Raw genomic sequence first — 144,179 nt, forward strand, 5'->3', positions numbered from 1 at the left:
GCAACTATGCCATGTCCCATCTGCTACCTGATTTATTCGGGGCGCAACTATGCCATGTCCCATCTGCTACCTGATTTATTCGGGGCGCAACTATGCCATGTCCCATCTGCTACCTGATTTCTTCGGGACGCAACTATGCCATGTCCCATCTGCTACCTGATTTCTTCGGGGCGCAACTATGCCATGTCCCATCTGCTACCTGATTTCTTCGGGGCGCAACTATGCCATGTCCCATCTGCTACCTGATTTCTTCGGGGCGCAACTATGCCATGTCCCATCTGCTACCTGATTTCTTCGGGGCGCAACTATGTCATGTCCCATCTGCTACCTGATTTCTTCGGGGCGCAACTATGCCATGTCCCATCTGCTACCTGATTTCTTCGGGGCGCAACTATGCTATGTCCCATCTGCTACCTGATTTCTTCGGGGCGCAATTATGCCATGCCTAGGCCTCCCAATTGACCGCGGGGCGCAACTGTGTCATACCGCCTCAATGAAGTCTTTTGCCCAATTATTGGAAAAATTATTCTTGTCAGTCGAGAGGATAATAAATGTCGGAAAATGTGAAATAGGAGGAAACAGACACTAAAGATGGCGTAAGACTTTCTTTTAGTAGGTTGTTTTACGATGCTTTATCAAGAGCTTAGGTTACTTAGCGTCTGAATGAGATGAATGTGATGATGCCAGTGAAATAAGTCCAGGGTCCAGTACCGATAGTTACCCAGCATTTGCTCTTATTGGGTTGAGACGCCATGACCGCACTGGTAGAAAAGGCGGGGGGGGGGGGTAAGAAGGGGTAGTGAGGCAGTCGCTCTGAGGAGCTACAGTTCTGCAGATCTGGGTTAAAATAAAAATCGTGCTCTCTGCTGTCGAAAATCGCTGTGTTATCCTTTCGGCTGAAATAGATCTCTTCCCAGTAATAACAACGGCAAAATCATTTAAAAGCTCTCCCAAATGTGGGTGTTACGAAGTTCGATTCTGTTTCGCTTCAAGGAAACAAAGGATAGCTAATACGTTGAAATAAGTTTGGTATTTAAAAAGCCCACGTTCACTTCCGAAGCAACAGCTGATGTGGTCAGTGGGGTTACATAGCATTCACAAGAATATCCGTGACAAATACAAGATTACAGAATACGATGGAAATGATAAAATTACACAGAAATACCACATGGATGGGATAGCAGTAGGCCTCACGAGGTCCTGATGTAACAACATGCGACGGAGTGTGAGGTCATCGCTAAGCAACAGTTTCATTTTATTACGAAATGGAACATGTACCAAGACTATATATGATCCTGCGCAAAAAGGATGTTACGTTTACAGTTCTCCGAAGACATGATTCAAATACAAAGCATTAATTTAAAATTCCACGTTGGGTAGGCCTACGCAGTAGTGAAATAATACAGTACAAAAGACCACCAACACACAAATCTGCTGTAAGAATTTCCGCTACACTAAATTATATGCCATCGATATGCGTCATTACACTCTGTAATTGATGAACTCACACGCGAGTATGAACCTATTAAACAATTTTACTTACTTACTTACTGGCTTTTGAGGAACCCGGAGGTTCATTGCCGCCCTCACATAAGCCCGCAATCGGTCCCTATCCTGAGCAAGATTAATCCAGTCCCTATCATCATATCCCACCTCCCTCAAATCAATTTTAATATTATCTTCCCATCTACGTCTCGGCCTCCCTAAAGGCCTTTTTCCCTCCGGCCTCCCAACTAACACTCTATATGAATTTCTGGATTCGCCCATACGTGCTGCATGCCCAGCCCATCTCAAATGTCTGGATTTAATGTTCCTAATTATGTCAGGTGAAGAATACAATGCGTGCAGTTCTGTGTTGTGTCTCCATTCTCCTGTAACTTCATCCCTCTTAGCCCCAAATATTTTCCTAAGCACCTTATTCTCAAACACCCTTAACCTATGTTTCTCTCTCAGAGTGAGAGTCCAAGTTTCACAACCATAAAGAACAACCGGTAATATAACTGTTTTATAAATTCTAACTTTCAGATTTTTTGACAGCAGACTGGATGATAGAAGCTTCTCAGCCGAATAATAACAGGCATTTCCCATATTTATTCTGTGTTTAATTTTCTCCCGAGTATAATTTATATTTGTTACTGTTGCTCCAAGATATTTGAACTTCTCCACCTCTTCAAAAGATAATGTCCAATTTTTATATTTCCATTTCGTACAATATTCTGGTCACGAGACATAATCATATACTTAGTCTTTTCGGGATTTACTTCCAAATCTATCTCTTTACTTCTTTCCAGTAAAATTCTCGTGTTTTCCCTAATCATTTGTGGATTTTCTCCTAACATATTCACGTCATCCGTATAGAGTAGCAGCTGATGTAACCCGTTCAATTCCAAACCCTATTCTGTTATCTTGGACTTTCCTAATGGCATACTCTAGAGCGAAGTTAAAAAGTAAAGGTGATAGTGCATCTCCTTGCTTTAGCCCGCAGTGAATTGGTAAAGCATCAGATAGAAACTGACCTATACGGACTCTACTGTATGTTTCACTGAGACGCATTTTAATTAATCGAACTAGTTTCTTGGGAATACCAAATTCAATAAGAATATCATATAAAACTTCTCTCTTAACCGAGTCATATGCCTTTTTGAAATCTATGAATAACTGATGCACTGTACCCTTATAGTCCCATTTTTTCTCCATTATCTGTCGAATACAAAATATCTCGTCAATAGTTGATCTATTACGCCTAAAATCACACTGATGATCCCCAATAATTTCATCTACATATGGAGTTAGTCTTCTCAAAAGAATATTGGACAAAATTTTGTACGACGTCAACAAAAGTGATATTCCTCGAAAGTTACTACAGTTAGTCTTGTCACCCTTCTTAAAGATAGGTACGATTATGGACTCCTTCCATTGTTCTGGTACAATTCCCTTTTCCCAAATATCAAGTACAAGTTTATAAACGTCGTTAGATAATGTGCTTCACAAAAACAAATCTTGTGAGATATCAGGCTTTCAAGGCAATTGTGTTCATAAAATGTTTTCAACACCGTGTAGGGATTTCATAATTCTAACTGGGTATTGGGCGCTCAGGGGCGAGGAAGGCTGAATTTGAATTTTTTTTTTCCTTATTGAGGCACAATTTTCATTTTTTTATGTAGAATTATCATTGCTGTAACAATTTAAATGCGAGATTAATCTTCGAAAAAAATATTTTGGGCCCCAAATTTTGGGGAAAAAAAATTACAAGGATATAGTAATTTACTAAAATGGATGTATCTCAGCCAATACAGAGTGTATACAAATGATTCATCAGGTTTTGACATCGTATAGCTTAAAATTTATAATGTCCACTCACTTGTTTCTTTTTAGTTGGTTATTTAACGACGCTGTATCAACTACGAGGTTATTTAGCGTCGATGAGGCTGGTGATAGCGAGATGGTATTTGGCGAGATGAGGCCGAGGATTCGCCATAGATTACCTGGCATTCACCTTACGGTTGGGGAAAACCTCGGAAAAAACCCAACCAGGTAATCAGCCCAAGCGGAGATCGAACCCGCGCCCGAGCGCAACTTCAGATCGGCAGGCAAGCGCCTTAACCTACTGAGCCACGCCGGTGGCCCTATCCATTTGTACTCACAGCCAATAAAAAGAGCATATTCTTACATTTGATATCTCACATTTCAGATTTCATTCTGACTCTTCAGTGACTCACCAGTGGCGGTTGGTAAAATGGTGAATGATCAACAGAAAGCATTTTGTGTTTTGGGATATCAGAGTACTCAATCCATCATCACTGTGCAGCGTGCGTTCAGGAGACAGTACAGAGGAGATCCACCAACCCACCAAAGCATTCTGCGGTGGTATCGACAGTTTAAAGACAAAGGGTGCTTGTGTAAAGGAAAAAGCTCAGGACGACAAGTGTTTCACCTGAAAAGGTGAAGAGAATCCGAGAGGTATTCGCTCGTAGCCCACAAAAATCAACACGTCGAGCAAGTCGCGAACTGAATGAGGAAATTCCAAACCGGTGGATTGGGCGATGTGCTCAGGATGATTTGGCACTCAGGTGGCCTCCACGGTCTCCTGACCTGACAGTTTGTGATTTTTTTCTTTGGGGGAACGTGAAGGAGAATGTTTACATGCCACCTATCCCGACAACATTGGCTGAACTCCGGGATCGCATCACTGCTGCGCTGAGGAACATCGACAATGACATGGTCCAACGTGTATGCGTCGAACTGGACTACCGCATAGATGTGTGTCGGGTAACACGAAGAGGGCATATAGAACATTTGTAATGATGTGTACAGAACTTGAAAATGTGCTCTTTCGATTGGCTATTAGTAAAAATGGATGGTCATTATTAGACTTCGTTGAATTGCCACACGCAGCATGCTATCAGGTTGCCGATGTACGGTAGTATAGAGGAGGTGAGCGACCGCCCGGTCTCGTAGTATAAGCAGTTCATGTTAAGAGTTGTGATCGGTCCAAGTAGATAGAGCAGCTACAGCTAATGCATACCTATGTAAACACTTGTTTTTGCATTACTGTGGTTGGAATAGTCAAAGCTTAACATTTGTTCAGTGCAGACAAGAATTATGCAGAACATTACAGTAAAATAATGGAGATAATTGATGCATTGGATAGCACAGACAGTTCCGCTGTTGCACCTGTAAAATCATTGCCTTCTGAATATTGGAAGATATTATGTTCACTGACTCTAATTTTAAAATCGTGTGCAAAAGCATCACCCTGTTAGAATCGTCTAAACTACAACTCTCAGAAGCCCTTAATATAGTGCATAAAGTATCACAAACCGTTATCCAAAATAACAATTCACTAATTTCAGAATAAGTGAAATGTAAGTTGAGAAACATTATTGCTAAAAATTCTGCCTATTCACAACTTCGTGTAATAAATGATGTGGTATCAGGTCACGACAAGACGTCTGAAGTTGGTGTACTAAAAAGTAGTGACTTTCTGGTCTTCAAATATGCACGTATTACATCGTGTGATGTTGAACGTACATTTTCCAATATAAAAACTGTTTAAGTGACCATCGGAGGAGATTACTTTGCAGTCGCTCAAAATGTACGTAACTCTTCACTACAATGCACATATTCAAGAATGATGTGAGTATCTTACATTAAATTTTAAAAGTTAATATATCTCACTACAAAATAATTGTGTATTTGCAGTTTAGACATTTCCTACTTCAATGATCATTCATTATATTTCTTGAATGCAGGATACAGGTTTTATTGTAACCGCAGTATACTGCTCAGTGTTTACATCATACGCATATTCCATCCTTTGCACGCCCCTTTCTCATACAGTCTATACCGCGTGCGCAGTAAACCTTGCGATTCTCGTGGCAATTCCACGAAGTCTAGTCATTATACATTTGAAGATATACTATGTCAAAACCCGCTGAATCATTTGTATACACTATGTATTTAAACATAAATTTAAAAATTCTATAAAATTTTTACCCTTTAAAGTACGTTCTTTACAATGTCTATGACACAATATTGATATTGTTTTTCGAAACTCTAAGATAGAGAATTACATTTTAAGCACGGATTCTCGAGGTACTTCTATAGAAATATGGATGCAAATTATTTAAAGGCAAAATAATGTAAGACTTCTACTAAGAGAAAAGTTTCCTAGATTGTGTGTAGGAAATATCATGCGTGAAGCACCAACAGTTACGAAGATACAGGGACATCATTTTATTTTTACTAACATTTTTAATATTAACCTGGCTTTACTTTTGGATTAATGATTGAGATCCGGAAACACCGTTTGCTACCTCCTTCCACGACTGGAGTTCGATGATACTGGCGCAAAATACAAACAACTCACTTTACTAGGTACAGGAGGGAAGAAAAGTAGTTCATCCATTTACGTAAAGTAGGAAATATCGCGATTTTGAGTGTGATAATTTTCATTAGGTTTTGTTTAATCAAAATATAGTACAGTATTAACAATACGTGTTTCTACTCACGAACTGAGTTATCCATGCGAACGTATTAATTATGCAGTGTATATTATACTGTCTACAGCACATTAGCGTACGATATAGAGAAAGAAGTTAAAATGAAAAATAATCATAATATGGATATTTAAACACACTTTTGAAAATGGTGGCCGTTCATTTTGATACAGGCTTCAGTTCTTTTGTGCCTATTATCGCACTGTAGACTATTGTATCTAATTCCAATTACCAGTTTCGTCCTTCATACTTAGTAACTCATGTTGAAATAATTCTGTACCTACTCTATAAAAGAGTAGGGGAGAGTCGGGTAGTATCGGACATCGGGTAATGTTGGACAGTAAGTTTCTTTCATCTACCACACAATGATAGTACCTGATTGACATGGTTACGTTTCTGTGATGTCGCATAGAGAAACGTAACCATGTCATTCAGGTACTACCATATAGTGGTAGATGAAAGAAACGCACTGTCCGATATTACCCGATGTCCGATACTACCCGACTCTCCCCTACTTTACGTACTGTAAATTCAATCTTCACTTCTTCCCAATCCGAAAAGATAAAATTACTGAGAAATGCTATCTACTGTCCGTCCAAGTGGTTTTGTCGCTGGGTCGTAGAAAAGGGGGGAAATCACGTGACAGTTAATTACTTAACACTGTATTTAAGTTATTTTAAACAGTTGCATAATATTACGTAGACGTCCAATTAATTCCTAACAGAAATTAATGTTTTCAGAAAAGAGCTAAGAAAGCCCAGCCACTAGTCTTTACAGTGGAGCGAGCAGAAGCAGGTGGGGAAACCGGGATGCGACGTAGGCAAACGGACGACAGTACCTGTGCGAAAATATGATTCAATATTGGTAGTTTTCGTCACTGGAGAACGCGAACATATTTCTGAAACGCACTATAATCACTAACTCAGTACTGCCGCCTTGGTTCTGCGTGGAGAAGGGGTGGGAGTAGAAGAGTTGGGAGTGAAGTAAATTCAAAAACTCAAGTACAATAAAAGTTGAAGTAAAAATAAAATGATGTCCCTGTATAAAGCCTTCTATATAATACAGAATAAAGCAAAATATTAAAATTACGGAAAATTACAACCAAATTTTAATATCATTTAAAATCTATGTACACAAGAAATTTAAAATGGCTTCGCAGCAACTGACCGGCCAAAAATGCGCCTTTAATTTGATGTAATATATTTTTAAAATATCAAAGATTATTTTAATGGATATTTTTTATAATAATTAGAGTTACGGGAAATTACAATCAAAGATTAGTTCAGTTTAAAAGCCTTTGCTAAAGAGCTTCAAAATGACGACACCGCAGCTGACAGAGCCATAAATGCGAGTTAAATTTCAGGTAACGTATTTTTCACATATCAAAGATTATACATCTTCATTACAAAACTTTTAACACTATATCACTTAGGAATTATATATATATGACTTTCACGTGTACTATAAGTAGTAACATGAAATGCTGCCAGGAAGTCAAAAGGAGAATGGCAATGGCAAATGAAACTCTTAATATAAAAATGAGACTAGTGAAGTGTTTTGTGTGGAGTGTAGCATTGTATGGGGGCAAAAACATGGACATTACGACGAAGTGAAGAATAGCGAATAGAAGCATTTGAAATGTGGATATGGAGAAGGACGCAGCGTGTAAAATGGACAGACAGAATAAGAAATGAAGCTGTGTTGGAAAGAGTGGGTGAAGAAAGAATGATGCTGAAGCTGATCAGAAAGAGGAAAAGGAATTGGTTGGATCACTGGTTGAGAAGAAACTGCCCATTAAAGGATGTAATGGAAGGGATGGTGAAAGGGAGAAAAGTTCGGCTAAGAAGAAGATATCAGATGGTAGACGACATTAAGATGTATGGATCATATGAGGAGACAAAAAGGAGGGCAGGAAATAGGAAAGACTGGGGAATGCTGGGTTTGCAGTGAAAGATCTGCCATTAGGGAGAACACTACTTATATACTCTATACTTAACCATCTTCTCTCCTTAATAAAAGTAATGCGATTGTAATGTGTACAGACTGAATATATTGTGTAGGGAAGAGGGAGAACAGACTTAAGTACGAAAGGTAATTACTGCTAGTCGGAATATATCACTATTTAATTCATCTTGAGGAATCATATATGAATCAAATTCTACTTTTGCGAAGTCGAGAAAATTTACGAGTATGAATAATATAGTAATTAATATTTTTAGTCAGTTATTCAAGGTCGCTGTATCAACTACTAGGTTATTTGGCAAGAAAGGAATTGATGATTGCGAGATGGTAGGCCTATTAAACGAGACGAGGTCGAGGTTTGCCATAGGGTTATCCGACATTCACCTTACAATTGGTGAAATGCTCGCAAGAAAACCAACTAATCACCCCAACCGGGAATCTAACTAATGTCAGAGCACAGTTCCGGATCAGCAAGCAAGTACGCCTACCGCCTGAGTTACACCATTGGCGTATTTATCAAATCTTAATACCTATTATTTTGATTATCAATCAAATATTTACCATACTGTGGCTTTGAAACATTGCTGTAATTTCTTACTCAGAAACTGTTAAATCTAAATACGTTGTGTGTTTAGATTAAATGCTCCCAAAACATTTAAAATCACTAATTTTCTCGACAATTTTATCATCTATGACTACTTTTGCCCTTTTAGTTTTCCTTCCATTGCCAAGACTGATTTCAGTTGAAGAAATACTTGTATCATAATTCTGCAATACTCTATTTACTTTCATTATATTTATTTTATTTTTAATATATATTAATGACTTATTAAAAATTGACTTACAACAATACAATGGTGTTCATTATTCTTATGCAGATGACACAGTTTTACTTTTTGGTGGAAAATTCAAATAATGGACTTAGATTAATAAAAAAATAGTTTTACATCAATTATCTTTCTATCAACGAAAATAAAACCATAATTGTTCCATTCTCATTATTTGAAAAATGTAACAAACCTCCTACATCTATATTAAGTATTAAATTACATAATTCTGATTGTTGTCTTATACAGTATAAATGTCCGATTATTAAAGAGTCCTCTGAAGTTAAATATTTAGGCATAATTTTCGATAATCATTTAAAAGGGAACCAACATATTAATTACCTTTGTAATAAATTACGTAAAATATATTTTGTTTTATTGAGGAATTACTTGTCAATAAGTTTATTACGCACAATATAGGCTACTTAACTTTATTTCAATCGGTAATTATGTATAGAATTAAAGGATAGGGTAGCTTATTTAAATCCAATTTTAATCCACTTTATTTATTATAGAAGAAAATAATTAAAATATGTCTTCATAAACTTAATGATTTTCCACCTCAAAAATTGTTTTTAGACTTTAATGTTCTTAACGTAAGACAGATTTATTATATTGTATTAATAAAATTCATACATAAAAATCGAAATAATTTTGAATTGTATTCTCATAGTCATGAAACAAAAGGTATGAATTCTTTAAGATTGTTTGAACCAAAATACAACACTGCTACAGAATTTAATCATAGTAGTAATTTAGGTCCAAGAATTTATAACAAACTTATATTTAAATATCCTAATCTTGTCAATTCTATAGTTCTAGTATTAAATTTAAAAAGTTATATATAAATTTTATAAAAATTGTAAATTTAAATTTATATATTCTTATTGCATAGCAGACATAAGAAATTGTATTATATACTTCTTAATTTCAATTCAGGAATCCGCCCCTGAGCACGAGTTCTACTCTTTCAGGGCCGAGCTAAAGTTTTTCTGTGTATATTATATTTTATGTTACAATTATTAGCAAAATAAATAAATAAAAAAAATAAAATAAAATTTCCAAATCATACTTTGAATATGTCAATAATAACTTAGTATCTGCAAAGAAAACATTACTGATACAGCAATTGTTTTATAAAACACAGTATATTCCTTGTGTGTAAGGCTTTCCATTCTTCAAATAGCCTATATCATTCATAAAGAGATCAAGTAATAACAAACAGAGATCACATCCCCGCCGGAGTCATCTATTAATCCAGATATGTGGATCTTTTTCATAGTTTTTCTTCTTCATTTGTACGTATATTTGTTTAACTACTGGAGGTATTTAACAACGTTCGCTGTTTGAGGGGAGATTTCGACACGACATCATTGTCATTCCCCTTGTTAGTGTGATATTTCTCACTCTTTCAGAAAAAGCAACCTTAATAAATTCAGATATTAAGTTTGCTGCAATTGTCTTTTTTTGCTTTACACAGAATGTATGGCAATTACGGTAGCGAAATGAATGTAAAGTAACCAAACAAAACGGTAAGAATTAAAAACAAATAAAAAGCTGAGGAAAGTAGAAAAATGGTATTTAAGGATATATTTAAATGCCAGTGATTACTGTGTGCGTGATAGCTTAGATCTCGTTGCGTTACTTGGAAAAACAGAACAAGGAGGACATCGTACCTACACTTCCAAGAAAATATGTACATGTCCGCTCGTCTCTCTCACTGTTTACTACCAGCTTCGGTTCACGATATCGGTGCTCGAAAATTAGCCGAGACAGGGGAGATGGACGGAAGTTGCCTTGTATTCTATGTTGTCTGACGTGCACTATCTCGCTTTGACCAGTAACATATAATTCAACATGGCGAGAAGAAAATTTTTGCTGTCTAGATTTATCATTAAAGTCGAGAAACATGCACGTTACGATCGTCAGTGTCAGACTGGCTGCCTATAGGAGGCCCCGTTGTAGGGAAGTAGGATCTTGCATGTTTCTTCCATTTATTTACTGGGATATTTAACAGCGTTTGCAACGGAGAGACATTGCAGATTATGGTTCATTTACTGTCATTTAATTACTTGATTTGTTACTCATTTGAAGGCGATTTTTCAATTATAAGCTAATTACAATTACTATAACCTTCTATAATATCTACTCTACACCTCCTCTTAGAGGAGGTAAGATGAGCTATTTCTAATTAGCGATTACTCTACATCCGAAAAGGAGGTTCTGGGAATTTAATTTAATTGAAAGTTATATAAAATATTTTTGTAGAAAAAAGTAGTCCTACTGATTTTCAATTTTTTACACAAATATTTTTAAAAAAGAAATGGCAAAGTAATCACTGTCAATTGAGAAGGATTATTTCAGATAATATGCATAAAAATCCATTACATAAATCAGAGGATTCTTAACATTAATATTCAGATCAGAGATCAAGAACTGGAAATCGCTGATGCATTGCATATGCTCCAACAAATGATCTAATTACAGGATTCATTCATTCATTCATTGTTCTGCCCAAGGCCAGATCTTTCACTGCAAACCCAGCTTTCTTCAGTTTTTTCCTATTTTCTGCCTTCCTCTTTGTTTCCTCATATGATCCATATATCTTAATGTCTTCTATCATCTGATATTTTCTTCTACCCCAAACTCTTCTCCCGTTCACCATTCCTTCCGGTGCATCCTTCAGTAACATTTCTTCTTCTGCTAACTAAGCCATATCAGCAAATCTTACGCACTTTATTCTTATTCCTTCCACTATCATTCCTCCCATGTTCTGAAAACAGTTCTTTACTAAATCCTCCAAGTATATGTTGAACAGGATAAGTGATAAAGGACATCCTTGACATACTCATCTCCCAATTTCATTTCTTCTCCTAGCCTGACTTTCACTCGTGTTTCACATGAAGATACTGAATAGTCTTCTCTCTTTCCAATCCACGCCAATTTTCTTTAGGATCCCCATCAGTTTATTCCAATCCGCTCTGTCAAAAGCCTTTTATAGGTCCACATATGTTACATACACTTCTTTATTCATTAAGGATAAATTTGATGAAGCATTAAATACTGTGGTAGAAAGATGTAATTAGAGGCACCAAATTATAATAGTGGGGGATTTGAATGGAAGAGTAGGCTCAAGGGAAAATGACGAGTTAGTTGGAAATTATGACTGGAAGAGAAGTTGCAGAGGAATGGGTATACTTATTGGTAATTATTATTTATTCACTCTGAATTTTGCAGATGACTAGTGATTTTCGCCCAGAGTATGATCTAGAATTTATGCTTACGAAACTGTACAAACAATATCAAGAATATGGAATGGAAATTAATATTATAAAAACAGAATATTTGGTCGCTAATTCGGATAGTAAATGCTAACGGAGAACAAATTAAGCAGGTTGTTAAATTTAAATATTTATGCACTACAGTTCAAAATGAGGAATTGGGTCTGCAGATATTAAAATTAGAATTGAACAGGTAAGGAAAATTTTGGGAGCCTTGAATTCAGTATGGTGGGACAAAAACATAGCTAGGAAAACTAAGATTCATATAGGAAAAGATTGGTTGAGACAGTCTTTTAAGGCTTATGAACGTGTAAACTGAGAACTATAATGGCAGATTTTAATAGAGTAAAACTTAATAAAGTTATTACCGCAAGCGACAGAGATCATGAACGAAATCTAAATTGTAAACGTACGAAATACTTAAGCATTTATAATATAGGAGCACTCCTCACCAATAAAGGAGTTGAGAAGTTCAGTTTGGAACGTCATTAAATCATAAATATGATATTAGAACAGTCTTACATGCTGACGATCAAATTACAGTAAAGCCTCCGTTAACAGAAGTTCTGTCAATCGAAAACCGGTTTAAACATGTAAACCTAAGTCGTACAATTGAATTTTTTTAAAGAAATTTGTTATACTATGTACAGTAGGTAGGTATGAAATATTAAATTCACATACGTTGTACAACTTCAACACTATATGAATAAGATGTAGGGGCAAAGTAGAAGCAGTACTGAACACAATTAATTATCACAAAGAGGGTCAGAGGAATGTGAGCGAGGGTAACAACACGTCCTATTGTTTACGCGAGCCGGCTAAACCCACCTCTATAACTAAGTAGATGTGACATTGCTGTCAGAAAAAGATGCAAACAAAAAACCCAATTTTGAACTTTTTCTTAAAGAAATACCTAGTGAATAATCAATATTTAGATTTGGTAATACTGTGCCTACTCTTTGCAATGTATCAAGCTTTTACTTTTCAAATACACGTGATGCTTTCATACACAGCAAGGGACGTAATAGAGCGGGCGAAAATGTTTTAAGATCTGTAACGCGGTTCATAAGAGGCTATAGTTTTAATTCCCTCTCACAAGTAAACATTCTGATGGCGACAGATAAAAAGTTAACTTTTTTCTTCCACCATATTAATAGTGTCAAAAGAAGTGCTTACACAAATTTTGGCCACTTGACCGGAATTACGAGGCCGTTCAGAAAGTGATTTTCCTTGGGGTCGTTTACAGAAAAAAAGCACAATTACATGGAAAGATTTATTGAAGCAGATACAGCAATTGTTGCGCTATTTGTCAACATATCCCCTACTTGAATTGAGACATTTATCATACCTTGGGATCAATTTTTATATCCTTGTGTTGTAGAAGTCAGACGCCTGGGATCAGAACCAGCGTTTGACAGCCCTGTCGATCCCATAATATGGTAAATGTCTCAGTTCCGGTGGGGAATATGTCGAAAAATAGCTCAACAATGCTGTGTCTGTCCCAATTAATTTTTCCAATGAATTTGTGTTTTCTTTCGGTTAATGGCCCCTGGAGAAATTTTTACGGCCCTCGTAATTGCGGTGGAGTGGCCAAAATTTGTATAAGCACTTATTTTGACATTATTAACATGGCGAAAGAAAAAAATTTAACTTTTTTATCTACCCCCTCAGAATGTTTGCTTGTCAGATATGTAATATTTAAACAGAAAAGCGAAGCGATCATAACATATGACAGAAAACTTTCGGCTCTGAGCATATGCGGGTGTGGCATTCTTTGACTTACAAATTCGAATTCCTATTGTACATAACTTATGTGTCAGTTTCTAATCTCTTAACTTAAAAAAAGGGTAGGTATATATTTATTTATCCGAAATTGCACATTTTCGAAATGGTATCTGCCCTCTACTGCATCAATTCGAATAACCATGAATAGTAGTCAATCAAGGACATGAATCCATTTGTGAAGAAAATACGTGTTTTAGCTTAAAAAAACATAATCAATAGGAATGCGAAGCAGAAATTAAGAGTGGAAAGTTCCAGTTAATATAGGAATAATAGAACAAGTATTTAACTTTACATACATTATATAGATTAAAGAAAAGACGCTGGTATTAACAAACAAAGCAATTAAGAAATAATTATTTCAAAGTGTACGTTTAGCAATATGATTTTGGAAGAGATCTTTTGTATGCGGTGAAGTCTCGGTTATGAACAGAGGAGATACCAGATATTAGACGGAACACCAAAGAATTTTTAGAGACCTTCACTAGGTTTCGCCAGATTTAGGCCTAATCATGTAAAGAACATAGGAACTCCAGTAAAGTTTAAAGTGAACAACGTAGTAGAGGATGTGAAATTATACAAGACGAGCAAAAAATGGACAAAACATGTTACGAATGATTAAGCACCGCCCCTCTCAGTTGGCGTTTTCATAACAGCCTCAGGGCAACAGAGATTTGGGACGGACAGAAAAAAAATTAAGACTAAACATTTTCAGCTAAATCGAAGAGAAGGTGGTAGCTTACGTTGGAATTACATACTTTCAGTTCAAATTAAGAAGCATATTCGATAAACAGTATTAGTAGTAGCCTCTATAATCGCAGTCCTAGTGACATTAGCAGTCTCAGTACGAACATTAGTAATCGCAGTCCCAGTGGTATTAGCAATTGCAGTCCTAGTGACGTTAGCAGTCTCAGTACGAACAACATTAGTAATCGCAGTCCTTGTAGTATTAGCAATTGCAGTTCTAGTGACAGCAGTCTCAGTATGAACAACATTAGTAATCGTAGTCCTTTTAGTATTAGCAATTGCAGTTCTAGTGACATTAGCAGTCTCAGTATGAACATTAGTAATCGCAGTCCTTGTGGTATTAGCAATTGCAGTCCTAGTGGCATTAGCAATCTCTGTACGAACAACATTAGTAATCGCAGTCCTTGTGGTATTAGCAATTGCAGTCCTAGTGGCATTAGCAATCTCTGCACGAACAACATTAGTAATCGCAGTCCTTGTGGTATTAGCAATTGCAGTCCTAGTGGCATTAGCAATCTCTGTACGAACAACATTAGTAATCGCAGTCCTTGTGGTATTAGCAATTGCAGTCCTAGTGCCATTAGCAATCTCTGCACGAACAACATTAGTAATCGCAGTCCTTGTGGTATTAGCAATTGCAGGCCTAGTGACATTAGCAATCTCTGTACGAACAACATTAGTAATCGCAGTCCTTGTAGTATTAGCAATTGCAGTCCTAGTGACATTAGCAATCTCAGTACGAACAACATTAGTAATCGCAGTCCTTGTGGTATTAGCAATTGCAGTCCTAGTGACATTAGCAATCTCTGTACGAACAACATTAGTAATCGCAGTCCTTGTAGTATTAGCAATTGCAGTCCTAGTGACATTAGCAACCTCTGTACGAACAACATTAGTAATCGCAGTCCTTGTAGTATTAGCAATTGCAGTCGTAGTGACATTAGCAATCTCTGTACGAACAACATTAGTAATCGCAGTTCTTGTAGTATTAGCAATTGCAGTCCTAGTGACATTAGCAACCTCTGTACGAACAACATTAGTAATCGCAGTCCTTGTGGTATTAGCAATTGCAGTCCTAGTGACATTAGCAACCTCTGTATGAACAACATTAGTAATCGCAGTCCTTGTGGTATTAGCAATTGCAGTCCTAGTGAAATTAGCAATCTCTGTACGAACAACATTAGTAATCGCAGTCCTTGTGGTATTAGCAATTGCAGTCCTAGTGACATTAGCAACCTCTGTACGAACAACATTAGTAATCGTAGTCCTTGTGGTATTAGCAATTGCAGTCCTAGTGGCATTAGCAATCTCTGTACGAACAACATTAGTAATCGCAGTCCTTGTGGTATTAGCAATTGCAGTCCTAGTGGCATTAGCAATCTCTGCACGAACAACATTAGTAATCGCAGTCCTTGTGGTATTAGCAATTGCAGTCCTAGTGGCATTAGCAATCTCTGTACGAACAACATTAGTAATCGCAGTCTTGTGGTATTAGCAATTGCAGTCCTAGTGGCATTAGCAATCTCTGCACGAACAACATTAGTAATCGCAGTCCTTGTGGTATTAGCAATTGCAGTCCTAGTGACATTAGCAATCTCTGTACGAACAACATTAGTAATCGCAGTCCTTGTGGTATTAGCAATTGCAGTCCTAGTGACATTAGCAATCTCAGTACGGACAACATTAGTAATCGCAGTCCTTGTGGTATTAGCAATTGCAGTCCTAATGACATTAGCAATCTCTGTACGGACAACATTAGTAATCGCAGTCCTTTTAGTATTAGCAATTGCAGTCCTAGTGACATTAGCAACCTCTGTACGAACAACATTAGTAATCGCAGTCCTTGTAGTATTAGCAATTGCAGTCGTAGTGACATTAGCAATCTCTGTACGAACAACATTAGTAATCGCAGTTCTTGTGGTATTAGCAATTGCAGTCCTAGTGACATTAGCAACCTCTGTACGAACAACATTAGTAATCGCAGTCCTTGTGGTATTAGCAATTGCAGTCCTAGTGACATTAGCAATCTCTGTACGAACAACATTAGTAATCGCAGTCCTTGTGGTATTAGCAATTGCAGTCCTAGTGACATTAGCAACCTCTGTACGAACAACATTAGTAATCGTAGTCCTTGTGGTATTAGCAATTGCAGTCCTAGTGACATTAGCGATCTCTGTACGAACAACATTAGTAATCGCAGTCCTTGTGGTATTAGCAATTGTAGTCCTAGTGACATTAGCGATCTCAGTACGAACAACATTAGTAATCGCAGTCCTTGTGGTATTAGCAATTGCAGTCCTAGTGACATTAGCAATCTCTGTACGAACAACATTAGTAATCGCAGTCCTTGTAGTATTAGCAATTGCAGTCGTAGTGACATTAGCAATCTCTGTACGAACAACATTAGTAATCGCAGTACTTGTAGTATGAGCAATTGCAGTCCTAGTGACATTAGCAATCTCTGTACGAACAACATTAGTAATCGCAGTTCTTGTAGTATTAGCAATTGCAGTCCTAGTGACATTAGCAACCTCTGTACGAACAACATTAGTAATCGCAGTCCTTGTGGTATTAGCAATTGCAGTCCTAGTGACATTAGCAATCTCTGTACGAACAACATTAGTAATCGCAGTCCTTGTAGTATTAGCAATTGCAGTCCTAGTGACATTAGCAACCTCTGTACGAACAACATTAGTAATCGCAGTCCTTGTAGTATTAGCAATTGCAGTCGTAGTGACATTAGCAATCTCTGTACGAACAACATTAGTAATCGCAGTTCTTGTAGTATTAGCAATTGCAGTCCTAGTGACATTAGCAACCTCTGTACGAACAACATTAGTAATCGCAGTCCTTGTGGTATTAGCAATTGCAGTCCTAGTGACATTAGCAATCTCTGTACGAACAACATTAGTAATCGCAGTCCTTGTAGTATTAGCAATTGCAGTCCTAGTGGCATTAGCAACCTCTGTACGAACAACATTAGTAATCGCAGTCCTTGTAGTATTAGCAATTGCAGTCCTAGTGGCATTAGCAATCTCTGTACGAACAACATTAGTAATCGCAGTTCTTGTGGTATTAGCAATTGCAGTCCTAGTGACATTAGCAACCTCTGTACGAACAACATTAGTAATCGCAGTCCTTGTGGTATTAGCAATTGCAGTCCTAGTGACATTAGCAATCTCTGTACGAACAACATTAGTAATCGCAGTCCTTGTAGTATTAGCAATTGCAGTCGTAGTGACATTAGCAATCTCTGTACGAACATTAGTAATCGCAGTTCTTGTAGTATTAGCAATTGCAGTCCTAGTGACATTAGCAACCTCTGTACGAACAACATTAGTAATCGCAGTCCTTGTGGTATTAGCAATTGCAAGTCCTAGTGACATTAGCAATCTCAGTACGAAAAACATTAGTAATCGCAGTCCTAGTGGTATTAGCAATTGCAGTCCTAGTGACATTAGCAATCTCTGTACGAACAACATTAGTAATCGCAGTCCTTGTGGTATTAGCAATTGCAGTCCTAGTGACATTAGCAATCTCAGTACGAACAATATTAGTAATCGCAGTCCTTGTAGTATTAGCAATTGCAGTCCTAGTGACATTAGCAACCTCTGTACGAACAACATTAGTAATCGCAGTCCTTGTAGTATTAGCAATTGCAGTCGTAGTGACATTAGCAATCTCTGTACGAACAACATTAGTAATCGCAGTTCTTGTAGTATTAGCAATTGCAGTCCTAGTGACATTAGCAACCTCTGTACGAACAACATTAGTAATCGCAGTGCTTGTGGTATTAGCAATTGCAGTCCTAGTGACATTAGCAATCTCAGTACGAAAAACATTAGTAATCGCAGTCCTAGTGGTATTAGCAATTGCAGTCCTAATGATATTAGCAGTCTCAGTACGAACAACATTAGTAATCACAGTCCTAGTGACATTAGCAATCTCAGTACGAACAACATTAGCAATCGTAGTCTAGTGGTATTAGCAATCGCAGTTCTAGTGGCACTAGCAGTCGAAAGTCCTAGTGACATTAGTAATCGCAGTCCTTGTGACATTAGTAATCACAGTCCTAATGGCATTTATAATCGCAGTTCTTGTGGCATTAGCAATCGCAATTCTAGTGACTTTAGCAATCGAAATTCTAGTGACATTAATAATCACAATCATTGTGGCATTAGCAATCGCAGTCCTTGTGTCATTTGTAATCACAGTTCTTGTGACATTAGGAATAACAGTCCTAGAGACATTAGTAATCGCAGTCCTAGTGACATTAATAATCGCATTTCCTGTGGCATTAGCAATCGCAATCCTGGTGGCATTAGCAATCGCAGCCCTTGTGTCATTAGCAAACACAGTCCTTGTGGCATTAGCAATCGCAATTCTAGTGGCATTAGCAATCGAAGTCCTTGTGACATTTTAGTAGTCGCAGTCCTAGTGACACTAGTAATCGCAATTCTAGTGACATTTGCAATAATTGCAGTCCTAGTGACATCAGTAATCACAGTCCTTGTAGCATTAGCAATCGCAATCTAGTGGCAGTAGAAATCTCCAGTCCTAGTGACATTAGTAATCGCAGTCCTTGTGATATTAGAAATCACAGTCCTTGTGGCATTAGTAATCGCAGTCCTTGTGATATTAGAAATCACAGTCCTTGTGGCATTAGTAATCGCAGTCCTAGTGACATTAACAATGGCAGTCCTTGTGGCATTAGCAATCGTAATCCTAGTGGAATTAGCAATCACAGTCCTTATGACATTAGTAACCATAGTCGGAATGATATTAGTAATCCCAGTCGTACTGATAATCATAATCGTGGTAGTTTTAGTAATCATAGTCGCATTAATATTTAGTAATCATAATTTTCACTAAACGCTGACCCACAGATATATGTGTGAGTAAAGCAGTGACATTTGTGAAACGGAGAAGCGGCTGAAAAGTAAGTTTTTAGTCTAATCCTCTCAATCAGGGTCTTTTTTTTGTACGGTACTATAAATCTGAAACACAGGTTAGTTTACTTTTAAAAGAAAGCATTGTGATAGTGTTTAATTCCGCTTAAAAAAACATCACTTTCGGTCATGTGTAAACTCGTGAACTTTCATCAAACAGCATGTACGACGACTAGGGCTAATTTACAGGTAATTTATATAAAACTATAATTGACTAGATGCTAATAATGTTTTCTTTGAAGGAGTTCATTTATAATAAACGTAGTTATGACTTCATAGGTGTAAGATTTGGATCTTGAACGGTGTGAACCTTTTGGTAAGGAAGTATCTAAAGTAATTAGTTCCAAACATCTGATTTTTTTATCTTTCACTATTCGACGCAATTATAAGAGTTTCCCACCTTAGATATATGCGGATGTTAAAAAAAAGTCGATATGCTTACAGGTATTCCGTTAAGAAAATCCAATATACTATGAAGCTATAAAAGTTATAAATAATTGAGAAGTTAAGGCTACAAAATGCGAGTTTAAATACTGCCAATTACTTAATAATGCTACCACAGTTTCATTACATACAATTAATTACATAAAAACACGAAAAATTATCGAAAAATTAAAGGCTATAGATAAATTTAATAGCTAGTTTACTTGCGGGGAAGGGGGAAAAGTAATTTTATTTTATGACTAGAGGCTGTTTACACGTAACTTTCTTCATAAAGATATTGTGCTACAGTTTGCTACCCACTGCAAGAAACTAACACCTGTTTGATCGGCTGACCTTCGGAACTTGCAGAAAAACCCATTCCCATCATCATGCAGATAATTTCTTTTGCTCATGTCCGTTTACGTTGTTATTAGTTTTGTGTAACTTTAATGTGTTTTATCCAAAGCGGGAAAATTCTTCAGTAATTGGTACAGGAAATTCCAGAATAATTTTACAAGTACATTTCATATAACCAAAAATTCTCAACTGAGACCCATAAAAGCTTTGTATGTATACTTTTTCTCGACTGTGACGAAATTGCAATTTTAGAGTCAACTTTTTCTAACAAAGTAGAAAATTCGCAGAGTTCATGATATGCCGTTATTCTTAAATCCTCAAGGAGTGTTTACAGCAGTCATATTTCCTAGATCTAGAAACTGGTCTTATAACTTTTTTTTCTGATTTCAAACACTCAACCTGTGGAATATGCCTCCACAGGCGTACCTCATACAAATTTAAATGGCCATGAAAGAAAGTAATATATACGGTTCTTTAAATATTAACAGAAACACAAGATTTCAATTTCCATCTTACAAACATGGTTTCCGATCGTTTTGACTACATGTTTCCAATGTTTACCTTGCAAGAGAGGTGATAATTCAAATAGAAACCAAGTAATTTAACAGAAGAATCCTCCACTCTTTTATTTGTATTTTTATATATTTTCCGGGTTTCATCTTCATTAAGAGTGAGTACGTTACCAGTAAGCTATATAATTTACCATTTAAAGCAGCCTGCGTTAAAAATTTAAAGTTATCAATATGTCTATGGATAGCTATGATGATAATATCATCAGCATACAATATAACCTGAGCATTAACATTAAGAGGTGTCATTAATTAACACAATAAAAAAGACCCTACAGAGACCCGTGGGGAACAGCTATATCTGAAGCTGCTATTTTCACTATACGATATATAGGCCTATACACAAATAAGGAAGGGGTATAGATTACATCCTTGTCTTAAAACAATATGTATTATTGCTGTTTAGTTAGCTGTCCGAAGACGGGTTTGAAGCTCATAAGTGACAACAACAAGGAATCAATCATGAGGCAACTAAGCCAAAAGATAATGGGGTAGGGTGTCCAGTTCCTTTCCCCCTCCATTGCGTACATGCTGACTAGCTACATATTACATTACATATTACTTACCCTAGTACAAACCCTAGTAATGCCGCACTTCGATTACTGTGACGTTTTGTTAAGTGACCTAAGTTCTGAACTGTCAGTCAAGTTACAGCGAGTTCAGAATATGTGCGTCAGATACGTGTACTACATCCGACGATATGATCACATATCACCGTCCTTTGCAAGTCTTTCGTGGCTCTGACTTAAAGAACGCAGAACTTTACACTCTTTGTCTTTACTCTTTCGAATTCTGCACACCTCAACACCAAATTACCTTTCGTCTCGTTTCTCTTATCTATACTCTAACCACGATGTAAATACCAGATCACTTATCTGTGGCACGCTAAGTATACCTCTTCATAGAACATTTTGTTATTCATCATCTTTTACAGTATCCACCTCGCGTCAATGTAATTCCTTGTCACAAAGTATTAGGGGCTGCAAGACAATAAACACCTTTAAAAACAGCTTAAAAGATAACCTTATTAGCATTTCACTCCAATCATACTGATTTAAACTATCACTGAGACATTGTTACATCTTTCTTTGGACATCATCCTGATAGTGCTCTATTTTCAAAATTGTGTCATAATAATCTCTTTCTATTATCTAATATTATTTGAAATATATCAACATTCTAAGTATTTCAGCTTAATTCTGCTACACAGTTTATTTCAGTGTTTAATTAATAGGTCACAGTATTTTGTTGTTTAATTCGTAAATAACTCTTGTATACATGTAACTCTCATCTAAATCAAATTGTTGAATTCTTTGCAAGTTCATGCATATGTATATATACTTTTTGCTGGTTGAGGGGAAGAGAATGCCTTACGGCCTTAACTCTGCCAGCTAAAATAAATTATTATTATTATTATTATTATTATTATTATTATTATTATTATTACATTAATCAGACTTCAGATGCATACAAATAACTGTTCTTCCTCTGACACGTATCGTCAAGTGAGATGTGCTGCCTGATAATAGATGTACATATCAGTCAGAACCTCAATCAGAGGTAATTATGATATACATATACATATTATATATCCTTGTATAATGGTTTTATTGCGTTGATTAATACTTTATCAACTTGTCTGGTTTCTAAAATTTAAATTAATTTTTTCCTCTTCATTCTATCGTAAGCTTATTTATAGTAAATAAACAGAATATATGTAGTTAAATTAAATTCAATAGCAGCGACAGTAGATTTACCATTTCCAAAACAAAATGTATATGTAGTCAATATACCATTTCTTTCAAAGTACTTACATAGCTGGTTTTATAACAGTTCCCATTATTATGAATATTATAGGAGCAAGAGAAGTAGGTACATAATTTTAAGGGGAATTAACATTGCCCTTTTTTAAAACAGCAATTTTCAAAGATGATCACTGTGATCATGATAAAGATTGTGAACATTACTATTTCCTCAAAGTAGTAAATATTTCCCTTACCGTACAGTTTCTTAAATTAGCAAGATCACAGCTACAGATTACACAGTTCGAAAATAGGGATTTAATTAGGTAAGCGTGTTATCATAAAGACGTTAACCCCAGTCAATTAACATAATTTAACGACATTCTACCAGAACATTTTCATTCCTTTTTTTCTTAACTGAACTGTCAGTTTACGTATGAAATACTCTGTAACGTGGACATAATTAGGGTTAAAAAAATCCGGAGAGTTTGTGTGCACGCCAAGCACCTTACCTCACGCGAAATTGGAGGTTTGTCTCAGAAACGCACTAACACCACAATAACGAACAGAAATTAGCCTAGCCGTTGCTTACGAACGTGTGATATCTCGTCGGAGCAGGAAATTACAGGAGCTGTTTCTCAAGAACTTCGCTCTTCGATCCAGACATGTATCCATGTTACGGTTCCAATCAAAAGTGACAATCTTTCTTAATTTAGTGAGATAAATGTAGAGAAAAATTCTAATTACATTTGGAGTTATACAGTGCTTTAATAATAATAATAATAATAATAATAATAATAATAATAATAATAATAACAATAAAATATTATTAAACTGCCCCTCCATTGAGGGTAGCCCTTGCGGACTCAGTATATCCTCAAAAAAATTATTATACGGTACATAATATGTAAACATATATATTAAATTTTAAAGAAGGGAATTGAATTTGGTATTGCCAAGAAACTAGTTCGATTAATTAAAATGTGTCTCAGTGAAACTTACAGCAGAGTCCGTATAGGCCAGTTTCTATCTGATGCTTTTCCAATTCACTGCGGGCTAAAGCAGGGAGATGCACTATCACCTTTACTTTTTTTACTTCGCTCTAGAATATGCCATTAGGAAAGTTCAGGATAACAGAGAGGGTTTGGAATTGAACGGGTTACATCAGCTTCTTGTCTATGCGGATGACGTGAATATGTTAGGAGAAAATCCACAAACGATTAGGGAAAACGCGGAAATTCTACTTGAAGCAAGTAAAGAGATAAGGTTGGAAGTAAATCCCGAAAAGACTAAGTATGTGATTATGTCTCGTGATCAGAATATTGTACGAAATGGAACTATAAAAGTTGGAGATTTATCCTTCGAAGAGGTGGAAAAATTCAAATATCTTGGACCAACAGTAACAAATGTAAATGATACTAGGGAGGAAATTAAACGCAGAATAAACATGGGAAATGCTTGTTATTATTCGGTTGAGAAGCTTTTGTCATCTAGTCTGCTGTCAAAAAATCTGCAAGTTAGAATTTATAAAATAGTTATATTACCGGTTGTTCTGTATGGCTGTGAAACTTGGACTCTCACTTTGAGAGAGGAACAGAGATTGAGGGTTTTTGAGAATAAGGTTCTTAGGAAAATATTTGGAGCTAAAAGGGATGAAGTTACAGGAGAATGGAGAAAGTTACACAACGCAGAGCTGCACGCTTTGTATCCTTCACCTGACATAATTAGGAACATTAAATCCAGACGTTTGAGATGGGCAGGGCATGTAGCACGTATGGGCGAAACCAGAAATGCATATAGAGTGTTAGTTGGGAGGCCAGAGGGGAAAAGACCTTTGGGGAGGCCGAGACGTAGGTGGGAAGATAATATTAAAATAGATTTGAGGGAGGTGGGATATGATGGTAGGGACTGGATTAATCTTGCTCAGGATATGGACCAATGGCCGGCTTATGTGAGGGCGGCAATGAACCTCCGGGTTCCTTAAAAGCCAGTAAGTAAGTAAGTAAAGAAGGGAAACAAAGAAAAGAGCGTGAAAAATTACAATTGCTATTAATGTGGCACCATGTGATTAATTAGGATTTGGCAGGATTTTTTTAACACAATTATCAAAATGTCATCCCTCAGAGATGTTGGCAGAGCAAACTGTCGTCGAAATTCTTCGAAAAAAGATGGTATAGTCCCTCGAGCACCTATGAGCAAGCCGAATACCTCAACGTGAATTAAGGCATATTTCAGCTTGAAATAGTTGACTGTAGGCTCATAGATCGACTTCTTCTCAAGGTGGACCTCGGCTGACTGATGACAATCTACTTCAAAACGTATCGTGGGGTCTACAATGATGCCCTGTTTAGTGTCAGCATTGTACGCTAAAATATCTACTCGTCTCGTTGACCCATTTTCAGCTAGACAGGAGATTTCTTCTTCTACTATCCAGCCCTTATTTCTTAATGCGGCAGCAATTTTGGATCTTACAAGATCAGTTATTCATAGATTTAAAAAAGAGACATATGACTCGGTTAAGAGAGAAGTTTCATACAATATTCTTATTGAATTTGATATTCCCAAGAAACTAGTTCTATTAATTAAAATGTGTCTCAGTGAAACGTACACGGCAGAGTCTGTATAGACCAGTTTCTGTCGGATGCTTTTCCAATTCACTGCAGGCTAAAGCAAGGAGATGCACTATTACCTTTACTTTTTAACTTCGCTCTAGAATATGTCATTAGGAAAGTCAGGATGACAGATAGGCTTATTGAACGGGTTACATCAGTTGCTTTTTCATGCGGATGACGTGAATATGTTAGGAGAAAATACATAAACTATTAGGGAAACACGGGAATTTTACTTGAAGCAAGTAAAGTGATAGGTTTGGAAGTAAATCCCGAAAATATAAAGCATATCATTATGTTTCGTGACCAGAACATTTTAAAAAATTAATTCAATTCATGTGTTGTATTATTAAGGATTATTTTTCCTTAATGTCTTTATTAAATATAGGTCTATACTATATAACTGTACAAGTAGCCTATTTGCAATGGAATTACTGTGTTTCATCTGAAATGGTTTTTAGAGATCATTAGTATGGTATGTTACAAAAATAAGAAATAAAGCCTAATTCAGGTAGGAAAGTAAGCCTATACTTCTAAAAAAAAATACCATAACAATGTAACAGCCTAATCAGTTGCTAAACAACTGACATCAGAATACTGTGACGTAATTCATTGCCGTTGCTAAGCAAGCGACGTCAAATGTTGCAAATTCCTTAATATTATTCATTTGACCGTCCAGCAGAAACGTTTCTCGTAAAACTAAGGTTACACTTTAAAATATTAAAAATCAGAAATGAAAACAGGAAAATAATTAAATATTTACTGAATTAGCGATAAAATGCAAAATAACAATGACAAATGGATTTATTAATCTCTAAATAATTGTGAAACAAACCTTGAAATACAAACCAAGTGGAAAACGACTTATGGGACGTCCTAATGACAATGGCTCAAATCAAAATGGAACAGAATGCGAACCTATACCATGAAGATAGGAAGAAAAAGAAGAAAACTATAATATACTTAACTGAAAATATAAAAATATAGATGTTCGCTAACACACATACAGTACACCAGATCATTTTATGCATTGACAGAAGAAATTAATAGTTATTTATAACCCAACTGTAAAAAATTACATATTTTGTTAGTAAGCCGAGTGAAGCAACCCTACGAATAAATTAAAAACACTTTAACATGTGTGCCGCGCTTAATTTTTTATACAGAGGTTCGTCCCTGCTGGTACATAATTTCTCCGATATCTCCAATGTTGTATTCCCGGTCATTGTAATAGTGAAACTTTATCATACAAAAGCAAGTGATGGTATAGCTCAGTCGTAAGGTATTCGACTATAGATTGAGAGGTATCTAGTTCAAACTCGGTTACCTCTATTTTTTATAATTACTGTACATTTATTTCTTAATTGTTTCATAGACTGTAGTTATCAATAAAATAGTTGTTACAGCAACAGTCACTTTTAAAATTAGGACTGCTCTTGTTTGTATCGCTGTATTGATTGGTTGTGATTGCTGTCCTGCGACGGAAAACAATTTTATTGGCGATCGGCACAAATAGTTGAAAGTCAGTGTTAAAAATAGCCTAATCTTAGCACGAGTGTTAATAATATACACGACACAAAGTCGGGAAGTGCTTTTTCCAAAATTGCAGGAAAGTTTGAAAAAACGAGCAGAGCTTTTTTTTTTTTTTTTTTTTTTTTTTCAATTTCCGAAATTTTGTAATGCACTTCGCAAACGTGTATTGTACAACATTTTTCGCACGATCGCATTTTTAAAATTGCAAATACAATATGTTTGCATTGAAAATTTAGAGCAATATTATTACAAAACCTTCGCAAAACTACTGTAATGGTAACTAAGTAACATTAAGTGCACTGTAATGAGTCTATTTCAGTATAGTGTTGTGTTATGAAGAATGGTTGTCTGGCAACAAGTTTCTATGTGGGAATTCTAACTTTAAAACCTAACAACAATAGCTGTAAATACAACAAAAAAAAAAAACGATCGTACAAAATAATACTTTTCGTATATTACTTTAAAATAATTCATTTTTAACACGTTTCCCTAGCGTTGAAAGATCTATTTTTAGGAATTACTTACTTACTTTTGAGGGCCTCTCCACTTTTCAGTGGTTACCCTTTATTCCCATTTTCCATCTGCGTCTGTCATTCCAATCCTGCTCATTTAGTCCCTTATCATTCATCATCCTCAATATTCCAGCCCTCCATGAATTTCTAGGCCTTCCTCGTTTCTTTCTACCAGCTGGAGACCACTGAAGTAGCACGTTTGGCCACCTCCCCTCATCCATCCTCCTTACATGACTATACCACTGAAGTTGTCTATTCTCAATTCTTGCAATCACCGATTCTTCCATGTTCATTATCCTTCTAACATCCTCGTTTCTTCTCTTTTCCAGCCTGGATATTCTAGCACCTCTCCTTATGCCGTCCATTTCAACTGCCTGTATCTTACTTTTTTGGCCTTCCGATAGACTCCAGCCTTCAGCCCCATATGTCAATATACTTTCCACTATAGCCTCGCTACGTTTCCCATGAAATATTTTTAGGAATTGCTGTCTGAAAATATAGACCTATTTTTCATACGACCTACTATGAAACGTATGAGTACTATATAATTATAGTGGCTCAATATCTTCTTAGAGGAAGGAAAGGAAAAAAATAAGTCTAAAATAATAATTAATCAATAATTTTCCATTAACGAATTATGTATTTTTCGAGAAACTTGATAAAAATTGAGAGTATGTTGCGGGCAATTGTGTTGTAACCTTATATTCATAAAGTATTGCTAATCTTGCGGGGATTAGAATTAACCTCCCTGTAATTGTGTTCTCCGAAACGAGTCAGAGCTTACGCTTGATTAACTTACATGCAATTATATGTGGTTGCGGTAAGTTGCGAAATGGGAGATAGGGTTACATGAGAGTAGATTAGAGTCTCTAAAATGGAATTACGAAATTCAGAATCGCGAGGTTCATGATAATTAAAAGGAAGCACATATCAAAATACATAATTCAAATTGCAAGAAAACCACGTCATAAATTCTGCATGCAATTCTCTAATTTTGTAACGAACACACTCCATCATCGATGAGTGTACTAATTTTATCGTTATTTTGAGAGAATTTGCTCGGGCGACGTTACTTCTAGTGAGATATTACTAGAATATATAGAGTTTTTCCTATTTTATTTTACAGTCGTTCTACTAGAAATCTCTAGTCTTTCCCATGATTCATTGTTTCTTTAAGACTCCTTTCCTCCATACGTCTGAGCTACCTCTTTTTATATCAGGTGTCCATCGGTTAGGTTGACCGAAAATATCCGAAAATGGTCAAACTGTGTTCCCGGCGTAGTCAAGGTCAACCGCCGCGAAACATTCTAGCGGATACCCGATGCATTACACGAAGTATCCGACGACAGAATTAGTAAGGATTTTTTACTTTAAAGATCCCCAGATATAAATCTCTGACTTTTATATTTTGTAGACTACATCCAAATTAAAATATTACAGGAGATTCACAGAATTCCTAAAATTGTGTGAAACGTTTATGCCGTTTGTGATCGTTATGGTGACCATGGAATTGTAAGGATATTTGGGATTTCAAATAACATTTTTTTATCATCACTCAATGATATTATTAAAAGATCTCTGACTTCTTGTGGCATCCCGTCTCTTTTGGAACCACCAGGCGCGGATGGTAAACGACCCAATGGTCTCGCCTTAATTCCATGGTCTAGAGGAAAATCTTTAATTTGGGACTCCATTTGTGTTGACACTCTAGCTCCATCTCAATTGCCGAATACCTCCAGACGCGTAGTATCTGCTGCTGAATTAGCCGTGAAAAATAAAGTCAATAAATATGCTCATCTTTTAGACAATTATATCTTTGTCCCCTTTGCTGTAGAGACCTTCGGTCCTTGGGAGTCATGACGCTAAAGTTCTGGTATCTCAAATCGGCCAAATTTTGATCTCCATTACTGGTGATCATCGTTGCATTACTTATTTGCGTCAACGCTTAAGTATTGCAATTCAACGCGGAAATGCAATGAGCGTTTTGGGTACTCTTCCCGAGTCCAGCCCTTTGGACGACCTCTTTCTCCTGTAAAATTTATTGAGTATTCCGTATGTAAATATTTGTTTTTAGTTTTATATACCGTATTGTTCAAATTGTTTAAAATTTTCAGGAAATCTGTAGCCATTGAAACTATAGAGAATGAACTACTTTAATGGAGATATAAGCATAATTTCATAATTTTTAAGTAAATAATGTTTGAAATATATATATATATATATATATATATATATATATATATATATATATATATAGTATAGGCTATATTATACTCATTCACAAATCAGAATGTTTTTAAACCTCTCAAATTTTGTTATTGGTGATGTTTAATATATATAGCCTACTATTAAATTCATAATTAAATTACAATAATAACAAAATTTCAACATTTTTGTCTTTATACTAACGGCATTTAAATTTAACAAGGCACAGTCTTCACGTTAATTATTTCATAGTTCCTTCCTCAAACCATGAGACAACAATGCAACGGATAGTGGAAACGATTCACACAACAATATGACGCCAATCAGATGTTTGAAATCACTGTATTGAATAATTTGTGTTACAGAGAATTCGTTTCAGTTGGAAATTAATACCACAGTTAATTACCTTAGAATTAGACAATTTAAAATTAAATATTTATGTCTTTATACACTCCACATTTATTAATAACCCCTATTTGTGTAAGAATAATTATTTTTTAATTAAAATTAAGTTGAATATTTTGTCAGACTTCTATATTTACTGTATATATACTAAACTAAAAGGCGTAATAGTAGATATAACAGATATTTATTTATTTTCAGTAACGTGCGATGAAACATTTTAGATGAGATTTTGAGATCCTGTTTTTAATTTTTACAGCCTATTTCATAGTTTTATTGAGCCTATCTGGACACCTAAAATCTAATTTCTAGAGCATAAAATTCCGAAGTCTAGTCGTGATACAACTTCATGCACCACATCCGAAATTGCGAAGTGGAAGGATGATACGATTCAACTTTGTGACCCTCTATTGGGGCCATTCCTGCCTCCAATTTTCTTTTTTACCATTGTCATTAACCATAGCATATTTACACAATAAAATATAGATTTAAATCACAAATTTTAGCAATAATATAACTTTCAGTTAATACAAATAAGTCTTTGAAATTAGCATGACAGTACTCACCTTCTGCGGTGACGCAATTTGTGCCTTCGAGGGAGAAACATTTAAGCTGAATTGATGACCGGTGTCACGTTACCCTTGGAGCCTGAAACACACAAGAAACAAATCATCTCTAGGTTTTCTTTATTAGGCAAAGAATTCGGACACATTCCAAGTCTAGATATACAGTCACATAATCAGTTTCTTCACCTTTCACAAAACAATTTCAACGTCCACATAGGGGATCTCTAATTGACGCTAGAACAATCAACACGAAACAGATTTCGAACTCTTTAAAAACGTCAAACCACTTTTCTGGCTATAATCATACAACTGAAAACCATTATTTTCTTTTTTCTCAAACATCCATTGTCTTCTTTTAACGTTGTCGTATTCTTTGTTAAAATACAGAGAGAGAAAAAAAAGAATCTAACTACTGGAAGGTTCACTATTTAGCGATAAAATAGTCCTAAAGGTCTTTAACTTCCAACTCATATAATTTGTTTGTTTTACGTGATGTGCACCCCTCCCACCCCGTGTTCTTCTCATTCCCATACTAACTTCAACTGTGTTCTCTTTTTTTCTTCGTCTCCCTTTTACTTTGTTTTCTCACTGATTGTCTTATTTCTTCTTTTTCCCTTTCATTTGGACAGCTAATTGCTCCGTATGGGAGTTCCAGAGAAGTGTGCAGCGCATGTGAAGCGAGGTCGGAGGAGCTATGTGTCAAAGCTGTCACCGCCCAGCTCTGCACAGAATTTCGTACACGCGTCGACATTTCTAGACCTACAACAGAACTAAAATATGGTCCTGTGCAAAAAATAATAAAAGTTCTTTCGTATACCACAAAAAAGGCTATCCTAAATAATAGCAAAAAATTTTTTACTTACAATTTATTTACTTTCGTTGAAAATCTCAAAACAATATAACAACGATAATAATAACGATAATAATAATAATAATAATAATAATAATAATAATAATAATAATAATAATAATAATATGACGATAATAATAATAGTAGTAATAATAATAATACTAATAATAATCATCGTCATCATTATCATCATCATCATAATCATCATCAACCTTGCAGGGATTAGGCATCTTGCCTGTTCCGTCTTCACAGTGTTAGAACCATCTTTTCCTCGGGCGCCCTATACTTTATCTCGTCTTCCTTCAGGCTGGTAATTATTTACAAGGACTGGCATTCTTTCATTATTCATACGACACAAATGGTCTCTCCAATTATCCTTATACTCTTCTATTTTTTCATTTATACTGTATATATGTAATTCTTCTCGTATAACTTCATTTTGTATCCGTTTGAATAGTGAAAACGTACTATACAGCATACAGATATAAATTATGTAAAATATCAAGATAATAAAATGAATTGTAATGTAAAGCAAATTATTTAGAAACTTTCGCAAAAGTCTATTTCTACTCAATAAAAATATTTCGATACATCCATATACTCGATGTGTTATCAAACTCTGCCTTAGACCTCGTTTGACAAATTCCCCATCCTTTACTGTAATATGATAGGAGACTTTTTTTTTACTATTTGTTATTTGAAGTGTTGTGCTTATATTTTTGGATATTTTAAGAAAGTTTGTGTTATTTGTGGCTAAAGAAAATGGAGTGCCAAGTTGAAAAAAAAAACATTTCCAACATATTTTTGTTTGAGTGTAATAGAGGAATAAAGGGAGCTCGATATATTTATGCCGTATACGGGAAGAATTCCATCCGGGAAAGCACTGAAAGAATATGGTTCTGTCTTTTCAACACACAACACCCCGTACTAAAGTCAATGCCCATCCACAGAAAATGATATGCGTCTGGTGGGAAAAAGAAGGCGTCGTGTACTACGAATTGCTTCCCAGGCATGCAATCATAACTCCTGATATTTATTGTCAGCAACTCAGACGCCTTGTGGCCGCAATTGAAGAAAAACGACCGGAAAGACTGCATCAAGTGTGTGATCCCCCCTCCCCGCAATAATCTCCCTATCTTGCGGCCTCAGATTTCCACCTTTTCCGTTCTCTATCTAACAATGTTCGAAGCAACTCCTTTCACAAAGAAGATGCATAAAAAATAGTAATTTCTTCAGACGCGTAATGGAAAAACTATCCCAGTGTTCGCAGAGTAGTAGATAATGTAGGAGAATACATTACTTATTAATTTCTGTCTTCTATTCATCTCTAATGAAAGCTTTTGTAACAGGGAAAAACACTACGAAAATTTAAGGAGAACCATACCGCCAAATAGTGCTGTAATCTTTCCCCAAATCAATGAAAAGTTCCAAATGATACTACATCTTGAAGAAAACATCTCTATTATGTACCAAAGTACATATTATATGATATTTCAGTGCAGAATTTCTGCGTCATCATTATGATGATGGAAGAGTGGAACAGAGAAAAATTCTCTCCGACATCGGGATTTGAACCCGGGTTTTCAGCTCTACGTGCTGACGCTCTATCCACTAAGCCACACCGGATTCCCATCTCGATTTCGGATCGAATCCTCTCAGTTTAAGTTCCAACTCTTGGCTTTTGTATCAAGCTAATATATTTTGTGCGAGACCGTGCGTATTTGCTTGGTTTCCGCACAAAACCAATCCGCGAAAGTCTAAAATTCCAGATTCAGTATTCCCAACCTAACACACATAATAATTTCCCTCTTCTTACCCCTTGAGTGACATATTGATTTTACTGCTTTAGGCTTTTAACATATTATTTTTAGAGACGTTCAATATAGTAATAATTATAAATTGGAAACTTACCACTGCAATTTCACCTAAATTGCACTGTTAATTATTGTTTTTATATATTTGCAAAAATTAAGTAAACTCTACAACTCCACTAAAGTTACTGTATTCGTGATGCAAGTAACATTAAGGAAGCCGTGAAAAAATCAACAAGAAAAAAGACAGACGTATATCACGGCCTGCTGGAGTATAGTAAACACAGAAAACATTTTAAAGCAACAATGTTGAAGATAGATATTTTTGTTTTGCAAATTTGCCGTCATTGAATAGAAACCAAGATGGAGATTTCATTGCAACTAATTAGAAATTCCTCTTTCAGGTATGTAATAAACGATCTTCGCACAAAATAATGTACGATACACGAGCGGTATGTTTTCTTTCAATTCTCGGAAATTAAAAAAGCTCAACTACGTTTCGCTTTTTCAAACTTTTCCTCGAACATGAAAACTTCAACATACCGCTCTTGTAACGCATATTACTATTATTTTGCCCAAGACTTGGAAGGATTGGCTACGACGTTGAACCCGATACGTTCCTGACGACAGAATTTTCAATTGGTTTCAAAACGTCGGTCAGGGAAATCACATCTAAATAGCTTACACATTTCCGAAACCCAAGATCTTCTTCTCCTTGTGTATACTCTATATTAAAATAAATTAGGACAGCATTCTTACATTTTAATGCTGTATGACAATGTCTGTTGAACGTCGTCGTAGGCGTGCATGCTTGAGACATTTTACATTTCCGCACAGCAGTTACACAATCGCATTGCTCAACACTGGAAAGGAGTCACTTTGTAGGAATCTGTGCAGCGTAGTCATCGGTTAAATGTGGCTTAAGGCTCTCTCCAACCTCCGGAAAATATTAGATGCCTTATTATCGCCATTATGGTCGTGTAAAAGCAGCGATTTTAAGTCGGAATTCCCTGACGAAATTGAGCTGTAATACCATAAAACATTTCCGTCACTGGTATTAACATGCAAAATCTGTTCAAGTTAAATAACACTGCAATAAGTCGCACCTAGTTTTTCTTAAGTAAAGGATCTATATTTACATCGTAAAATTTATTTTATTTTTATTTTTAAATCCACCATCAACAGAAACAAGCTTCCTTTACGTGGCTTACAGTGTTACATATACAAAATACATAATAAGAAAAAACAAAACAAACAACACAAACGGAAGAAAGATATATAATAGGTGCTAGAATATAATTTGCAGTTAATATAGTGTCAAATGTCAATATAATAATACCACATTATTTCAAAACTAGTATAATAGTACATTATGCAACGAGCTTATAATGGTAGTAATTAAGACGCAAATATGATTGTTTATGAAACGAGCGCAAGCGAGTTTCATAATTTTCATACGAGCGTCTCAGTTACCATTATAGGCAAGTTTCATACGACTTTTTATGCTCGACATATTTCTAACTTGAAAGTATTGAAAATTAGGTCTTTTTATGGTTATGTGCGAACTGACCTGAATTGTGAGATGTGCGCAGACGCGAAAGTATTGATTTTTTCCGAGGCCGAATGTCATTGACCTTGGCACAGAATAAGAATGAACATTAGTCTGATATAACCTGGAAATTGATTTATAATTGAAAAACGAGATGACAAATTGAATTTATTTGAATATTATTTACAATTAACGCTAATTATTATAGTAACAGAACATAACCTTCTGCGACAGTATTGGATTTCCAGCCTCCGTGACTTTTCGCTAATTGTCTGTCGATTGCATATCCGAGAATAATCGATATAACGGTATAAAGCATAAAGCTGACTTGTGATTGGCTGAAGATCTGTACTTTAATGAGTAGGTGTACTTTAATGGCATGCATTAAAGGACTGCTACCAGGTGTATAATTACTACATTTCGGCATGGTCGAGCATAAAAAATATTATAAGATACTTATTCATCATTTAAATATCTAAGGAAATACAATTCTTTTTAATATTGTATGAAATGTTTTAACTGTTAAGCTTAAATCTAATTGAGAATCACAGTTTAAAGACAGAGAGTTATAAGTATTACACATAGCAAACAATGGAGAGTTCTTGAAGAAAACAGTTCTAGGAATTGGAATAACAAAAGGTTACCTATGACGTAATTCTGTTCTTTTTACATTGAACTGAAGGAATTTAAGAAAATCACAATTATTCAATATACCGTTAACCCTTTCTAACCCAAATTAAATTTACAAGCAATCCATGTTGAAACAAATAAGCTGTATTAGGACCAATTCAGTGACCAAGTTACGGGAGTGGCAACATCTGAAACAAAACTATAATGATGAAAATGTATTGAAATAGAAGTTATCCAGCAAAATTTACCTTCATATGTAACACACAAGTATATAAATGCTATAAAGTTAATTATTGCCATATGGTATCTATAGGTAAGAAAGGGTTAACAGTCTTATAGAGTGAAATTCAGCTGTTTATTAATCGTCTAGATTTTAAAGTTTTATAATTAGATTCAAAAAGTAACTGATTATATGACATTTGCTTTTCATAAGATGACACGTGATGTTTTTTAAAATATAAATAACGTAAAAATCTTTTCTGTAGCCTTTCTATATGAATCTGATGGGACTGGAACTGAGGTGACTATTTTATAGACGCATACTCTAGCTTACTCCTAACAAGAGTTTTATATAGAGTATCAATAGTATTTATATACGTACTTTTAATTCTTTTGTATTTCTGATTATAAATCCTAATTTTCTATATGCATCAATTACCACGTGATTTAAGTGCATTTTAAAACATAAGTTGTGTGTAAAATAAATACCAAAATCCATAGATGATTCTACTCTAAGTAATTTCACACCATTAATTTCATACGAATTTTGAGCAATTGTCTTATTTTTATAATACGCCATAAAGCAACATTTATTAGGATTTAACAGAAGAAAATTGTCAATACTCCATCTTTATAGTCTGTCCAAATCATGCTGTAGATCAAATATGTTAAATACTTTAAAAATCTGTAGTATAAAAAATACTTTTTCGTACACCGTGTTTCAAAATCATACCAGTACTTTCATATGATGATTAATATTAATTATTAAGGGTATCAGGCAGTATTTCTATTGCACTTTGTGGCTAAAAACGTATATTTTTTAATTTATTTTTTTTATCTCTATTTAAGATCTGCCCCTGAAACGTTTACTATCTATTAAACACACATTTTTATGTATGAAAATGTGGGAATGAATCCTCTCGAAGTGTTTGTTAGTGGTGACCAGATTTTTAAATTATGAAGTGCACGGAAAACAAAAATATTTCAACATATATAGCTATCATTATCTCAGAAACTATTAAAGATAGAGTGATTAATTTTTGCATGTTTATACATTTTATGGAGCTGTATACAGCAGGTGAAGACTTATTACAGTATTTTGTAAAATTATTGAATTTATAAGTAAATTATAATGTGTGTTATATTTAATCTGAAAAAAAAAATATATAACAAAAGTTTTGTTGCTAATTTCTAGTTTGTCCCTTACTCAATTATTTAATTTAAATTTCAGAATTGAATAAAATTTTACTTTCTTGAAAATATAGATGATACTAACTGATATGTAAAGAGTTCCTAAGAATTTTTAATAAGATGTTTTGTATTGCAAAAGGCTTCACCGCCTATGGCAGAGTGTGAAAAATAACATAAAATTTAGAACTTCATTTGAGTAGCCTAATGATTTCGGCGCTATTGATACCTGTATACAGAATGAACCGTAAGTAATGTCATTAATTTCAGGGGGTTACTCTTTGAGATATTCAAAACAAAAAAGTGTACTACAATTCTGCTAATTTTTGCTTCCTATTCAAGATAAAAAATATATGGGATATTTCATAGCGTGTTTAGGGAAAGCCATTGATTTAATTCCCAATATGGGCATTCAATTTAAGAGAGAAGTGTATTATGATAATAAATAATTGAAAGAGTTTTAGTTTTGTCCTTTAAATGTGCAGAATATGTGCAGAACAAATGCAACTTTTCGTTCTCAAAAGGAATTTTAAATGTTACATTTTTTCGGGTCAAATTTCTGTATGTTTAAAGGACACAACTAAAATTATTTCAATCATTTATTACCATAATACACTTCCCTCTTAAACTGACTAAGCATATTGGGAATTAAATCAATTAGTAAATTAATGTAAAATATCAACATAGTTTAATATTAACACAGCGAAGTAGTTGTTTTTAAATAACTTTAACAGTCATTTGGTGATACCTATAAAAGTTTTAAAAGAGTGTACAGTGCGATTATGTAATCCTGAAATTCGCCGGAGATGTGCGCGTGGGACAGGCGAGTCCATTTAGTTACGCCAATGGGTGTTTGGGTTATTCACTCGCTTGTCTTTACCGATTGCTCGCCCCTATCTCTACTGCGGAACTCTCCACACTCCTCCGATTACTTCCCCTCTTTCGCGTAGCTGAGCTGTCAGGACTAAATAATCGGTCTGTACTCAAGAATAAATAATAATATTTCTAATACATTCATATTCTGTCAGTTCCGCTTTTTCTAATCGTAGTTTTATATACTCTCATTGTAATTATACTGTCTGAAATGGTGTGTAATAGCTATGTCATGTTGTAATGTAATATTCTGTAAAATTAATGTAAATATTGTTGATTGTATTAGGTAAGTTGAAGGATTATTTGTCCACACAATGCATCTCTCTAATGGCAAATAAATTATTATTGTTAGGGCCTATGTATGTTGCTTAATGCTCTTGTTTTAATACGAGAACCCCGAGATATTTAACATATTTCCTCCTCATAAAATCTAAGGCAGCGATGTCGTGAATATATTGCAAAATGAGACCTGAAGTTCGGACATGTAGCCATTACAAAATGATTGTGATTTCACAGTTAATACCTTAAAATAATATTTATCCTATAAATAAACTAACACAATTTGTTATTAAAATTTGTCAGAACAGAATCTATCATATACAGTATGCTTACTTTATTAGCATTTTAAAATGAAGAAAGTGTCTAGGAACAAGCGGTGCTAACTTTCCTAAGTAAAAGTAAAGTCAACCCCATGACAGACCAAATTGGCTCAGAGGATATTGAGAGGTTAAGGCATTACACAAATCGGCATTTAATGGCAGTAGGGGTGTCAGTCCTACGTGTTTCATTTACTTATTTATCTTTTAACTTCGCCATAGCTTAAGCTATATTCAGTGAAGATTACATCTAAAATGACATCCTAAATTATAAAAACAGTCTGAACAATAGGAAGACGTCTCTACAATGTATTTGTCAATACTAGAAATGCTGGCCTAAACTCATGAAATTTTTATTAACTGCAACATCGTAAGTAACTACATTAGATATCAAATAAATTGGAACTAGGGAAAATTTATGGCAAAAGTTCGACAGTTGAGGGTGGAACTGGCCGAGGGGGACGGGGCCAAGGAAATAAGGGAAAGAGTTATTTATTAGTGTTGTAATGAGTAGTATTAACACTGAGCGAATGAGGTAATTAGGGGATAATGTTCTTTTTGTATTTATTGTGTCTTTTTTCTATTTGTTTTTTTTATTGCGTGTGTATGTTTTTTTATGTATTACCTTTATATTTATTATTTGGATTATCTGTTGCAATTTCAATAAGGAATTGAATTGTTATATATATATATATATATATATATATATATATATATATATATATATATATGTTTCATTGTGTGTGTTTTTCTCCCCCTTTCATATCTTACATTTATTTTATTTTTATTATTTTTGTGAAATTTGGTATGAAGTTAGATTAGTTGTAATTGTGATAATTAATGCTAACGGTAGTAATAATAACTGTTGTTTTACTATTTTATTATTAGTAATATTATTTTTGTTTTTCTTTGAAGTTTCAAAGTGTGCATAGTTACAGGCTCGTGCGAAGGATCTTGTGTACATGACTTTGTATAATTTATTGTGTATCAATAAATGCACTTCATTCATTCAGTTCTGCGTATCCGCTGCCTCCAAGGAAATGCCCCTGGTACTCATTTCCGTTAGTGACTGTGTAAACCCCAGGACCATAGTGCGGCTGGAAGAATTAGATCAATGGAAAAATCCATGACCCCATCGGAAATCGAATCGCGACCTCCCGACTTGCAGCGTTGCACCTGAACCGCGACGCTACCGCGCGCTCCACTTTCCTTGGTAACCAAATAAAATGAAGAATTGCCTATTACACTTAAGAAATTACCCAGAAAAAAGGAGTTTCACACTAACCTTCCGTTGAAATCTCCTAGAAACTGGTGCCGCAATTTCGTCGTAATTCTATAAATTTCAAAGTTGCATAACATTTAATAGTAAGGGGCAAGTGAATCACTTTGTACAGGGACATCATTTTATTTTTACTCCAATTTTTATTGTACCTGAGTTTTTTAATGTACTTCACTCCCACCCCTTCTACTAATGAAGTTCAACTGTCCTCCACACAGATCCAAGACCGCATATACAGTCATAGTAGCCTTACGGTCATAGTAAACAGTACGTTCCAAAAATATGTTCGCGTTTTCCAGTGACGAAAGAACTTTCAATATTGCATCATTTTCTATTTGCCTACGTCGCATCCCGGTTTCCCCCATCTGCTTCTATTCACCTCTCTGTAAATGCTAGTGGCTGGGCTGTCTTAGCTCTTTTCTGAGAACATTAATTTCTGTTAGGAATTGGACGTCTACGTAATATTATACCCATACAATTTTTTAAAATAACTTAAATAAAAGGGCCTCGTTAAGTAATTAACTGTCACGTGATTTCCTCCCTTTCTACGACGCTGCGACGTAACCACTTGGACGGACAGTAGATAGCATGTCTGAGTAATTTTATCTTTTCGGATCGGGGAGAAGTGAAGATTGAATTTACAGTACGTAAGGTCTCTTTTATAGAGTAGGTACAGAATTATTTCAACATGAGTTACTGATACGAAGTACGAACCTGGTAATTGGAATTACGTACAATAGTCTATAGTGCGATAATATGCAGATTAGAACTGAAGAGTGTATCGAAATGAACGGCCATAATTTTCAAAAATGTGTTTAAATATCCATATTATGATTATTTTTCAATTTAATTTCATTCTCTATATTGTACGCTAATGTGCAGTAGACAGTATAATATACACTGCATAATGAATACGTCCGCATGGAAAGCTCAGTTCGTGAGTAAAAACACTCATTGTTAACACTGTACTGTATTTTGATTAAACAAAAACCTAATGAAAATTATCAAACTCAAAATCGCGATATTTCCTAGTTTACGTAAATGGATGAACTACTTTTCTTCCCTCCTATACCTAGTAAACTCATTTGTTTGTATATTACCCCAGTATCTTCGAACTCCAGTCGTGGAAGGAGTTAGCAAACGGTGTTTCCGGTTCTTAATCGTCGATCCAAAGGTATAGCCAGGTTAATATTAGAAATGTTAGTAAAAGTAAAATGATGTCACTGTATAATGCAAAATCAAAGCACCGTAAATCTGTAATAAAATACATGTCTGCAAAACAATGAATACAAGTTAGGAAACGTTTCAAACTAAATGCATTCAGCAAAAGACCTTGAGACGATGAAGGCTCTACAAGATTCCAATACAAAAATTGAAAGATTGGCTATGGAACGCCATTTATTACTGCCCACGTAGCTCCCAGGGCTCTAATTTGACAATATATCAAAGAAGCAGGCGATCACCTATCTTGCTAACATATTTAAACTCCACTGCTACACTTGCTCTGTGTGTTTATGGAAATGCACAGACAAATTGCAAGGAAACGAACACTAAATAAATCATCTTAAAATGTGGCGTTAAGGAAGATGGATTCAATTTTTATGAAAATTAAAATAACATGATTGCCGGTTTAAGGGCCTTGAACTTTTTGCAAGACTTAAAAGCTTCCTCAATTATTATCAGCGTAAAGAATTTGACCTATAAGTAAGGGATAATGATTGTTGAAAGGAAATAAACTTACAGTAGTTAATAATAATCAAAGAAGAAATTTATCCCCGAGCCCGGAATTAATTAAATCTGTAGCTAATGTATAGAACAGAATTTAGAAATATTTTTGAAGAAACTAAGGGCCGTATTCATAGACTTTCTTAGCGCGGGCTTTCGGTGGATGATCAGCGAACTAGCGTTTTTCGTATTCATAAACCAGTGTCAGCGATATGATATGATATGAATCTTGTTTAGCACGCTCGTAGCCCGGGGCTAGCGAAATGTCTATGAATAGCACCCTTAGTGATTAACATTATTCTCGGTGAGCCAACAACAATATAAGTAGGCCTATGTATCCAAATACATCTTAACCCTCCTGCTACCAAGCTTTTTTACGACTTACTCAGAATAAAATGTCGCAACACCATACGTTCTATGATCGCAGATGCACTTCGATCCGGAAATCTAGACGTTCACGAGGAAGATCATTGTATTGCCGATGGTGGGAGCAATCGTAGGATCGATATCATAGCTATAAATAGGAATAAACAGACAGCCGAAATAATTGATCATACGATCAGATTTTAAATCTCAGCCACTCAACGAAGAGAAAAAGAAAATCTAAGAGCCCACGATTCAGTACCTTGAAAACATTGAAAAAAAATCACAGTTACAGGTCTCTTCGTCGGAGCGAGAGGCACCATTCCGAAAGCCTTTGTAAAGTGGAGGGGAAAAATACAAGCTGAAGAGAGATCTTCAAGATGCCATCGTCACCACCATAATAACATTTTTTGTAGCGATATTTAGCCAGCATCTTTATGGTATACACTCAATTTAAATTGTACTAGGTTCTATTTTTTTCTTATGTATTAATCTCTTCTGTTTGAAACCTGCTTATATAATTTTTCATTTAAAATTTTATTATGTGCTATTCTGTGTCGCAATGAAAACCCAAAATATTGGGTCAGACAAATTAATTATTACCTCAATGACAAATCATGTACTGAACTTTGTTAAGCATTTGGAATATAAACAATTTTATTGATATATTATTGAGTATGGACAGACTTCCAAAAAAAATGTAAAAATATAAAATAATCTTTCATCGTACGATGACGCAGAATATCTGCATGGAAACTTCAAGTATTTCGGTACATTAAAATAATATGTATAAAATAATCTATCTCCTCTATAAAAGTTGGAATATAAATAACTGATATATTATTGACTATATACAGTATTTGCAAAAAATGTAAAAATATAAAATAACCAACCTACTCGTATTTTTAAAAGTACAGGGTAACTGAAAGATCCTGTTAAAAATACTCAACTCTAAATATGTAATTTTTTAAGTTCAAGGGGAGGGTTTCAAACCCGGTAAACCCCCCCCCCCTTTGTGTATTTATTTTTATTTTGTTGCGTTATTTTACGGCGCTGTATCAACATCTACGTTATTTAGCGTCTGAATGATATGAAGGTGATAATGCCGGTGAAATGAGTCCGGGGACCAGCACCGAAAGTTACCCAGCATTTACTCGTATTGGGTTGAGGGAAAACTTGCCCCGACCGGGATTCGAACCCGGGCCACCTCGTTTCGCGGCCAGACGCGCTGACCGTTACTCGTGTGGACCCCTTTGTGTATACCCCTGATCTGTATATTACTTTTAATATTCCATAAACTATTCTTATTGTAAATTGAATCACATGGATTGATACTCCTGTCATTTAATGATATACTTTTTTTATGGACCTCACATATAGCCAAATTTCTTTAGCGAGTTCCTAGCGAATTCTCTGACAAAAGTTTGTCTCAATAAATAAGTCAAAATATTATTCTGAGATAAATAAAACGTTAATTAATCTAAAAGCCAAGAAAAAGAAAAAAAACTCGTGTATAACCTCATGTGAGTAAGAAACTGGCTTCAACTCGTTGGCACACACACGTTTTACGACATCATTAGCCTCATCGGTCTCTCAGAATTATGACAAGTGCTCGGTCAATTATTTCACATAAATAACAAATATAAACAAATAACCGTTTTTATTTCATTTAAACTGTATCATAAACAACGCGATTTTACGTTTAAGAACCATTACAATATTTAATAATTAACTAAGAATTATATTAACTATAAATCGGTCAACTTTATGCGAAAGTATGAGTCATTTTATACCAGAAGAAAAACTACAACAATTTTTCTTGATTGAAATTTATTTCCTACGAACAGCTTTCGCAGCTGATTTGTAGCGTTCCTTATTTGCAACGTGAGCATGTGTGAGAATACAAAAACACGTAGTTGTGCAGGGTCATCGATTTTCTACCATATGTAATGGCGTGGGATTATGTTTGTTCATTAGTCGTTTTTGTGGAATGATTGCCATTTACACACAACTGGAGCCCAATGTTTTCCTGCAATGCAGTGGTTCTCAAACTTTTTGAAGGCACGACACACTTTTGGGTGTGACTTCTGTATGCGATCCTGACTTAGGGTACTTAACCCCATTCGAAAATTAAAAATCCCGGCAAAATCGATAACAACTATAATTTTGCTAAAAATCAGTGTATATCACCCTGAGAACGACCAAAACAGAAGAATGTATTTGGAAAAATGACACGAAATATTACATGAACATCATTTCCAGTAGCCTACTTTATCAACACTTTGGAACACTTAAACACTTTGAATAGTATTTGGTAAGGCCAGGATGTTAACATAATAACAATCAGGGATAAAAATCAAAGAATTTATAAAAAAATATTGATTTCTGGCCATCACTCGACAAAAAAGGAAGTAATGCATTCCAGTGTATTAAAGAACTCTACAGTAATTTTATACACTTCAGTTTCTTTTTGTCCACAGAACATAATAGTACAGTGGACTCTCCTAAGTTCGACTGAACAGAATTGAAAGTTCAGTCCAATAAGGATAGTAGGTGTGACAGGTGAAATGAATACAAATTCTAACTGGTTAACCATAAACGAATACAGTACTGTACCTGCATTTCCTGCCCGCCCCGAGACTTGTGAATGCTCTACTAGTACCACAGTGGGTTTCGACAGTTCCGTCTCACAAACGGAAAAGTTCTCAAATAGAAAAAGAAGACTCATTAATTTAAAATCAATGATTAAGTATGGATGTTCTAAACAATAAAATATTCTGTTTCTTTAACAAAAGTATCACTACAAGACACAAAACCAATTCCCATTCAAATGCAAAACTCATATCTTAGTGCCTGTATAGGGGCGTGTCTAATTCTCCTACGTAAGCAGTCGAACTATAGAATGTCGAACTTGTTTTCTGTCGAACTTAAGGGATTCCACTGTACTTTTAAGAGTTTTGAGTATTTTACTAGACCAAACATACACCACATAAGAAATAAAAATTATATTCTATCGTCACTGGAACTGAGTTATTTTACGAAGTGTCACGAAATAGCGTTCCTGCGTTCGTATTTTACACATATTCGTTTCCTGTATTCCTTAAAATAATATTTATGTACCACATTCATTTTCAGTTTTGTATTTACATGAACAATGATGCACAACCGAGCAAGTTGGCTCAGACGGCCACGGCTTCAAACCATGTGGCCGACCAATCTGATTGGGGTTTTTCATGATTTCCCTTACTCATAAAGGAAAATGCCAGATTGGAAATTTACACGCCATCTTTCATCACCTCAATTACCAATACGATAAACATTAATCGAAATCTATAATAAATTAGCTACATGAACACAAGCCATCTACAACACACTACAGAAACAGGAACTCAACAAGAGTAAAAGTAGCCTACTGGCATACTCACACATTCTAATCATGCGACATGACCACAGATGTTAAAGCATGTATAAATAAAGTTAACAAAGAAAAAAAGGTGCACAGTGAGGCCAGCATAAAAAATATCTTCGTACAAAATCCAATCTATATTGACATTAATTTGGAGTGATTTATTAAAGGATGCATTCAAGACTAATTTATAAACATATTAAAAGAATTATCCTTGCACCAAAAAAAAAAAAAAAACAGATATTCTCTGAACCAAATGATCCTATTTTAATTATATGCATATAATAACAATTAAGAAACAATCTGCCATGAAAGCTGTACCTGCAATGACGGAAGAGTTGCTCCGTTCCCTTGGATCACATACGCCCCTTTCAACTTAGTGCTTCTACATACATCGTGGTGTCTTTTTGCTAGTTCTATTCTCTGTTTTTAAGTATATTATATATTTAACTTTTGTTTTAACCTTATATACCAAGTGTTCACTTATCATAACATGTTCTATTCGACATACACGACCTGAAGATGCCAATAAAAATTGGCGAAAACGTTTGTTTTTAAACCTGTTAAATGTTGTTATAAAATGTTTTATTGTGTTTTTATGTTAAGTATTGACTGAATAGAACTCTTTTATCAATTAACATTGCACTTAACGGAACAAATATACCTTTAAAATTAATTAAGAAACATGTTAAAGGAATTTTCCTTGCACCAAATGAGTGCTCTCTGGACCAAAATGATCGTATTTTAATTATTTAAATAGAAATTCATTTAAGTAACATATTAAACGGTTTATCCTTCTATTAAACACGTTTTTTTCCCTGGACCAAATGTCTTATTTTAATTACGTAATTACTTTATATTTATTTCTAACAAATATAGCGAAGCGCACGGGTATGGCTAGTTATCAATAAAATTGTTGTTGAAGCAAAGTATTTTTCGCACGCTACAGTATGTTAGTCAATTTTTAATATTCCTGTCTACTGTTAGGAATAGCTGTCTAAGAAACTGTTATATTTATGTCTTAAATAATACACTTTTCACGAAAATTAAAATTAATAATGCTTCGCCATTGTTGCTGGATATTATTATAAACATCATATGCTATGGAAAGCACAATAATTTTATTCTCGAGTTCCAGAAAACAAGTGGAGTTCACGCTGAAGCAGTTTGTAAAATGTTTATAGAGGACAGAATGTAAGCAATACAGCACACTTAATGCGTCATACTGGGATAAATAATGTCTCCACCTTAATTGGACGGCTATCCAGGCTGCAATGCTGTATTCAAGAAAGGCAAGGATGTCAGCTATGTATTATATATGTGGACACTTCCCAGCAAGTTCAAAAGGTCAAAAGTGTTCCTCCCAATGTAAAATGTTTAGCTTTAAAACGTAATATATATGCTTCTGGAAGTAAAAGCCATCTTTAAATAGAAATCTTCCACCCTTTCGAAATTTAAAATTAAAAAAACTTGTTCTCCTAATGACTCTTCCTTTTATAGAAAACGCCAAACGAAACATTAAAAAAAATGTCGTGATATCTGCAAATAAGCTGGGATGATGTGGGTTGAAATGTTTGGGGAAAATATAATATATATTAGAACTGGTAAAAAAAATTGATAATTTACGATGCCAAAGAACGTAAAATGTCGTTTCAGTAACTTAACTTTGAGTCTGAAAGTAGACTCCAGATGAAAGCCATGTTTTTAATAAATGAAGGGGCAGAGCCCACAGTGTCAGATGCATCCATTAACTCCTCCAATTGATGGCAAACGGTTGATAAGGCCATGGGATACGCCGCAAAAAGCGATACACGCTCAGCCACTTTTAAATCTGTTCCATTGTCCAGTTATTCGAGAAATGATTAAGCGTTGTATATTTAATATCGTCGTTTGGCTAGAACCGAAATTTACAAAGGTTTTTAAGCTCAGTACACATTCGAACACGAAACTAGTGGTGAAGTGTGACAGCGTTTTCCAGTCAGAGATCCGAACAGTGATAGCTCCGGAAAAATCACTGTGATAGATAATAGTGATTTTGTTACAGTGTTATTTTTGTGTTCGGATAATTCTTAGCGATTGTGAGGCTGTGCTTCTTGTCTGTAGATTTTCAAGTCGTCTAGAACTCAATTTCACTGCCAACTACTTATCTCTGGACAAACCCAGAGTTGCCAACTCTGCAAATCAAAATTTACCAAGCAATAGTACAAAAATCACTAGAAAATTACCAAAATAAGAATTTTATTAGTTATACTTATGTCGGAGCATTTTTGTTAAAATACAAATAAAAGATACGTCCAATTATTCACAAATTATAATTCTACCTTAAGGTTCAGAACACTTCCTCTTCTCTCGCTTTTTCAAAGATGACATACACCTCTATGGAGAATACCAATTTGTTTAACTGCATCTTCTGGTAAATAATAGCTATTGCTGAATTTGTTGACTCTTTTAAAGCCGAATTTGATAGACATAATAGCATGAAGTGTTTCAACTTTCATTCTATTTCGCAATTTAGATTTGGTCAAATTCATTACACTACATAGACGCGCGTTCAATATCGGCATTTGAGTATGGAAGAATTAGAATGAAAAAGAAAGTGTGTAGGGATTTTCACAAACAGTAACTCGCAAAGCTTGAAAAGGCCGTTGCGTAGTGAAAAGTTCGGCAACTGAATAACAAAGAGATCAGTACTACACTTCGCCCATCCTTATGTTCAGGAACATTTCGTCCATGATCATTTTTCGTCCACTACTACGATCATTTTTCGTCCAACAATACACTTCGTCCAGTAGCCTACTTAACTTAAAAACCTACCAGAATGAAAATACAGTATGAACAGTGTTTTGCCGATTGTTACTAGTCTAGTGTTCACGATATTACGAACTCCGTACAAATTTTTAGTGATCGTACGAATTTTAGTGGATCCAGTATGGCACTACTTCATCAAGGGGTAAAATAATTTGGTGTAGAATAATTACTGTACTATATTGGAGATCAGAAAAACGATATATTTGTAATGCTAGATGTTCAAAGATAAAATCGATCAGTATTTGCGCGCAATAAGCTACAAACTTAAATTACACACGGAAGGTGACGACGAAAATGATGATCCCGATTCACTGTGAAGACTGTAATTCTCAAGTCTGTAAAAACATGACAAGTTGTATTGTTCTATCATAACTCAAAAACAATAAAAGGTATGATTGCAATGGACCGAAATCATTCATTGGCAAAACCCAGGCTACGACGATACAATGCGGTGGACGAAATTGTTTGTGGACGAAATGTTCGACGGAACGAAAGAACACATGGACGAAATGTCCGACGGTACAAAATAATAAGGCAGACCAAATTGTTTGCGGACGAAATGACCGACGAGACATTATGTCATTGAAAGAAATGTTTTGGAGGTACTTTCTGTAGATCCTACATGGTATAATTTTAAATTTCTTTATTAAAATTCAATTTCACGACTTACACATTTCAGATAAATCGGTTTTCGGTTGAAAGAGCTTCAGTTAAAGTTGGTCTTACTGTAGTTTTGAAGTTAGGTTTTATAAGTAAAATCTGTAGATTTTGAGAAATTTTTACACAGGCTCCTGTAGAAAATAGTAATGAAGTCAAGCAACACACGTGCTCTCTTAGAATCCATTATTAATTGAGAATGACGCTAAAAATATTCGTATTTACAGTGAAAGTCTTTATCATAATTAAAAAATAATAAACGGTATGATTGCAATGAACCAAAATCATTTATTGGAAAAACCCAGGTTATGACGAAACAATGTGATGAACGAAACTCTTTGTGGACGAAATGTCCGATGGGACGAAAGAACACTTGGACGAAATGTCCAAAGGGACAAAATAATAAGGTGGACCAAATTGTTTGGGGACGAAATGTCCCAGGAGACCATATCGATGGCTGAGAACCTCACTGTTCTAAGTCCAACATTTTATAAGAAAGAAATCAGTGTTTCGTTGTGTTCCAGTTCTTGTCTGCATATATGAATCGAACAAAATTGTAAATATTCCCCTCCATAAGGTTGCTAAGGTTGCTATGAAGCTATTCCAGATGTCTTTCATGAAGTTTCGAAGTCAGGAGCTTAAAATAGCTCTCCTGAAAAAAATATAGTAAAATGGACTTGGAACAGTCCGGTTCTGGGTCATCGATATGTCATTGAAAGAAATGTATTGAACGTACTTTCTGTCGATCCTACATGGTATAATTTTAAATGTCTTTATTAAAACTCAGTTTTACGACTTACATGTTTCGGATAAATCGGTTTTCGGTTTAAAAAGAGGTTTGGTTAACGGAGGTTATATCATTTATTGGAAAAACCCAGGTTATGACGAAACAATGTGGTGAACGAAACTCTTTGTGGACGAAATGTCCGACGGGACGAAATAACACTTGGACGAAATTTCCGAAGAGACAAAATAATAAGGTGGACCAAATTGTTTGGGAACGAAATGTCCCAGGAGACCATATCGATGGCTGAGAACCAGACTGTTCTAAGTCCAAAATTTTATAAGAAAGAAATCTGTGTTTCGTTGTGTTCCAGTTCTTGTCTGCATATATGAATCGAACAAAATTGTAAATATTCCTCTCCATAAGGTTGCTATGAAGCTATTCCAAATTTCTTTCATGAAGTTTTGAATGTCAGGAGCTTAAAATAGCTCTCCTGAAAAAAAATAGTAAAATGGACTTGGAAGAGTCTGGTTCTGGGCCATCGATATGTCATTGAAAGAAATGTATTGAACGTACTTTCTGTGGATCCTATATGGTATAATTTTAAATGTCTTTATTAAAACTACGTTTTACGACTTAACATGTTTCGGATAAACCGATTTTTCGGTTTAAAAAGAAGTTTGGTTGATGGAGGTTATACTGTAGTTTTAAAGTTGAGTTTTTATAAGTAAAATCTGCAGATTTTGAGAAATACTCGTATGTTTCGCAGGCTTATATAGAAAATAGCAATGAAGTCAAGCAACACATGCTCTCACAGCTCTCATTAATAACTCAGATGACAAAAATGAATATTTGTATTTACAGTGAAAGGTTATGAGAAAGTACGACATACTTCGATCAAGATAATTGAAGCTATCTTATTGAACATTAAACCAACATGCTACCGTGTGATGAGCCAATCATAAAGTACATTATCATAAACGTTTATCAATCTGACAACGGTGGGAGCTTGAACTTTGGTATGATGGCTTTATGTGACAACGGTTATGAACCTTCGTCTTCATCTTCTGTAAAAGGAGGAACTTGTTTAAAGATTCATGAAGTGCCTGTGCCAATTAGTTACACATTTCTGCAGCCTTGTATTAACCATTCAACAGTTGAACGTACTGTTGTCGCGTCTGTCACCTTTCCAGCCTTGTTTAACCACAGGATGAGACCAACCATAGAGTGACTACACCTCTGCGGCCATTTCCCTCGGGACATCGACCTCTGTGATTGTTGTGTGGAGTATAGGAATGTCGCTGTATGCACTAATGCATAAATTGCGCGATAGGCTAGCACTAACATTCGGAATGTATCATTCAACTCTGAGAAAGAGTGATGCAAGTCCTTGAATTCAAATAAACAGTGTCACCGAAATGGCAGTAACTTGTAACTAAGCATTTTATCCAGTGACTAAAAATTCAGTATCACACAACATAAACTTTCTCATTTTACGTATTCTGCAGCAATCCAGTTACCGCGTTAGCAATTATATTTCTGTTCCAACATTAACCCGAGCAAGAGAAGAGGAATACAGTTGTGTAGAAATGATGAACAAGTTGGAAGGATAAGTTTTAACTGTAATGGAATTGAGCTTACTGGCTTTTAAGGAACCCGGAGGTTCATTGCCGCCCTCACATAAGCCCGCCATTGGTCCCTATCCTGAGCAAGATTAATCCAGTCTCTATCATCATATCCCACCTCCCGCAAATCCATTTTAATATTATCTTCCCATCTACGTCTCGGCTTCCCCAAAGGACTTTTTCCCTCCGGCCTCCCAACTAACACTATAATTATGCATTTCTGAATTCGCCCATATGTGCTACATGCCCTGACCATCTCAAACGTCTCGATTTAATGTTCCTAATTATGTCAGGTGAAGAAGGTGTGTTGTGTAACTTTCTCCATTCTCCTGTAACTTCTTCCCTCTTAGCCCCAAATATTTTCCTAAGGATCTTATTCTCAAACACCCTTAACCTATGATCCTCTCTCAAAGTGAGAGTCCAAGTTTCCATATAGAACAACCGGTAATATAACTGTTTTATAAATTCTAACTTAAGATTTTTTGACAGGAGACTGGATTATAAAAGCTTCTCAACCGAATAATAACAGGCATTTCCCATATTTATTGTGTGTGTAATTTCCTCCCGAGTATCATTTGTATATAATATTAAAATGGATTTGAGGGAGGTGGGATATGATGGTAGAGACTGGATTAATCTTGCTCAGGATAGGGATCAATGGCGAGCTTATGTGAGGGCGGCAATGAACCTCCGGGTTCCTTAAAAGCCAATAAGTAAGTAAGTATTATTTGTATTTGTTACTGTTGCTCCCAGGTATTTTAATTTTTTCCACCTCTTCAAAGGATAAATTTTCAATTTTTATATTTCCATTTAGTACAATATTCTCGTCAGCTTATATTCTTATACCTTATATTAAGTGCTGGAACTATTTACTAGTGGAAAAAAAATAGTATGGATTCTTCATAATACACGTATCATAAATGAAGATTTGCTGTTCTGATCTGTACTTCATTGCCACGAACTATAAACTGAACTGCCCTGAATGGAATGGAAGTGAGCTGTATACTAATGCTCTAACATGTTCTGCGGCTTGTGTTCTATGTCCATACTACGGAACACAAACCTTCCCACTCTCGTTCCGGGGGGAAATATACACACTATTTTCTCGACAGTCGCACTCGATTTAAAACAGTAAAATTTCAAAGGCATTTACTTCAGCAAAACTTGTCGCTAGGTAACCCCATTAGTATTTTAGACTGAAGGCTTCAAAACACAGTTATAATGGAGACAGGTGTTTTCTAATATTAATTGTTAGGCCCGTGGCAATTGAGTTACATTACTCAACAGAGTGCCAGTTTTACCTAATAGACTTTTTCAGGTGTTAGCTGTAACATTTTTATTACCGGCTTGTTATCCTTAATATTAGATTGCCCGAGTCGGCCTGCGGGTCATAGTTTTCACATCCAATGTGGCACTGTACCTCCCCAGTAGCAGTGGAGCATGCACGAAGAAGCAGAAGAACTACTGGATCTGTCTGTCGTAAATTCGTTAGGGTAATGACGGAGAAGCCAGGAGCAGTAGCAGTCGACCAAGAGTCCACAAAAATACTTAGCATTCACTATATTATAATATGAGATCCAGAATAGTATCTAAGAATAGCTTAATTCTTTTGCTACTAATGTTACCCCACCTGTTCTACAGGGACATCATTTTATTTTTACTAACATTTCTAATATTAACCTGGCTATACCTTTGGATCGACGATTAAGAACCGGAAACACCGTTTGCTACACCCTTCCACAGGTGGAGTTCGATGATACTGGCGTAAAATACAAACAAATCACTTTACTAGGTATAGGAGGGAAGAAAAGTAGTTCACCCGTTTACGTAAAGTAGGAAATATCGCGATTTTGAGTTTGATAATTTTCATTAGGTTTTTGTTTAATCATAATACAGTATTGTATTGACAGTAAGTGTTTTTACTCACGAACTGAGCTATCCATTCGGACGTATTCATCATGCAGTGTATATTATACTGTCTACTGCACATTAGCGTACAATATAGAGAATGAAGTTAAATTGAAAAATAATCATAATATGGATATTTAAACACATTTTTGAAAATGGTGGCCGTTCATTTATATACAGGCTTTAGTTCTTTTTTGCTTATTATCGCACTATAGACTATTGTATCTAATTCCAATTACCAGTTTCGTCCTTCGTACTAGTAACTCACGTTGAAATAATTCTGTACCTACTCTGTAAGAGTACCTTTTTACTGTAAATTCAATCCTCACTTCTGCCCGATCCGAAAAGATAAAATTACTCAGACATGCTATCTACTGTCCGTCCAAGTGGTTATGTCGCAGGGTCGTAGAAAGGAGGGAAATCATGTGACGATTAATTAATGAGGCCTTTTATTTAAGTTATTTCAAACAGTTGTATAATATTACGTAGACGTCGAATTCCTAACAGAAATTAATGTTTTCAGAAAAGAGCTAAGACAGCCCAGCCACTAGCCTTTACAGAGGGACGGACAGAAGCGGATAGGGGAAACCGGGATGCGACATAGGCAAACGGACGACAGTACCTGTGCGAGAATATGATTCAATATTAGAAACGAACATATTTCTGGAACATACTATACTCACTAACTCAGTACTGTATGACCGTTTAAGGCTACTTTGACTGTATACGCTTGGTTCTGTGTGGAGAACGGTTGGAAGTTTACTAGTAGAAGGGGTGGGAGTAAAGTACATTAAAAAACTCAGGTACAATAAAAATTGAATTAAAAATAAAATGATGACCATGTATAAAGACTAGTTACGTTCCAAGTACCAAATCTCATAACCTCATTCAAAACACATCAATCAAAATAGGATTGGAGAAAAAGTAAAGAGTAATGGTAAGGCAGAATATTATCTCCTGCCTCCCTGTTACTTTGTAATTCCAGTGACTCATTAGAGGAATATTACAATTTAAAATTTGACAGACGGATGACCAAGCCTAAAAATAATTTAAATATTATAGACCTACGTATTTATGTCAAATTCTTCGGAATCAAGATTCTACTTTTAATTTGATTGTTTCCGTTATTTATTTAACGGTCCTGTATCAATTATGAAGTTGGTTATTTAACGTCGATGGAATTAGTGATAGCAAGAAGGTGACGTGAATTCTCCACAGGATTAGCTGACATTAGCTTTACAGTTGAAGAAAACCTCGGAAAAGCGCAACCAAGTAATCAGCTCAAGCGGGAATAGAACCCCCGCCTTAGCGCAAACATGCCTACCCCTTGACCTATACCGGTAGCACAAATATTGTTCCCATATCAGTTCTCTACCCTTGAAACAAATGCAGTCATCATGAATTAGGGAATGAGCGGAATCAGGGGAAAGGGTGAATGAACTAGCCTCTTCAGTCCTGTTGTAGAGTATACTATACATAATTTTCTTTTAATTTTTTTGCAGTGTCCTGGATACTTTTAAAATTTTGAAAAATTAAATTTCATAGAAATGAAGAGTATCACTTTTGTAAAATTTCTATACCAGAATTATAAATTAAAAATTTTAGGGCCCCAAGAGTCAAAATTGCTCGAAAATTTGATTTTCTGTGAAGACATGATTTGGGATTTTTGGAACCCCAGAATGATTATGTGACCGATTTTTTTTTCCAAATTTTTTTTTAATATAAATTCCGGACTGAAGAGACTAGCCACTGTTCTATTTCAACATACCTACTCTTATCTCAGTGGATCCCGAACTGTACGTCTCTGTGCGGGACTATAACGGAGGACGAGTGCATACCTCGTCAGTAACTGTGATCATTAGGATATTAAATTAAATATATATATTTTTATTTTGTTTTCCAATGTAACTATTAGGTGTTTATTTCGTCTTAAGAGAGCTGATTTTAAGCAATACTACGGGCGCTGTGAATCGAGACTGTCTGGAAACCTACTGCTTGCCGTAATGTCGAGATTTCGCTTTGTTTGAACTTTGTCTTCTGATTAAGTTACAGATTACATTACACAGCATCGATATGAAATACAACCAATGCTACGTGACTTTTTTTTGCAATTATTGCAATCGTGTGGGCAGTGTTTTAAAATGCAAAAGATTTGTTAAACGTCACTGTTAGCCTAGGTTCAGAATTCCCTCTATTTGGAACCAATTACTGTAAAAATCTTTCAATTTGTGACAGTGGATATAACGGATTCTGAAACTAGGTCTATAGGATTCATTTGGCGTGTGAATGAAATGACGGTGATAATGCCGGTGAAATGAGTCCGGGGTGCAGCACCGATAGTTACCCAGTATTTGCTCATATTGGGTTGAGGGAAAATCCCGGAAGAAATCTCAACCAGGTAACTTGTCCCTACCGGGATTCGAACCCGGGCCACATGGTTTCGCGTTTTGATACGCTAACCATTACTCCACAAGCCTCTAGCATACTAACTTTTACGTGTGCTGTCAACTAGCTACTGTCTTCCTCCGACGAGTTTAGTGCTGGGACCTGAGGTATTCTTGCCATCGGTGCGGGGGGATTGCAGGTAGATTCTTTTGTTGCTACAGCTAAGCCGAGCCGAGCGGAGTGGGAAGTATTAATCGTCCAAAAATATGCAGTCTTCAGTTTGTAGTAGTGTGTGAATATTTCATATACATATTGTTTATCTAGGCCTATGTGATTTTGTTATAAATATATTAAATATATTGTTGCAATTTTTGCTCAAACATCTGATGTTAGCTATGTTAATATTACATGAATTACTCATATTAGATATTTCACCGTTACAAGTCATTTTTAAGGAAACATGCTGTGGAAAATGGGTCAACGAGACGAGTAGATTGTTTAGTGTACAATGCTGACACTAAACAGGGCATCATTGTGGACCCCACGATACGTTTTGAAGTAGAATGTCAGTCAGCCGAGGTCCACCTTGAGAAGAAGTCGATCTATGAGCCTACAGTCAACTATTTCAAGTTGAAATATGCCTTAATTCACGTTGAGGTATTCGGCTTGCTCATAGGTGCTCGAGGGACTATATCAGCTTTTTCGAAGATTGTCGACGGCAGTTTGCTCTGCCAACATCTCTGAGGGATGACATGGTGATAATTGTGTTAAAAAAATCCTGCCAAGTCCTGATTATTCACATGGTGCTACATTAATAGCAATTGTAATTTTTCACGCCCTTTTCTTTGTTTCTCCTTTTTAAAACTTAATATCTATGTTTACATATGTATAATAATTTTTTTGAGGATATACTGAGTCCGTAAGGGCTACCCTCAATGGGGGGCAGTTTAATAATATTATTATTTTTAAATTGATTACTTTACAAATTTAATTCAATTCTACTAATCACTAAATTTTATAGTATGATTCTTCTTTTCATTTATATTATTGTAGTTTTATTATGATTTTTATGTTTATTTATTTTATTGTATTTGTATTTCTGATGGTGTGATGGCCTTAACTTCACCAGAATAAGTAAATAAATAAATAAATAAATAAATAAAATGTTCTACAATACTTTCCCTCTCTGAACACGTAAGTACGAATGGTTGTATCTCTATCTCGCCAAAAATACGTTAGAAAACTAATAGGCGAATGTTTTCAGTATGATTGTACTTCCTTCCAGACTGGCGATGTCACTGTTCCCTCCCACTCCAGTACCGCGCTAGACTAGTCGGAACCGCATTCCTCTCAGCCCTAAACTCCTCAGAGGATGACAGTACCAATGCACACAAACGCAATCTGACGGTGGCATTCCGTACAGTGTACAGCAGCTTTTCAAACGTATTTAGTGAACTAACCATATTTTCAGTTATTCGGAAGATATAACATAGTTGCCATGACTTATGAAATGACCCTCGTATAAGATGATCATCAACTTAAGAAATTATAACTTAAGAAGCCCGTTTTGTCCTCAAAGCTCTCCAAGATCCAGCAGTATTTGTAACTGTGCAAATAGCTACAGTAGACTATACTTTTATACAAATCCTATACTAGAAAGTTTCCAAATTCTTAGCCATTAGTATTTTACACAAAAGTAAATGTGTTATTGTGTTGTTTAATGAAGTTATCACAAGATCGTCTTATTTTATTATAAATTCATTACGTTTAGTAAATTGTGAACAAGTAGAGGCTTATAGGCGTCTATTTTCCGCTTCTGCTCTAGAATGTATGTGCCTCCACTTCCAAGGGGGAAGAGAAAGATGACTGGATGGTGGTTGAATTTTTACTACAGTCTGTTCCCTTCCTTACACTCCCCATACCTTCCAAGGAAATGTGGAAAGAAGGGGAATAAAATTACACCGAGTATAAAACGGAAAACAAAGAAGAATTAAATACGATGTTAAAAGAGTAAAAAGGGGGAGAACAGAACACCACATTGTAATGAGAAGGGTGGGAAGAATTAGTGCTTTCTTGAATGAGCTAGTTAATATGAGAGTTAACAGCGTATATAATTGCATTTCTATGTGGTAGTAGGTGTGTGTGTTACAACCCCTTATTAAATTCGACTAACACAGTTTACTATCAAGTGACTTGTAAAAGAGGGTGAAAAGTATTTAAGACAAGAGTAAAATGGGTTGAATTTACAGTTTTCATCAGCTTTACACTGAGTGTTTAATTCAAACTATGTTCATAAAATGAAATATTTTCGTTATTCAGAACGTGACAAGAAAGTAAAAACAGAACAGCGCACCTCTTTTAAATCCTCGTCTATAAAACATGCGCCATTAACTGTCGGATAATTTGGCAGCGATATAAATTACATTTCTGAACACGCCCAGACATATGCGGAGAATCTTTCCATTTACTTGTTCATTAGAGTAAAAATATCCCTATTACAAGTCTTGTAGGTCCACAGGATAGCGGGAGGTTAAAGGTGCCACTATTACAAACGGTATTAGTAGCTGTAGGGGTGTCAGTCCTACGTACTTGTTCCCCCTTTACACTTAAGCCTTGCTTTTTAACAACCACGCAATGACGCCTGCGTGAACATGGTGCGGCACAACGTGAAATAAGATTGACATGTGCGTGGCGCGTACTGTCGTGGTTTTTAACAGACCGTCATTCTGTGCATCTCGCTAAGAGTATCATGAAATTCGCGCGTTTCGTGTTGATATGGACCCACTTGTGGTTGCCTTGTTGGTTGTTGCTTCAAGAGGAAGAGGATGATGATGTTAATGATTTAAGATTAGGCCTGATGGCTTACTATACAAATGAGTGTGCCATAAATATTTTAAATACAAACATAGACTACATTTCTAGGCATTTTCCTTGGCAATCCTGTCCTTGTACGACTTTTGCTAACGTCATAAATAACAGGAAAACTACGCACACAATCTAGTAAAGAATTCTCTTCAAACTCTTTTTTGGAACTCATGATACAAAGACGAATACTGTAGGCCTACAATACAAGAATAATGCTGTATAGAAATTCCAGCCTCTTATAAAGACTATGGCTGTTGGGTTCGAAAGTGTATACACTATAAAGTAGTATGGCTAATACGTATATATTTAATCACGCTCCCCTACGCATCTGATATCATATGTTTCTGGATACTGCTGTAGGAAGCAATGCATAAAATGTCCAATCACAGAAGCCTTTAAAGAAGAGAAAACAAATTTAAGCGCAGCGTCTCTTGATAACTGTTGCAACGGTAAATTGCACGTGCAAAAGGGCTAGGCGCGCAGTTCAATAGGTGAGTACTTGCCTCCTTTAAATATTACTTGATATTATTGGAAGATTTAACCGTAATGTGCATCATGCTTATCCATAAAGTTGATGTCATTTTATCATATCAAACGTGTATGAGGGCCAGGTTAAATATAATACACCGTGTCTCGGTTAGAGGGATCGAGTAATAAATGCTCACTACTTAAAATCAGATAAAGATATCGTTGTGATTTACATCTGACAAGATAGAGAAACTGTCCAAGTACATGCAACAAAGTTTGAAAATAGCTGCATGCGTAACTTTCGTTTGTTTTTGCTAGGACAATAAAATAAGCCTGGTGCCATTTTGTAGGAGAACACGCTATGGTGAACATGTGGACACCACAACAGAAAGTTCAATGCGTGCTATAGCTATAGTCGCGACGCTGTTATTCCCGGCGTGACTCCGCCTCTTTGCTTACGTCTTAGAAAGTGAAGGCTCTATAAAGTCTAGGTAGGTAGTATCGTTCTCCATTTTTGTTCTTACGTTGCCGAGCTACCATACGAGGAATCTATTTGCCACACCGTTAAACATTATCATGTCGTAGCTCCTATGATAATAAATCAAACGCAATGTAATTCAGCAAATAATTGAGCTGCAAATAACGTCTTCGTGTGCTTTCTGCGAACTCCAACTAAAGAGCCAAAATGGCGGGCGATTATATTAAATATTTATCGAGCCTTAAGAAATTAATCAGCGAATCATAAGACGCACACGTTTAAATGTAGCCGACCTGCAACGCGATTGGCTGCCGGAAATTAGAGCGACGGGACTATAGCAGAAGAACCTGTCATTTGACTATTCTTCTTCGTAGAGGCTAAAGTCACAGGAAATGTGAATCTGGATATGTTGCAAAATTTTGTTATTCACCAACTTCCGCCCAGGATCGGTTTTGCAGCACGATTGGGCCCCACCCCTCGATCATCAACGGGTGCGTGAGTTCTTGGATGAAAAATTCCCCGTTAGGTGGATTGGAAGACGAGGATCCCTTGCCTGGCCACCCAGGTCACCCGATTTGACCCCTTTGGAATTTTTTTTCTGGGGCTTTGTGAAGGATGCTACGTATCAAAGAGGCAGAGCTAACACTTCGGAGGAACTGAGGCAACACTTCACAAATGCAACTACGCTACTGATTCCACAACACTTGGCGGAAGGTTGAATACCGTTTAGATGTCTGCAGAGCAACTCCAGGCGCACACATCGAGTTGCATTCAGCATTCTCCGAAACTCGGAGAGTTTTTACATCAAGTTATGTAAAAAGGTATTTTAATAAACCATTATTTAAACTTGAAATTATTACTTATTTCTCGATCTCTCTAAGCGGGATACGGTGCATATACGAAGCAGCAATACTATTTTTTATAGTACATAATTAAATTTCGGCCTCTAACCATTATACCGAGGAAAACAAATTGGTTAGGTCACTGGCTGAGAAGAGTCTGTCTTCACTCCTTCATTGTGAAACAAAGCATTAATCATATTGTAAAGTACCAGTAGGCCTATGCAAAATATAAAATGGTTACTTATAAATATTGTGAAGATATATTTAGTGAGGAATAAAACGCCTTCCGGAAGGGCAGATCATGCTGCGATGGATATTTTACTATGCAAATTTTGATTGAGAGGCATCGAGAATTTAATATAGAAACACATTTGGCATTTATAGATTTTATAAAAGCATTTGATAAAGTGAACAGAAGTTTGTTATTCGAAATTTTGACAAAGGATCAGATTTCAAAGCAGATCATATATAATATTTATAACCTTTATAAATCAAACCTTATTGCAGTAAAAATAAAAGACAAAATAACTCATTGGACGGAAATAAACTCAGGAGTCAGACAAGGCTGTGGCCTCTCTCCTCTGCTTTTTAACGTTTATATGAATGCCATTGTGAAAGATTTTAGAGAAACAAAACACGGATATATCACTATTAACAGAAATTTAAAATTAGATGTAATAACGTTTGCAGATGATCTTGTTTTACTGGTAACATCAGAAGATGATTTGCAATGGTCAGTACATAATTTAAATTTAATAGCTCAAAAATATTCAATTGGAAATATCCATTAACAAAACAAAAATAATGGCCTTTTGTGGTAAATACCCAATATCAAGCAAAATTTGTTTAAATAACACAATTTTGGAAAGAGTTAATGAGTTTAATGATTTAGGATATAAACTTTCTTTTGTTGAAAATTTGGATTTATCAGAGAAAATTGTAAAATTCAACAAATCAATGGGGATCATTAATAGAGTTTTAAAACCTTCATTAGTACAAAAATCAAATCGTACTCGTCTTTATCAAATAATACTCGACCAGTCCTATGTTATGGGAGTGAAATGTGGACTATAAGGACAAAAGATGAAAGCAGACTAACAGCTTGCGAGATGAGATTCATGCGCCGAACAGCTGGCTACACTAAATGGGATCGAAAGAAAAATGAAGATATCCTTCAAGAAATTAATGTGTCATCAATACTGGACTATATCTCCAGATATCAGTTAAACTGGAAGGAACACGACTCAAGAATGGTTTCATCCAGGATCCCTAAGGCAATAATGAAGTACCGTCTAAATGGGAAACGGTCACTTGGTCGACCCATGAAAACATGGCAAGAAAATCGCTTTTTCAGGCCGTAACAGTTCTTTTGGGACTAGTATTTGACAGGATGATGATGATGATGATGATGATGATGATTTGTATTGTATTTATTAACATTCCATGGTATTCATACATGCTTAACAGCTAGAATATGGAACAAATCAAAAAACTTAGTACTATTATAAAATCTAATTTATAGTCACAGTCTAGATGAAATATATACAGACGAGATTTACAATATAGCCTACTAGTACAACACAAAGATTTAGTATCAATTTCATGAAGTGTTATTGAAGGTCATGAATTCACCTACAGAATAGAAGGCATGAGAAATTACGTACTTCTTTAATTTGGCCCTAAATAATTTTATGTTTTGAGTTTCATTTTTTATATCGATAGGGAGGCTATTAAAAAATTTTACTGCCATATAACGCACTCCTTTTTGATAGCACGATAGACTTGCCGATGGAGTATGAAAGTCATTTTTTGACGTGTATTTATGCTATGAACTGTTGAATTAGTTACAAAGTTTTCACGATTACATACAAGGAAGATTATTAATGAAAAGATATACTGACAAGCCATGGGCATTATAGTTTTTTGAAAATAGTCCTACACGAATCCGTAGATTTGGCACCTACTATTATTCTAATTACTCTTTTTTGTAATATAAATATATTGTTACTATCTGTGGAATTTCCCCAGAATATTATTCCAAAACTCATTACCGAGTGGAAGTATGCAAAGTATATTGTTTTTAAGGTATTGATATTTACTATCTTTTGCATAGCTCTAATAGCAAAACAAGCTGAATTTAATTTGGGGGTAATTTCTTTAATATGATTTTTCCAGTTTAACACATTATCGATTTTTAAGCCAAGAAATTTGGTTGTTTTTGTTTCTAATAGGGATCTATTATTAATTATTGCGCTAGAAATTTGCGACGTTGAATTTGGACAGGATTTAAATTGAGCTATGTTAGTTTTGTTAGAATTTAATACCAATTTTTATTGACTGAGAACCAGTCACATATTTTGAAGAGAATTTCCTCTGTTGAAGATTGGAATGTGTTGGAGTTATTGGCTGTAATTACTATACTTGTGTCATCTGCAAATAATATGGGATGACTTACATCTTTTATTAAGGGGCAAGATCATTTATAAACACTAGAAAAATTAGGGGACCTAATATTGATCCTTGAGTAATTCCATTATTAATAGTTCCTTATGATGATGATGACGACGACGACGACGACGACTTTGCCTGCAAAGTTCAACTTTACGAGTACGATTGTGAAACAGAAGCTTACAATTTACTAACATAAGTTACAAGTTACAAGAATTGTAAACATTTTGAAACAGATCTTAGGACGAAAACAATTTAGGTGTAAAGTACGTTGAATTTAAGATTGTCTTATTCGAAATTACAGCACGAAAGAGGAAAGTTCTCTCCAGTAATTTTTGCTTCCCTTGGAAACGCAGTCTGTTGCACCACGTGTTCCCTACTACGAAAGCCCACATCACACTATAAGTGTACAGTATAAGTGTAGCCGCTGCTCGTAATAGTTGTATCCGAGATTAGAGTTGGAGGTGTGGTTGATTCATTCCAGCCACACCCCGTTTGCCATAATTTAGTACTTCAGAATCTCTGCGGTAACACTTTTGCTTACAATGATCTTTGCTCCATGATATGAATTTTCAACAGCATCGTCGGTGGTGTAAATTATGCATTTATTGATGAGTTACTAAGTCCGCATATTAAAAAAAATATATATTTAAGGCGTGACCACTGATTCTCGCTTACAAAGAGAAATTGGGTGTGTAAGTTCTCTTAAAAGAAGAGTAAGGGTACGGCTACTCTATTATTATCAATATTTATTGATTCAATGATTTATAAAACCAAATTGTTGATGACGCCGCCTTAGTATGGTATGTATTCAGTTATATGATAATAAACATATTTGAATAAGTATGTGTTTTAATTAACTGTGTGGTGGTCCAGAAATAACACTGGTACTATACTAATAATTTACTTGCAAATGCAACATGCACATCTAATGACAAACATGGAAAGAATAAGAAATAGTTAAGAAAGCAGAGGCTTCTGCGGGATTGAGTGATCTAGAGTAGACCTTCATGTCCATGTGCATCAACGTCGGTTAGTGTAACCACCGGTTAAAACTGTCATCTAACCCTGATTAAGCATTTTTACGGTGCATTGACTTCGGTTAGGACTTAAATAGGAGGTTAACCATGGTAATCTCTGACCAGCCATATTCGTGCGGTTAAAGGACATTACCAGTGATTAGTAGACCAATTGAAACAAAATGGCGGCCAGATCCACAGGTGAATATTTTGAAGACGATTATTATTGTACATTACCTGAATTACTTGAATAGAGATGATGGTGAGCGTGAAGTTTCTTTAGTGGAAAGAGAAAAATCTTACGAGGAATTAGGTGACAGAAAATTTCGGAGGGATTTCGTTATCAAAATCTAGTGTCATAGAAATAATACAGAAACAGCCGTATTTCTCCTATGGATCGGCGCTTATATTACGATTCTATGCAACTGATATTTTCTGTATTTTAAGAGGCAACACTCGAGTACCTTTTTCTTTATGTTCCTGGCTGAACGAAGTGAGGTTATGGATGGATCTTATGATAATGCACAGTTCCCTGTTATAAATGGAGTCCTGAATCGTACACACATTCGTACTAATCTTCTTCATCCTTTTCCTTTACGGATATTCCATATTTTTCATATATAATATATTTTAAATATAATAATTAAGTCTATCAATACTTCAAACTCACATTGGGATATAATCCATTTTGTACGATTTTAACCTAACAGTACTGAAAAACAACGCAAACAACAGCGCCGAAAGGCAAATAAATGCAACGCAAAAATATAGGACACGTTCGTTTCTATGGAGAACGGAGTAAGCGCAGTCGTTTTTAGACGTTGACAATTATCTTTGCAGAGGAATGGATACTTTTCTTTAGTCGTTTTGTAAGTGTACCATCATAGACTTTACTCTGGTTAAATGAGGTGTCAGCTAACCATGTTTAAGTAATCGGTGATTATGAATGGTGCACAGAAATTAGATTTTAACCATGGTTACTGTTTGACCGTCGTTTCGTAACCTATTATTACTGCGTTTTTAACCGATGTTGATGCACTTCGCCAGCAGTCTATTAAGCAGGAGTTTCAGGTTCGAGCCCCGGTTAGGCTTGAGATTTTCTTTTTATTTGAAAATCTGTAACACTTGTGGTAGATAAGGTAACAGTTCGAGATTTTTTCTGGATTTACCCGTTTCTGCAAGTCAGGCATCATTATCATTTCATCATAGTTGTTTTACTCTGACTGAGGTTCTGGCTGATATGCACCAGGCAGAAGGCTACATCTCACTAGACCAAATGTGTCAGAGGAAGAACAATTATTTGTATGCACCTGAAGTCTGATTAGTGTAAGATGTAGCTAATCGGTGATGTATGCAATGGAGGGAGAAAGGAACTGGCCACCCTACTCCATTATCTCCTGTCCTAGTTGCCTCATAACTAGTCCTTGTTAGTATCAGATCTATTTTCGGACACTTGACTAAACAACAACATAGCCGTTCCCGGACAGTTTTCCGAAACCATTTTCCCCACTCTGATAATCCCAGTTATGCATTATCCCAATTACCATTTCTCCCAAACCATTTGTACCAAGGACAATTTTCCCAATCTAATATTCCCCCTGTTAAATTGTACATTTTTTTCAAGTACAAATTGTAGTTAATATCCATGGTAATGCTATTTAGTGTAGTGTAATACGAAATTTCAGTATAATTTTGGCACAGATTATAATTTCACCTGCAAGAGTAAAGAAATTACTACTTTATGGACACATACAGTATACCATAGAAGAGACACAAAAATGACAAAGATTACTGCTACCTATTGCTCTCGAAGACAGGAATACAGAGCTACTGCAATTACAACAAATTACCATATTGAAAGAAAGCATTCATTCTCATGCTCCAAACCAAGAAAAGGTCAATGCAGAATTGGTGGTTCTACGAATGAAAAGAATTTAAACCGAACGTCCAGAAATACTTCCTGTACAAATTCTTCGTACAGAACTTCCAAGAGTCGAATCGGGAATTTTAAGCCAGCTACAGATCGAGAAAATCCGAAGAAATCTTTATGCTGTGTTGGGAGAAGGTAACTGCCTGCAGAACCAATCAATTTAGAATATTTAGGGGAATTCCCAAACTGTTATAACTAGCTGGTGACAACTTTTTCAGTACAAAGAAGATAACAGAACTCTGCGTTACCTAAGATCCATTGACCACAACTTCTGTTTGTAACCCATTATCTTTCATTCCTAAGTAAACAATTTCGGTCAATTTTTTAATTTTTTGGGAATGCAAATGCAAATGACTTTTGGGAAAGTGGCCAGTTTAAGAATTGGAAACTTCAGTCTTGGAAAATTGCAGTTTGGGAAAAATATCTTTTGGAAAAAGACATTGAGAAAAATTGTCACTGGGAATTACAGATTGGGAAAAATTTATTTATTGATTGATTTATTGATTTATTTATTTATTTACTTATTTATTCATTTTTATTCATGTTTTTACTTATTTATGTATTTAGTTACTTACTTATTTATTTATTTACTTAGTTACTTACCTACTTATTTATTTATTTAGTTACTTAGTTACTTATTTATTTATTTATTTATTCATTTATTTATTTACTTAGTTACTTATTTATTTATTCATTATTTATTTATTTATTTATTTATTTATTTATTTATTTATTTATGTATTTATTTATTTATTTATTTAATCTGGCAGAGCTAACGCCAGTAGGCCTTCTCTTCCGCCCAGCCAGACTCTAATTCTAATTGAATACATGTACGGGAATATTATATTATATTATATTATATTATATTATATTATATTATATTATCTTATATTATATTATATTATATTATATTATATTATATTATATTATATTATATTATATTATATTATATTATATTATATTATTACCATTTTATAACATTTCCCGATCGCCGAATCAAAGTATCTGTGCGATAAAACGTTCTTCTAAGACTGTACGTGCCCCCTTCTAAAGATGTCAGTCTTACCACACACACTAAACATACTTATTTACTATATAGAGTTTCGAAGTCCACTCTCTCTTCAGGGTCACAATATATATATTTTTAGAGTATATAGTTAAAATAAATACAGGTTACTTAAAGTTTGAAAAGAAATCTCAACATATTGTATTTGAAATAACTCTGTTTACAATGACAGAGTGGAGACATGCCTTGTAACTTCTAATTACTGTATGCAGAAACCAAATAATTCAATATTATGAACGTTTGTATATTTTTAGTACAATAATTTGTGTTTTAATGCGCAGAAGAATCTGTGCATTTAAGGATATAGAAACTCATAATACAAACACATGAACATCCTATCTTCATGCAAAGTCATGTATCATTTCAATAGGACAATTTTCATTCAAACACACCAGCTGCTAGATAGATAGAAAAAAAGACCGATAGACAGGCGGACACACAAAACCGACTGGACAGACGGATGGACGACAGAATATGGGTTGACAGAAAGACACACGGACAGGCAGAAAGACCGTCGGATAGATAGAAATACAGGAGGATGGACGGAGGACAGACAGACAGACGGAAAAAGACTGACGGAAAGTAGAAAGAAAGCTTCTCAACCAAATAATGGCAAACATTTCCAATATTTATTCTGCGTTTAATTTCCTCTCGAGTGTCATTTATATTTGTTACTGGTGCTCTAATGTATTTGAATTTTTTCACTCTTTCAAAAGATAAATTTCCTATTTTTGGATTACCATTTCGTACTATGTTCTGGTCACGAGATATAATCTTATGCTTTGTTTCTTTCGCAATTTACTTCCAAACCTATCTCCTTACTTGCTTCAAGTAGAATTCCTGTATTTTCCCGAACAGTTTTTGGATTTTCTCCTAACATATTCACGTCATCCGCATAGACAAGCAATTGATGTAACTCGTTCAATTCCAAACCCTCTCTGTTTCTCTGGACTTTCCTAATGGCATACTAGAACTAAGTTAAAAAGTAAAGGTGATAGTGCATCTCCTTGCCCCTCTTGTCGTACTACCTATAATAACTGAATTCTTTTTCTGATAGCATAATTTTGTTGCTTAATACTGACTATTGATTTCATATTCTGTTTCCGTGAGTTTAGTTCATTAAAAACGTTTAAAAATTAAAGGAAAATTGTGGCAGTTTGTACTGACGTCCATTCCTTCCATTCCTCTTTTTAAGATATAATTTTAAGTAGTTATTAAAATATAAATATGTAATCTTACACATGCACAAATAGTTTGTACTTCTCTCCGTGTCGTGTCGTTTCATCTGCATCAATAATAAAAACGTATACATAATAATGTTTCTTAATTAATCTATGAGAGAGTTGAAAGTTATTTATTTGTCCCTAAGTTACTCCAATTCCCATATCTATTAAATAAATTTAGAACCGTGGTGAACAGTTATTAAAAGCGACTTGGATGTCACAGACAGCCAAGAAAAGAAAGAAATAATATGCCAGAACAAGTACTAAGGCCATGCGAGCGTGTGGCTTGCAAATACAACTGTTATTTTCTGTATTCTGACATAGACGGTAAAGTTTCTTGTTGAGTTTAAATACACTGTCATTTGTACATGTAATAACCAGAAGAAATGACTGACTTTTTTAAGAACCGTGGCGTTTTCAACAACATAAAGAAAGTAAAAGAAATTACAGGTTAGGAAACATGTATTGTTACAGACATAAAAAGTATTATTTTTTAATGATAATTCCAGGGGGAAATGTCAGTAAACAATTCATTTCTTTAAGTTTTTCTCTCTGGGGCATTTCTAACTCTGAGGGAACGAGATGTATCGAGTACAATGATTCGCAGGCTAGACCGAAAGCACATCTGTCTTGTCTAGTTAACGACCGTGCCCGTGTTCCTGCTGACGCGGTAGCTGAAGGCACGGATTGTCGACTCGACTCTCTCACAGTGATCCGCGTACCACGTCTTAAAAGACATCCACACACTAAAATAGACTAAAGTAGTGGGTTGGCCACCTTACCTCTGGCTAAGTTGTTGATATAAATTGATCACTTATCCACAATACTAACGACTTTTAAATTACCATATATATTCAATAGCTACTGCCTTATAATGCTGCAGAGAAAATGTTTCAAAAGTCTCATTTTCGTAACAAGATAACTTTTCTTGAAAATCTGACAGACACACGCACACACCTTTGTACAAATCCTTCTGCCTGAAGTTCTACAGAGAGTCCTTGTATTTACAACAGTAAGAACGTTTCTTTACCTAGACTTGTATGTGTTATGCTATGTTATCGTAACTATGCTTTAACGGTCTTACTAATAAATCGTGTATAGTTTTTATATGAGACTTGCAGAGATGAGATAGAAAACGTTACTAATAAACCATGCTTAAGCGATGGACGTATAAACAGTCCGCAACTATAATCTTTTCGTTGTAAGAAAAATCCTAATGTAAACAATAGCACCTGACTGAAGTGAGGCTTCATTGGCCACTGTTTGGCGCCATAGATTCTCAGTACGTGTTCCCGCCTACTCTTGTACATTCTGTTTCATGTTAAACATTTCCCGTTACTTGTCAAGTAGCCTAACCTCACTACTATGCATTCGTTTGCTTAGGAAGCATTTATTTTATAATTACTATAATTAAATTATTTTTAAGTCTTATGTCTTCACAATGGACAGTTGAGGATGCAGAAGCCATACTTCAGTACCACGTACTTACGTGAACAACTACGAGCTCAAGTGACCCCAGCTTGTTACAAGAACAGACTACCTCGGTATTACTATTGGTATTCATCCGCGTTCTTAGTACATAACAAAATATAAAAGTAGCTTTTCTTTTACATAGCGTTTTACATATGAGTAAAGTTAAATGTTTCATCGTATTTAACAACTAGAATTCAATGTTTTATTTTCAAATAATACAAGATTGTGGTTTCCAAATACGAACTATATTTTCCTGCGCCATGTGAGTGTTTCGACTGGGAACCAATCACGCGTATGACAGCAACGTGCTTATGTTTACATTAAGATTTTTCTTACGGCGAAAACAGTATATACATGGGAATTGCTTTGCAGTAGTTATATACACGAAACCCCTTGTTTAAGCGTTGTATATAGAGAAAAAATGGCCGCCCCTCTAACAGCTGTTCGTATCGACTGTCATTTTATGATGATGGTTGCCTTGTAGCCATAGAAGAACAAACCACAGAGCACAGAATAATTAGAATAATATTGCTGTAGCTTATACTCTTTGACCAAAATATAGTGTGGTAATAATCAGAGCCCGTTGTACTATCGATATTTAACACGGCACACTAGAGCGCTCTACCGGATGCAATAGAGAACCTCAGATATTCTATTACCTTTCGTAACAAAGTAATGACGAAACTATGACGTAGCTGTGTAACAGTTGTACTGTTATAAACGACGTGACGTATGTAGTGATTATTAGTAAGGAATTTACACACGACTTATAAACGAGCTACTCATTGTATAAGTATAGGACAGTTAAACGTCTGTATATAGAGTTTTTATTAGTAAGACCTTAAGTCTATAGTACAAATGTCGAAATGTAGCGAAGAATAACGTACACTCGAAACTCCCACAAATCGAAGTAGGAAAATAGAAGAAACATAAATCGAGAATGAAGAAAAATTATGAAAGAAATACGGGAAGGAAGACAGAGAAACAAACTAAGAGAGAAAAAAGAAGCAAGAGGAGACAAAAGAGAACGAAGTAGCGAAAGAAAATAAAGAACATTAAAATATAAGCGTAACAAAGGAAAAGAACATTAAGAAAAAGGGAAAGATAATGAGTGGTAAAATGATAGGGTAGACCAGGATAATTGTAAACACTTTTCACTGATTTCAAATATATTTCATCATTACACAACCCTCAGTAACGGTAAGCATGACAAAGAAACATTGTGTTATTTTTAGATCTTTCTTTTCCCTGAAAATGGGTTTAAAATAATAAGGTTGACTTTTTTCATCTTTTAATTGCTAGTTTACATTTACCCCACCTGTTTACATTAACCCTTTTGAGAGGGGGTAACTGTAAACATCAATTTTCGCACGGGCTGACACTGAACATTTTTTGTTCTACTTCAGAAGAAAGAGCTGTACTCCTTCCAACTCCAATTTTGGTCACTGGTACATTTCGTCCCTTTAACCCATGATACATGACGATATAGAAACTCAATACTTCTCCTGAGCTTCACGATAATTGTAGTTACCATTTTTCACATCTGTGACAACCCTCTCTAAATCCTCTACAGTGTAGTTGGGTGGGGGTCTCTTTGATTACTGAGAAGTACGAAATGTAACCATAGTAAAACAGGTTTACAATTACCCCCAAGCGATTGAAACTATGGGGCAAATGTAAACACGTAATAATTTAATGAACTGAGGTTATGGGAGATCTCAAAACCATTGTAATAAATGTTAACTACTATACATTACTCATAAAAAACAACATATTCTTTAAAAATAGCACTGTACGTATACTTACAATGCCAAAAATGAAGGTGAAGCAAAATTCTTTCTCAACTTTTTTTGTAGACTTTTACATAACATTCGTTCACAACTAAGCAGTTACTCCTATTTGGCGCCAAACTGCTTTGTACGTTAGCCAACATGTTAATTGAAATATTCCCCCGAATTAAAATTGTTATATTGACAGTTTTGTATTTCTCACAGCATTTGTTTACAAATACCCTCATCTACCGTAACAGAGGATTAAGGATACATACGGAAAGGTAAAAAGGAGAGAGGAACAAAATAAGAATAAAAAGAAGAGTAGAAATAAGACGAAGAAAAAGAGGAAGAAGGTAAAGACGTGGAAGGTGAGGAAGAAGATAAGGTAGGACAGAAAAAGAACGAGGAATGGTGATGGAAAAAGATGAGTGGAGAAAGACGATAAGGAAAGGCAGAAGGAAAGTAGATAACGAGGAAGGAGAGGGTAACAAGGAAGAGGAGAAGAAAACTAAAAATGAGAAAAAAGAGAAGATGGGAGATAAAAGAAATAAGGGCGATAATCACACATGTAATTTTAGATTTATAATATGTAAATTAGAAATGGAAAAAATGCAATGTTTCATTAAAGTTTCAATATGTAAAGAAGAGAGAAGAGATATGAGAAATCAAACATAGGAGAGGAGGAAGGTGAGGTAAAGCAAGAAGCTGAAAAGAAAAAAGAAAAAAATGAAGATGAGCAATATCATGAATAGAGGGCGGAAAAATGTGCGCAAATGTGAAATTAAAATATACACAGAGCGGCATTGTAATAACAAGAAACATACCGAAAACATAACATACAAAGGTCTTCGACATCAAATAATGAAAACAGACACGATCTTAATTTAATGTGGATTTATGTAATATGATTTCTGCAAATATTCCGTTCAAGAAACTTGATAATCCACATTTTAGAGGTGAAAAGGTGAAAGAAAAATTCCACAAACTCTGCAAAAAAAAATGCCGATTATACAGTTATGTGTAACGTTTTGGATGGAGGGAGAAACGATGATACTACGGCGCTTTTTTTCATTTGCACCTCTAACATCTTGTGACACCGGAAGAAGCATTTCGATATTGAAAAACTGTTTGAATGAGAGACATCGAAGTTTCTCTTTCGATAATTTACGAATGTATATTATGGTTCAGTGTAATGTATCCTTTAATCATCCAGGCGGCTGACAGTTAACATTTCAGGTAAGTTTTTAAATCATAATAACTATATTACAACTTCATTCCAGTATTTTACAGATCGATTGAACGGAGTGATGAAGTTCTCATTACCAGACTGTACTCTCTTGCCGCTGCTTACGTGAGTGAATGACAACAGTATAGTCGGTTGACACTGAACTTAAGGCATAACGCACATTTTTCCGCCCTTTAATAATGAAGAAAGGAAGAGAGAAACGGTATGAACAATATAAAACTGAGGAAGAAAAAATGAGGACAAGGGAAAAGATTAAATGGAGGAACAAAATAAACAGTTGAAAGAAATTAAATCTGATGAAAAAAATTAACATGAAAAATAAACAGAAGTTTTTTACTTGATTATTTAACGACGCTGTATCAACTAGTGATTTATTTAGCGTCGATGGAATTGGTCATAACGAGAAGGTATTTGGCGAGATGAAGCCGAGGATTCGCCATAGATTACCTGACATTCGCCTTACTGTTGGGGAAAACCTCGGAAAAACCCAACCAGATAATCAGTTCATGCGGGAATCGAACCCACGCCTGAGCACAACTTCGGATCAGCATGCAAATGCGCTACCGCCTGAGCTACTTCGGTGGCTAAATTGAAGTTGAGGAAAAAGAAATGAAGGGGAGAAAATTAATGGAAAGATAAAGGATATAGGGACAAGTGAATAGAAAACAGATATAAAGAAAGAAATGAAAAGATAACGAGGAGAAGACAATGAAGGGGGAAAGAATAGACATTTATGTACGAAGTGGAACGGAGAGATAAAAAGTAAAGGTTGAATCTGTTACATTCATGATTGGATTATTTATTATTTATTGATTGATTACGGTGACGACTATGTTGCTGTTGATGATTATAGCTGATTTTAACGGTCACAATGATGGAGAAGCCGTTGTAAAACAGTTGAAATTTCAAACTATTTTATATCAACTCCCTACCTTGACTTCCTCCAGTTCTATATTTAATTCTGTTAATGACGACAGAAAAATCAGATTTAAATATCACCAATTTCAAAGTCCAGAACAGTGATTGCGAAATGCAGCAGCTGACGTGGTGGCAAACGTCTTTGACGAGCACATTTCACCGCCTCTGCTGCGGTCAGCAAGGTGGCGGCAGATACAGGAAGTCACAAAGGAGTGCCTTCACTTCCGTCCTGCTGAATCACGGTATTCTTTATACGGGCTCTTATTCACAAATAAAGGAAGAAAGTTTCTTTACCACTTATAGCTCTAAATTCAGACTTACTTGAACAGTTGAAACGTAACAGTTTCGTAATAAGCATTCGCTTATTTAGTGTCCAGATATGCTGCTGCAATGATGAATGATCACTAGGATCCGGATTTGTAGGGTTTTACCTATTTTTTTCCTTGCTTCTGAACTCCTAATTTCTTGAATACTTTTCCGAATCATGATCGTAGGAGTCGTATATATGTGAATTCTGTTGAACCAAAAAAAAAAAAAAAAACCTAAATTGGACCTTAGTATAGCGAGGATCACGTAATTTCACTTCCCAAACAGCAAATATTTCCGTCTTGTCAGTGTTGCCAACTGTTACCAGATATCACCACATGTAGTAAAATCACGATCCTATGTACTGAATGACTTCTTTACTCACCGTACTTTACCTTTATGTTGGAAGGTTATTCTAAATAGTTTCAATAATAATTTCTAATATATTTGCGTAGGCAAACTATATGAGAAATGGAGGAAATTCATTAAAATGTGAAATAATATTTCTATCGATTACCCACGTGCATTATCACGCCCAAGTATATTATATTTATTCGTACTTATCTGACTATTCTGGGATTATAGCCACAACGCAACACATAAAATAACTATTATGCATTAATATTAATACTAATATTAATTAATTATTAATAAGTTCGAATTTCACTATTTTCCAGTAACCGACTCAGAAACCTAGTAACTATTAAATTTTCAAGAACGCCACTACTGACGCCGTTTAAAACGAGTACGACAGTAACACCAACATAACAGTTACAAAAATACTACCAGTTATAGTATTTGTCAGTACCGAAATTCGAAACGAAGTTGGCAAAAGAAAATTCAACCTTCAAACTAGAAAATCACCATAATCCACTAGCATATGTAGTAATGGGGGAAAAATGGTTAGGTTTCACCCTTAGGGTATCAAGTTATCTGGTCTCCCCTATACCTAAAAAAAAGCCTAAATCATTGTTGATAAGCTTCATCCTGTATTTACTGCGTTGTAGGCCTATATTGATTTTTTTTATTATTATTTTGAGAAAAATATCAATACATTTCGAGAGAGAGAGAGAGAGAGAGAGAGAGCGAGAGAGAAGAACATTCTCGGCATGGAGGAGGCTACCTCAATCCCTAAGGCAAAATCTGTATTTAGTGATATCTATGGCTCCCTTGCTTTTCTCAAGGTACATGTCAGTGAATCTGCAATATATATTGATGTGGAACTTATAAATCGAATCTTTATCCGTTAATTTTACTGCAGAAAGAAGTATTAAAAATTTGTTTAAAAAAGCAGAAAGATTACTAAACTGAATTGTTGTTTAAACATTTCAAAGTTTTCGACATTAAACAAAGTTAAGTGTTCGCGTAGGCTTCCGCGGCTGGTGTACATGCTGTGTGGATAAGCTTCAGGGCTTCTACCGCGTTGTCTTGGTGTTATTGGCTGACGTTTCGACTGCTGTGTTGTGGCCATCTTCAGAGCAGTTGTTGGATAAGGAAATAGTCTGCGAGCTGGTATATATATATATAGTAGCCTCGACGGGGGGAGTCCTGAAGCTTATCCACACAGCATTAAACAAATTTATTATTTTATTTTATTAAAATATTTTCACAAAAATCTTAATAACTTTGAAAGGTATATACATAAATATAGAACTAAAAATATGAATTCTCTGCGTTTATCTGAACCTAAATGTAAAACCGATGCAGCTTTTTATCATAACATGAGTCAAGGTCCCAGATTATTAAACAAATTTTATTCTAATATAATTTTAACACGAATTCCCTCCAAATTAATAAAAAAATAAATAAATAAATTTGTATTGGATTTATAGTTTGGTTTTAAAAGTATTAAAAACTTTTTAATCTGAATTCACTCTCAATTTTAATGTTATTTCTGTCTGTATTGGAATCCCCTCCTGAGCACGAGTCTTACTCATTCAGGAGTGGGCTAGTTTATCTTGCATTTTATTAACTTGTATTCATTTCAAACTTACTAGCAATAAAATAGGTAGGTAGATAGATAGATAGATAGATAGATAGATAGATAGATAGATAGATAGATAGATAGACAGACAGACAGACAGACAGACAGACAGACAGACAGACAGACAGACAGACAGACAGACAGACAGACAGACATCGAGCACTCGGAATCTTGGTCGCTACAACTGAAAGATGCAATTGGTGCCATTGACTCGCTTCTACAGAAACTAGTACCAGGACCCGTGGGTGAAGCCGTCACATTAAAACTGAAGAAAGTAGTGCAGAGGAATTCAGGGTTTGAAAAAATGAAAAATGTGTGCTCTATTCTCCAGGAGGAAAGCTTCAATAATTCTTAGTTACCATGGGTACCTGCTGCAGTGGCAGCGATGAAATTTGTATCTATATCATGTGCTGTCAAAATAACCTTTTCTTCCTTCAAATTTATTTTGTGAGACGATAGAAAAAACTTCTCAGTCGAGAATCTTGAAAAGTATTAGGCTATCATTATCACCTTTATGCCATTCAGACGTTAGATAATCACAGCAGTTGATAAAGCATCGCAAAATAACTCACTTAACAAATCAGCAGCAAGATACACCCTTCCTGATAGTTACGGCTGATATTTCAGTAAAGTTTGAAATTTTCACCAGCAGACACTTTTAAAAGGCATGCGCGTAATATTTAAAGATCCAGTAGGCATACACCTCTCTCTCGCTGCTTTTCCAGTTCCTTATCTTTCAGCAATTTGCTGAGTATAAAATGCTCCTTGCGACACATTTCTTGTTCCAATCAGTTGAACATTTTGAGAATTTTTCAATAAGTACAAAAATTATAACTTGGACTGGGTTTTTCGTCTCCTGTAAATCTATATCTAGCCTATTTGTGAAAGCAAAGTTAATGTTAATGTTATGTTTTATTTAACGACGCTCGCAAATGCAGAAGTTATATCAGCGTCGCCGGATGTGCCGGAATTTTGTCCCGCATTAGTTCTTTTACATGCCAGTAAATCTACTGACATGAGCCTGCCGCATTTATTATTAGTATTAGTATTTATTTATTTAACCTGGTAGAGATAAGGCCATCAAACCTTCTCTGCCCCTCTACCAGGGGATTAAGCACACTTAAATGACATCGACCTGGCCCGGGATCGAACCCGCAACCTTGGGCATAGAAGGGCAGCCTGAACCAAAGTCAAACATAGTTTAACAATAGGCCTAATTTATTTTTAAAAACTGAAATTCGTAAATATAAAAGCGTTATTCATCTTCGAGATATTTATGCAGGCCCAAGTGTATTGAACATTTAGGGTGCTATTCACAGACATTTCGCTAGCCCGCGCTACGAGCGTGCTAAACAGGATTAAAATCATATCATATAGCTAACACTGGTTTATGAATACGAAAAACGTTAGTTCGCTGATCATCCACCGAAAGCCCGCGCTAAGAATGTCTATGAATACGGCCTTTTAAGACATGTACAATACTTTCGTACTTTTCCGTCATGTTTCACTTTTTCCTTTCGTTTCAATTTACATTCCACTGCGGTATATGGGAAGGTAGCTAATCTTTTGTCTAACACTTGACAGGTACACAATGCGGGTCTCACTGGTCGTGTGGTGAGCACGGTACAGGGTCGCTGCTGAGACAACACAGGACAGCGCATGAGAAGAGACAAATACCCAGTCCCGTGGACGGAAGATAAATCTTTCGCACCGCACACGCCTGGAATCGAACTGCGGACCGCTTGGATTGAAAGCGCATAACTTATCTACAGGACAAAGACGGCGGACTATGTGTAATTCTTTATTTATTTCTTATTCTGTTTAACCTCTGCTTTTCCCGAGTAGAAAATCAATGCGTACACTAGACATGCCACAAACATTGACCTTCCTGGTCATGGAATCTGCATGGCACAGGGCTACCGCAGAGACATCACAGGACAATCACAAGACAACGGACAAATACCCAGTCCTGTGGACGGAAAATATGTTTTTCCGTCGCCCTGAGTGGCGCAGTTGGTATAGCGCTGGCCTTCTGTACCCTAGGTTACGGGTTCGATCCTGGCCCAAGTCGATGGCATTTAAGTGTTCTTAAATGCGACAGGCTCATGTCACTAGGATGAAAGAGTAATGGAACGGAGAAAAATTCTCTCCGGCGCCGGGATTTGAACCCGGGTTTTCAGCTCTACGTGCTGATGCTTTATCCACTAAGCCACACCGGATACCCACCCCGGCATCGGACAGAATTGTCTCAGCTTAAGTTCCAACTCTTGGGTTCCCTCTAGTGGCCGCCCTCTGCACTACATCATAGATGTCTATGAACGTAGGACTGAAGTCCACATATGTGCTGAGGTGTACTCGTTATGAGTGACTAGTTGGCCGGGATCCGACGGAATAAGCGCCGTCTTAAATCACGAAGTGATTTACGTATATTATATATATTTTTTAATGTACCGAAGTACATGTGATATTTCCATGCAGATATTCTGCGTCATTATACGCTGAAAGAGTAATGGAACGGATCCCGGGCAATTAGTCACTCATAACGAGTGCACCTCAGCACATGTGTGGACTTCAGTCCTACGTTCATAGACATCTATGACGTAGTGCAGAGGGCGGCCACTAGAGGGAACCCAAGAATTGGAACTTAAACGGAGACGATTCTGTCCGACGCCGGGGTGAGTATCCGGTGTGGCTGAGTGGATAAAGCATCAGCACGTAGAGCTGAAACCCGGGTTCAAATCCCGGCGCCGGAGAGAATTTTTCTCAGTTCCATTACTCTTTCATCGTATGATGACGCAGAATATCTGTATGGAAATATCATATGCACTTCGGTACATTAAATAATAGGCCTATATATCATGTCACTATATTTAGTTGCATGTAAAAGAACTCCTGTGGGACAAAATTCCGGCACACCGGCGACGCTGATATAACCTCTGCAGTTGCGAGAGTCATTAGATAAACAATAATTTTATTTAAGTTTTTTCCTTTGTCCACGCTGGGCATCGAACATCGGATCGCTTGCTTGAGAAGCTCGCACGCTATCCACAGAGCCACAACGGCGGACATGTGTAATGCTACCATTACAAAATTTAAAACGTTTGGAGTATAACCTATAAATTGGCGTAATGAATCTGAGATTAATTTATTATTTTTTTTTTTCGTACCCGTTGTTTGTCCGACATAAACCTATAGCTAAATATTTTTTATTCTGCTGGGCAAGAAGTTAAATTCGAATTTTTAACTGGTCGTAGAACGTATATTACTGAAGCATTACTCTGAAATCACTGAAGATTAAAGGGTTAGCAGTTCCGTCATCAACGCCTACGTAGTTATGAACGATGAAATAAACGTTAAATCTCTATCAGTTCAGTTTACTTTAATCATGACCAAATTTTCTCCAATTTGAATCGTTAACCTTTGTAACTAATTGCTATTGTCTAATTGATCGAATACTGGTCGTTAAAAGAGAGATATCATTAATCGAACAGGTTAATTATAATCCATTTAAATTGCGTTATTGTAATCATGATCTTGATCTTTTAACCTAACAATGCTTCAATGTAGATCTTTTAATAACATCCCTATCTTTATATTATCTTGTACGTAGACGAAAGAAAATTTCTAGCCACGCTTTCCCATTGTGAAAAGGTATACGTTTTATGTACTGGCTTTATTGAGATGTTGATTAATCTTCTAATCCTCAAGGGGCAAAAAAAAAAAAAATCTATTCAGCAAGATGAAACGTTTATGACCATCTTTTCCATCAGTTTCAATCTTCCGTGACAACGATCCACAGACAATGAACCATAACTGAAAGTCACTGATAGGCAAACATTTGCCGTCAGTTCTAGTTGCATCATAAATTATGTTGTATGTTACGCCCCCAACTGCAAGAGAATATAAAATAATGTCTTCACTAAAAAAAAGCTACTGGAATTTATTACTTAGAGGATAGGACAGTCAGAATAAATCTGTCGTCTTTGACAGAACAAAAATTCAGGCTTCTTAATTACTACAGTATAATGGTAATTCCTTTTTCTGTGAACATGTGTCTATTGTCATATGTGGAGAAGCAATACAATAAGGTACATGGTTTATTATGGGCATACACTTCAGACAATAAATTTCAATTATGGATATGAGATATCTTAATAAAGACCTTATCCGAGTCATATTCATATGTGGAAGATACGACATCACTATCTCAATCAACAAAACAGATCAAAGGAAAGGCCTTTGCAGGCACAGACCATTGAAATGAAGCTGTTTTTGTCAAAAAAACATTTCTTTCAGAACGAAAGCAATTTGCAATACTTATGACTTAATTTTTATAAAAACAAAAGTACAGACCGGGTAGTTTAAAACTCCCGAAACATTGCTCGGCCGGTCGGCGTCCCGAGCCCCATACATTCGCTGACACTCCCCTCCATTAAAGCGTGGCGCTCTTCCCGCCTGCAGTTAGTAATAGAGTTGGGCAAGACGATTCTTTTTCAGAAGTCGATTCCAACGATTCAATCATACATTACGAATCGATTCTAACGATTCGTTCACGATTCTTCCCAGTTTGCGATTCCAGCAATTCTTTCGAATCGTCAACTAGTTCACGATTCTTCCCAGTCTGCGATTCCAACTATTCTTGTGAATCGTCAACAAACGACTCTCAGTACACTTTCCTTTGCAAACCACGGGTAGAACAAAAACGTTCTACATCTCTCGCATAGATGGCATAAGAGGCTTCATCCACTAAGCCACACCGGATTCAAGTTCCGATGACGGATTGAATCCCTCTTATTTTTAAATTCTACTTACTGCTTTTCCCTTTGTTGGCCTACCCTCGTGTACCATGTCACAGTATATGTGACAGTAAATACAATGTCCAAACACAAGTCCAGAGGTGCACTCATTACGAGTGACTAAGTGGCCGGGGTCCGACGGAACATGGAACCGTCTTGAAATACAAAGTGATTATTAGGGGGCGGATATTGATGAAAAGTCATCTTCTTATTTTTCACAGTTCTATATCAATATCAACGTACAAAAGTAATTTCTTATATTGCATATTTTCCGTGTTTTAACATTTTTCAACTAATAGGTCATTTTTAAATTTTTCGGCATTTTTTGGTCATTTTTAATACTTTGAAGAACTTTTAGATCATTTGGAATGCATTTTACTTTCTTCTTTACCGACAGGTCTGTTAAATCATTTTCTAACCAAATAGGTCAGTAGTAATTACCTACTGAATAAGTGAATAACAGTGAAGTTTGAGTTTTATAGTTTGGAACAGATTCTAAAATCCATCCCTCATTCCACTGAAGGCTTCACTTCACACAACGGAAGTAATATAGTTTAAGTGAGAACTTTGATTGCTACTGTTCTTTTTTCCCGTACGAGGGTGTCTTTAGAATTTATGTTTGGAAGGGGGAAACTTTCACCATGTTCCGGACAGGACGTTGTGTCCTCAACATGGTTCGGAAGGGATGTCTACTGTAGTAGACAGTATTTTAACACAAAGATTGCAAGAATGCACGCTGCTCCCACAATTTGTTTTGTCATTCACACTCCCTCATCTGGAAGATCTGGTAACAAAAGTGAAGAGCGGAAGGAAGAGATGGAGAATGAAGGCACTGACATGGACCACCCCTGATTGAAACATTGTAAACCCTCATTAAAATCTATAATTTCCCCTTAAAACCTTCATTTTGTTACATGTTCTTTTCCTTTATCTTAGCCAAATTCCAGGATGTTGCTTCCTCCCTCCGAGATTTGCAGAGCAGTCATTGAAACAAGGTGACTAATTTTTAAGAAGTTGTGGTGCAAGTACGGTGAGTAATATTTAAATGTCATTTTCTTTTAATTTCATGTCATTTGTTCATTAGTTTAACGTCATTTTAATTATCATTTTAAGTAGATTTTTAGGTCATCAACATCCGCTCTCTAGTGATTATTTACGCTTATCACTTAATCACTTAAGTGATGACTTACAGAATCACTTCACTATAACTCCATATGTACTTCGGTACATCATAGTAATATGATAAAGCGTAAGTAATCATTTTGTGATTCAACACGGCGCCATGTACCGTCGGACCCCGGCCACTTTGTCACTCGTAATGAGTGCACCTCTGTACTTGTGGTTGGACATTGTGTCTACTTCACACGTAACTTACTGTGACACGGTACACGAGGGTAAGCCAACAAAGGGGAACACAGTACGTAGAACTTAAAAATGAGAGGGATTCAATCCGGCATCGGAAACGCCAGCAGGTCAAGTTGGAAACCCGGGTTCGAGTCCCGGTGGCGGAGAGAATTTTTCTCCGTTCTACTGGTTATTGGGCCTTATACACTAGTGTCGTCATTATCGTTTAATTAAAATCTGTAAAATTAATGAAAACAAAACTGTGATAGATGTAGAACATATTGCAAAAAACCGTACTGCTCTTTGTCATGTGGTTTGTGAGCAGTGATTAATTATAACGTACTGGAACTTTATGGACATGGTGTATTAGTCTCACAGTAGACACAAATGTTTGACTGTATAATATGTGTTACGTTATAATATCCAGTAATACAATATAAACATATTAATGTTACCATGCAACTGTATTGTGTATGAATAGACTAGATCTTAGAATAATTCTATTCAATATCTCCAAAGCAAGATGTAACATTGAATAAGAGACTGAAGAACAACTTTCAGAAGAGAGTTTAGGAATCTTTAAACTGGAATTGAAAGATACATTCTGAATAGACACAACAGGCTTTTTAGGATTAAAGCAGGAGGAGGAGGAAGAGGAGGAAGAAGTGAAATAGGAGGATGAGAAGAATACGAAACAGAACATATAATGATTCTATCTAGCACATGTTCCGCGCTACATCTGTGACAGGCCACTTATGTTAATACAGATATGCCTAAACAGGAGTGAAGAACTAAGAAAACATTTTACAGATAAATAGAAATTGAAGGGTTCAGAGCCAAAGTGGGCCAAGCGCCATTTATTAAAAACGGAGAAAGCAACAGTTAAAGTTAAGTGAATACCATAGTTTAATGAAGATTAACATATCTTTTATTTTTAATAACCATACTTTATAGTACTTGCTATACCTATGTTTCACTGAATTACGGTATTCACTTAATTTTAACTCTTTTTTTTCCCTCCGTTTTTAATATATGGCGCTTGGCCCACTATGGCTCTGAACTCTTCAATTAAGAGTTTAGAGCAACATGAGGATATTTATAACAGAATATTAGGCTCTATAATCATTCATAATTAATTAATTATATACAGTATGTTAGCGGCAAATTTCAAGCTAAAAGTAATTATAGGCCCACTTGCAGAATTCGTTTTAAATATTATTTGAATGTTCGGTGTCGAAACCACATGGGAAGTCAGGTAGCTACGATTTTTTTGCCTCAAGTTTTCCTCGAATATAATACGCAACCTGAATTTAATATATATATATATATATATATATATATATATATATATATATATATATATATATATATACCTTATTTTATTTCAAGGAGTGCAGTTCGGTGGCTCCTTTGAACACCCACTTACAGATTTATGACTTCCTATACAAACAACTCTGACAATTCCATCCTGTACCTTCGTCCCAACATTGCACAGTTGCCACAATCCTGGTGACCTTCGAAATTATGCAGTGAAACTGACGTGATTCTTGGAATTCGGAAAAGATGCGGCAACTCTGCCTCCACGTGGATTTGACGGGCACCTGTCAATTCTTCTGAACAAGGGTTGTTATTGGTTACTGACAAGAGAAGACAAGATTTCCGTCACAGTAAGGAAGACATTTATTTATGACAACCAATTAGTAGTGGGCAGTAGAAGGTCTGTCGGCAAAGTCCTTTCTATGAAACTGCACTCCATGAAAAAAAATAGAGTATATATATATATATATATATATATATATATATATATATATATATATATATACATACACACACATATATATGTGTGTGTGTGTGTGTCAAAAAAAAGTGCGTCAATTACGCGAGTAAATGTGGTATTGTTTTCGAAATATTTCCACCGCCAAAAATGCTACCTGTATATACCTGTCCGAAGACAGGTCTAAACTCAGAAGTGATACCAAGAAGGCACTATTTATGAGGCAACTAGGCCAGAAGATATTGTGGTAGGGTGGCCAGTTCCTTTTCCCCTCCATCGTATACATCGCCGACTAGCTACATATTACACTTCGCCTTACGGTTGAGGAAAACTTCAGAAAAAAGCCAACCCGGTAATCAGCCCAAGCGGGAATCGGACCCAGGCCCGAGCGCAACTCCGGATTGGCAGGCAAGCGCCTTAGCAGACTAGGCTACGCCGCGTCGGTGGCTTTGTACTGTAGCCTATTATAGATGACTTTTGTTCATGTAACTGATTTTATATTTTGATTAATGTTTACGATTACGGTGATTGAGGCGGTGATGACTCATGATATGTAAATTTCCAATTCGGCATTTGTCTTTGTGACTGAGGAAAACCATGAAAATCCCCCGTCAGATTGGCCAGCCACGGGGTTTGAACCCGGGTCCAGCTACGCCGCGCCGGTGGCTTTGTCGTGTATTATAGATGACTTTTATTCATGTAACTGATTTTATATTTTGATTACTGTTTATAATTATGGTGATTGAGGCAGTGAGCAGTGATCAGTCATGGTATGTAAATTTCCAAATCGGCATTTGCCTTTGTGACTGAGGGAAACTATAAAAATCCCCAGTCTGATTGGCCAGCCACGGGATTTGAACCCGGGACCTCCCGAATGACAGTCTCAAACATTACCATCTAAGCCACCTCGCTCGGTGTTATTTATAGGAACTGCCCCGAACACGAGCTTGGTCAGAAGGTTATTCGCTATGTTTATTTTGTGTATTTATTTTGTATTACTGTAGTACAGCGGTGGCGAAAATGTAATCGTGCGCCGAGCCATTGTGTAACCTGCAACGTGCATAACACTTATGGAGGGAGGCGGACACCCGAAGGGGAAGTGAAGCAACTGTCGGACTTATTAACGGATTTTCATTTTGCTTCCGTCAAGCACTTAAATATAATTTTATACCGTACAAGGCTACAAACTAATGTTTAGTACGTTTAACGAGGAAAGAAATGAACAATAAATGAACAATATCACAACTTAAAATTAACTGTCTTCAGAATGTCTCTGCGACAAAGTTTCAAAATCTGGAATTATGTCACTTACTGCCAGTCGTAGTTGATCACGAAGGTACTTGTCTGTCAGTCGTGATCTAAATTTGGTTTTTACTATTTTCATTGTTGAAAATAATTTTTTACAAATGTAAGTTGTAGCGAACATGGCTTCAACAGAGCAAGCGAAAGAACGAAGCTTCGGATATTTATTTTTTGGCAAAGATTTGAAAGTTCAACATTTGTCAAGTCCTTACATCTAGCTTTCATTTGACATCACATAGTAAATCAGTGAGTTCAAATTGAAGAGCTAACCGCATTATTCGTACATCTGCTGAAAAAGGGTCGACGTACAGAGATGATGATGATGATGATGATGATGATGATGATGATGACAACAACACAACCTTTTAATGTTTTATCAGTGACATGTAGCATAATGCCGTTTTATGTTATACAACCGTTTTCCTCGTAATACTTGTGAACAAATCATACATTTAACCCTTCTCCGGGCAACAAGGGTCCGTCGGGCCCTGGCACTACTATTTTTGTGAATAAAATTAAAGCTATTATTTCTACCTACTTGAAATTTAATGACTTTGTTAATTTCTGTGTTTTTTATATTTAGGGAGAAGGAAAATATTGTAGTATTTTGCACAAATGTTCTAGAACACTTTTACTTCTTTAAAGTCTCAACCGGGCATGCAGGGTCTATTGGACCACAGTATATTTTATTGGTTTTTCTCACTTCGTAACTAGGTTTCACTCTTTGAAACCATTCAGTGATAATCTGACGGCAATGGAATGTTGGCAAAGTTATTTCCGAAGCTCAACAACAATGGCATTTAAAAAAATGGACCAATTATGCATTATAATAAATATAAACAAGTCAGGGTGAAGTTATGCTAGCCATAATACGGTGTAGTTTATAATAGAAAGAGTGACTGAATCTCTCACCTTTACTTTATTTTTATATGGGAGTAATTATTATGGAAAAACCGAAGAAAGTCAAAGAGACAAAGGTACGGTCTTTAGATGTTACAGTATATCTGAATGCATCTTAGTTGTGCTGTTATACTGAAGAGTTGTTATTAGGTCAAATATTCTGACAGACTCAGCATAAGTACTTGTGTGAAGAATCCATTCAGGATTTGGTTAGAGAACCTGAGCTAAGAAAAGACGATTCTAGCTACGAGCCAAACGGTAACGCCGATAATGAGGATCTATCTACCAATGAGAAAAGCAGTTATCGCCAGTGTGATCCAAAAGAGGTCAGTGTCGACCGTCTAGAACTAGGATATGGGGGGAAGCATTCGTTCAAACTGCTAATTTCTTTGGTAAAGATGGCACCACGTGGAACTCTCAGCCTTTTCCGACAGGCCGAGCTAGGGCTCACAATATTACCAAAGGGTCAATAAATAAAGTCACTCTTTCACCTGGGAAATCTATTGATGCCTTCAATCTTTATACTGATTCAGTTATAAGTGACATAGATAAATAATCAAGAGGCTGAGCGGCTATATTTGGAAATAAATTTTGCACACCCATGAAAGTGTTGTAACGACACTGAATTGCTGCCATTTTTCGGTCACATGAAAAAACTACTAAATTATATCATTTATGTATATTATCAAGGATACTTTGGTCACTATAATAATATCATTATTAAAGAAGATTAATATTGTGTACAATAAAATGATTTTTTTCTGTCAATGTATTAAAATGGCATGTGGGTCCGACGGACCCTTCTTGCCCACCAACGTTACAAAAGTAGGTTGCCCGGAGAAGGGTTAATATTCTCATCATATTGACAGAAAAAAAAAATGCGTCCTCCCATCCTACTTGGAACTTTCGTACATGGTTTCGAGAGAGACATATGCCATTCGCAGATCAGAGACAAATACAAATGGAACGGAGTTTGACTTCAGTCAGTGAGAGGGTGGGGATTGGCGGAGGGTAGAAGCAAGCGAAATGCAAAGCTATCACTGCGAGCCACAATGTCTTGCGAGTCACGTTTTCGCCATGGCTACTGTAGTATGTAGCAATAAACAGAACGCAGTATAATTCAACTTAGATTTAGATGCTCTCTTTAGTATAGATAATGTAATGATCATTAAACCGTAGAACTTTTCCATAAAAAAACCTGAGCTGAAACCTAGACTTCTTTTTTTACAGCTACTTTTAAACAAATCTGAATGTTGTCGAGTACTCGCTTGCTGCAAGAATATAGATGCTAAGAAAATGCTAAACCTCATTCTGATGTTATGCTAGGTAATTTATTAGCTGTGAAATTTTAAATATTGCTCTCGTACAGCATTCCTAAGTTCACGCAGTGTGAGTAAACGTCACAAAATATTCATAAGACAGAAATGTGTTGTGAACAACGCATTCCTTCGGCTGGAATCGATTAGTGACAGATTAAGTTAATCTGTTCAACCGTGTTACACCCAATAGTGGAGTAAAATGAACAAGAAATGCAGATTAATGTGGACCCCCCACGTAAGTTAGACGTGATATTTCTCAGGCTGCAGGTGGCGGGCACGGTCTAACTGCGTAGGACTACAGCCAATTTACAAAATAATGAAGTGAAGGAAACCGAAAGAAGAATATTTTACTTCCGAATTTCAGTAGACCGTTATATGTCACCACTGCTGCGTAGTCTTGGAACCGATAGGTAGATTTCGTGTTACAAACTTAAAACCGACGGCAAACCAACTATGTAGGCTATGTTGTGACTCGGTCAAAGCAAGGCATTCAAGACATATAACATGCATTCTATGGAATGTATGTTCATAATGGAATTTGGTGTTGCGTGTTATTGTTTCTCAACCTTTCTGTTGACGTAACCCAGTGATATCAAAGCAAGCGTATTTTTTTGACCTTGACTCGTGCGCGGGCATCAAGCGCTAAGTATGGAAAGGGGAAGGGTTGTGTATGTGAATATGTAGCCTGTTGGATTAAGAAAACAGTGGTGCACAAACTTCAAACAGAACATGACACTTTATGTCGTTATTTTTATATGGCTTCTTTCTGTTTGATATTATCTACAGGGTGTTTCAAAAATACGGGGCATAATTTCAGGTAAGTATTTCCCACATGTAGACAATCAAAATAGTTCATTACAACATGTGTCCGGAAATGCCTCATTTCCGAGTTATGGCCTTCACAACATTGAAGTTCACCGGAACGTTTTTCTTTCCGCAGGTCGTTGTCATTACAGAAGATGTTCAAAATGTCCACCTCCTGCTTGAATACAGACCTCACTTCAGTCGTATGGCTCGCCGGTACTTGGATCGAAGGTTTCCTGATCAATGGATAGGTAGAGGTGGCCCAGTTGCTTGGCCTCCACGCTCACCTGATCTGAACCCTCTCGATTTCTACTTGTGGGGCCATTTAAAATCATTGGTTTATTCGTCTCCGGTGCCTGATTTGGAATCCCTTTGGAATCGAATTGTGGCATGTTCTGAGGACATACGCAATACTCCTGGAGTTTGAGATCGTGTTCGCAGGTCAATGAGACATTGATGTGAGGTCTGTATTCAAGCAGGAGGTTGACATTTTGAACATCTTCTGTAATGACAACGATCTGCGGAAAGAAAAACGTTCTGGTGAATTTCAATGTTGTGAAGGCCATAACTCGGAAATGAAGCATTTCCGGACACATGTTGTAATGAACTATTTTGATTGTCTACATGCGGGAACGACATACCTGAAATTATGCCCCGTATTTTTTAAACACCCTGTATATTGTCTTTAAAACAAAAGTACTAATACCAATTTCTTAATATTGCAGTTGTGTTTAAACGTTAATAACATTATAAAGAGTTAAGAACGAATATTCACATAAATTCCATAATAGTACAACTAGACTGTACTAAATGGATGAAACACATCACTCATAAAGAAAGTGATATCCCAAAAAAAAAATAATAATAATAATAATAATAATAAATAAAGATTGAGTATGACATGATAAGTTGGAATTTATATTGATGGTACCTTTAGCCTTATAAAAGTAATCAAACTAATCAAATAGTACATTATGCCACGAGCCTATAATGATAGTAATTAAATCGCGAGTATGTTTGTTTATGAAACGAGCGCAAGCGAGTTTCATAATTTTCATACGAGCGTCTTAATTACCATTATAGGCAAGTTTCATACGACTTTTTATGCTCGACCATATTTCTAACTTCAAATTATTCAGAAGTATTCATTTTATTTGTATCTGACAGAAGATCGGAAGTGACCTTGTGCAATACCTCGTAAATTGTGAGATGTGCGCAGACCCGAAAGTATTGATTTTTTCCGAGGAACAATAATGTCACTGACCTTGATGTAATGTAACATGAACTAATTTTGATATAACCTGGAAATTGATTTAGAATTGAAAAACGAGATGACAAATTGACTTTATTTGAATATTATTTACAATTAACGTTAATTATTATAGTAACAGAACATAACCTTCTGCGACAGTATTGGATTTCCAGCCTCCGTGACGTTTCCCTCGTTGTCTTTCGATTGCATATCCGAGAATAATCGAAAACCTGAACTTTAATGAATAGGTGTACTTTAATGACATGCATTAAAGGACTGCTACCAGGTGTATAATTACTACATTTCGGCATTGTCGAGCATAAACAATGTTACAGTACAAAGCAAAGTTACCTAGGTACTGTATCTGTTTTAAGTGTAACTAATATTCCATAACAAAACTCTTATCGCAATATGCTTTTAAGGTGATATTGGTGAGCAACTTTCTATCATCAGAATATTAAATTATTTTCTCGAAATGTGTTAAAGGTTTAAAGCTGACATTTTTATAACACATGGGCAAGTACCTTTTGCTTATGATGTAACAGTAGTTGCTTTGTTAATTCATTTCCTTACAAACAATTTCCATGCGAATATTCAATACACTATCTTCAGTAATACGTATATACGGTATATTAGATTTACGAAAACATTCTGTAAGGCTACTAAATAAGTAGGCCTATATATCAAAATTTCACTTTTCTATAAAAAAAATTGAGAAAATATTTCTTTTGAATAAAGAAATCAAACTTGTGAAAAATGAGCATTAAAATTAAAACTTGCATTCTTATAATGCAGTTATACTTCTCACAAGGGAAGGGTTTCGGCTCGAACAGGAATTTTTGGTTAAAAATTTGTACAGAGACTTACCTCACAGTGGTGATGAAGACCGTAAAAGCATTCATTTGTGTAACTCTCCGTTTGGTTGGTATTGGTCAATACACTTCTTTAAAAATGAACATGAGGATTCTCCATAAAATGCATGATACAGCATGGAGTAGAGCAATAAGCACAAAACGCAAAAGCAATACCTAAACAATCTTCTGAATCACACTCCAGTGCTGAAAAATCAAATGCCACCTGAATTAAATTTATGAAGTCAGAGACTTGTTCAGTATTCACGTAACCAGCTGACTGCCAGGGATACTGAAGCATAGGGCTGTATGCTGGAGCAAACAACTGGTTATGAACAACAGAGTGCATTTTCATTATAAACACTCGATTTCCCAAGTTAAGTTTTGGATTCTCAGCAAGAGTCCTTATGCAATCTGTTATCCTACGAGCATAATATTGTCTAAGGAAATAGATATCCAGAGGCTGGATATAATTAGTTTTTTTTTTTTTTAGGTGGAATGATCATACATTCCATGTCCTAGCCTTGGAATGATCCATTTATTAAGGTCGTGTCCTTGTGCGCATTCAATGACTCACACAACTGTGTACATTTTTGATTAGCTGCAATATTTTCTGACAGAACGTTGGAGAAAATGTTTTTAAATGGGCTTTAGACATTTTACCAGTGGCACTAGCTTCTAGGCTAGGCTTACGGGTAAGGTGTCCCATCCCCTTAACTTGTGCAGTGCTCTCCCCACCCCTCAACTTGTACAGTGCTCTAACAGACAAACCACACATTACACAAAGAATGCTTTTGTGAGCTTTACAGAGATGTAAAGATGGGCCTGTATACAAATTTTGGATACGAAATTCCTGTTCGAGCCGAAGCCCTTCCCTTGTCAGACAAATCTAAAAATTAACATGGATACAGTTCTAATAAGTTCTCTTCCCTTTATCTATTGAATCAGTGCTGGCCATTCCTGAATATAGCTCGACCAAGCGGCATATACCACCTCTTTCGTTTCCGCTGTAAAGCGCTCAGGCTCTCCTGAGCTCTAAAGCGCGCGCTTGCACCTATGGGCATCAATTGACTTGAATGACGTAATCTCTTATACCTCGAATATTTGTTAAGTACTTCCACAGTAATTGTCCCTTCTGACGAAGCCATTTTTAGTGGCGCTTCGAAGGCGCTGCTAACGGACGACAGTTAGGCAAACAATTCTCAACACCATCACGACAGTATATAGGCTTAATTAGAAAAAGGTCACGACAGAATAATATAGAATTACGATAATAATAATAATAATAATAATAATATAAACAATAATAATATTAATAATAATAATAATAATAATAATAATAATAATAATAATAATAATACTTCGATAGTAATACCGACAATAGAATAACCGCGGATGAAAAAACAGAGCAAGTATTTTCACTCACCCAGTAGAATCAGGATCGGCGTAGAAGTGACTGGAGGCTGGCTACTGGATATATACTGCAAATATTTTTTTAGCTCCTCTCTTGCAGTTACCTGTGAAAGGAAACAAAAATTCCGTCACGTCCTTCACATTCATTCCTTATATGAGAACAACAATTCGTGGCAGGAATTGTAATTATTAATTGAGGGTGAAGATTTAATCCATGAAATGCATAAGTGGTAACTTTTGTGATTCAGTTCGTGTAGCGATCATTATCTAGCTCTACGGGTCCAGATCGAACAGCTCCTGCTAACTGCCCACACTCATGACAGCGAAACCACATGTACCACCAACGTCAAGTATACGGTACAACCAGAGATCTACAGTTAGTGACAGAGAGTAGACCATAACTATGTATGTATGTATGTATGTATGTATGTATGTATGTATGTATGTATGTATGTATGTATGCATGTATGTATGTATGTATGTATGTATGTATTATGTATTTTTATTTTTTTTTAAATTTTTTTTAAATATTAGTTGAACGGCATGTCCCATTACAATAAAGGTAATACTACATGCCTTGCTACCTGTACGTTTACAATATACACATTATGTCTCGTTTCTGTCACTCTCTAGGCGTATGTAGGTTTGTTATTCTGTTGTGAAAATGTTAGTCTTTCACTATATCTAATGCCTATTCTTAACCATCCTAGACTAATTATCCTAAGTTTACTCGTCTAAATTTACAACATTGACATAGTTTATGAATGTATGCGCATGTTCTTGCATTATTTTAAGCTTTGTGAAAGTCCACTTGCCAGTTTTCCTTAACATTTCCCGCTGGAACGCTAGTCTTTCTTTGTCCAATTTCGGCACTCGAAAAGGAGGTGGTCGACGGTCTGTTCCTCTGATTCACACGTACACGACGGGTTGTATGTATGTATGTATGTATGTATGTATGTATGTATGTATGTATGTATGTATGTATGTATGTATGTATGTATGTATGGGCTAATCAAATCGACCGAAATACAGAGAAAGTTGACCTTGCAATTTTTAAATACAATGAAACTTTTTCTGTCCGTTGACAACTGTGATAAAATGCTTTGTGCAAAGGTTGAGGCATCAGAACTTCATAGTGTTTAAATTAAAAATATTTAAATTTATCGTATTTTCATATAATTAGCAACTTTAAACTCCTGTGGCTCCCAATGATCAAAATCATGGTTTATTTCGATGTTGAGAAATTAAAGTTTATATTGACATGTAAACAGTTTTTCTTACTTTTTATGGAAATGGAGAAATTTAGATTTTTCTTCATTAAGACGCCTTTGCCTACGAGAAAATATTTTTAAAATATATAGTTAGATTCCGCATTGAAAGTACAAATAAACACATATTTTTTACTGGTGCACCGTTGATAAAGTATTGAAAATATGAAATAAAGAAAATAAATAGTACGCGCGTGAGCTAACCAGCTGACTGTGAAGCGGGAGCTAGCCTAGGCAAGCAAGGCCAGGAGACAAACACGTAATGTTTCGTCTAGTAGGGCATAGCTGGGCTAGCTTTATCACAGGTTTTCATAAACACAGGAGTAAAATAACGCCCAAAGCTCGCTTATCTTCATCTCTCGGCCAGTGCTTTCAAGTCTAGGCGTGTGAATATAATTTATTTAATATCCACGAAACTTATTGCCGTGACACTAAGCAAACAATGCCGAATCCCTTTTAATAATGCAAGGTTTTTTCTCAATATTTTTTTACATTTTTACAAATGGGCAAAAAGCCTAAAAGTAAGTAAAATCAGATTATCTGTCTCTCTGTATACAATAAAAATAAGGATTACTTCTTATCATAACCTACCAAATGTCAGCTTCAAAATGAGCTCCCGTTCAATGTTCTGCAGTAAATGATTCCAGAGTTCTGAGCGCTGAAAGAGGCTTGTTTTTCTAAAATACGCTAAATTTGTCGCTCAACGATACGAAAACCGTTTGACTTTCGATAGTATATTTTTGCAAATGCACTCTCCTCAGCACCTTGTAGAAATAGGGAAAAAATTAGAGTATAAAAAAATTCGAGGTTTTTTACTGCTCGATTTCTTATGGAATACACCGTATGTATGTATGTATGTATGTATGTATGTATGTATGTATGTATGTATGTTTGTATGTATGAATGTATGTATGTATGTATGTATGTATGTATGTATGTATGTATGTATGTATGTACAGACATGGACAGATTATTAACAAAGTTGACGATTTTTATGACAAATCTGTTTACAAAATTTGACTTTTCAATTTAGACCACAGTTGACAATTTTGCATATTTCTATCATTACAATAGATAGAAATATGCAAAAATGTCAACTGTAGTTTAAATCGAAGAGTCAAATTTTGTAAAGATATATAATAAAAATCTTCATATTTTGCTAATAATTTGTAAATGTGCAAAAATGTCAACTGCTGTTTAAATTGAAGAGTCAAATTTTGTAAAAATATAAAATAAAAATTTTCAGTTTTGCTAATAATTTGGAAATATCCAAAATGTAAACTGTAGTCCAAATTGAAGAGTCAAATTTTGTAAAAACATATAATAAAAATCTTCAGTTTTGCTAATAATTTGTAAATATGCAAAAATATCAAATGTAGTCCAAATCGAAGAGTCAAATTTTGCAGAAAAAAATGTACAATACAAATCTTCAATTTTGCTAATAATTTCGAAATACGCAAAAATGTCAACTGTAGTCTAAGCTGAAGAATCATATTTTGTAAAATATATGTAATAAAAATCTTCAATTTTGCTAATAATTTGTCCACGTCTGTATGTATGTATGTATGTATGTATGTATGTATGTATGTATGTATGTATGTATGTATGTATGCATATTCACGAATGCATGTCTTTATGTATCTGTGCATGTGTGTACTATTTATGTATTTTTGTAAGAAAATAAAGTGTTTTGTTTTAATCATTTTATAACCTTGCCAAAAGTAACTGAGCTGTGCAAAAAATAAAACGCAGTTAAGTGAGAAAATATATTGTCGTAAGTTGGTTTAAATTACGTTTATTGCACGGGTCAAAAAGAGAAAAAGTTGGGAGGGGGACAGACTGCGGTGTAAACCCCACTTGATATGAGAATAAGAGGCTCGGCTTTGCGGGATATGGTAAGCCAAACCCATTACGTCATAATGCTTAATAGCCCAGGAGTGTTGGTGGTGGAGATCAAAGGAACCGGCCGGCGTTGCCGCCTGCAATATTTTCGCTAGTTGGGAAAGAGCGAGGGTGAGTATCACGTGCACTCGTGTGAAAAAGAAAGGGAATAAAACCTTTCGCTACAAGAAAGAAAGAAAGAAACGTAATGAAAATATTTGCAGAAACCTCAAAGACAAATATCAAGGCTGCAATAAATGATACTTGTTCGGACTCCTGCTTACTAAAAAACTGGATGTTTTGTCTGTCTCTGTGGAAATATTTATTACACCAGAGCTTGTCTTCCAGACACTTTTTAATATCTCGGTCACTTGTGTAACAGTAAGTTACAGCAGCTGTGGAAGAAAATGCGAGCACAAACAGCCACTAGAAGATGTGGGCAGAACAAACGCTACTTTGTCCTCAGAAGTCTCGTACGACTCTCACAAGAAAGGAAATAAACTTGCGTAAATTTTAGAACTCTTGCAACAATGCGGTTGACAAATGAAACTCCAGATGTGTGCTGAATGTGCCAGATGTCCCGATTTAGCGGAATGTGTCCTGTTTTACTTTATCATTTTATGAGATATTAAAGAAAAATATTATACTGCCGCAAAATAATAATAATAATAATAATAATAATAATAATAATAATAATAATAATAATAATAACATACAAATGGTTTTTAAAGAGCCCGGAGGTTCATTGCCACCCTCACATAAGCCCGCCATCGGTCCCTAACCTAAGCAAGATTAATCCAGTCCTTAGCATCGTATCCCATCTCTCTCAAATCCGGTTTTATATGATCCTTCCATCAACGTCTCGGCCTCCTCAAAGATTTTTTTTCTTAGGTCTTCCAACTAACACACACTAAGCATTTCTGGATTCGTCCATACGTGCTATATGCCCTGCTTATCTCAAAAGTCTGAATTTAATGTCCCTAAATATGTTAAGTGAAGAATAAAATGCGTGCAGATCTTCGTTGTGTAACTTTCTCCATTGTCCTGTAATGTCATCCCTCTTAGCCTCAAATACTTCCTTCAGCACTTATTATCGAACACCCTTAACGTCCGTTTCTCTCTCAAAGTGAGAGTCCAAGTTTCACAACCATATAGACCAACCGGTAATATAACTGTTATATAAATTCTAACTTTCAATGTTTTTTGAAAGCATAGTAGATGAGAAAAGTTTCTCAATCGAATAATAGCAGGCATTTTCCATATTTATTCTGTGTGTAATTTCCTCTCGAGAGTCATTTAGCCTATATTTGTTACTGTTGCTCCAAGGTATTTGAATTTTTCTAATAATAACAATTTCAAAATTGTCATTAAAATAAGTTACATAACTTTTGCATGCCTCATAAATAGGATATGCCTTCGGTTTTTGTCCGCATACAGAAATATGTCTGAATTATTAAACGGATGTTCATGTCCAAAACATTGAACCAATTTATCCGTGTACGATGGCAGAAGTTGAGTGAAACCCAGGGTCATAGCGCGTTCGGAAAGATTCGATTAATGGAAGAAGTCCATGACCCCACCGAAAATCGAACCTGCGACCTTCTGCCTTGTAATGCAAAGGCGATATTCAATATAATGGTACATAAATAATATTAGTAATAATTACATGGCATCAATTATAGACTAGTGTAAGAAATGATGAATATAATATAGTTTTTAACATTCATTTTTCGCTACGCGATTCCAAGGTTTCGCCATAGAATTGTCTGATATTCGACTTGTAATTCGGATGAACGTGGGGGAAAAAGCAGCACATAATCAGTCCAAGCGGGAGTTGACCCCACGGACTCTCGTTAACCGCAGACGACGTCATCGGCTTCGCTCTGTCTTATGTATCGGTACGAATAAAATTATGTATTATGTTGTAAGGATTTTGAACAAAACCACTATTTATGTGTCAGAAATGGTGAAAATATGTAGAGTAGTAGCAAAAAAAACCCGGACCGACGGAATAATCAAAGTCCCCGAAATGAGCCACTGCGCATGCCACGCCAGCATTCACAAGATAGCGAGTACAGTAATCTATTTAAATTGTTGTAGTTTCGATTGCTGACGTAGCCCATTTCGAAAGTCATTACAAAATAAGCTGGTAAAATTCATGCTCTGGGAATAATAAGTTAATTAAGTAGTAAAATATCTCTGTAATCGAAAAGTATTGGGAATAAATTTGAATAAGGAACAAAAAAAAAAGTTTTCTTCCCAGGCAGGATTCGAACCACGAAAGTCTTAGTTACCAGTCTATCGTGCTCTGGAGTGAACAAGGCTCCGAAATCAGCTACAAGGGTCGGTCCGGTTTTTTTTGCCAATACTGTAATAATAATAATAATAATAATAATAATAATAATAATAATAATAATAATAATAATAATAATAATAATAATAATAATAATAAAAATAATAATGATTTATTTAACCTGGCAGAGTTAAGGCCATACGGTCTTCTCTAACACTCAACCAGGAGTAAAACTGCGTTACAAAAAACACTACAAATTTACAAAGTACACTACAATTTTACACACAAACCTGAATAAGATAATAATAATAAAATGTAAACAACAAGTAAGTAGAAATCAGACATAATATATAACATACAGAAAGAAAGGAGAAAGCATTATAAAATGTGAACAGCAGGTCAAAATAAATGAGACATACAAAGTATACAAAATAATACAATTATTGATAATGATAATAATAATGACAAATAATAATAATAATAATAATAATAATAATAATAATAATAATAATAATAATAATAGTAATAAAATAGTGCAGTACAAAGCATAAAATGAATACAATATTTTTAAGTACACACAGTAAGGAAAATTATGATTATATATAGCTCAACTTATCACATTATAGATATACCATTATCGCAAAATATGAAAACAAAAATATAAAATAAGTTAAATATCACTAGAACAGAAAAAAAATGTGAATACGTGGTAACATGCAATACAACACTTGTCATAATAGTAAGTTAGTTTGGCAACTCGTCATAAGATATTTTTCTAACTTGCATTTGAAAGATTTCAATGTTCGGCAGCCCTTGACTTCAGGCGGCAGAGAGTTCCAGTGACGAGAGGTAGCAACAGTGAAAGATGAGGAATACAGAGATGATGTGTGAAGTGGAATTTCTAGCGTGTTATCGCGTTGTGTACAGTACTGCATTCCTCTTGAAGTCTTGGAGTAGCTTTTATAACAATTTCAAAACACTGAGTACAAGAGAAAGTAAAAATATGACGAATGCGGCAAATGTGACGCAGTGGTGTTTTCTATTTGTGTAAAATAGGAAACAATAAAACATTCCGAAACATAAGAAATATTCTATTTCATTGCACGATTTTAGATGCTCGAAAACAGAACAAGGTTTACTGAATATACGTAAAAAAAATGAATCTGTTCCTGGACAGAAATAACAAATACAGCTTAAAGTAGGCAACAGTCTTAAATATTTCAAGAAATGACACGGACTTTTATTTTTCTTAAAATAGTTTACTTACAAAAAAGTACGCACAAGGTTTGCCTTGTCTTCATTCCTCATCGTAATTTAGAGACGCCGGCGTTAGTCCTAGCGAGGACAACACGATACCAGACAGCGACAGTGGTATTCGCTACCAAGCCCCGAGCTGCAGATCCATCCTCCAAGACGTCCACATAGTCCAAACACAGATAACTTAAAAGTTTTACCTAGCCTATCTGTTGAGCTTAAATGCATAATGATTAGGAACCGCATTTGTAAGTTTTTACCTATTTTTTTCCTTGCTTCTGAACTCGTAATTTCTTAAATACTTTTACGTATCATTGTCGTACAAGTCGTATATGTGAATCTGTTGAACCTAAAAAAAAAAAACCTAAATTGGATCTTAGTATCTAAAACTGGAAGCAAGTAAAGAGATAGGTTTGGAAGTAAATCCCGAAAAGACAAAGTATATGATTATGTCTCGTGACGAGAATATTGTACGAAATGGAAATACAAAAATTGGAAATTTATCTTTTGAAAAGGTGGAGAAGTTCAAATATCTTGGAGCAACAGTGACAAATATAAATGATACTCGGGAGGAAATTAAACACATAATAAATATGGGAAATGTCTGTTATTATTCGGTTGAGAAGCTTTTATCATCCAGTCTGCTGTCAAAAAACGTGAAAGTTAGAATTTATAAAACAGTTATATTACCGGTTGTTCTTTAAGGTTGTGAAACTTGGATTCTCACTTTGAGAGAGGAATATGGGTTAAGGGTGTTTGAGAATAAGGGGCTTAGGAAAATATTTGGGGCTAAGAGGGATGAAGTTACAGGAGAATGGAGAAAGTTACACAACACAGAACTGCACGCATTGTATTCTTCACCCGACATAATTAGGAACATTAAATCCAGACGTTTGAGATGGGCAGGACATGCAGCACGTATGGGAGAATCCAGAAATGCATATAGAGTGTTAGTTGGGAGGCCGGAGGGGGAAAAAGACCTTTAGGGAGGCCGAGACGTAGATGGGAAGATAATATTAAAATGGATTTGAGGGAGGTGGGATATGATGATAGAGACTGGATTAATCTTGCTCAGGATAGGAAGCAATGGCGGGCTTATGTGAGGGCGGCAATGAACCTCCGGGTTCCTTAAAAGCCAGTAAGTAACTAATTAATTAAGTAAGTAAGGAAGTAAGTAAGTAATGATGAAGGATGGGTGGAGCGGAGAAAATTTCTCTGCGACACTCGAACCGGGGTTTTCAGCTCTACGTGCTGACGCTTTATCCACTAAGCCACACCGGATTCCAGTTCTGATGCCGGATTGAATCCTCTCAGTTTAAGTTCCACCTCTTAGTTTCCCTTTAGTGGCCAACCCTCATGCACTGTGTTACGTACTACAGTACTACGCTACGTCACAATAATTAAATAAATTAGTTTGGAAGAATGAAAGTGTTATCTTTACTTTCCAAACGCTCTAGAATTAAACACCATGTATTCGTGATGAATGGTATTTCAGTGTTGGTTCCCACATTAAAATTCATCATTATGTCCCTATCTTTCAGAGCTGTTGGCATTTTCTGAACACCCCCTATATAAAGACGTCACAGTGTGATGGAAGTCACAAAATGATCTCTGCCTTCTTATGTTTCGACATCAAAAATAATTATATTCTCATACTCGTATGATATCAAATTGATTGCGTGTTGACTGTGGTATATTAAAATATCCCAGGATTAAAACCAATCTGACATAGAAAAGAACGTAAGGGACTGTGGGGAATGCAAGGAAAGGATGGGGGGCAAGGACCATAGCAAGAGGGGAATTTAAGATTATTGCGAGAAGAAATGTGGGAGGGTAGGAATGAAGGAGGGAGAATTATGTAAAGGACAGACTGAAGGGGTAGAGGCAGACAAGGAATGAGCATTGTTCTTCATCAAGCAACAGATACGGACGGCTATGAGTCCGCTGAGAATAGCAAGTGCTATTCAATTATGCCAGCATTCCAAGATTCGACTTGTCTGAAGGAAAATAGGAGAGAGTGTCGACGTGTGACAGGTGATGTTACATCTGTCATTAGTCTGATTATTATTATTATTAGTATTATTATTATTATTATTATTATTATTATTATTATTATTATTAACTTTTGCTTTATTATAATTAATAATAATATTTTTAGCTTTGGTACAATCATTAATACAATATGGTATAATAAATTGGGGTGGAGTAGCATCATCTGTACTTAATCCATTAATTTTATTACACAGAAGATTAATAAAAATTTGTCTGACCAAAAATATGGATTACCCAACAAATTTAATTTATACAGATTTTAATGTATTGCCTATTGAAGAAATTTAAAAATATTATTTACTAACTTACTACCACAGAAATCAAATAAAACATAAATCTAATCGATATGAATATCGTACTCGAAGACAAAAGTCTACTTTCCCGTTAAGTGAACCTAAATGTCATACAAGTGCAGCTCTTAAACATGGTGCTAGTTTCGGCCCAAGATTTTATAATAAAATTACAAATCATTTTCCAAATTTGAAATATTTTAAAATTGAAGCTTTTAGAAAAGAAGTTTGTAAAATTATCTATGATATATAATATTAACAAATGTATTTTTTTTTTATCTTTTATTTCTGTCGACTATATTCATGTTTTTATTGAATATCACTGGCTTCTGTCTGATTGTCAATTTATATTAAGTGTGTATTTTTCTCTCTTTTTATCTTTCTTCTTTATTCTTGCTCTTGTGTTGTATTTATTGGTTTGAATTAAGTTACTTACTGTATTTAGTAAACTGTCCTTGTAAATTTTATGTTATATTATTGACTAACACTACACCGTACACGAGCCTGGCTCTTACGGTAGTGGCTAGAAACATTTTTGTTTTATAAATGTAATTTGTACTCACTAGCTAGCTAGTTGAATAAATAAATAAATAAATAAATAAATAAATAAATAAATAAATAAATAAATAAATAAATAAATAAATAAATAAATAAATAAATAAATTTCTTATAAGACATTTTTAATATCATCTCAAATGTTACTGTTTAACATTCTTTGTCTTTGGCAACCTCACCAAGTTGAGGAAGATTGATCAAATAAAATAAAATAATAGCAGAAAACTCGGTAAAATTATCCTTCGATCTGTATTTTTCTGTGTGTAATAGTGTTACTCCAAACAAACTGGTAATTTTAGAAAGTATAGGCCTTATAATAAGTACATGAAAAAGAATAATGAGAATAAGTATCGGACAAGACGAAGACACACCTAAGGAAATGAACAAACAAAAGCAGAAAATGGTAGAGGGGTAGAAAATAGATGAATGGAGAAAAAAGAGACAGTAAAGAAAAAATAAACTAATGAAGAAAGAGATTGAAACAGGTAAAGTGAAAGAAAGAACGGAATGTAGAAAGGAATAGCCTAAAGGAGGAGAATAAGCGGGGATGGAAGTAGGACAAGAAAGGTCAAGAAAAAAGAAAAGCAAAAGTGCGGAAGAAAATTAAAGAGGAGAGGACTAGCGAGGAAATGACAGAAGAAAGTGAGAAATTAGCAAAGGAAAGGGAAAGAAATGGGAGCAGAAAGAAAGAAATGAAAGCAGAAAGAAAGAAATAATAAGAGCAAAAAAAATAAATGGGAAAGGAAAAGGGAATAAATGAGAGAAGAAAGAAATGAAAGCAGAAAGAAATAATAATAGAATTAAAGAAATGAGGAGAGCAGAAGGAAAGAAATGAAGAGGATGAGAAGAAATGAAATTAAAGCAGAAAGAAAGAAACAAGATCAAAAGAAAATAAATGGAGAGGAAAAGGGAAGAAATGAGAGCAGAAAGTAAGAACTGTGAGCAGAAAGAAAGATATGAGATGAGAAGGAAAAAATGGAGGAGAGGGAAAACATAGATTTGAGAATAGGAAGAAAAATGTGAGAAAAGAAATAAAGAAATGAACACTGAAAGAAAGAAAGAAAGAAAGAAAGAAAGAAAGAAAGAAAGAAAGAAATCAGATCACAAGAGAAGAAATGGGGATATGAAAAGGAAAGAAATGAGAGCAGAGAAATAAATGAAAGCAGGAAGAAAGATATGAAAGTGGAAGGGAAGAAATGAGAGAAAGGGGGAGAGGAGAGAAATAAGGGAGAGGGAATGGAGAGAAATGTGAAAGAATGAGAGGAAAGAAATGAGAGGCGGAAGAAATGTATGAGAGCAGAAAAAAAGAAATGAATGAATAAATAAATAAATAAATAAATAAGAACACAAAGAAAGAAATGGGGATATGAAAAGGAAATAAATGAGAGCAGATAAATAAATGAAAGCAGGAAGAAAGATATGAAAGCGGAAGGAAAGAAATGAGAGAAAGGGGGAAAGGGGAGAAATAAGTGAGAGGGAATGGAGAGAAATGTGAAAGAATGAGAGGAAAGAAATGAGAGGAGGAAGAAATATATGAGCAGAAAAAAAGAAATGAACGAAATAAATAAGAACACAAATAAATGAGAGCAGAACAAAATAAATAAAAGAAAGAAAGAAAAAAAGAAAGAAGAACAAAATGGAAGAAATGAAGAGAGCAGAAGGAAGTAAATGAAGGAGAGAGGAAGAAAAGAGATTAAAGCAGAAAGAAAAAAATGAGAGCAAAACAAAATAAGTAAAGGAGAGGAAAAGGAAAGAAATAAGAGTAAAAAGTAAGAATTGAGAGTAGAAATAAAGATGTAAGAGCAGAAAGAAGATTTTGAGTACAGAAGGGAAGAAATAAGGTAGAGAGAAAAGAAATAAATGAGAAAGAGAAAAAGAAAAGAGATGAGGAGGGGGGAAAGAAAAGAAATGAGAACAAACAGAAAGAAATGAGAGAAGGAAAAGAAAAGAAATGAGAAGAACTGAAAGAAAATAATGATAGCAGAAGGAAAGGAAGCAAGATTGAAGGAAAAAAAGTAATAGTAAATGAAAGAAAGCAAGCAAGAGAGAAGAGAATAAAGCACAGAGAAGGAAGGAAAGCAAGAGGGAAGAAAAGATAGCAATAGAGACGGAAAGAAAGAAAGCAAGAGAGAAGAAAAAAACCAAGGAATGAGAAGACAGCGACGGAGAAAACTGAAAATCAAGAATATAGAAAAATGAATAAAAAGGAGAAAAGAAAGAAACAATGAACGAAACTGAAAAATAAAAGAAGTCGAGAGATGGATTGTGTGAGAGGAAAGACTTTAAATCGAGATTTAGTGATAGAACAGTCTAGTATAGACAGTCACGATGGTCAATGCGTAGTAAATATGCATCCATAGATAGTTGCTGACCACTAGGATCGCTACTATCGCCTCATTACATACAATGCGAAATAGTACCTGCACAGTCTATTGTTCCTAGTACTCTCATAAACTCAAGCTTCGTGACTGTATATACTAGACTGTGGTGATAGGATTGGCCCTAGCCGTGGCGAGAACGTGACTCGCGAGACATTGTGGCTCGTAGTGCATTTCGCTTGCTTCTACCCTCCGCCAACCCCCACCCTCTCACTCACTGGAGTCAAACTCCGTTCCATTTGTATTTGTCTCTGACCTGAGAGTGGCATATGTCTCTCTCGAAACTATGTACGAAAGTTCCAAGTAGGATGGGAGGACGCATTTTTTTGCTGTCAATATGATGAGAATGTTAAATGTATGATTTGTTCACAAGTATTACGAGGAAAACGGTTGTGTAACATAAAACGGCATTATACTACATGTTACTGATGAAACATTAAAAGGTTAAGAGTTATCGTCATCATCATCATCATCATCATCTCTGTACGTCGACCCTTTTTCAGCAGATGTACGAATAATGCGGTTAATTCTTCAATTTGAATTCACTAATTTACTATGTGATGTCAAATGAAAGCTAGATGTAAGGACTTGACAAATGTTGAACTTTCAAATCTTTGCCAAAAAATAAATATCCGAAGCTTCGTTCTTTCGCTTGCTCTGTTGAAGCCATGTTCGCTACAACTTACGTTTGTGAAAAATTATTTTCAGCAATGAAAATAGTAAAAACCAAATTTAGATCACGACTGGTAGACAAATACCTTCGTGATCAACTACGACTGGCAATAAGTGACATAATTCCTGATTTTGAAACTTTGTCGCAGAGATATTCTGAAGACAGTTAATTTTAGTTTGTGATATTGTTCATTTATTGTTCATTTCTTTCTTCGTTACACGTACTAAACAATAGTTTGTAGCCTTGTACTGTATAAAATTATATTTAAGTGCTTGACGTAAGGAAAACCAAAATCCGTTAATAAGTCCGACAGTTACTTCACTTCCCCTTCGGGTGTCCGCCTCCCTCCATAGGTGCTATGCACGTTGCAGGTTACACAGTGGCTCGGCGCACGATTACATTTTCGCCACCGCTGGGATAGGATATGAGCCAAGGGGAGTGGGAAGAAATAAAGATAGAAGAAAGTGAATCAGATAGAAGGTAAGGGTGTAAAATAAAGGAAGAAATGCATTAAAAAAAAACAAGGTATTAAAATAATGAAGAGTAAAAACGAAAGTCACAAACGTGTATTCTCCTCGAAATGGTCGCTTGTTTTGACGGTGACTGTACAAGCATGGACTTCGTACAGCAGGCTTGCGGGTACCTGCAGTAGTGCACGTCACTCAGTGCTGTTCAGGGAGTCAACTATCAATAAAAAAGAAGCATGAATCCGTTCCTCTGACCTCGCAAACACAGCTGTTTCTGCTATTCAGACACAAAATCCGTGCAACAGTATTTCTGAGTTTCCTAAACTGTAACATCATAACTACAAAATGTAAGCAATTATCTTTATCTGTTACTAAACGCTACACGCCTTAAGACACGAAATCGTAAACAACTTACTGTTTTCTCAAACTGTAGTACGCGAAACAATACGAAATCTGTAGTGAAGTTAAAACACAATTTTCTATAATAGCTGACTTATTTCACACTATTGCCTATTCACCAAAGAGTATAAAAATCGATTCCTTTTCAACCAATGAGCCCTCTATCACTGCAATACTATATTATTATAGTTTTAAATAAAAACTTTTGTTTCATCACTACTGCTTGGCGCTTGCTTCTTTAAAAGGCTATGGTCTTCAGGAAAGTATAATTTAACACCAAACACAAAAGCATATAAAGCGATTGTTTGGAATAATTTATTTTCATACTTCTGTGCTGAAAGAAGTTACGAAATTTAAGAAATGTAAAGTAATGAAGATGAACGGGTTACATCAGCTTCTTGTCTATGCAGATGAAGTGAATATGTTAGGAGAAAATACACAAACGATTAGGGAAAACACGGAAATTTTACTTGAAGCAAGTAAAGCGATCGGTTTGGAAGTAAATCCCGAAAAGACAAAGTATATGATTATGTCTCGTGATCAGAATATTGTACGAAATGGAAATATAAAAATTGGAGATTTATCCTTCGAAGAGGTGGAAAAATTCAAATATCTTGGAGCAACAGTAGCAAATATAAATGACACTCGGGAGGAAATTAAACGCAGAATAAATATGGGAAATGCGTGTTATTATTCGGTTGAGAAGCTCTTATCATCCAGTTTGCTGTCCAAAAATCTGAAAGTTAGAATTTATAAAACAGTTATATTACAGGTTCTTCTGTATGGTTGTGAAACTTGGACTCTCACTCTGAGAGAGGAACATAGGTTAAAGGTGTTTGAGAATAAGGTTCTTAGGAAAATATTTGGGCTAAGGGGGATGAAGTTACAGGAGAATGGAGAAAGTTACACAACACAGAACTGCACGCATTGTATTCTTCACCTAACATAATTAGGAACATTAAATCCAGACGTTTGAGATGGGCAGGGCATGTAGCACGTATGGGCGAATCCAGAAATGCATATAGAGTGTTAGTTGGGAGACCGGAGGGAAAAAGACCTTTGGGGAGGCCGAAACGTAGATGGTAGGATAATATTAAAATGGATTTGAGGGAGGTGGGGAGTGATGATAGAGACTGGATTAATATTGCTCAGGATAGGGACCGATGGCGGGCTTATGTGAGGGCGGCAATGAACCTTCGGGTTCCTTAAAAGCCATTTGTAAGTAAGTAAGTAAAGTAATGAAGAAACTGCGACACGATTAATGAATAGAAATACCTAGTTCACAGAGTAAAATACAGTATTATAACCTCAAATGTTTCTAATTTTGATGTTTCATTATTATTGTTCAGTAACTGTTCGAAGTTAGGTTCGAACTCATAAATGACATTAATAAGGAACCACTCACGAGGCACCTAAGCCAAGAGATAATGGCGTATGGTGCCCTGTGATGTTTCAATAATAATTTTTACAGCTATTGTAAATTGTTTTCCTATTAATTTCATATTGCAGGACGCCCAGGCAATTCCATCCGATTAAATTCGCTATTATTTTATTAAATTAAAATAATTAATATCAAAGTATAGAACAGGTGTCTAGTTTCAAATATTTGGGCTGTGATATTAGTTACAATATGGAAAGAGATATTGATTCTAAAATAAATAAATTTCAGACGGTATGTGGAACAATACAGAGAACGTTCAAAAATAAAGTTAGAAAAGAAACTAAAGTAAAAATGTATAAAGTTATGGCAATTCCCACAATATTATAAAGATGTGAAACTTGGGCTCCAACGAAAAAACAGAAAGATAGAATACCAACGGCGGAGATGAGGTTCCTCAGACAAGTTAAAGGGTGTACAAAACTTGATAGAATTAGAAATGAGGATAGAAGAGAAGAATTAAAAGGACAGCCTTTATTGGATAAAGTCACGCATAGACAAAAGTGGATTGAACACATGAATGGAATGAGTAAGGAGAGAGATCCATTGTTAGCAAGAAATTATCAAGCAAGAGGAAGACGTGATGTCGGGAGACCTAGAAAAAGTTGGGCTGATGAATTATGAAGTCGGAAAGGGCAATTGCCTAATCCTTGGAGTGATGATGATGATGATGATTAATATATTTAATGATTGATTGTATACAACTAAGTCTGATTAGTGTAATATGTAGCTAATCGACGATGTATGCCTAGTTTCTTCAGAGGTTCAGATCTGTCTTCGGACAGCTGACTGAACAATGTTTAATAGCAATAGATCTATGAAATTATTGATTATTGTATTAGAGAAAATGCCCTAAGAAAATACTATATCTCTCGAAGTTCCCGTTTTCTCTATATGAATTTTACCGTAAAATCAAAACCTCTCGTCGCATTTGTAATAGGATATTTAACGACACTTTATCCAGTGCTATTGGACAATGAAAAAGACGCCTACAAATGATTGTACGGCCAAATGGCGGTCACATAGAGCATCATTTTTAATTTTGATTATTTGATATATCATTAATTATTACAAATTTTACCAACATTCAGTTTCTGCATTTTGAAGTAATAAATTGTCTTCAAAAACCACCACATTTTTCACATCATTGTGTATTGCCCTCGATAAGATTTTAACTGAGCGTCAAAAAACATAATAAAAACTCCTGCTCATCTTTAAAGTCTACTCTTTCCAACAGTGTATTCAACAGTAATCTCACTAGAGGTTTTGATTTATCTAGAGAAAATAAAACTCGAGTGGGATATAATTGACTATTACACGATTAGAAGAAAGTATATAAAGATTAGAAGTAACGAAGTACTCCAATATAATAAAATATTAATTGACTTACGAAAATACAAAACTGTCTTCAAGTTTGTACCATCTCAACATTATAAATATCACGCTAGTAGATGGCAGTAGTGTGTTATGATTAGCTGTTTTATTATCAGTTGTGCCAACTATGGAATCTTCATTGAACTCTGTGGACGGTTACTGGTCAAGAAGGCTTTGTTGATTCAGTTTCATTTTTATTAAAACAGTTTCATTCCACTTCAATTATCCCGATCCCAGTAATCAACGTCACTTGACAGATGATTTTCAATAAATCTTAGTATTAAACAATCTCTGATACGTGACTATTCATAATATCATATAGCAGAAGCTATAACATAACCTAAATAATATAAACGTGTGTTAGAAAAGTTTTAATTAGGGATGATGAAATAAACAAGAAACGTTTTAATTAACGATGATGAAAAAAAAAATAAACATGAATAATTTTAAAAGAAACAATTATTGAAAGTAGGTACAATTTTCAAATTTGAATGTTGTAGTGGTTGGTGGTTCAGTTGATGTTATATTGGACGTGTGCGTAAAAGAAGTGAACTCGGTGATGTACCTGGTGTATTCCTCAACTTATTCAGGATTTCCGAATGGTGCTCTTCATTTATTTGTAAATAGGGTTTCAAGGAAGATGCATAGCTAATTCTTGTTCTTGAATGCCAATGTAAGTCATATTTGAAAGTGCTGTGCATCGACTGGAGTGGTTTGTAATTTTCTGTTTTTTGACGTCCAGACCAGTGCAGTTTGAAATGTTGGCAAACAAAGAAACAAATGCTAGGGTAGTGAAAAAACTAAACACATGCTAGGGACGCGATAAAATTAAACAAATGCTAGGGACGCGATAAAATTAAACAAATGCTAGGGACGCGATAAAATTGTGCGATAAGCAGCCATGATTGGTTGAAAGACGTTCTTTCGTACCGTTTTATTAGTCAAAAGTAGTGTGACGTAGTAAAAGTGTAATAGTCATTATAAATCAATGTTATGTATTTCCGAAAATAGAGTATTTCTAATTTTGTACCTTTTTTTTGGCACTGTGTAAATTATTTATTTATTCAGAATCTCTGCCTAGAAATTTTGTTTTATAAAGTAAGAGAATCAAACAGAGGCTTATACAAAATAGGCATTAAACTGCCAACTGAAACTGAATTTTAACAATCAGCATGTGAAGACACTGAAGTAAAAAGTTTCAGTCATGGATAAAATCTAATGGACTGAAGACAGACGAAGATACGACTTGAGAGGTTAAGAGAGGTCCGTCTGCACTCGTAAACGATAGGAATGGTGATTGTCTTCTGCCATAGCTCTAACTGATTTATTTTATTGCGTGAGGTACCGTACATACTAAAGCATATTTATGAGTACTTCATTACGCACTCGAACGAATGGCGACATAACCTCCAGTTTAGAACGTATTCGATTGATGGCTAATGTTTCTGGCATAAGAGAGAGTATTATAATGATTTCTAACTAACTAGGCACCCAGTTGCTCGTGCTTGAGCCCGGCTGCCAGCGAGCCAATTGCTGGATTGCTAGTGCAAAAGGTCTGTTTGTCCTTGGTGACGACGGGAGTTGTCCATAATTCATACGTTCAGTCATTTCCTGCTTGGCAAGAATTTCACATCACTTGAGGAGCAACCATTGTACATAATAACGCTCGACCATATCTTGTCTGATCTCCTATTGTTTCGACTGTATGGTAACAGAACTGTACATTAAAGAGTCGATCTTTTTATTTCCTTGAGACATAGTCTTCATGTTCCATGTTTTGCAACGCATGTCCCACAAGGATGGAGGCGGAACGGTTAAAATAATGCAATCCATGAAATGCTTGAATATTTATTATTATTATTATTATTATTATTATTATTATTATTATTATTATTATTATTATTATTATATTTGCAGAGCTGTTTAGCAAACTTTCTAGTTGCAAATCAAGCTTTCATGTATAACTCCCTGTAGAGTTGATTTGAATAATTTCGAGGGAAAAATTGTCCCAGGGCCGAGTATCGAACCCGGGCCTTTGGTTAAACGTACCAATGCTCTACCAACTGAGCTACCCGAGAACTCTACCAGATACCGATCCAATTTTTCCCTCTATATCAGTAGTGTCAGAGTTGTAAGCTCCAATACCGGTTGTGGAGCTAGATCGGAGCTTGAACTTGCTTATGTCTGTGGAAACACCGGAGCACACAACCAGTTTAGTGGAGCGCTCCGCTCCGTTTAGTCCCTGTCTGACATCGCTGCTCTGTATCCACAGACCTCAAAGTGGGCTGACAACCGTCAAGCAACCAACATTGAGTGCACACTAACTCCGTGTGACTTAAATTGTGGTTTGCTGTTAACGAACAGTGACGTGTAATGTATAACTCCCTTATTATTACTATTCATATTCTTCTTCTTATTATTATTATTATTATTATTATTATTATTATTATTATTATTATTATTATTATTATTCTTTGTGCTGAACTGTAATTGGCCTCTGGCTGTTGTACAGCACATTAAATATAAGTAAATAAATAAATAAAATAAATAAATAAATTACTATTAATATTATTATTATTATTATTATTATTAGTAGTAGTAGTAGTAGTAGTAGTATTCAGGTCAGTAAAACCTGCATTGACCAAACCTCTGTCAACCGAAAACCGGTTTAACCGAAACGTGTAAATCATGTAACTGAATTTTTATACAGAAATTTGAAAGACATATTATACACTGTGGCGGCCGGGTAGCCCAGTTGGTAGAGCAGCTGGCTACGGACTGGAAAGTCCCAGGTGGTGACAGGATTTTTTCTCGTTGCCAAACTTTCAGAACGGCTCCGAGGTTCACTCAGCCTCCTATAAAATTCAGTACCGGGTCTTCCCCGGGGGTAAAAGGCGGTCAGAGCGTGGTGCCGACCACACCACCTCATTCTAGTGCCGAGGTCATGGAAAGCATGGAGCTCTACCTCCATGCCCCCCCCCAAGTGCCTTCATGGCATGTTACGGGGATACCTTTATTATTATTATTATTATTATTATTATTATTATTATTATTATTATTATTATTATTGTTATACATTTGCAGAGCTGTTTAACAAACTTTCTAGTTCATTCAAATTCAAACTATAGTACCACAAGGTTCAACTTAATACATCTATGTACATTATAAAAAATTGAGATATACTGGCTAGCTATCCTATTAAATTTTAATATCACAGTAAATTTTCATCGTTTCGCCGGGACTTTGGTAAATAAAGAAACGAAATAAAGGACGTATTGCAAACCCTTTTGTTGTATTTAAGAAATAACAAAATTCAGCAAGTTAATTTTGGCTGTTTAACTTTAACGTTTTGTTTTAAATTATTAAATCTTAATGATTCATCAAATAGCGATATGAAAACTTATTGTTTTATTACCATATTACAGATAATCAAATGAACACAGGAGGCTGTACAGTAAAGTATGTATGAAACAACTAGTCAAAGTCAGGACAGGAGAAGAAATATCTGAAGGAAGTGAAATAGGGAGAGGAGTACGACAAGGATGCCCTTTATATTGCACCCTGTTCAACATCTACTTGTAGGATTTGGTAAAGAACTGTTTCCAGAACATGGGAGGGGTAAAAGTAGGAGGAAGAAGAATAAAGTGCATAAGATATGCTGATGATATGGCGTTGTAAGCAGAAGAGGACACGATACTAAGGGATATGCTACTGGAGCTAAATGACAGCTGTGAACATAAATGCAAATAAGACGAAGAGTATGGTCATACGAAGAAAAATACAGAAGACAAACTTGCGAATTCTAAATGAGGCAGTAGAGCAAATGGACAGCTTCAAATACTTGGGATGTACTATAAGCAGTAACATGAGCTGCTGCCAGGAAGTGAAAAGGAAGACAGCAATGGCAAAGGAAGCTTTTAATAGAAAAAGGAGCATCTTCTGCGGACCTCTGGAAAAAATAACTAAGGAAGAGACTAGTGAAGTGCTTTGTGTGGAGTGTGGAATTGTATTGGGCAGAAACATGGACATTAAAACCGAAATGAAGAGAAACGAATAGAAGCATTTGAAATGTGGATATGGAGAAGAATGGAGCGTGTGAAGTGGACAGAGAATAAGAAATGAAGTTGTGTTGGAAAGAGTGGGTGAAGAAAGAATGATGCTGAAACTGATCAGAAAGAGAAAAAGGAATTGGCTGAGAAGAAACTGCTTACTGAAGGATGCACTGGAAGGAATGGTGAAAAAGGAGGAAAAGTTAATTACCAGAATTGCATGACAGTACCTTTTGCAAAGCCTTCTTAGTAGTATACCATGTTACAAAATATCTGTACATGCAGTAACTAATGTTTGTGTCATTATGACAGTTATCTTTAAATAACTTGAAAACGATTAGACATATCTCAAAATACAGTAGCGTGCAAATTAATCCGAACACGACATATTTTTACATTTTCTGTCATTGTTGGCCTCACAGCTGCTCATACCGCTTTAATTGACATCTGTAGTACGTGTAATTCCATTGTTGAAGGTCTGTCGTTATTATTATTTTTGTAATATGTGACATTTTGCCTGTCGTTTTGAACTTATAAGCATTTCAGTTGTGTTGAAGACTTAATACTGCAATCCTTTGTACATTCTGTCGTCTTCACAAATGGATACGACTCCACGAAAACGGTCTAAAATTATAACATTAGCAGAACATTCTTCTATGACACAGAGGCAAATTGCTGCAGAATGTCACATCGGTTTGGCTACTGTTAATTCAATCATAAAACCATACAGGGAGACTGGATCCATCACACCTCAGAAAAAAGGAAACTGTGGCCGGAAAAGGAAGACTTCACCTGCAGATGATCGTTCAATTGTCAGGAAAAGTAAATTAAATCCTAGACTAACTGCTGTCGACTTAACCCGCGAGTTAATGGCTACCACTGGGGCGAATATTCACGTCACAACAGTGCGGCATAGGCTTTTGGAAGCTGGACGAAGGGCTCGTAAGCCCCTTAAGAAGCAACTGCTAACCCCTGTTATGTGCAAAAACGCTTAATGTGGGTAAAATTACATCAACACTGGTCAGTGAATGACTGGAAGAATGTACTTTTTTCCGATGAGTCTCATTTCGAGGTCCACGACCACCGTGTTTCTTACGTACGGAAAGGATCCGAAAAAGTAACAGCAGCTCATCTCTAACAAGCACCCAAATACCCCCCTAAAGTAATGTTTTGGGGTTGTTTTACACATGAAGGGCCAGGAGCATTAATGCCTATCAAGGAAATGATGAATTCTGACAAATATATTCACTTATTGGAAACCAGAATCGTACCCCAGCTGCAAAAATCATTTCCGGATGGCAGAGGTGTGTTCCAACAAGACCTGGCACCATGCCATACGTCTCGAAAAACTACAGAATTCTTCAACAAGAAGAATATTCAGGTACTCCCCTGACCAGGCAACTCACCCGACATCAACCCCACTGACAACTTGTGGTCAATTTGCGAAAGAAGAATGCAAAAAATGGATTGTTCTGCAAAGGAGAAGATGATTTCTGACCTCATTGGTGTATGGTTTCGCGATGAAGAAATGAAGAATATTTGTGGGAAATTAGTGGAATCCATGCCAAATCGTCTCAGAGCTGTTATTAGGAACAAGGGAGGCCATATAGATTACTGAGGTATGTCTTAGATCCTTTTTTTTTATCCCGTTTGAGTGTTTTTGCATAAGTAATTACGTTGTTCGGATTAATTTGCACGCTACTGTACAGCACCATTGTCGGCTCAAACCTCACCGCTTTAAATGTCGGCGCGTTTAGACTTCTTAATCCTACTGATAAAACACTTCCATTGTTGAACATACAATGAAGTTTGCAGAACTCTGAACTCGTGTTACTTTGATATAACCGCACCCTACATGAAACCTGGAGCTCAAGACAATTATGACTTGCATGGCAAGTGTAGTCATCATATTGATTTTAAAAAGCATCTTCTATCCCTTTAAAACATGCTTTCATATCAGTCAAAGAAATACTGAATGAAGAAAAGTTGTTTATAGAAGGCACGAATTAACCGTTAATTTTATTTTAATTGTAGACCAACATTATATGTTCCAAAATAATTTTGTTCCTTCAGTAAAATAGTCGTACAAAATTGCGTACGACATAGAGTTCAGTCGTACCTCGTACAATTAGTCAAAATAGTCGTACATGTACTCATTGAATGCCAGCTCGCTGTCGCTGTGTTTTACTGCATTACTTGTACACGTACATAGGAATGGTTGACGTAGCTTATGACATTGAATGTAATAGCATTATTAAGCACTCTCCGTGAATATCACTTATGTTGACGTCGTACAAAATTTTGTCCAATATTCTTTTGAGAAGATTAACTCCTTATACAGATGAAATTATTTGGGATCATCAGTGTGGTTTTAGGCTTAATAGATCAACTATTGATAAGATATTTTGTATTCGACAGATAATGGAGGGAAAATGGGCGTACAGTGCATCAGTTATTCATAGATTCCAAAAAGGCATAAGACTCGCTTAAGAAAGAAGTTTTATATTATATTCTTATGGAATTTGGAATTCCCAAGAAACTAGTTCGATTAATTAAAATGTGCCTCAGTGAAACATAGGTCAGTTTCTGTCAGATGCGTTTCCAATTCACTGTGGACTAAAGCAAAGAGATGCACTATCACCTTTACTTTTTAACTTTGCTCTAGAGTATGCCATTAGGAAAGTCCTGGATAACAGAGAGGGTTTTGAATTGAACGGATTACATCATCTGTTGTCTATGCGAATGATGTGAATATGTTAGGAGAAAATCCAAAAACGATTAGGGAAAATACGGGAATTTTACTTGAAGCAAGTAAAGAGATAGGGTTGGAAATAAATCCCGAAAAGACTAAGTATATGATTATGTCTCGTGACGAGAATATTGTACGAAATGGAAATTTAAAAATTGGAAATTTATCCTTTGAAGGGGTGGAAAAATTCAAATACCTGGGAGCAACAGTAACAAATATAAATGATACTCGGTAGGAAATTAAAGACAGAATAATTATGGGAAATGCGTGTTATTATTCGGTTGAGAAGTTTTCATCATCCAGTCTGCTGTCAAAAAAATCTGAAAGTTAGAATTTATAAAACAGTTATATTACCGGTTGTTCTTTATGATTGTGAAGCTTGGACTCTCACTTTGAGAGAGGCACAGAGATTAAGGATGTTCGAGAATAAGGTGCTTAGGAAAATATTTGTGGCTAAGAGGGATGAAGTTACAGGAGAATGGAGAAAGTTACACAACACAGAACTGCACGCATTGTATTCTTTACCTGGCATAATTAGGAACATTAAATCCAGAAGTTTGTAGCACGTATGGGGCAAATCCAGAAATGCATATAGAGTGTTAGTTGGGAGGCTGAAGGGGAAAAAGACCTTTGGGTAGACTGAGACGTAGATGGGAAGATACTATTAAAATGGATTTGAGGGAAGTGGGATATGATGATAGACTGGATTACTCTTGCTCAGGATAGGGACCAATGGCGGGCTTATGTGAGGGCGGCAATGAACCTCTGGGTTCCTTAAAAGCCATAAGTAAGTAAGCATTCTCAGTAATCCGGCACTCTTGCTAATCCACCACCCTTCTGACAAGAGTCTACTGTAGCTGATGATTTTATTTATTTATTTTGTTGGGTTATTTTACGATGCTGTATCAACATCTAGGTTATTTAGCGTCTGAATGATATGAAGGTGATAATGCCGGTGAAATGAGTCCGGGGTCTAGCACCGAAAGTTACCCAGCATTTGCTCGTATTGGGTTGAGGGAAAACCCCGGAAAAAAACCTCAACCAGGTAACTTGCCCCGACCGGGAGTCGAACCCGGGCCACCTGGTTTCGCAGCCAGACGCGCTGACCGTTACTCCACAGGTGTGGACTGTAGCTGATGATGATCTCTCTTTCAAAGTATATTTAAAACGTTTCTAAACATCTTCAGTTTAATTATGAACATCTGACTAATCATATAAGGAATAAACTAGGCAGTTAAGAATTAACAACGTACGAAGTAAACAATATCTGTAACAACATATCATAATGAGAACATAAATGTTTACTGTGTACAATTAAAAAGCATGAAATGTGGACAGGCGTATTTAACAACAGGTAAGGAATTTATATTCGTGAGCATGGAAATCAAGAACAAAACAGCCTACCTCTAAGTGTAAAGTGGCCCAGGAAGTCATTCGTCGCAAATCCTTACAGAGCAGATAGAACTGTACGTGTTGGCCAATCCCAGTCGCATGTTGCGTCAGAACGTGTTATGACCGCCACTCGGAAGCTGGGAGGAGACTCAGCGCTTTCATGTTCGCCCAACATCTGGAATTCAGATTACTGTTCTTAGAATTACAGAACGCGTCCTTCAGGAAGGTATTTGGTCAACTCATCAAAGGTTACATTAGAACTCCTACAGTACGTTCGTTCCCACAGTTTAACGTCCTACATTATTGCCGTAGGGCTTATGGTTACGATGGGCGATGAAACTATGTAACACAAGGAGGAAACGCAACTTGTGGTCAGTGGGTCGCATGGGATTTGAATTAAAATTCTTAAGCTGGGTCCACACTATGTAACAAAACACATTATATAACAAAGTTGCATAACTTGTACTGTCTTCCTCCGACGAGTTTAGTGCTGGGACCTGAGGTCCATCGGTGCGGGGGGATTGCAGGTAGATTCTTTTGTTGCTACAGCTAAGCCGAGCCGAGCGGAGTGGGAAGTATTAATCGTCCAAAAATATGCAGTCTTCAGTTTGTAGTAGTGTGTGAATATTTCATACACATATTGTTTACCTAGGCCTATGTGGTTTTGTTATAAATATATTGTTGCAATTTTTGCTCAAACATCTTCCTGATGTTAGCTATGTTAATATTATATGAATTACTCATATTAAATATTTCACCGTTACAAGTCATTTTTAAGGAAAAATGCTGTGGAAAATGGGTCAACGAGACGAGTAGATATTTTAGCGTACAATGCTGACACTAAACAGGGCATCATTGTGGACCCCACGATACGTTTTGAAGTAGAATGTCATCAGTCAGCCGAGGTCCACCTTGAGAAGAAGTCGATCTATGAGCCTACAGTCAACTATTTCAAGCTGAAATATGCCTTAATTCACGTTGAGGTATTCGGCTTGCTCATAGCTGCTCGAGGGACTATACCAGCTTTTTTTTTTCGAAGAATTTCGACGGCAGTTTGCTCTGCCAACATCTCTGAGGGATGACATTGTGTTAAAAAATCCTGTCAAATCCTAATTAACCCTTTCTTACCTATAGATATCATATGACAATAATTAACTTTATAGCATTTATATACTTGTGTGTTACATATGAAGGTAAATTTTGCTGGATAACTTCTATTTCAATACATTTTCATCAATATAGTTTTGTTTCAAATGTTGCCACTCCCGTAACTTGGTCACTGAATTGGTCCTAATACAGTTATTTGTTTCAACATGGATTGCTTGTAAATTTAATTTGGGTTAGAAAGGGCTAATCACATGGTGCCACATTAATAGCAATTGCAATTTTTCACGCCCTTTTCTTTGTTTCCCTTTTTTAAAACTTCATATCTATGTTTACATGTGTATAATAATTTTTTTGAGGATATACTGAGTCCGTAAGGGCTACCCTCAATGTGGGGCAGTTTAATATTAATATTAATATTATTATTATTATTATTATTATTATTATTATTATTATTATTTTAATTGATTACTTTGCAAATTTAAGTCAATTCTACTAATCACTAAATTTTATAGTTTGATTCTTCTTTTCATTTATATTATTGTAGTTTGATTATGATTTTTATGTTTGTTTATTTTATTGTATTTGTATTTCTGATGGTGTGATGGCCTTAACTTCACCAGAATAAATGAATAACAGACTAAATAAATAAATAGATAAATGAATAAATAAATAAATAAATAAATAAATAAGTAAATAAATAAATAAATATATAAATAAATACAATGTTCTACAATACTTTCCTTCTCTGAACACGTTAGTACGAGTGGTTGTATCTCTATCTCGCCAAAAACAAGTTAGAAAACTAATAGGCATACTGCTCTCGTAAATTGGGTGAATGATTTCAGTATGATTGTACTTCCGTCCAGACTGGCGATGTCACTGTTCCCTCCCACTCCAGTACCGCCCTAAACTCCTCAGAGGACGACAGTAGAAACGGGAAGAAAATGTTACATAACATGAGTTTTTTTGTGTTATATAGCAAGTTATATGTTATCCATCGGGTGTCGGTAAAGATCAAAGGATGTTATAAAGCATCGTTATGTAACATATTTGCGCATCATGTAACTTGTTATAAAACACACCCGCTACATAAAACAATACGAGCTGAGTCTGCCTGGAATCATCACGTCATTGTTTTGCATACTGCGTAGTATCTTGTAAGCATTCTCTGTGCGCTTGGCGTGATTATTCTTCTGTGTTCCGAAGTCACCTCGGCATAATGTAGTGGAACAAGACTGCAACTTATGAGTTAATTGAGCTGTACAAAGAAAAACGGGTATTATGGGATCCGCGACTGAATGGACTACAAAGACAAATAAAAAGCACGAAGAATGGGCTGGATTGGGTGTTAATATGAAAATGAATGTGCAAGAGGTTGAAAAGGAAATGCGAATCCTTATTGCAAATTGCATGGGAACGGCTTGTTAAGACGTGTGGAGAACAATTATTGTTCGAGAAAAATCATGTCGTCCTCCACCGCATGAAGGCAACGGTACTTTGAGTGATTTTTACAATACAAGGTAGTCGTATGAAAAAGGTTACCTTTTGTTCACTCATATTTACAGTGGTCGGTATGGGGTGAGTGCCTCTATTACTTCCTGGAACTAAGGACGTTATGTTTCGTCCCGAAATATATCCTTTCTTGGGTAGGTAAAAGGGCATTTTAAATCTGTGTAGTTCAAATTGTAAACTTCCACAACAGAAGTTTTCTTTTTTCTTTCAGAGAAGTAAAAATGGATGAAACTCCTAAATATGTAGATTTATGTAATACTATGCCGTAATATGTATTGTGGGGTAAATATGTAAAAATATGTAGTATCAAATTTTAATATATTAATGGTAATTACAAGACTCGCAAAGATTTGTTATTTATATACGGTTAGGTTGAAAGGAATATAATATGTAATTACATAAAAATCCGGTCCCTAGTTATGAAGTGGTGCTGTAATGGTGATGGAAATGGTGGTGATTATGGTGTTAATAATTATATTGATAGGCTAATGTGTGGAGATTCTGTGATTATGGTCTACTTGTTATGTGGATCCATTACGATAATTTGTAGCGAAGTTCAAAATAATGTACAAAGCTATTCTCTGATTTTCACATAAATATTAGGTTTAATTTCAGGTAAGTTGTCAAGTATCAATTAATTAAAACGCCGTATGATTATGAGACCTACGTATATCGGCGTCCACTGCAGCATTAGAGCGGTCTGGCGGCGCGATATGTCTGGGTGCAAGTTGTTTTTTCCACGCACAGCCGTCACAAGGTTATGAGCTGCATTCTATGCATGTGCAGCGTAACTGGCTGTACTTGATTTCTGGCTTAATAATGAACCGGCCTTACTGGTCCATCACACCGTATCGCTCGCAGTGGTGGATTTAATTCAAAGTCGTAAAACTGAGAGGGGGAGTACTCCAACATGCTTTTATGACTTCTTTACTCTATGTGAAGGCAGAGTCACCCGTCCTGTACAGCACAGAATGAGAGAGTGAACCACGGATTATATCATCATCAAATGTCAACATTGTAAAGAGAGAAAAAAATATAACTTCAATAACACGTGTGTGTGTGCGTGCGTGTGTGTGTGTGTGTGTGGGGGGGATTTTTTTTAAATTCTTTATTAATTCTTTCAAGATCCTGTCCAATCTATGTTCAACATCATCGTCAACACTAGACTTGGGGACAGAGCGAGTAGAACTGTTGAGTTAAGGCTGGTTCAAAATAAACCGGAAACGAGAATCGGAACGGAAACGAAAACGGTAAAATTGTTAAAATGTGTACATTTAAATGTGAGCATTCACAATTAACGAAAAGCTTGCCGGAGCCCAGGATCGGGAACGGAGAGTTGGCCAAGTTTCAACTTTGGCGTTCACGTTTCCGATCACAGCCCACTAGATTCATTCTATTGCCATCTAAAAGCTATTTTGTCTTCGTATATTTAATAGCAAGAAGACCATAACCTATGCATTATTTTGTTCTCTGCTGTGCATCATGGAGCAAGTTTTATTTGATGAGATTCTAATATTGAGTGTTGAGGAAAATCCTCACGTTTACGATAAGCGGCGCGCCTCGTATAAAGAGGAGAAAATGAAGGAGAATGAATACGTGGCTTTCAATAGCTGCATCTTGGAACACCGATCGTAAGTGAATCATATTTTATTACTGTATTGGTTGTATGACACACTACATATTCATGCTTCAATTCAATAACTACTGTTGTGTTCATTTTTGTTCTATTACAAATGTTTCTTCTCTAATTATTTTACGTTATGGTAGACTTAAAATAGGTTGTGATAATAAAGATGCATGGGCATATTTATAGTATCGTACCTAATGAAATGTTTCAGTTGAAATTTCGAAGTTGGTTAATCTGTGTTTATGATGGCTGCCATGTACTCATGAGAGGACGCCATTGGTCAATTATACACAAATAACATCAGAATGCGTAATATCGACTTTACATATCGTTATTGTCATGCATATCGATATGCTTAGTCGTCTACGTTTTCGGGTTATTGTAAATAAAAAATTTTCATATTCACGTCCTCTGCTTCTCGTTTTCATTCTGGTTCTCGTTCCCGGTTTATTGTGAACCAGCCATTACTCGGTTCTATCGGTTTATGTGCTTGGCAGCGGAGCACCGAAGTTACTCGGTTAACCGTAGCCGTTACCGGTCAGTTCAAACGTTCAGAGTTCACGTGTTTCACTTAATTCTAGCAGACAACAACGTAGGTACTGTTGTATTTAAATATTTTCTGCTGCAGGACAAATTATTTCCTTATCCCCAAGGCAAACTGAAAGACCTCTAGTATTGAAGAGGAGTTCATCCTATTATATGACCTGTCAAGTGGGCCTAATGAACACTGACAGGCTGAACATATTACTGTACATAATAATAATAATAATAATAATAATAATAATAATAATAATAGAGTGTTTGATTAATATTAAAATATGTTAAAAAAAGGAAGTGCATTATATTTTTCTTCTATTTGTGTTTATTGGATTTGTGTTACCTCATCAGTCATCATTTTATTTGTATTTATTTCTAAGAATTATGTTATCGTAATTTCCCATAACTATGGTCCAGGCATCCAACTATGGTCCAAAACGCATTATGTACTACTTAGTCCCCCAAGAGTTCGGTGGTTGCCATTTAAGGCGCCACTGTGATGGAATTATGTTTCCCATAGATGCTTCTATCTACCATTACACGTGGCAATGATATGGATGCTTAACAAGGTCAGTGTGCATCGTTATATTGAATGTGTGAAGACACGAAATCATTCAGTTTGTGATTGTCTGTTTTATTAAGCTCTCCTCTGTAGAACTGGTACATTATAGATATATGATTCTTTGTACAATTAAATCTGGCTATATAGTGTTTACTTTCACGTAATAATTACACTGGCAGAGGTTAAGGACTCTGCGTGAAAAATGTTTAACCTCAAGGCTAGAAGTCAGTCCTCAACTATGTACCACAATTTTTCGTGGACCATAGTTGTATTTCATTTTGAAATATTTGTTTCAATAAAATGTGATCAATGTGATTATTTACTTCTGCAAATACGGTATCTCAGTATATTCTAAAACACCATTTAACATTATAGTCAAGTAAGCAAAGAAACAGGCTGTTCCAGAATCAATGGTACTGGCACGAATGATGGTCCGGTAAAACGAAAACTTCAGGGAAGTAGGAAAACAACCGTCCCTATAAGTGACTATGAGAGCGATGAAATTGAATTGGATACAGATTATGATTCAATTTCAGAATTACAAGAGAAGTGGAGATTCAAAGGACCGAAATAAGCTTAATGAATGTAGTTCTCAGTACGATAAATAAATATTATCAGTGAATTTATTTGCATAATATTTTGCTAAGAATGTGTTAGTTTATTTTGATACCGTACTTTTGTTCTTTAATATACAGTAGTTGTTCATTATTGCAGAAAAATGACTTTCAGATTTCACTTGTTTGTTGAGTGTTTATGTAATGTGTACTAATAAAGAGAATCCAAGTACTTTTCATTTATTTTTAATATTAGTTTCTGTGCTAGATTATGTTTCTACCCTTAAATTAGAAACTCACTGTATTGATTTACGAATAATTACAGCTCCAGCTATAGTCCATTCATGCTTTCAAGCATGAATATATGAGTGGACCATAGTTGGGCAACTCAGAATGGAACTATGTACCAATGCTTATTATTTTTTAATACTTGTAATTAAATAATTTCAAACACATATGTCAATATTTATTTAATATAAACTTACAACAGTGCGAAGCCAAAATTTCATTTAATCTGGATGAATAGTACTGAAGATACAAAGAAAAATGTGACAAATGTGGACCATAGTTAGGGGAAACTACGGTACCTAATTACTTTAATTTATCAATAATATTACTCTTCACCAAAGAGAACATGATTGTATTGAAGGTTAGTAATGTTATAAAATAAATAAACATTATATTCTTCAGTTTAAGATTCCACGTTTTATTGATTATTTTACCCACTTTCCGTAAAAGTAAATAATTTTATGTGTTATTTTTAAGTGTTTTAGGCAGGGCTTCATGGAGCCCGTTTCTTTGTATCTTCTTTTTTACTTAGCTACAGCGTTTAACGTTTACCTCACATGTTAATTTATTAGCTGTTAGTATTATAAATTATTTTATCAATTTTATTTCGTCTGTCATATATAACAACACTGAAAGTTAAATAGGCCTTTCATACAAAATAACTCCGCAAATAATTGTAATCACGCAAATGAAATTTGCAACCGCCATTTTGCAATGAAGAGAAGCACTTTTTTCTCGTCAATTGGCGAAGCGAAAATTCTTTACTACGACGCTTTTAAAACATCCTTGGTTTCACTTTCAAAGTACGTTCTAAAATCGACTCAATCTATCTAAATTTTAAATCTGCCGCCACAAATTTGTACTCTGCACTGTACTCGGTTCAACCGAGTAATGACGTCACAATAACTGCTCCGAACCGAACCGCTCCGTCCCAAGCCCTAGTCAACACTGCCTGGCGCCTCCTACATGGAGTTGCATTGAAATAAAAACGATAATCCTGCAGTATGTATTCGGTATTGCACGTTATCTTTTACCTCTGATTGAGGTTCTAGCTGATTTGTACAGATACGGAATATTTGGAGCTCCCTCATTGTGTAAGTTTCGCTTACAACACGCTGCGCATGTGCAGTTAACAAGAACCCCTGTATATATGAGTGGGTAATTTTAAAGATAGGATGGAAATTATGACGTTATTGGTGAAAATTTATTACGTTATATCCCTGATCACATTATAACATATTGATCAGCCTAATGCATTTTCAAGACAAAGCTCATATCAATTTCTGTATGCTGTCATCTAGCGACTGCAAAAGAAATCATGTTATAACCACAGTGCAGTATATACAGTCACAGACAATGCGAAATAGTACCTGCACAGTCTAATGGAATTGCATGGAGTAATAGCACAGTCTACTAGGCCTATATACAGTCACGAAGCTTGAGTTTTGAGGGTGCTAGAAACAATAGACTGTGACGGTACTATTTTGCATTGCCTGTAATGAGGCGATATTAGCGATCCTAGTGGTGAGCAACTATCTAATGTTTGCATATTTACTACGTATTGAGCTTCTCGACTATATACTAGACTGTGGTAATAGCTTGCAACTACTTCCATCTAGCGGTCGTTACCAAAAGTCCATTTTGGACAGTGGAGATCCTAGCGATCGTTCTCTTTTATATATTGCTATTTTATAACATAGGAATGACCAATCTGATATATATGTGATCAGGGTTTTACGAAGGCGTTTTTGTGATCCATAGATCGATATGTGGAGTCGTACAATATATCGTATTTAACATTGGAACGTTTGAATGTTGGTTGGTTCAGAGTTATACACAGCGTATGATCGATAGATTACTTGGTTCAGTTTAACATAGTGTAGGATAGTATACAGATCTTGAGTTGGATTTAGCCTATAATTTCAGGTGTGTGGAGAGTGTTTTACTTTTTGAAGGTGTTTGTATTTGGTAAAGCGAAGTGTAAGGTAAAGTAGGGGTCAATTTGTGTTGTTTGTGGAAAGGGAACAGCTACTTTCGTTGTTCACGATTTTCTATTTAACAGAATATTACATTGATTTATGTATAGGTGCATGGTTTAGTGTAAATTGGGAGTAGTCTGTTATGAAATTGATTTAGATACTAATACAGTTTGTGATTATGTCTATGATTTTGAATTTTTTTGTGTCAGAGTAATTTTCCTTAATTTCTTGTATACCTTTATAACTTTTTATTGTGTAAGATACATGTCATTATTTTATTGTTGACGTTGCGAACGTAAGAAATCTTATGAAAACCACAGGATTTTTTTTGTGTGATGTGTTTTTTTTTTTGTGTTGTGGCATATAATGTTTGGGAATTGTGTTAGTGCATTGAATAATTTGGCGCTCAGGGGCCGTAGCTCCCTAAAATTTGATACATTTTTATATTTCTTATCCTGTGATTTTCATAAAATTGTATTACAAAAATGACGACTATATTTAATCGACTAGGGCTGCCGTAATGGATACAAATACGTTCGTAAAGTCATCGATGACGTGAGACCCTACCATTGTATTTAAAATTACCAGCCTTGATCTACAACGTAGTAGTAGTAGTAGTAGTAGTAGTAGTAGTAGTAGTAGTAGTAGTAGTAGTAGTAGTAGTAGTCAGGTATAGCGACAGCAGCAGAAACAATAATAATAATAATAATAATAATAATAATAATAATTGAATTGAACGGGTTACATCAGCTGCTTGTCTATGCGGATGACGTGAATATGTTAGGAGAAAATCCACAAACGATTAGGGAAAACACGGGAATTTTACTTGAAACAAGTAAAGAGATAGGTTTGGAAGTAAATCCCGAAAAGACAAAGTATATGATTATGTCTCGTGACGAGAATATTGTAAGAAATGGAAATACGAAAACTGGAAATTTATCTTTTGAAGAGGTGGAGAAGTTCAAATATCTTGGAGCAACAGTAACAAATATAGCTAAATGATACTCGGGAGGAAATTAAACACAGAATAAATATGGGAAATGCCTGTTATTATTCGGTTGAGAAGCTTCTATCATCCAGTCTGCTGTCAAAAAATCTGAAAGTTAGAATTTATAAAACAGTTATATTACCGGTTGTTCTGTATGGTTGTGAAATTTGGACTCTCACTTTGAGAGAGGAACATAGGTTAAGGGTGTTTGAGAATAAGGTGCTTAGAAAAATTTTTGGGGCTAAAAGGGATGAAGTTACAGGAGAACGGAGAAAGTTACACAACACAGAACTGCACGCATTGTATTCTTCACCTGACATAATTAGGAACATTAAATCCAGACGTTTCAGATGGGCATGGCATGTAGCACGTATGGGCGAATCCAGAAATGCATATAGAGTGTTAGTTGGGAGGCCTTAGGGAAAAAGACCTTTAGGGAGGCCGAGACGTAGATGGGAAGACAATATTAAAATGGATTTGAGGGAAATGGGATATGATGATAGAGACTTGATTAATCTTGCTCAGGATAGGGACCAATGGCGGGCTTATGTGAGGGCGGCAATGAACCTCCGGGTTTTTTAAAAGCCAATAAGTAAGTAAATAATAATAATAATAATAATAATAATAATAATGATAATAATAGTGACCAGAGCAGTAGTAGCAGAGGCGGAAGCAGTAGTACAGCACTAGTAGCAGACAGGAGCAGTAGTAGCATAAATAGTTGCAGAAGCAGCAACAGTAGCAGTAGCATCACTAGTAGCAATAGAAATAGGAAGAGAGGTAGAAACAGAGGTAGCAGAGGCGACAGCAGCAGCAGGGTGGTGGTGGTGGTGGTGGTAGAGTAGTAGTAGAGTAGTAGTAGCAGCATTGCATTAGCATAGGCAGCAGCAATAGTAGCATCAGTAGTTAGAGGCAGTAACAGTAGCAGTAGCAGTAATAGCACTAGTAGCAACGGCAGCAGCAACAGAAATAGGAAGAGATGCAGAAGCAGTAGTAGCAGAGGCAGCGGTGGTGGTGGTGGTGGTGGTGGTGGTGGTGGTAATAGCAGTAGTAGTAGCAGCACTGTATTAGCAGTAGTAGCATCAGTAGTTAGAGGCAGTAACAGTAGCAGTAATAGCATTAGTAGCAACGGCAGCAGCAACATAAATTGGAAGAGATGCATAAGCAGTAGTAGCAGAGGCAGCGGTGGTGGTGGTAGCAGTAGTAGTAGTAGCAGCAGCACTGCATTAGCAGTAGTAGCATCAGTAGTTAGAGGCAGTAGCAGTAATATCACTAGTAGCAACGGCAGCAGCAACAGAAATTGGAAGAGATGCATAAGCAGTAGTAGCAGAGGCAGCGGTGGTGGTGGTAGCAGTAGTAGTAGTAGTAGTAGTAGGAGTACTAGTAGTAGCAGCACTGTATTAGCAGTAGAAGCATCAGTAGTTAGAGGCAGTAGCAGTAATATCACTAGTAGCAACGGCAGCAGCAACAGAAATTGGAAGAGATGCATAAGCAGTAGTAGCAGAGGCAGCGGTGGTGGTGGTAGCAGTAGTAGTAGTAGTAGTAGTAGGAGTAGGAGTACTAGTAGTAGCAGCACTGTATTAGCAGTAGAAGCATCAGTAGTTAGAGGCAGTAATAGTAACAGTAGCAGTAATAGCATTAGTAGCAACGGCAGCAGCAACAGAAATTGGAAGAGATGCATAAGGAGTAGTAGCAGAGGCAGCGGTGGTGGTGGTAGCAGTAGTAGTAGTAGTATTAGTAGTAGTAGTAGTAGTAGGAGTACTAGTAGTAGCAGCACTGTATTAGCAGTAGAAGCATCAGTAGTTAGAGGCAGTAACAGTAGCAGTAATAGCATTAGTAGCAACGGCAGCAGCAACAGAAATTGGAAGAGATGCATAAGCAGTAGTAGCAGAGGCAGCGGTGGTGGTGGTAGCAGTAGTAGTATTAGTAGTAGTAGTAGGAGTACTAGTAGTAGCAGCACTGTATTAGCAGTAGTAGCATCAGTAGTTAGAGGCAGTAGCAGTAGCAGTAATAGCACTAGTAACAACGGCAGCAGCAACAGAAATTGGAAGAGATGCATAAGCAGTAGTAGCAGAGGCAGCGGTGGTGGTGGTAGCAGTAGTAGTAGTATTAGTAGTAGTAGGAGTACTAGTAGTAGCAGCACTGTATTAGCAGTAGAAGCATCAGTAGTTAGAGGCAGTAACATTAACAGTAGCAGTAATAGCACTAGTAGCAACGGCAGCAGCAACAGAAATTGGAAGAGATGCATAATCAGTAGTAGCAGAGGCAGCAGCAGCGGTGGTGGTGGTGGTGGTGGTGGTGGTGGTGGTGGTGGTGGTAGTATATTAGCAGAGGCAGCAGCAGTATAGGATCAGTAGTTACAGAGGCAGTAACAGTAGCATCACCAGTAACAATGGCAGCAGCAGTATAAATAGGAGCAAAAACAGAAGTAAGATTAGCATAGGCAGCAGCAGTGGTAGTATCAGTAGTTACAGAGGCAGCAACAGTAGCAACAATATCACTAATAACAGGGAGAGCAGCAATGGAGATGGAGCAGAGACAGAAGTGGTAGCAGGGGCATTAACAGCAGTTGTAAAAAGAGAAGCAACAACAGTAGTAGTACCATTAATAGTTGCTTGAGGCAGCAGTAGAAGTAGTAACAGCAGGACTAGTAGTAGCATAGGCAGAGTAGTAGCATCAGTAGTTACAGAGGCAGCAACAGTAGTAGTAGTAGCAACAGCAGAAGACGAACTAGTAGTAGGAGAGGCAGTTAACAGCAGTAGTAGTAGATCAGAAACAGCAGTTGCAGTAGTACTCCTATTAGCAGAGGTAGCAAAATTAGTAATAGTAGTAGAGGCACCAGGAAGTATAGCAAAGGCAATAAAGTGGCAACAGTGTAAGTAATAATACTATCAGAGGTAGCAGAGTTGATGGTAACACAATAATGATGGTAATAGTAGTAAATCAATAAAAAAATATAACACCAGAGCATTTATATTATTAATAATATGTATAATAGCGGAAGATTGTGAACTGTGGGGAAAAGTAGACGCAAGAGGACATGATGATAATTATGACGGTGGTTATTATTATTATTATTATTATTATTATTATTATTATTATTATTATTATTTATTTATTTATTTGTTGTATTAGTTTAAGGAATAACTATAAAAATGTAATTAATAGTAAGTTGGTTAATTAATAGTAAGTTTGTTTCTACAGGAAAATCACAAGACGGATTTTAATATGCTAAATTAACATTGTTGTATATATATATATATATATATATATATATAATAAGTTGATAATTTAAATTTGCAACCTAAATGAAGTTTAGGTACTGTGTATTATTATTTATTGAAACTAACAATGTTGTAACTTAATGTCTGAAATGCGTGAAAACATAAATTCTCAAACATGTAATTAATAGTAAGTTCGTAATATGTAATAAGCATATATTATAAAGGACATCAAAGTACGCATTCTCTATTGTAATTAATAACGTGAAAATTGAATTAACAGTAAGTTGTTAACTCTGCAGTGCTTGGGAAAAGTGACATAAGTCAGTTTCCACAAACCTTTTTTGATAATTTATTGACAACTTACACTGGTTTATGTCGGTTTGATTTTTTTCTGTATGAATTATTGTAATGGGAGAAATACTTATGTATTTTTTTCCAAGCGAGCAGATGTTCCGTAAGTTGTCAATAAATTATCAAAAAAGGTTTGTGGAAACTGACTTATGTCACTTTTCCCGAGCACTGCAGAACTTACAGTGTAGCATCTAAGTAAGTACTTATTAACTGTCGTGAACTACCAATGTATAACAGACGGCATTATGTCACGTAATCAATGCATGTAATGTTACTACGGTAACGGGGCAAGCAGCTGAATACTCAATTAAAAAAAAAGATGATTCGTATAATAATAGTGACTGTAGTGGTTGAATTAATGATGATTATGTTGGTAATGGTGACGTGTTCCATATGGTTATTGTATCACTAATTGTAAGGTAAGAATACAGAGACAGAATTTAAGAACGAAGACACCAGAACTATTAAATACATTAAATTGTCTCATTTTCCTTTCTACGACTGGCGCCTTTTATCCCTTACGGCTTACACTATCAGGCTTAGAAGATTGAGCATCTCGACTAACCTCTCTCAACTGACAAAGTACCGTGACGTTTATATGAGGCATATGCAATACATCGAAAACTACGTTACTGAATAAACAAAATTACAAACGATTTGATAACAAACTAAAGCTAATATAACGTAAATAAATAGTAATTTCCAATAACATTACCTACAAAAATAAGTCCTAGATCGAGTCATCTCCATCAGAACCGACATTTTGTCCCACTGTTCACGCATCACTAGACGTCTGTAAGCATGTTAGATACGATTGACTGTTCAGAAAGCTACAGTATGTCATTTTATTACATAACTTATTAAAAATTCGGCACTAAATATGCACTTATAGCTAGTAATTGATGTAATTTTCGTATATAATTTTTCTTGTCTTGTGAATCATGCTAGAATTCAATGATTTCAGAATTTCGCCACTAGAAACTGAATCAAGGTTATATTTGCGAATCATTTTATTGGTAGATGGCGTTACGTGTGCGCTAGCATTCCCTACCACCACAGCAGTCAGACTGGACTCAAGTGAACATCATGTGATCTACTTTTTTTATAAGCGATCTTCAAGAGGACTGTCGTACACACAAACCACTATGTTCACGTCTAGATTAACTGCCAACAAAACAGTCTTGAAAGGAAACATCCCCAGAAAATTACGCTAAAGACAATGTCGTAATTATTTTAACAGCTATATTAAACAATTTACATATAGAAATGTAATTAGGAGATTGTAGAATGTAGAAAGTAGGATACATCATCATCATCATCATCATCATCATCAAATATCATACTATTTTTGTTTGTCCCTCTGTCTTGTTCCTAGACAGAACAAAATCACGTATAACGAGATTTCTAATTAGGCGTTAAACTTGACACAAGACCATAGCGTAAGACAATACAGGATAAAAAGACACATGACAAAATACAATAATACAATGTTCAATCTAATGAATGAATGGTTTAGTGCAAATAATGTTGATGAAGATAGTGTAGTCAAATTTAGTACACTCAGTTTTCCTACAATATTAAATGAAATGGAACTGATCTCAAAGAATCTGTAAGCACAATGTTTCCACGTTTAGAGTTGGATAATCACGAACTGGAAAGCACACTCAGAATATATTACTCCTAAATAGAGCTCTGTCTGTTATGCATTAAGATCCTCATCTTCTATTGGCGATTTAAACGCCCTTAAAATGTCATACTTTGCACAATTCCATTTTTATAATACATATGGATTAATATTCTGGTACAACTTATCTGAAGATAAACACATATTTGTTTTGTAAAAGAAATAGTACCTAAGGATAATGACTGATGTGCATAAAAAGGACTTCATGTAAAAATTTTAGAAATCTTGACCTTACCTTGTAACCACATTTTTTCCTTAATGCTGTTTTACATTATAAACCAAAATACATTCAGTATCATTACAAGATACAAATCAGATCTCCATCTACTCTGTTAGTTTAAGTTGTTATAAAAAGGGAGTATTACGGTCTTAAATGAACTGCTTAATTATATTAAAGCTTTGAATGTCCACGAGAAAAGGTTCAGAACAGAATTAACCAAATTTCTACATACTCATACCTTCTGTACAACTAATGAAAATGGTTTATGCTTGTAAATTGAATTAATATACTTGCTATGTATTGTAACATTCTGTAAAGCTCAACTGATGAACTTTTTATGCTTGTAAATTGAATTAATCTGCTTCCTTATGTATTGTAGATTTTGTAATAAATTATGAATTATATACACATACGCCTATATTGCTTGTAAATTGAATTTATTAACACATATATGCCATTTTGCACAAATGAATATCTAACTTTAAAATTTTAGTAGTTAACGATTCCTCCTTGATACTGCCCTTGATTTTATAATCCAGGTAACCCAGAGGTGAATTCAAGACAGGGAAAATTAAATATAGAAGAGACTGGATGGAACAGTGGAGACTGAAAATCGAGCTTAGCTTATACATTTAAGAATGTTTTTTGCATGTCATTTAGTATTAATTTGTTAAGCTTATTTATACTATATTGTATTCATTCATTCATTTAGTGTTCTGCCTAAGGGCAGGTTTTTCACTGCAAACCCAGCTTTCTCCAATCTATCCCATTTTCTGCCTTCCTCTTTATCTCAAATGATCCATATATCTTAATGTCGTCTATCATCTGATATCTTCTTCTGCCCCGAACTCTTCTCCCTTTTATACTTCCTTCCAGTGCATCCTTCAGTAGGCAGTTTCTTCTCAGCCAGTGACCCAACCAATTCCTTTTCCTCTTCCTGAACAGTTTCAGCATCATTCTTTCTACACCCATTCTTTCCAGCACAACTTCATTTCTTATTCTTTCTGTTCACTTCACACGTTCCATTTGTATTGTATGTTATGTTATTTTTCTTGTGTATTGACGACGCCATGAATGCTTGTAATTCTATCGACTAATAAAAATCTGATCTTATCTAAATAATTGCTTGCTATGTTTTGCATATTTTTGTAAAGCTCAACTGATGAATTGCTTATACTTGTAAATTGTATTAATCTATATATATTTGTCTATTTTTATATACCTCCATTGACAAATTCTTTACACTTGTAAATTGAATTAACCAGCTTGTTATGTAGATACTGCATATTTTTGTACAGCTCAACTGATGAATTGTATATGCTTGTAAACTGAATTAATCTACTTGCTAGCCTATGTGTTGTATATTTTTGTATAGCTCAACTACTTGCTATGTATTGTATATTTTTGTAAAGCCACCCGGTGTAGCTCAGTCGGAAGACTTGCTTGTCTGCTGATCCGGAGCTGCGCTCCGATTTGAGTTAGATCCGCGTTTGTTCTGATTACCTGGTTGGGGTTTTCTCGAGGTTTTCCCCAACCATAAGGCAAATGCCAGGTAATCCATGATGAATCCTCGGACTCACCTCACTTCATCTCGCCAAAAAATTATAATCTTGTAATAACATTTTAACTTGCTCCACATCTTAAAGCTTCAGTGCTGATGGAAGATCTATGGAATACAATAAATGAAATGAAAAAATGAAATTAAATCTGTCAAATACGGATGCAGTGAGACTATTGTCTCAGGTGTGAGTCTATTGTCTCAGGCGCATTTCCAAACCATACGAACTGAGTATGGGCCTACTATGGTTCGCTGGGTATCCAAATTTCGATTCGGCACCCGGCGATTACGGAATGCTATGAAATGATAGCGGAATGGAAATCGAGCAGAATAATCATAATGCATAACGAAGTGACACGGAAGAACACCGAAAAAAGGATCAATTGCAATCTTATCTACTACAATTTTCACTATGAAATCTTCAGGGCTGACCGGGACTCGAACCAGCACTGCATGCGTGACAGACCGAAGATCTAGACCACTTAGCTGCCGCAAGGACCTACTCGGACCTAAGATAAAGTTCTCAGATTGCCAGTATTGCGTTAACTGTAAACAAAAATCAATTCACATACCTACCAACCATAGCTAATCTCAAATTAGAGTGCCAGATTCGAAGAATATTATACATCAAATTACCAACTGATTACCATTCCATACTGAGAACGGTTACAAGGAAGAATTGTAAGGATGGAGGTTTCTGTGGCCTAGGGTCTTTCCACAGTTGACCTGTGCCCATTCTTTCATCCCTCCAACCTACAAATTATTCGAAATGCAGGAAATGCATGTTTCGGATCACTTTCAACTCAATTTTCCTAATATCATTATTGTTACATTAGGCCACCATTTTATTTCTTAGCAATTACTTAGTAGGTTTTGTTACCTCTTTGCATAAAATGCCAAAGTATCTTGTTTTACAAAAATTGTAATTATTTGCACGGTGTTATACAGAGTGTCCCTAAATTAGACCGACAAAATTAGAGAGTAGATAGATAACCTTCGTGGAAGCATATTTTAAGGAACCAATGGGCTGCAACGCTTCGTTTCTGTGCAAGAAGGAATTACAGGTCGGAATAAAGTAAGTAGGTATGAGCAAATAAGTGGCTGTAACCAAACGGTACCCCTTGTTACAGGGCAGATATCCCTTTCCGAACTCTCTCTCTCTCTCTCTCTCTCTCTAGCTATCTCCATCTCTCTCCCTCCCCCTCTCTCTTCCTCTCTCCCTCTCCCTCTCCGTCTCTTTTTACTAAAACGGAGAGAAAGGTCCTACGTCCAGAATTTATTTAAACTCTCTCAGCTATCACAAACAGAGTTAAAAAAATAAGTTAGCAGTGAGAAAGCTTACCAGTTTTAAAAGTCATATTAATGGTTTCAGATACTTCATAAATTTAGTGATCATCAAATGAGCTTTCTGTAATATTACTAAAAATTTTTTTTCTCGGACTTACGCTTTTTCTCTTTGGAACAATCCAATTGGAAGCTTTTTCAGACAAAATATAAATAAATAGGAATCGAAACCTCCATGTGAAATGCATCACAAAATTCAAGTAGGCCTACTCGTAGTCGCTACGGAAATAGAGCAGAACCTTCCACAAAGTACAATATTTGAGGCGTTCAGAGCAGAAGTGGTGTAAGTCAAAATTGGGTAACGAGGTTTAAAGTAAAAATTCTGTAAAATACAGCGCAAACTAGCAATTAATATGTCCTTCGTGCTATCCACTGACATTAATAGTTTAAATAAATTGAATATTAATTGCTACTTTGCGCTGTATTTTACAGAATGTTTACTTTAACGCTCATTACCAATTTTTGATTTACACCACTTCTGCTCTCAACGGCTCATTTGTACCGATTACATATGCAACTCATTATTAATCTAATAAATTGACTTCACTACAGACACATGCAGTGTATTTAAGTTTCCAAACCAGGATTTAGTTTTACCAGAATGTCGGAGTCTGACGTTGCGGAGTCGCGTGTCAGATTTTTCAAGGCTCAGATGATTATTGCACGTAACAGGTATAATTAGCTTCGTTTCAATTAACTTAAAATGGTTAGTAATTAATTAAAATGAGATCTTCTAGAAAATTATGTGTATACAAAAATATATAGCTTATTATATAAATTCCTCATTTTTAATTTTAAACAAGTGTTACTCAACAAGAGTGACCTTGTAAAATGCTGGCCGCATGGACAGGACGTCCCATTATCCGTAAATATCTTCTGTCGGATCACCATCGTCACAAGAGTGAGAATGTAACGGATCAAAGGTTCCAAATTCTGGAAAGTAAATGAACAACTTTTATCAAAATAATCTGCACTTATTTCTGCTTGGTATAATTTGGGTTGAAATTAAGGTAATGAGTATACAAAGGCATGATAAAGATCGGGTTTTAGTATGTAGGGATATTCAAAAACTGGAGCCATCGTATACCGTTGACAATAATTTTAAGTTTTCATATGCTATCTATATGGACTTCGATTTAATTGTTTCATTTTTCTTGGTTCAATATAAAATCGGAACAATACAACAGAGGAACAACTACAGAAAATCGCTCTAGTCAATAAAGCTTTTTATGCAAATCTCTTAAGGGGAGAGGATGATATTTTTTAAACTTTTTTCCTATTTGGTGTAAATTATTAATTTTTTGTATGTAGAGAGCTCATAGCTGTGGCAACTCAGCCAAATAAAAATATTTTGAAAAAAAAAAAAATTATTTGGGGGCCCTAATTTGAAAAAAAAATATACCCAATGCAGGATTGTACTAAAACCGATATATCTAAACCGTTTTTAAAGATAGATTCAAACAGTTTTTGCAATGTATTTGCAAAAGTATGTTCTACAAACTGTCTGTAACAGAATTTTGATATTAGTCCCTACGTTTGTAAAATAAACAATTAAAATTTAGTAACAATTTTCTGATTTCCTTTCTTGCAAACAAACGGACATATTTTTAAACTGAAATCAATTAACAAAATTCTGTTACAGAGAAAAGTTTCCTAATAGTCTAAAGAATGTGTGTTCTAAATTTCATGCATGTATCTTTAATAGTTCAGAAATTATATCCATTTTGTCTGGCAATGTAGCAAAAAAAAAATGAAGTTACTGGAAACAGATAAAAGCGGACGTGTGATTTAAAAATCCATAACGCAGGAAGTTTAAAAATGGCGTCTCAACATCCGATAAGGGCACAAATACCCACAAAATGTTATGCAATGCATTCCACACATATCAAAGAGTATTTTAAAGAAAAAAAAAATGTTTGAAAATTTAATTTACCGGAAACAATAATAAAAGTGGGCGAGTGATTTAAAAATCCATAATGCAGGAAGTTTAAAAATGGCGAACAACACATATCACAGGGTATTTTAAAGAATTTTTTTTTTTAATTTAGTCATTTTTCGTCAATAATGCCATCCTCTCCCCTTAAGGGGTTAGGTACAGCTTACAGCAGTAAAATTTTTGGAAATATTCAACAATTTTTTTCCTCCATTACTATATCTTGTACAATAATGAAAATTGGTATGTGTGAAACACTGTCCTTCCGCTATATGAAAAAAATATTTCAGTGGTATCCAATGCCTGCCATTACATGTAGCCTATGTTATGTCATATGGAAATTATAGGCTATGTTTACTATATTTAATTTATATTCCTATATTCGCAATTATAGATTATAATTAAACATAATGTCATGTATGACACCCGTCACATTCAATTTGTCTGTATTTTAATACTACAATCGAGTAAGTACTGAATTATTTTATTTATCTACTTCCTAAGAGACGAAGTAACACAATCGTACGTACACTAATTTCATAGGAGTGGTATGGTAAATTTTTTATCTACAATTAAGCAAGGTACATGTGCTAAATTAAAATCACAATATAAATCCTTTTTTATTAAACCTCAAAATATCTTCCATTCTAAACTTAATATGTTGATGCGAATGGATTATGTTAACATGTAAAATTCTCTTCACATTAAAATAACACAGTTTTGTAATTTCTGCAACAGATTAAGCAATGAGAAGTAAACGGAACTTATGAACACATTGCACTAAATAAAACTTACCAATGATACGTAATAAAGTTATAATATAATATTTCACTGAGCTCCATACACTGAAATAGAAACCCCGAACATACATTATCGTCTGCTCGGGAAAGGGTCTGTGCTGAGGCGATAGTAGCGATCCTGGTGGTCAGCAACTATCTATGTATGCATATGCTAGAGTATGCGTCTGTAATATAGTCACCTCAGTTCCAGTCCCATCAGATGCAAATAGAAAGGATACAGAAAAGATTTTTACGTTATTTATATTTTAAAAAACATCACGTGTCGTCTTATGACAAGCAAATTTCATATAATCAGTTACTTTTTGAATTTAATTATAAAACTTCAAAATCTCGACGATTAATAAATAGCCAAATTTTACTCTATAAGAATGTTAACAGTATATTGAATAACTGTGATTTTCTTACATTCCTTCAGTTCAATGTAAAAAGAACAGAATTACGTCATAGGCAACCTTTTATTATTCCTATTCCTAGAACTGTTTTCTTCAAGAACTCTCCATTGTTTGTTATGTGTAATACAACTCTCTGTCTTTAAAATGTGATTCTCAATTGGATGTTAGTTTAACAATTGAATAATTTCATACAGTATTGAAAACAATTGTATTTCCTTAGATATCTAAATTATGAAGAAGTGTGTTATAATGTTTTCACTCTAGTTTTTAAATAATTTTGCGTCATTATATTGACATATTAACTGTAATATTATATTCTAGCATCTATTACCATTATGTATTTTCTTTCTTTCGTTTGTGTTGTTTGTTTTGTTGTTTTTTTCTCTTATTATGTATTTTATGTATGTCTATGTAAGCCACCTGTAATTGGAAGCCTGCTTCTGTTGGTGGTGGATTTAAAATAAAAATAAAAATAAAATAAAATAAAATATTTATTAAGTATTGACTTCGCAACTGTAAATACTAAACTGTGTCATTACTGCCTCTATATCTAACGCGGTACAAATACCCAAACATCTCACAGTTTTCTCTTTATAATTCTTATATTAACAGAGTACAGAAATCTGACGTAATCCCAGTGTAAGGCAGCTCTATTTCTGTGTTTTATACGTGTTGGAGATTTCAAACCAGACTCAACACAATCCTTCACTGGACTGTTCTGCCGCTGGTCATATCTGGTTCCAAGACGGGAGAAGGAGATGGAAGAGTTATTTTCTGCACTCGTAAGTCATTTTCTTGTAGATTGTAATATTTCTCCGTGTACCACGTCAATTATCCAAGTTAAACCGCTGATTAAAACACTTCCATAAATCATTTTCTATATCACCATAAACTAGAGGAATTGTGTGCTGTCATGCAAAGTTCCATACAGTGAAAATATTACGCGATATTGGGAAGGTTTCTTCATAAAACAATGATATCAATAGCGATAAGATCATTCATGTGGATGAACTGAAGTACAGTTGAACTTGGTTATTGTAATATACAAGATGATTCACGAGGATTTACCGTCACTTACGGAGCTAATTTCCGAAAACATTCTGAGCAAAAAAGTCATAAGGTACACGTACCAAATAACGCCACCTTAACACTTCAGTCACTTTTGCTCTGGAAATAAGTTATGTACAAACACGAAAATTATGAAATAGAAACTGTAATCTAATCTTTACAAAAGAGCACAATGAAAATGGATATATTATATACCGAACAAGAATTAGAACTCAAATAGGAAAACTTTGTAAACTGGCGTTATTAGGAACAGGTTGTCCAATTAACACCACCTATTTTCTAGTAACCTATACACTTATAATTGTTAATGAATAATTTTTCCCAAGCAACACAAATTGAACTAAGCGACTAAATTTGAGTTTCTGTTAATAAAAGATACAAAATCTATCAATACTAATGGAAGATTCTTGATCTGAAACTGAAACACCAGGTGGATTAGGAAAATATGTTTTCCGGTGACTCCTTACTTTAAAAAAAAAAAAAAAAAGAGACAATGTGACACAGTAGAACGTTATTAAACACAAAAGCATTTACCTTAGTTTAATATGAATGTTTTCCAATAAGTAAAACAAAAAAATTAAGTTATGTAAAATAAAAAAAAAAAATAAGAGTTCGATAAGCAATTGAACCAATATCATCACTGCACATTCTGAACATTTGTAAGTTGAAAGCTTAGTGATTTTCCTGATGTTTTCACACTGATGCTGTACTGTCAGCCTTAGTACTAACATAACCTAAAATTTTGTCTGTTGACCTTTAACGTCACATGGCGTTAAAGCGGTACTGAGTACTTGATAACATGACATGCCTGTTTCTCTAACATTTTCAAATTTTATACAGAGCAAATACTTTCTATACATAGAAGAATGTTTAAGGATCACGAAAATATATAGTTTAATATAGTTATTATTTGCTCAACACACAAAATAAAATATTGCCTATTACCTTGATATAAGAACAGCCATTCACTATCAACACACAACAGGAAAATAATGGAATATCATGTCACTCGTAAATGTCAGCGGACAGCTAGTAACTCATTTCATACTAGATTGCAAGCGAATGCAGGCTACAGTAGTGCACTACCGAAAACTTGTTTCGTTAACAAATTTTAATAGGGTGGCGTTAAAGGTATACATGGCGTTATTTGGCTCAGGGACCTTATAAACATTTGTCCTAATCTCAATATTTTCAAAGTTACATTAATTTGAAGTTGTTAGTAAAATACCTTTTTTCTTTAGTTTTAAGGGTAAGAAATATGATACAAATATAGAACTAACTACTCAGAAGTGTCATTTCTTTAATTGGCTAGTGTTCTGAAGCTAAAAATGTGTTGTTAATTGCTTTACATAGATTTTAATTTTCAATTTTTAACTTAAAAATGACATCATTCTTACGTACTTATCACAAAAATTGTTACAAATCTTACGACTTTAGGAACTTCATTCTTTACAGTTTAATTATACATCCTAATGTACAGTCTTAAAGAATTACAAGAGTGGCGTGATTTCTAACAAATTTTGTGATAAATGCGTAAGAAAATATAATTTTGTAGTTAAAAATCGAAAAAAAATCTGTACAACGCAACTATGGAATTCACAACACATTTCTAGCTTCAGAATACTAGCTAATTAAAGAAATGATACTCCTGAATAGTTCATTTTTTACCTGTAACATTCTTTTACCCTTAAAACCGAAGAATAATGATATTTTGAAAACAACTTCAAATTAGTGTAATTCTGAAAATATTGAGATTAGAACAAATATTTATATGACATTTTTTGCTCAGAATGTCTTCGGAAATAAGCTCCGTGAGGGATCACCCTGTATAGGGCGTAATGCAAAGATATTTAATGTTCTCATTGTTTCGTTTTGTTGTGTTATAAATCGTATTGAAATAAATAGTTGAAACTGCATCAATTATAAATATGATACTTACTTACTTAAATAGTTATTTACGTAACTAGGACAGAAAGTGATACTTTTGTGTAGGAGTGAGACGTTTACGGACAAGGCGTTAACAGAGTCCGGAATTTCGAAACGAGTGTGCGAAAAACACTTTCGTGCCAATTAAGTACAATATTTTTTGGAAATTACTCGTGTATATATTAAGTACAATATTTTTTGGAAATTACTCGTGTATATATATATTAATTAACTTATTTATTAATCACAGACTATTGAGATTTTTGTACGCTAGGAGTCTAATACTCACCTTTACTTTTTAACTTTGCTCTAGAGTATGCCATTAGGAAAGTCTACGATAACAGACAGGGTTTGGAATTGAACGGGTTACATCAGCTGCTTGTCTATGTGGATGACGTGAATATGTTAGGAGAAAATCCAAAAACGATTAGGGAAAATACGGGAATTTTACTTGAAGGAAGTAAAGAAATTGGTTTGGAAGTAAATCCCGAAAAGACTAAGCATATTATTATGTCTCGTGACGAGAATATTGTACGAAATAGGAATATAAAAATTGGAAATTTATCCTTTGAAGATGTGGAAAAATTCAAATACCTGGGAGCAACAGTAACAAAAAAAAAAAAAAAAAAAAAAAAAAAAAAGATACTCGGGAGGAAATTAAACACAGATTAAATATGGGAAATGCCTGTTATTATTCGGTTGAGAAACTTTTAACATCCAGTCTGTTGTCAAAAAATCTGAAAGTTAGAATTTATAAACAGTTATATTACCGGTCGTTCTGTATGGTTGTGAAACTGGACTCTCACTTTGAGAGAGGAACATAGGTTAAGGGTGTTTTAGAATATGGTGCTTAGGAAAATATTTGGGGCTAAGAGGGATGAAGTTACAGGAGAATGGAGAAAGTTACACAACACAGAACTGCACACATTGTATTCTTCACCTGACATAATTAGGAACATTAAATCCAGACGTTTGAGATGGGCTGGGCATGTAGCACGTACGGGCGAATCCAGAAATGCATACAGAGTGTTAATTGGGAGGCCGGAGGGAAAAAGACCTTTGGGGAGGCCGAGACGTAGATGGGAAGATAATATTAAAATGGATTTGAGGGAGGTGGGATGTGATGACAGAGACTGGGTTAATCTTGCTCAGGATAGGGACCAATGGCGGGCTTATGTGAGGGCGGCAATGAACCTCCGGGTTACTTAAAAGCCAGTAAGTAAGTAAGTAAGTAAGTAAGTAAGTAAGTAAGTAAGTGAGTAAGTAAGTAAGTAAGTGAGTAAGTAAGTAAGTACTATTGTCATATGAGTTTTTTAATTCTGGATTTGAAGTTTTCATTACTAAAAATAGCCAATTCTGGATGATACATTATTATCGAATTATACAGACAGGAACATAATTTGTACTACGTAATGAACTAATGAACTAGCAGATGTGAAGGATTTAGGTTCAATTAAAGTAAGAATTTCATTTCGTCTTGTATTGTAATCATGTGGCTGAGCTACAAATTTCAGTGGATTTTCATAACAGAATTTTATTAAAGAAAGAATCTTCTGTAATCACCTATTATTTAATGGAAGATAACATTCAGTTACTTAGAATTCCAACTACCGTACACAAAATTATCAAAAACTGTCTTGTAGGGGACAATTGCAACTGGTTAATCTGAAACGCAAAACAAAAACCATCATGATTTAAGATTCTGCTAATGTAAACTGTCTGCATCCTTCGTATTTAATTATATAACAAACGACGCTGGAATGCGTGCCAATTCCGTATGTTCTGCACAAGCAGGCATCCTACTTACCCTGCCCTCGCCTGCTTCTCTTTTCTCTTTTCGTTTTGCATCCACTGACCAACACACTAACACTTGACACTAAGCACTTATGTAACTTCAGACAACACAGGTGTGTCCTGACCTCCTGACACGTTTCTCCAAATGGAGTCTCACTCCACTAGCTACATTATGTGAAGGTATGAAATGTGTGCCCAATACGAAACTAACTAGCTACTGCGGATACGTACTGTAGTTTCTTTTGACTTTATTCGTGTGTCGTAAAAACATTGTACAGGGACATCATTTTATTTTTACTAACATTTTTAATATTATCTTGCCTATATATCTGGATCAACGCCGTTTGCTACCCCGTTCCACGACTGGAGTTCGATGATACTGACGTAATATACAAACAAATCACTTTACTAGGTATAGCAGGGAAGAAAAGTAGATCATCCATTTACGTAAACTAGGAAATATCGCGCTATTGAGTTTAATCATTTTCATTAGGTTTTTGTTTAATCAAAATGCATTACAGTACTAACAATGCGTGTTTTTACTCACGAACTGAGCTGTCCATGTGGACGTATCCATTATGCAGTGTATATTATACTGTCTACAGCACATTAGCGTAGAATATAGAGAATGAAGTTAAATTGAAAAATAATCATAATATGGATATTTAAACACATTTTTAAAAATGGTGGCCGTTCATTTCGATACAGGCTTCAGTTCTAATGTGCATATTATCGCACTATAGACTATTGTACGTAATCCCAATTACCAGTTTCGTTCTTCGTACTAGTAACTCATGTTGAAATAATTCTGTATCTGCTCTATAAAATAGTACCTTACGTACTGTAAATTCAATCTTCACTTCTGCCCAATCCGAAAAGATAAAATTACTCAGACATACTGTCTACTGTCCGTCCAAGTGGTTATGTCGTAGGGTCGTAGAAAGGGAAGAAATCACGTGACAGTTAATTACTTAACAAGGCCCTTTTATTTAAGTTATTTTAAACAGTTGTATAATATTACGTAGACGTCCAATTCCTAACAGAAATTAATGTTTTCAGAAAAAAGCTAAGACTGCCCAGCCACTAGCTGGCGAATAAAAGCTGGTGGGGGAAACCGGGATACGATGTAGGTAAATGGACGACAGTACCTGTGCGAAAATGATTCAAATTGAAAGCTCTTTCGTCAGTGGAAAACGCGAACATATTTTTGGAACGTACTGTTTACTATGACTGTAAGGCTACTATGACTGCTTGTGCAGTCTTGGATCTGTGTGGAGGACGGTTGAACTTTATTAGTAGAAGGGGTGGGAGTGAAGTATATTCAAAAACTCAGGTACAATAAAAATTGAAGTAAAAATAAAATTATGTCCCTGTACAACTTAGACCAGTGATTCTCAAACTTCGCGAAGGTGCGGCCCATTTTTTGGAGAGAGTTCTGTGTGCGACCTCCCTCTACCCAACAGGTAGGGTACTTAACCCCATTCGAAAATAGAAATCCCTGAAAAATCGAAAAAAAAAACGATAATTTTATTCATAATTAATGGAAATCACCCAAAAAACAACTATAATTAAGTTTACAGAATTCTAAACAACAATTTTTTGCGTCTTTGTGGAAGACAGTCAAAACAATAGACACGCACATTTACAGATGAGGATAAATCCATTTTTAGACAGCTGTGTTCAACTAGCTCAGGGCCGGGCATGAGAGCGGCTCAGTCTAGTCGGCCAGAGCTGCTCTCGCTCCGAAAGGCACTTCAATTCCAAGCCAGAGCAGAACGCTCACGCAGTGGCGGACTCGCATTACAGCTACCTTCCCTGCATTAATATAACAAGAGCCACGGTTGTTCTAGTCATTCAGTCTGTCAGTACATAATAGTTTATAAGGATATTACATCAATCCATTGTACAGTACAGACTTTATAACACTCTTATTAATTTAATGGAATAAACTTCGCTCTATGCACACACACAAATCATTAGGCTTATTTACATAACCCATACGCACATACTGCAATCTCCTCACCACGGTTCTACGAGACAGGCGTATGGCTTCCACTTCCCCTACTTGCTGTGGACAGAGTTCATCTGCCAATATAATTAAACATCGCTTGATGAATTCACCTTCGTTGAATGTTTTCAATTCCTTTGCAATTTCGTGGCAAATTTTGTAGCTAATTCTCATAGCCGATTCACTAAGTGCATTGTTGTCATCCTGTTAATATAGCCTATAATATAATATAATATAATATAATATAATATAATATAATATAAAATAATGTGATGCGATGCGATATACGATACGATATGATATGATATGATATGATATGATATGATATGATATGATATGATATGATATGATATGATATATGGTATGATATGATGTAAGATATGATATGACCATAAATTAATACAACTTAAAGTTTATCAGGTACATTATATTAGAGTATCTATTCGATATTTATATTGCATTATAAGTTATTATAGTACATTTAGTAATATATAATTTTAAATTATACAAATATTATAATATATATCATAGTATAGTATATTACAGTTCATGATATATAATATTATATATTCTATATCATAATACTTGTATAATTTAAAATTATATATTACTAAATGTACAACAACTTATAATGCAATGTAAATATCAAATAGATACTCTAATATAATGTACCTGCGAAACATTTTCTTTAAGTTGTATTAATTTATGGCGTTCATTACTAACATATTTGTCATATTCAGTAGCATGTTGTAAAGAATAATGTCGTTGGATATTGAACTTCTTAATCAGTTGGAGTGTTTTATGCCAAATTAAACACTTTGCTAATCCACTGCTCTCTACTAAAAAGAACTCCTCCTCCCATGATACATTAAAAGCATTGGGAGTAGCGGGACGCTTTAGTGTATGAGCGGAAGCTCCGTCTTCAAAGTTCGCCGTCATACTGCACAGTCACTACTGCACCGACAGTGAATGACGTACAGTATGCATACGTCACACCGCTCGCGAGACCCGCTCTTTAAAGCACACAGCGCTCATTTCTCAGAATCGCGTAATGTGCCCAGCCCTGAACTAGCTGAAATTAAAAATAAATAAATAAATAAATAAATAAATAAATAAATAAATAAATAAATAAATACACAAATAAACAAACACACAAACAAACAAACAAACAAACAAACAAATAAATAAATACATTATTTATTTATTTATTTTTATTATTACTATTGTTATGAAATATTTAAGCTACTATTTCTTATGGATCGCAAAGTGAACGCCCCTGAGTTCTGTAAAAATGAAATAAAAATAAACATACTCATAGTCAGGCTGCAGTAATGGAAATCAATTACATTTTCCATTA

This window comes from Periplaneta americana, chromosome 14, assembly GCF_040183065.1.
Source record: "Periplaneta americana isolate PAMFEO1 chromosome 14, P.americana_PAMFEO1_priV1, whole genome shotgun sequence".
Classification (NCBI taxonomy): Eukaryota; Metazoa; Arthropoda; class Insecta; order Blattodea; family Blattidae; genus Periplaneta; species Periplaneta americana.